General features: G+C 37.6%; 17 protein-coding genes, 1 long non-coding RNA gene and 1 pseudogene across 35 annotated transcripts; 9 read left to right on the top strand and 10 right to left on the bottom strand.

Annotated features, from left to right (window-relative positions):
* Positions 1–2,212: 2,212 nt before the first annotated feature.
* LOC116205702 (7-deoxyloganetin glucosyltransferase-like) lies at positions 2,213–4,598 on the top strand. Its single transcript, XM_031538348.1, has 2 exons — positions 2,213–2,848; positions 3,399–4,598. Exons 1-2 carry the CDS (start codon positions 2,335–2,337, stop codon positions 4,334–4,336), a joined length of 1,452 nt encoding a protein of 483 aa, XP_031394208.1. The 5' UTR covers positions 2,213–2,334; the 3' UTR covers positions 4,337–4,598.
* A 14,497-nt stretch (positions 4,599–19,095) lies between these two features.
* LOC116204740 (7-deoxyloganetin glucosyltransferase-like) lies at positions 19,096–21,666 on the top strand. The gene is made up of 2 exons (XM_031537000.1): positions 19,096–19,746; positions 20,581–21,666. Exons 1-2 carry the CDS (start codon positions 19,233–19,235, stop codon positions 21,519–21,521), a joined length of 1,455 nt encoding a protein of 484 aa, XP_031392860.1. The 5' UTR covers positions 19,096–19,232; the 3' UTR covers positions 21,522–21,666.
* Positions 21,667–22,502: 836 nt separating this feature from the next.
* LOC116202881 lies at positions 22,503–24,668 on the bottom strand (annotated as a pseudogene).
* Positions 24,669–29,649: 4,981 nt separating this feature from the next.
* Positions 29,650–30,840, bottom strand: LOC116205815 (protein TRANSPARENT TESTA 1). Its single transcript, XM_031538481.1, has 2 exons — positions 30,442–30,840; positions 29,650–30,275 (listed from the first exon to the last, which is right to left on the bottom strand). The coding sequence occupies exons 1-2, from the start codon at positions 30,829–30,831 to the stop codon at positions 29,760–29,762; spliced, it is 906 nt and encodes a 301-aa protein (XP_031394341.1). The 5' UTR covers positions 30,832–30,840; the 3' UTR covers positions 29,650–29,759.
* A 19,984-nt stretch (positions 30,841–50,824) lies between these two features.
* Positions 50,825–56,112, top strand: LOC116203496 (probable pectin methyltransferase QUA2). The gene is made up of 9 exons (XM_031535244.1): positions 50,825–51,114; positions 51,910–52,593; positions 52,683–52,815; positions 53,023–53,260; positions 53,589–53,814; positions 54,174–54,349; positions 54,813–55,116; positions 55,258–55,396; positions 55,532–56,112. The coding sequence occupies exons 2-9, from the start codon at positions 51,917–51,919 to the stop codon at positions 55,688–55,690; spliced, it is 2,052 nt and encodes a 683-aa protein (XP_031391104.1). The 5' UTR covers positions 50,825–51,114; positions 51,910–51,916; the 3' UTR covers positions 55,691–56,112.
* On the bottom strand, positions 50,834–51,454 carry LOC116203504. Its single transcript, XR_004156262.1, has 2 exons — positions 51,282–51,454; positions 50,834–51,186 (listed from the first exon to the last, which is right to left on the bottom strand). It is a non-coding gene; the product is annotated as an uncharacterized LOC116203504 (long non-coding RNA).
* A 1,433-nt stretch (positions 56,113–57,545) lies between the features above and the next one.
* LOC116203497 (protein WHAT'S THIS FACTOR 1 homolog, chloroplastic) lies at positions 57,546–59,849 on the top strand. The gene has a single exon (XM_031535245.1). It carries the CDS (start codon positions 57,729–57,731, stop codon positions 58,929–58,931), a length of 1,203 nt encoding a protein of 400 aa, XP_031391105.1. The 5' UTR covers positions 57,546–57,728; the 3' UTR covers positions 58,932–59,849.
* A 1,210-nt stretch (positions 59,850–61,059) lies between these two features.
* Positions 61,060–63,573, top strand: LOC116203500 (5'-adenylylsulfate reductase-like 4). The gene is made up of 4 exons (XM_031535247.1): positions 61,060–61,637; positions 62,005–62,192; positions 62,288–62,412; positions 62,688–63,573. Exons 1-4 carry the CDS (start codon positions 61,434–61,436, stop codon positions 63,140–63,142), a joined length of 972 nt encoding a protein of 323 aa, XP_031391107.1. The 5' UTR covers positions 61,060–61,433; the 3' UTR covers positions 63,143–63,573.
* A 120-nt stretch (positions 63,574–63,693) lies between these two features.
* On the bottom strand, positions 63,694–65,845 carry LOC116203502 (non-structural maintenance of chromosomes element 3 homolog). Of its 2 annotated transcripts, XM_031535250.1 has the most exons (7): positions 65,602–65,845; positions 65,284–65,530; positions 64,851–65,003; positions 64,431–64,536; positions 64,229–64,343; positions 63,984–64,046; positions 63,694–63,885 (listed from the first exon to the last, which is right to left on the bottom strand). In XM_031535250.1, exons 1-6 carry the CDS (start codon positions 65,647–65,649, stop codon positions 64,008–64,010), a joined length of 708 nt encoding a protein of 235 aa, XP_031391110.1. In that variant the 5' UTR covers positions 65,650–65,845; the 3' UTR covers positions 63,694–63,885; positions 63,984–64,007. The 2 variants fall into 2 exon arrangements, with proteins under 2 accessions (XP_031391110.1, XP_031391109.1); XM_031535249.1 differs by having other exon boundaries at positions 63,709–64,046; positions 65,602–65,844.
* A 135-nt stretch (positions 65,846–65,980) lies between these two features.
* On the top strand, positions 65,981–69,364 carry LOC116203501 (14-3-3 protein 7). Its single transcript, XM_031535248.1, has 7 exons — positions 65,981–66,147; positions 66,957–67,263; positions 67,733–67,820; positions 67,938–68,047; positions 68,408–68,556; positions 68,866–68,900; positions 69,047–69,364. The coding sequence occupies exons 1-6, from the start codon at positions 66,081–66,083 to the stop codon at positions 68,898–68,900; spliced, it is 756 nt and encodes a 251-aa protein (XP_031391108.1). The 5' UTR covers positions 65,981–66,080; the 3' UTR covers positions 69,047–69,364.
* A 54-nt stretch (positions 69,365–69,418) lies between these two features.
* On the bottom strand, positions 69,419–71,995 carry LOC116203498 (pimeloyl-[acyl-carrier protein] methyl ester esterase-like). Its single transcript, XM_031535246.1, has 5 exons — positions 71,400–71,995; positions 70,789–71,076; positions 70,053–70,145; positions 69,894–69,961; positions 69,419–69,693 (listed from the first exon to the last, which is right to left on the bottom strand). The coding sequence occupies exons 1-5, from the start codon at positions 71,979–71,981 to the stop codon at positions 69,546–69,548; spliced, it is 1,179 nt and encodes a 392-aa protein (XP_031391106.1). The 5' UTR covers positions 71,982–71,995; the 3' UTR covers positions 69,419–69,545.
* Positions 71,996–74,056: 2,061 nt separating this feature from the next.
* LOC116205612 (probable protein phosphatase 2C 10) lies at positions 74,057–77,243 on the bottom strand. 2 transcript variants are annotated; one of them, XM_031538244.1, is made up of 6 exons: positions 76,906–77,243; positions 76,693–76,833; positions 75,807–76,046; positions 75,260–75,536; positions 74,761–74,915; positions 74,057–74,588 (listed from the first exon to the last, which is right to left on the bottom strand). In XM_031538244.1, exons 2-6 carry the CDS (start codon positions 76,729–76,731, stop codon positions 74,448–74,450), a joined length of 852 nt encoding a protein of 283 aa, XP_031394104.1. In that variant the 5' UTR covers positions 76,732–76,833; positions 76,906–77,243; the 3' UTR covers positions 74,057–74,447. The 2 variants fall into 2 exon arrangements, with proteins under 2 accessions (XP_031394104.1, XP_031394105.1); XM_031538245.1 differs by having other exon boundaries at positions 76,933–77,243.
* A 1,954-nt stretch (positions 77,244–79,197) lies between these two features.
* Positions 79,198–84,082, bottom strand: LOC116203475 (cryptochrome-1). Of its 3 annotated transcripts, XM_031535208.1 has the most exons (6): positions 83,361–84,078; positions 83,019–83,106; positions 82,442–82,660; positions 81,588–82,294; positions 80,022–80,878; positions 79,198–79,674 (listed from the first exon to the last, which is right to left on the bottom strand). In XM_031535208.1, exons 1-6 carry the CDS (start codon positions 83,361–83,363, stop codon positions 79,671–79,673), a joined length of 1,878 nt encoding a protein of 625 aa, XP_031391068.1. In that variant the 5' UTR covers positions 83,364–84,078; the 3' UTR covers positions 79,198–79,670. The 3 variants fall into 3 exon arrangements, with proteins under 3 accessions (XP_031391068.1, XP_031391065.1, XP_031391067.1); XM_031535205.1 differs by lacking the exon at positions 83,019–83,106 and having other exon boundaries at positions 83,361–84,076; XM_031535207.1 differs by lacking the exons at positions 79,198–79,674; positions 83,019–83,106 and having other exon boundaries at positions 80,018–80,878; positions 83,361–84,082.
* Positions 84,083–96,174: 12,092 nt separating this feature from the next.
* Positions 96,175–98,867, bottom strand: LOC116202739. Of its 10 annotated transcripts, XR_004156143.1 has the most exons (7): positions 98,514–98,867; positions 98,370–98,414; positions 98,229–98,295; positions 98,100–98,131; positions 97,771–97,858; positions 97,511–97,684; positions 96,175–97,087 (listed from the first exon to the last, which is right to left on the bottom strand). XR_004156143.1 is itself a non-coding variant. In XM_031534345.1 (6 exons), exons 2-6 carry the CDS (start codon positions 98,253–98,255, stop codon positions 97,032–97,034), a joined length of 372 nt encoding a protein of 123 aa, XP_031390205.1. In that variant the 5' UTR covers positions 98,256–98,414; positions 98,514–98,867; the 3' UTR covers positions 96,175–97,031. The 10 variants fall into 10 exon arrangements, 2 of the variants coding, with proteins under 2 accessions (XP_031390205.1, XP_031390204.1); XR_004156146.1 differs by lacking the exon at positions 98,229–98,295 and having other exon boundaries at positions 98,024–98,131; XR_004156147.1 differs by lacking the exon at positions 98,229–98,295.
* Positions 98,868–99,877: 1,010 nt separating this feature from the next.
* On the bottom strand, positions 99,878–102,006 carry LOC116202738 (transcription factor MYB41). The gene is made up of 3 exons (XM_031534343.1): positions 101,754–102,006; positions 101,434–101,563; positions 99,878–100,815 (listed from the first exon to the last, which is right to left on the bottom strand). The coding sequence occupies exons 1-3, from the start codon at positions 101,884–101,886 to the stop codon at positions 100,083–100,085; spliced, it is 996 nt and encodes a 331-aa protein (XP_031390203.1). The 5' UTR covers positions 101,887–102,006; the 3' UTR covers positions 99,878–100,082.
* A 9,170-nt stretch (positions 102,007–111,176) lies between these two features.
* LOC116206130 (signal peptidase complex-like protein DTM1) lies at positions 111,177–112,530 on the top strand. Of its 2 annotated transcripts, none has more exons than XM_031538904.1 (2): positions 111,177–111,617; positions 112,207–112,530. In XM_031538904.1, the coding sequence occupies exons 1-2, from the start codon at positions 111,373–111,375 to the stop codon at positions 112,283–112,285; spliced, it is 324 nt and encodes a 107-aa protein (XP_031394764.1). In that variant the 5' UTR covers positions 111,177–111,372; the 3' UTR covers positions 112,286–112,530. The 2 variants fall into 2 exon arrangements, with proteins under 2 accessions (XP_031394764.1, XP_031394763.1); XM_031538903.1 differs by lacking the exon at positions 112,207–112,530 and adding an exon at positions 111,801–112,075 and having other exon boundaries at positions 111,197–111,617.
* A 93-nt stretch (positions 112,531–112,623) lies between these two features.
* Positions 112,624–113,459, top strand: LOC116206129 (multifunctional methyltransferase subunit TRM112 homolog A). The gene has a single exon (XM_031538902.1). The coding sequence runs from the start codon at positions 112,752–112,754 to the stop codon at positions 113,118–113,120; it is 369 nt and encodes a 122-aa protein (XP_031394762.1). The 5' UTR covers positions 112,624–112,751; the 3' UTR covers positions 113,121–113,459.
* An 825-nt stretch (positions 113,460–114,284) lies between these two features.
* Positions 114,285–121,841, top strand: LOC116204774 (synaptonemal complex protein 1-like). 4 transcript variants are annotated; one of them, XM_031537057.1, is made up of 19 exons: positions 114,285–114,580; positions 114,673–114,722; positions 115,109–115,316; positions 115,399–115,524; positions 115,677–115,775; positions 116,020–116,696; positions 116,780–117,028; positions 117,148–117,276; positions 117,358–117,426; positions 117,538–117,648; positions 117,984–118,091; positions 118,168–118,278; positions 118,366–118,449; positions 119,634–119,726; positions 119,818–119,925; positions 120,155–120,241; positions 120,334–120,393; positions 121,120–121,227; positions 121,401–121,841. In XM_031537057.1, the coding sequence occupies exons 1-18, from the start codon at positions 114,424–114,426 to the stop codon at positions 121,219–121,221; spliced, it is 2,628 nt and encodes an 875-aa protein (XP_031392917.1). In that variant the 5' UTR covers positions 114,285–114,423; the 3' UTR covers positions 121,222–121,227; positions 121,401–121,841. The 4 variants fall into 4 exon arrangements, with proteins under 4 accessions (XP_031392917.1, XP_031392916.1, XP_031392918.1 ...); XM_031537056.1 differs by having other exon boundaries at positions 121,339–121,841; XM_031537058.1 differs by having other exon boundaries at positions 120,155–120,229; positions 121,120–121,841.
* A 196-nt stretch (positions 121,842–122,037) lies between these two features.
* Positions 122,038–125,447, bottom strand: LOC116204776 (sugar transport protein 5). The gene is made up of 4 exons (XM_031537059.1): positions 125,161–125,447; positions 123,454–123,773; positions 122,724–123,353; positions 122,038–122,629 (listed from the first exon to the last, which is right to left on the bottom strand). Exons 1-4 carry the CDS (start codon positions 125,297–125,299, stop codon positions 122,213–122,215), a joined length of 1,506 nt encoding a protein of 501 aa, XP_031392919.1. The 5' UTR covers positions 125,300–125,447; the 3' UTR covers positions 122,038–122,212.
* Between the last annotated feature and the right edge of the window lie 14,601 nt (positions 125,448–140,048).

Raw genomic sequence — 140,048 nt, 5'->3', positions numbered from 1 at the left:
TTATATAGTGACATTTTTGTTTTGTCTGATGAGTCATCTTTGAACTTTTTCCATTAAGGCTAATTATATAAAGGGATCCTTATCACGAAAACCATGCCCAAATCAAAGGAGAGTTAGCACAGTAGTATGCGCTTTCGTCTTGTAACGAAGAGCTTTCGAATACGATAATCAGTGGACTATCATATACCCATTTATTAACTATTAAAATTTTTTATTTTATTGTAATAAATATATCTTACAATAAAAAAAGACACTCAAACAACAGGAAATTCTATAATACAATTACTTTTTTTTTGTATAATCACTTTCTGAACTGTCATATTACAATTATTAATGAATAAAATGATAACAGCGTATAAGTGACTGCACATTAGAAGCGGGGGATTGGGCAGAGATACGGCATGAGATATTCTCTCTCTCTCTCTCTCTCTCTCTCTCTCTCTCTCTCTGTTTTTTTATTTTTTATTTTTTTATTTTTTAATAGAGACCAACGAATTCTTCCTCCACCAGGAAGACCACGTGCTAGCTGGTCGACGAACATTCAACGGCCCACAAGGCAGCGCATGACCTAAGTACTGGTCAAGTCCGGTATTTTACCTTACTCCTCCCAAGCCTCGCCACATGACCGACACCAACCCACTAGGGAAGTATTCAGCATGTGTTGTACACCCAATAAATTACCCGTCTGATCTCGAAAGGGCCCAACCAAATTTAAATAAGAGAATCAAATCATCAGATATTGTATTGATATTCGGAATTTGCGTATGGGCCACGACGTCTGCTATGAATAGCACAATCGATACGTCATGGTTCGAGAGCGTCAATTCTTTAGCATGGGCTGTGCCAGAGCTTCTGTTTTCTCGAAGCAAAATTCCATGGAGACTGGCAAGTGATCCATCCCCTTGGAGCTTCCGTTTACCGCCACAGACCTTCTTTTAAGCGGAAGTGAGTATATAATATTTCTACTGTTTTAGTTGGGCATATAATGAAAGTACACACCCTGGAATCAATGGAACTAGCTAGTTATGGCCACGAGTTGGGTGATAGCACAGTCAATCCCAAAATTTATTAAGCCCGTTGCCGACACACGACGGCTAACCCGCTGGTCCCTCTCCTTTATTATAATCAAGCAGATCAAGGTCCCACTAAACCTTTCAGGTCGCTTACTTGGTGTCTATCTCCCCGCGCTAACTTTATCTCAACCCGGGACATGGCATGTAAAATGCTCATTATATTTCATTTGAAATAAATGATCTTCCAGATTCGCTAAATCATCACAATAATTCTAGCGAAAGACTTTCTAATTATGGGCAATAGCATCCGTCATAAAAAATGGGAAGATGATATATTTCCTCGTATTTGAAGGCTGATGACATCGTCCTCCGAAAGGCGAAATGCCTTTTGTTTGTTTAATATTTAGGAAGCTGCCATTTTATAATTGGGTCAGCAATGCCGTGTAGGAAAAAATAGTAGTGCTGATTCACCAAAAAAACCAAAATACATGGTAGTGCTGTTTTTTTTTTTTGTTAAGGTATTCAGTCGACGGGGGACTCCTACGCTGAAGATGATGTGCAGGCCAATCAACCTCGTCGTGACAGAATAACTCAATTTTTATATTGGGACAAATTCAAGAATAAAATAATCTCCTATTAAATTATCCGGGGTCCATCGAACTTTTGAATATTAAAATACATATCGAAAAAATATTCTCTTACTGAAAATAGGAATAAAAAAAGAAAGAAAAGAAATTCCGACGAAATAGAAGTCCACTATAATGCACATGATATATATATCAGACCTCCCTTGTACATGATATATATCAGACCTCCCTTACTATAACGAGCATTATTTGTTCTGAAATTGTAATTCATAATTTCATGAGTATGCTGGACCCGATGTCTATGTCCTCCTTGGACCGATTCTCTGTCTCATTCCTGAGTAGCTTCAAGGATTGAAATTTAAACAACCATTAAGAATATTTTTTTATCATTTTCTTTTTAAAATTTTAGTTGCCAGCGAAGCTCATGAGTTAAAAAAAAGAAAAATAAAAAGAAAACTAATTAAAGAGTATCGAATTTAACTAATAAAAAATAAATCTGCGAACCTCTTTCTCTCAAAATAGGGTGATAGGACCTACCACGTGATCAACCCCCATTACTCGGGACCCTCCGAAGTTCCTGGGCTGGCCTATAAATATACACGGAAATTGCACTTCTTCCATTACATCGCTCACTAGCTCTTTAAGATTCATCCAACTTCCATTTCGACTGTGGTTGGTTCTGTCTAGCTCCCGAACTTGAGTTCCCATTTCCCTCAAGGCCGCAGTAAGGGAAAATGGGCTCTCTGGGAAACAAGCCCCATGCAGTTTTCGTTCCATACCCGGCTCAGGGCCATGTGACCCCTTTGTTTAAGTTCGCGAAGCTGCTCTACCACCGGGGCTTCCACATCACGTTCGTGAACACCGAGTTCAACCACCGCCGCCTCCTCAATTCGAGGGGGCCCGACTCCCTGAAGGGCCTTCCTGGCTTCCGGTTCGAGACGATCCCTGATGGTCTCCCGCCCTTCGAGGCCGATGCGACGCAGGACATCCCGTCCCTATGCTACTCCACCGAGAAGAATTGCTTGCCGTACTTCAGGGAGTTGCTCTCAAGATTGAACAACACAGCTCGTACTGGTGAGATCCCTCCGGTAAGTTGCTTAGTTTCTGACGGGGTGATGACGTTCACGTTGGAGGCAGCGGACGAGATTGGGGTGCTAAAGCTGATTCTTTGGACAGCAAGTGCTTGCGGGTTCTTGGGCTACTTGCACTACAAGCCTTTGATCGAGAAGGGCATTGTTCCATTCAAAGGTACGTCTGTTGGTTTAGTTGCTTCCTTTTTCTGGGATACTGTTTATGATTAATTAAGGTCGTGTTCGATTTAATATTAGCAATATAGAAAAGGAACGTAGTTACTCTTTCTTTATTAATGGAACTTATTTGAGTTATAAAAAAAACAGAGAGAAAATGAAACGTGATGCAGAGGCACCCATCCTCCGTGAAACAAAGAGGTTTCAAGTTTATATTGACAATGAAAATTCCCTTGCCTCTTTTCCCGAATATTGGGTTTATATGCCTCTCCTTTATACTTGAAAAAAAAAAAATGTTTCAATAGTCTCTTATGTCATTTTGCTTCTCATGTAAAAACAGTCTGACTAACATAATTCCTAGACTAATGGAATTTAAATTACAGTAAAAATCTAACTAATCATCGATCATTTAATTCATATGATCAATTATTTATATGTGAAAAGACTCTTTTTATCATCTACTAGAGGTTGTACCCGTGTTATGCACGAATACTCCAACTACATAGTATGATATCTGATTAAATCTTTTCTGTACTTTCTTTTGTATGTAGATGCGTCGTTCCTAACAAATGGGTGCTTAGACACCCTTTTGGACTGGATTCCTGGTTCGAAAGTCATGCGCTTGAAGGACATGCCCAGTTTTATCCGGACTACGGATCCCAAAGATATTATGTTGAATTGGTTCGTGACCCAAGCCGAGAGAAACAAACAAGCCACTGCAATCGTCCTTAACACTGTGGACGAGTTCGAAGACAACGTGCTACGGGCAATCAGGACCATGCTCCCTCCACTGTACACGATCGGACCACTTCAGCACCTCCTAGACCAGGTCCCGGACCCTGAGCTGAAATCTATTGGATCCAACCTGTGGAAGGAAGACCAAGGGTGCTTCGAGTGGCTTGACACCAAGGAACCCAACTCCGTTATCTTAGTGAACTTTGGGAGCATAACAGTCATGTCGTCCGAGCACATGGCCGAGTTTGCATGGGGACTCGCCAATAGCAACCAGACCTTCTTGTGGGCGATCCGGCCCGACCTTGTATCCGGTGATTCGTCCGTTCTACCCCCAGACTTTGTCAGCGCGACCGAGGGGAGGAGTCTAATGGTGAGCTGGGTGGCCCAGGAGGAAGTTCTCAACCACCCGGCAATCGGGGCCTTCCTGACCCACAACGGATGGAACTCAACGCTGGAGAGTGTGGCTGCTGGCGTCCCGATGATCTGCTGGCCGTTCTTCGCAGAGCAGCAGACGAACTGCCGGTACTGCTGCACTGAGTGGGGAATAGGGATGGAGATCAACAGCGACGTGAAGAGGGACGAAGTGGAAGGGCTCGTGAGGGAGATGATGGAAGGGGTGAAAGGGAAGAAGATGAGAAACAACGCCTTGGAGTGGAAGAAGAAAGCCAGAGAAGCCACCACGGCTCCTTCGGGATCGTCTTACGTTAATTTTGAAACGGTCATCAATAAGGTGTTGCTCGCACCAAGGAAGTAGATTGATATGATATGGGTTTTGCCTGCTCGGAAATTTCGGGTGATTATTTTCTTCCATCTCCTTTTAGGTTCATGAACGTTATTATGATAAAGGACGAATAAAAGGAAAACATTCCGAATATGCTTCTTAAATTCTTTTGTTTGGGGTCCATTTCTATTGTTCGAGTTATTACTGCGCCCGGGCAGAGCATTGGCCTCAGCTCGGCTCAGTTAGCGTTCCCAGGTCTACTCAATTATTAGTTCTTTATTATTCAGTTTTCCTCTTTCTTGGCGTGCATTGAATATCTACAAATTTGTCGGATGCTTCACAAGAGAAAGATTCTCCTTTGAATATTTCATCGTGACAATTTTTTTCGACATTTTTTAATACATTTTGTACTAGGTAGTAGCTAGAATTAATTATTCATATCACCGGAAAAAAAAAATTTAGTTATTCATTGATTGTTAAAAGATAGAAGATTTATATGAACTCCAAAATGTTCATACCTATGTTAAAGAACGGAAATGCATGGGAGCGGCACATGAGTTGACAACATTTTTATGTAAGTAGATCTAGGAGACAGGGTATGGATGGCATTAATCAATTAAACCCAACCTGCGATTACGCATCTTGAGCTAACCCCGCTTTAGTTAGGTCGGTTTCGCAACACTACTGTTGAGAGGCAGGCTGGCATTAAAAGGACTCCTCGTCTGCCCAATCCATGCCCATCCTGCGCCCAAAAGTCCCGGGCCACGCAGCTATAATATTTATAACGTTATCCTATACATAATTCATGGGAGAGTTTTGTCCTCGTTCTTTTGTCATTTGATGAAATTTATAGCCAGGATTTTCGTGTTGTCTGGAATTTGTATGGGTCGTGGCTTTGTGATATGGATTAGTGAATGAGGCCGCTGGTTTCATATTACCCTTAGGTTGGTTCCCAGGTGAAGTATTAGTTTACTTTCTATAGAATTTTCCAAGAAATAATCTTTTAGCGTAAGTCGGGTCAGGTCGAGACGTAGACCGGCAGTGGTGGGCCAAAGAGGCCCAACCCATGAAGGGCATGCGTTGTGTCCCGGTCAATATCCCATCTGATATTACAGTGAGTGGTTACGGGCCTTCGATGAGTAGACATTTATGCGTTAACGTTGACGTGCTCCTCCGATAAATTATTTTTTATTTTTCGATAATAATGTGGTATTTGTAAATAAATAAATTTAATAGTAATTTTTTTAAGAAATCATTGCAACTCAAATTGTCAAATTAGTCAAAAAAGAAGACCGAAATGTAAAAACAGCAGTGCTGAAATATTTGGTCTTCCCTTTCACATTATTAGGGTGGATTCATCCTCAATCCAGCCTCAAATATTGTCATCGTTTTCATCATCACTGGGATAGCTGGTCAATTCTCTTTATATTATTTTTCATACATAAAATGACTAATTATATACAAGGATTATCAAGAAGAGCTTTCACATTTTTCAAGATGATGTGTTTGACCTTGATGTTGAATTTTGACATTTGATCGTCAGTGATTAGCAAAGCATTCAAGGCACGTTCATGTTTAAAAAAATTTATTAATGAATGATATAGCTAGTCCAATTCCAAACAGATAAAATTCAAGTCACAAAGAATTCTGTGTATTTCCGAACAACTCTTTTGTATTCTTCTGCACGGCATTTAATTCTCACTTTCTCTTTCCAGTTTCCACCTTCGCGTTACTTTATAAAGTCAAAATTTCAAAATATTTTACGTATAATATAATTTGACAATAAGCTCTTCCTAGTACATACATACGTGTCACCTTTCTATGACCCGCAGAGACGGTTTACTTTTCTAGAAAACGTCAATTTGTTACACACACTATTGACCAGGAGACTTCTATTGACCATTCGGTGTCTAACAGTCCATTTACTTTTTCGTTTTTTTTTAATTCAAAGGTAGTATCATTACTTTTTCCTTTTTTTTTAAATTTTAAATTTTTACTATTTAATTTAATTTTTTAATATTAAATTCGTCCAACTATTTATTACTTTTTTCATAATTTAATAATATAATTATTATTTTTTTATTTTCTTCATCAACCTTACTTAAATAAAATATATATATATATATATACTTTTTTCACCAACTTACATGTTTATCTTTTACTTATTTTAACGGAAATAGAGTTAAATTTCGAAATTTAACTCTATTGCGAAACAGACTCTAAAAGATTTTCCTGTTAAAATAATAGTAATAATAGAATTAACTTGACAATCAAGAACGAATAAAGAGTGCGTCTAACGGGCAAAAGACAGGAATTAACTTGTTAATCATGATGAAGTGGCAGCAACCGACCACCGTAGAGCGACAGTGACTTTTTGTCACATCTTGGAATCATGTATTTGTCGAAATGGGACATATTCGATTTACCCCAGAAATGAGGATCCGATTTGAGATTTCCAGATACTATAACAACGTGTCCTATCAAGAGGTAATATGAATTACCTTGATTAGTAATGTCGGTGGATTAAAAGGGAGATTGATAAGAGAAAGAAAATAAAAAGATACGAGAGTTGCACTTAAGAGAATAAAAAACTGGACATTTTAATCTTGAGTCGGGGACGATGCCACAACACTACATCACCTCTCCCGCATTGTTATATTGATAATAGCGCTGGAAGACCAATTTCTCTTTTATTGAATTTCTTTGCAGGTAAAGGCCACGAAGATGCCTGTAGTTTACTAATTATATCACATCTCGTGATTCCATATATTTGCACATTTTATGTGATTTGCCGAACACTTTCCTGGGTGAGACAGAGATTTAAATGATCATGCTAGTGTTTTTTGACATTATATCAGAGCCTACATATAAATTCCAGTTTTAGAAGCCACACCTTATTATATATTCTAGTTAAGTCATACTTCTAAAGCCACATAAAATCTCTTTTTTCTCCTGATAAAATCTTGTTTTCCTTAAAAAAAAAAGGAATTTAAAAATTATAATTACCTTAAGAACGAATAATTTGAATTCCGCATATATAACGTGCAAATTAAACAGATAATGTATCGGAAATTAAAAAGGAAAAAAAAGGAAAGGAAAGAAAAATGACACAAAGTAATTAATTAGCGCCTTACCATGAGGTGGTAGCTACCGACCGCTCATAAGATATTCATCGAATACAGAGGATCTTACATGATCTCGTATCATGTGATACGGGAATCACAGCCATCCACTCTATGTGGACCCTGTGTTTCAATCACCCTGACCTCGTGTCATGTGACACGGGGATCACAGCCGTCCACTCTACGTGGACCCGGCATTCCACTCACAGGCAAATGGCTGTGATGACCTCGTGTCACATGACACGGGATCATGTAAATTTTTTCCTCATGGAGCAACACAGTCACGACTGTATAATCTCAATCAATAATTGATACACATGAAGATAAAAGAGAAAAACTTTCAATACTATAACGGTAAGTTTATAGTAGTCAATTAGTGGTTGAATACCCACTAAATCTTTATTCCTAACTTTCTGCCTTTGGACAATAAATTGGAAGGTCATCGCCACGTCAGGCGGCCGCAACCGTCCTGATGTGGACGCCTTCTCCAGCAGCAGAGGTCGGCGACCACCGTAGTGGGATAGTGACTTTTGCCAAATCCTTTTTCATATTGAAATAAAGGTTATTTATAAGATGCATGATATAAATAAGTAAACCTGATATCAGAATCTCTCGTAATTTTATCAGAATTATTCCCGAGATATAATAATAGTGTATCTTATTTTAATTTTCCTGAATGGTCACCATCTAAGTAGCTCATCACGGGAAAATTGAAAGGAGAAAGTCCACCCACATATATGAAAATCTGATATTTTGTGTTTAAGAAGTACTTCAATGTAAGTATCTAATACTTTTAATACTCATGATTAATATAAGTATTTTTTTAGTTATACTTTCAATTCAAGTATTTAATACTTCAATTAAAGTGTATAGTATTTTGTACGTTCATTACAAATAGTGAAAACACCTTAATTGAATACTAAATGCGTCGGGACTTAGTTGTAAATAATTGAAATTGGAAGGGCACCGGTGCAAATATGAGAAAAGCTCCCCGCCGATCGACTCAATGAAAAATAAGTAGATTTCAATTACTTAATTATTAAGAGCTTTTTCGTTTTAAATCAATTAAATTAAGTCATTTTTTGTGTTTATCAAATATATTGAATCTAATCAAATTGCTGAAAATTTAATTTCAGTTTAATTTGGATAATCAAATACATGTTAAATCATATTCATCATTAATAACTGCGAGGGCCTTTCATCAAGATTTAGATTCAATGCCACAAGAAAATGAGCATTTTTTTAAAATTAGCAAAAGCTAAAGTTGGCTTACCGTAAAATCAAACTTTTTTTCACATTCTGATTTTTTGGTACATATTACCCCAAAATGATGAATTGAATTAAAAGCGAACCTCCATTTAAAAAAAGTAGTTATCTGCACCCCAAATTTTAATGTGATGATGATGCACAGTTGCACACTATGCCTGCTGCTCTGGCTTCCTATACTTTGTGCATTAGTGTACTTTCAAAAAATCGGTTTCATGCGTCGTAGCCCAAGATCGTGTCCAACGACGTCACTCAGGATACCTCTGTTGCTACGTGGCATTGGGAGAGACGCATCTAAAACAGATACACCACTGGTTGCATCTCTCTGCAGAGGACGTCTCTCCCTGCAAAAAGACCCAATGAGCGGCTGTTGCGTTGCAGCTATAGGCCTCATGCGGCTATTGATCTCCCTTTTTTTTTTGTTAACTAAGAAAGGCAAAAGAGCTGTTGTGGCCTATCGCTCTAGGTCACGTGGAGAGTAGCGAACCACACATTTAAAGCAACCTATTTTTTTTCTTTTGCTTAAATAAAAATTGGAAGATCATAGTGGAAAATCGTTCATAAACTCATCATTGGAATTTCAAATCTATATTTTTCTTAAGTAAGTCTCTCTTTGATGTGACTCCTACATGGCAGACAATGGGCTCACATTAGAGACCCATTGAGAGACCACTATTGTACATATGGTCTAAAGCACATAAGGCAAAAAGAAAAAAAAAGGAAAGCATTTGTTTAAATTTGTTATTGAATTTCGCGTACATATCAATTGATACGGTTCGTCAACGATTTGTTATTGAATTATATTATATTTAGGAGTCGCATCCATCATATAAGATAGTGTTTATCCAAAGAACTTTTATACCAAAATACATACTTACTTATGATCTTATATGTCATGAGCTAAGGGTCCTGTTCCTAAAACTTTTGTGATAAAAAAAGAAAGGTTTTTCACTTTCTAGTTATTCATATTATCTTTCAAGGAGAAAAAAAAAAGGTTAAAAAAATGTCAATTTTCTTAATTTATTTAAAGGATAAATTATCTAAAAAAACATTTGACTTCTATTTCATGTTTTTCATATGATTTAAATTTTCTCAGTAAGCGTGTGATTTATTTTTGGTTCACGAAAAGTCATATCATTACTGTTCCATCAGTTTGTGCTGTAAATTTCTTACGTGGGCGTCGACTGGACACTTATTTTTGCACCTGCCGCGGAGAAAAAACCACACATGTTTTCAAAAGAGTCCAATTCTTTTTTATCTTTACGAATTCGCCCACCTTCTTCATCCCACCCCGATCCCACCCCGCCCACCTCTCTCCTCTTCAAAACTAAGGATCAAATTAGCTCCTCACCATGAGGAAGCGGCAACAGGACGCCTGCCATTAGACAGTATCAGAGCGCCGCCAGCCACGTCAGGCGGCTGCAACTGTCGCAAACGTCGATATCTCCTCCAATATAGTAGAGGCGGACGTGACTTTTTGTGGCTGCATTTTAAAACGGATTCTTGCAAGAATTAGGATCCTGCAGGATTAAATAATTACATAGAGATATGCAAAGACAATAATTAAATAATTATATAGAGATAATATATGCCATTAAACTACCTAGGGCGGCAGACGGATAAGTAATACATTAGTATGCATTGAATATATTAATTGGCACTTTAATCTTAAATTATACTCTGTTATGATTTTCCTCTCAAGAGCCTAAAACCCAAAGTATCAAAGCCATATCTACTGTATATCTTATTCTTCAATTTTTTGGGAGTTTTTATTTACCCATTTTCCTAATTCCTATCATATAAATTTAGGGTCCTATCCCCAGTAATCAAGAAAATGATTTTTTTTTTCAACCCCATTTTCTAGTGATGACAATGATCAGTCAGAAAAGTTAGAATGATCTTGACAATTTAGAATCGAATAATTTGGATTATGCATCTGGAAAATATGCGTGTCAGAAGTTAATGAACACGACTAAATGCATCAAACGGATGCTACAATACAAGGTGGAGGCGGGCGAAGGACCGGCAGGTATCCCTGATACGTAGACTAAATGCATGAATTAAACTAAATTTAATTTCAAGAATATCTTTTTAATATTTCTAAGAAAATTCTTCCTACCACATGATCAATTCAATCCACCTAATATATTCCAGAAGCGTAGGTCGCCTTCTCAAGATATAAAAGTTATGTTCAGGGAACTAGAACAAGTATGCATTCAATCTTCGGTCTTGTATTTGACCCAAAACAATAAAAAAAGAAACAAGAAAACATATCAATCCATACCTACCGATGAATATGAATACGACTTTCTTAACTATTACATAGAGAAAGAAAAGAAAATGAGAAAATTAATGTATCAGTGACGTAAGACATTACATAAATTTAGTTAGGAACAACAGTGAGGGGATATATTAATAGATGAACATCTCACGTATCCATCTCATTCCTTAACGGGTCCAAACGTCGAAGGGGGCCAGTAATGGGTTGAAACCCCTTATGAGTTGAAACATATCATTCCAGGTTATGAGTTACCAGTATGTCCTGTCCAGACAAATTTTGAGAAATGTTTTTATTATTTTATTATCTTATTTTATTAGCGGATGAAGTTTATCATATTTGGCTTTTTTCATCATTTTGTAGCTTTTCTCTTGCAATTAAAAGCTGCCCTACTCCTAACCAATGTGGGTCGATTCTGGTAGTTTGTCGCTCATTTTATTTAAATAAAATTTCGAGTTCGAGTTTGTAAATAGAAAAAATTCATGTTATGATAACTTTACCCTCAGTGAGCTGACCTAACTTGAACTGAATTAGTCGACACTCATTGAGCTTTCGAATATCATGATATAAATAAAAAAGAGTGCCGCAATCCACCGATGAGCGTGAAACAGTATTAGAAGTTGGCGTACCGATTATCTTTCTTAAATAATAATGAGTATTTCTACTGTTTATATGTTTCCTCGTATATATATAAATATAATTTAGCTGATATATGGGCCTACATTTGGAAGTTTAGTTTTGCTTTGCACCCAAAAACAAGCTGTCAGTAAATGTCACACCATTCACAAAAAAAATTAAAATTAAAATTAAAATGTCACCACCATTGAACGTGACAAGGTCATAGGGGTCCATCTAAAAATGTTATTTGCGACATTATGAATGCAAATCTATTTGTATTATAGTGACCAGCTCGTCAGTATTTTGCTTGGATGTCATACGGGAGGGTAGTCCAATTGGGTGGCCAAGATCAGTACTGAAGAATAAGATTGATGAATTTTATATGTATTTATATACCGTGACGACCACCTTCCCCAGTTCACGACTGCATCATTGCGAGTAACTCAGAATGCCACAGGAACACTTCCCACTAATCATCCGATGTGTTTCATATGGGACACCAGAATACATAGCACCCCGTTTATGTAGCAAGTAAATTAACTTACATTGATATTCGATATATCTCAATAAGAATTGACCTGCACTTAGATATCTGGATTGCAGGTTTTGATTTTCCAATATATATTCATACTAGAGTGATGGCCCGTACTACGCACGGTCATTAATGATGTTATTATAAAAAAAAATTATGTGGCATTTAAGCTGATATAGGATAGTTAATAGAGAAAAATTATGTGAGATAATGAGATTAATCATTTTTATTGTAATGACACAATTAATGTTTTGTCATCGATGAAAATTAAATTGAAGCAACTAATGAAGTTAGTAATCATTCTCCTCGAATAATGTCAAAGTTAACATTTGCTTGGTAAGTAGCAAAAAACAACATATTTTGTAATTTATGGAAAATAATTTGAAATTTATACATTACTTAACTTTCGACTAAGTAAATATGACAAAATCAATTAAAGTTTATTTTTTTCAGTAAAATATATAGAAAAAAAACATAAGTATGTGTAGTATAGAATCTGTATGTACCCGTACTACCCTAAATCCTAAAAGATTATGTCATAATAGATCTTAACATTTATCCCGGAAGGATAGAATGGGGTACGTTGTACCCGAGAAAATCGCTTGCTCGATCGAGTATGCTACCAATCAATTTTACAATGAAATTCATGAAAATTAATTTGTTGTAAAACTTATAGAATAAATAAATATGCATATTAATATTATTTACTTCATCGTTAAGTAAACGTATATATTAATATATTATTAGATAATATTTTTATTTACTTCAGCGTCAAGCAGCGTATTTCTTATTGTATTACTTTATAATTTTATTATTTACTTCATCCTTAAGAATTTATTTGCTTAATATGACGAAATAGTAATGTAAATGCACTTATTGTTTATGTTTGTTTATTTATCGAAATTCGAATAGAATATATTGCAAGTAAAATTAATTTATTAAAAATGTAATAAAAATAAATGAAAACAAATCACAGTCGCGAGAATACGGAATCCGAGTCACACTCTCTCCAGCGTATCCGAAAGCAACCAGTTATATATATATATATATATATATATATATGATACATAGAGAGATTCGGTGGTCTTATAAATTATGGTCCAACAATTTAATAATCTATATATATATATATATATATATATAATTGTATTCCCCATAAATAATAAGGTTAGAAAGGTATTTTTATATATAATATAACATCGTAAGGTAAATGTCTAAATAAACAATTGTAAATGTATATATAACTAGAATTAAATTAATAAGTCATATAAATCATTAAATACTTAATAATTTTGTTATACAAGTGCATTCTTAATTTTAAAAAAAGTAATCTCGAGGAATGGGTCTTGGTGTAGTGGCACAAGACGCCATCCGGAACCACAAGATCCCAAGTTCGATCCTCACAAGTGGAACTTATGTGCCCCTTTATTTAGCTTTATTTTCTTTCCTTGTACTAGATCTATGTGTCTCCCTTATTGCAAAAAAAAAAGAAAGTAATCTCAAAATTTATTTAAAAAATATAATTTCTTAAAATAACATGAAATAATTAGTAATTAAAAATAAAAATCTATTGATATGCAATAAGCATGTTTAAATGTTGAACACTCATAAAATAATAAAGGATAAATCTATTTATAAATTTTAAAAAGTAAGAATTTGCAAGAAGAATTTATGATGATAGATGATTTGCACTTCTTCTTTTTACAAAATACATGAAAGTCATCTATTATAATTTTTTAGAATTTGAAATTTAAGAAAATGTAATATGTTTTCTAAGTAATATCATTTTCTTCATTTATATTTGGTATTATAATTCATTTTAAATTATCCTTAATTTATTATCGTATGCACTAATATTTGAGTGGTTTCAATATAAGAATATATATAACTTAATGGATATTTCAATTATGATGTCAATACGAGTTCAAGCTAAATGAAAAAAGAAATTAAAAAAAATTGTGTGCATTGATGAGATAATGTCAAATAATGGTCATTAATTCTCCATTAATTTGGGACAGTAGAACACACTGGTGTCATCGTTCCATAATTTTAGAAATATTAAATTATTTGATGTTTTCCCTTGTGTATGGATATCTCTGCAAATTTAAGATAGTAATAAAACCTTTTATGCATGAAGATTGGGTTGCCCCTAAATTCACTCAGTCGTCGTCCCCGAACAGTCAACATCCGAGTGACTTTTAGCTTGGGGATGGAACAGGATATTTTTTGAACAATGGCGAATGAACACGTTAATTCCAGTAATAATAAGAATATATTTGGTTATAAGGGAAGCATATGAGTCTATTAAAATAAAATAAAAATTATAACAATTAATAAATGATACGAATAGTCCCACAATAAATATTAAATATAAAATTTATTGGTTACTATGTATGTGCACTGCTACTTTATTTTCTCTTTGAATGTATGATTGGATGTATTAATAAATATGCAGAGTATATATCACCATGGATTGGTTTCGGTGATTCGTCATCTCTTTTTCTTAAGTAGGGTTTCATATTCAAGTATTGTGAATTGAAAATATCCACAATTGAAAAAATTTTACTCTTGGTGGTCTAACTCAAACTTCTCAAGGCCCATTACATTTCCGGATATCAGTAGTGCAAATCGACAAAATAAGCATAATCTATATGAAGAAACTAATTAATCAATATAATGCTCCTGATCGGATTGGTTGAGCAAACACATCTAATTAAACAAATCAAATTTAAATTTCGAAGGGTCATATTATCAGCAAATTGCATGATTGGTATAATCTATATTATACAGGGATTCGAAATCTAAGTCCACGTAAGGGATGTCTTTTATTCATAGACATTTTGTGTCATTTCATCTTTCCTGAATTTCATCAACATTTGGAGGATGCTTTTTATTGATGTCCACATCCGTAGTCGACGTAAACGTTTACACTTCAATTATGAACTGGAACATGCATTCACTGCTATGATGCAAACATTTACGACATTGTCTGTCCTCTATTTTCTCCATCCTTACCGACTATCAAAAACCTTAATGTCAAGCTTGTGGTCCTTTTGCCTTCGGCACGAATGCAGACGGCTCGAGCTGTTGTCTTTTGCCAGTTAGAAAATTTGAAATGAACACCATAATACTAATGTATGCATTGGCATATGTGTCTTGCTATTTGCGATTTAGGTTCAGAAGAGGAAATAAAGGACTCATGGGTGAAAATCTCGCGTGTTAACTTAGAGTATTTAAATTAAAAAGGGTGTAATAAAGTGACGCACGCTCTCGTATGGTAATTAAGAGGTTCTAGATTTGATATTTAATGGAACTATCTGTGCTCTTTTATTAAATAAAAAATTTTATTTTATTATATTAGGTTCGGAGGTCTCCCCGGTACCCCAAAAAAAAAACTTAGAGCATTTAATTTTGATTTTTATAGTGAAATTATTTGTATCTCTTTATTAAACTTTTTATTTTCTTAGACTAGGCTTGTGACCATCTTATATACATACATACATATATATGGTATATATACGGGTTCTGGAAAGTGTTTGTAGCTTAACCTTGGAGGATGATCTACATGGTTTTCGAGCACGATATTGCTCTCGTTGGAGATGGGGGCCGAATAGTTTTTTGGGTTGCAATGGCCTGAATGTATAGTTTGATCTTACTCCATGTGCAATCCCAAAATTAAAAATTGACTTTTGTGCTCTTTTTTTTTTTACATAGTGCTGACGTCCGAAAAATTCAATCTTGACCACGTACAGATTACGAGTCTCGAGAGACCTCCAAAAAGGGGAAGAACGGGGGAGAATCTCGATTTCTCTTTCCGATACTTAAATGAAAATGTGTATGAAAAGAGTAAAGAATAGAACTTATGGTTGATGGGTACCTAGAGAGGTATTTATACGAGTCTCAGGATATCCTCGGGATATCGTAATTTGTATAGAATATTTGATAACATATAACAAGTAGATGTACTTGACATATATAACGTTAGAGGTAGGAAATAATATCTCATAAATGAGATATATACATTAAGAATATTTAAGAGATAATATCAAAGATATTACCAAATATATGAGAGATGATTGTAGAAGAGATATATCCACAAAATATTACTGCCGGTTTGGTATATTAAAGTGGACTCATAATGGTATGTTGAGGCCGATGGGTTGGGCCAATTTTTTTGTTCCTACCACAAGCTCCCCACTCCCATGAGCTCGAGCTTCGAGAGGTCGCTGGAGTTGATCAGCGTCACACAATTGTCATCATGATCATAACGATCGGTCAGAGTGAATTATTAATTAGAAATAGACCATTCATTTATGAAAGTACAAAAAAAATGCTTCAATGACATTTGTTCGTTGAATTTTGCTGCGACTACTGATTAGCCTGCCCAGCAACTCGCCGGCGATTACACGTAGAGGACCACCAGACAATTTCGTTTGGCTTCGACTGGTTTTTTCTTGATCTTACATGAACAGCGGTCAAGTGGCAATTGGCAAGTTGCAATTGCAACTTGCAAGGTAGAATCTTTTTTTTTCTTCCTTTGGATAAATTTGAGAAAAAAAATATGATTATTGGTTGCAACTGATTAATAAACTAGATTAATCACTGATTTGAGTTGATTAATGTCGTTTGGTACTTTTTTTTCTTTAAATAATAAGATGTTATGTTTAAATTTTGTGAATAAATAAATTTTATTTTTGAAAGTTTTACCTTTTAGAGCCTCACAAATCTCAATCTTGATTACTCGGGCACCATTAAGTTTCCAATATGAATATTAAATGGTACAAATTGAGAAAAAAAAAATAGTAGTATTGATTTTCCAAGTGAGACGGCTTTGTATCTGCCCTCCTATCCTCTTGTTTATTCCCTTTAAACTCATTGACCTCATCTGTGATAAGAAAAGATCGTGTTTTTTCTTTTTTTTTTTATCATGATATTCGAAAACTCAATGAATCTTAATTAATTTAGGTCCAATCAAATGAATTTATTAAAGAGTAAAAGTCTCTTAATTAAGAATTTTTTTCATAATCGGAAGAGTCCTACTCCTTAAAAGATAAGAAGTTATTATATGATCTTATCTCGTCACGTGACGTGAGGAAGCACCAATTAAAATAAATGAAATTAGAAATTTAATGCTAATTACTCGAATAATTACTTTAATTATTCTTCATTAAGTAATTTTTATTGATTTTTTCTCGTCACCTCATTTCCCTTGATAAAGACATACGTACGTTTCACCCACTTTCAATTCATTTATTTCTAGAAAACAGCGTACAATTTCAACATGAGATCCATCAACTTAACAAATTAATAAGTCACACGTGCATATCAAACATATCGAGCATTAATTGCCATGTTAGTTGTTTTTCGTCTCCATCAGTGACAATGAAGTACTTTTTTTGTCGGTACGTGAAATTGAAGTACGTTACCAGCAACCAAGTGCTGCCCGATGAAGCTCGAAGATATCGATATGTACGTACTCAACCGCATGAATTGTCCCGTGTACTCGTGGTATATCCCATTCTTATGCTTGCAATAAAGATGAAGGGTTGGCTCACTGAACTTGTTTGGCAGCAAAAGATTTTTCAACTCAACTTATTTTAACTCGCAAAAAGAAAAATTGCTGACAATTATTTATTATTTTGCCAGACGTGCATATATACATACGGTATGATGACATTGCCCAAGATTACGGCTCCTCAATTCCAATAGGGGAAATCCATATTTTATCCCTTTCTTTCTTATTTTTCATTTTTTTTAGGTTTTGTTTTATCAATATCGCCTTTTCATGCCAAGTCAAAATAGTCAGAAAAAAGATAATTCAATAATATATTTCAGGCGGTGCCATTTAAAATAATATTTCTTTCACATATAATCGGAGAAATATATTATAATAAGAAAAAAAAGTTGTGACCCATCATACACACATATATATATATATATATATTTATAAACCCACATTAGTTGATAAAACGTGAACGTCGGTATAGGTACGGACCCATAATTTCGATTGGGAGGGGGGACGTGCTGATTGAGAGGCATATAGTATGATAATCTTTTTTGTTTTAAGGAGGCGAATATAAGGATTTTCATATATAAAAAAATTGAACTATATTATGTAAATTTCCTTATAACATTAAAAGTTTAGGGAGGGTGACGCTACTCAGTCCTCTCAGTCCATCTCTGGATATATTTGCTGACATATTGAAATTAAAATAATCAATAATCAGTTTTAGTTGCTTGTCCAAAATTAAAACTGATTATTGATCATAATGTCACATAATATTGACAAAAAGAAAGCCCCGAATAAGCATTTTATCAAATATATATATATATATGTATATATTGTTTCCTTAAGATATTGAACACCATGAATTCGACCTATGAACCAGATCCACACATGAGAAGTTGCGATCCATTTAATTATGAGAATATGACAAAAGCCTACTTGTGATTTTCTATTCCGGCAGGCCAACTTGTAATTTTTATGCTATATATACAAATATATATAGTTATCAATCAATAAATAGGTGGTGATATTAACGATGGATAGATTCCGGCGATTCGGATTGTTTCCGTAAACAATGTTTCGGGTATAGTCTAGTACAATGAACAAAATTCAAAATTGATAAAGCTGCATGAATCAGGCACATAAAAAAATCAAATAATTATTATCATTGCTAGGTTGTCATCAATAAAAAATTAATAAAACACGTCACCCAAAAAAAAGTTAATAAAACATTTAATTATTCATCAGTCGAACAATAATACCGTAATCCAACGAGTAATGCTGTATTTTTCTCCCAAAAGCATATTACGGCGGCTTAAAAAAATATAATTTCCCCGATGTATTGGAAAAGAGAGAGAACTCGAGGTCAACTGGGTGCTACAATAATGGCTCTATCATCCGACGGTCAACAATTTGGAAATGCCGTTTCTCATTTTGACTCTTCCTCTCGTGCCTATAAAAGAACTCCGACCATTCTCCCATTCCATGGCACAACAATCTTCCGTCGAGTTTCTACTTCTGCTTCCCTCTCGGTTTTGATTCCGATAATCCCTATTCCGGTTTTCGCATTTGAGTTTGTCTGGAACCGTAAAAGAGGAACAAGAACAATGGGTTCTCTCGGGAACAAACCGCATGCTGTCTGCATCCCTTACCCGGCACAGGGCCACATCAACCCGATGCTGAAGTTGGCCAAGTTGCTGCACCACAAGGGCTTCCATATCACGTTCGTAAACACCGAGTTCAACCACCGGCGCCTCCTCCGGTCCCGTGGGCCCAACGCACTCGACGGACTCCCCTCCTTCCGGTTCGAAACGATCCCAGACGGCCTCCCGCCATCGGATGTGGATGCCACGCAGGATATCCCGTCACTGTGCGAGTCCACGAGGAAATACTGCCTGCCCTACTTCCGGGGGCTGCTGGCGAGGCTGGACGAGAGGGCTCGCACGGGTGATATTTCTCCTGTGAGCTGCGTGGTGTCGGACGGTGCGATGAGCTTCACGCTCGACGCCGCTGAGGAGATCGGAGTGCCAGAAGTGCTCTTTTGGACAACCAGCGCTTGTGGTTTGATGGGCTACGTTCACTACCAAAGTCTGGTTGAAAGGGGTTATACGCCGCTCAAAGGTATATAATTTCTTCTGTTGATTTGTATTCTACCTCAGAAAATTCAACGAAGAATTTCTTGATCTTTAATTCCCTCCCACCATGAATCGTTTGAATGTGACAGTAACATCCATTCTAATAATGATACAAAATATTCCATAGTCTCCCTTGGTTTCTAATAATCGAGGATAATATCATTGCACTAAATTTCTTTTTCAGTTACACATACCTTTTTTTTTTCTTGGGGGGATAAATTCAGTAACCCGTACTTTGTTCGTACTATGGGATTTAGATTTGGTTATTCTACATTCATGTAGTGCGTTAGTTAATAAAGCACTGCCCATGTATGCTTTCATGACCATCATCCACCTATATTGGTGGGCTTAGCGGGCAAAAAAATTTCAACCCGTACCGCGGACGGCATCACGGCTGCTGCCAATTTTGACTTTATCTATGCCGGTGGACTTATTGGGATATGGCCATCAATTCATTGCCGGTATCGAGAAGATAAAGATCCTATAGATTTTCCACCCAAAAAGAAGAGTACGCCGAGATTTTTATATGTAGGTCCCATAAAGACACGAAATATGGGCCCTTGCGTCTGGCAGGACCCATATAGTTTTCGTATATACAGGAATTAAAGTAGTGGTAATTCAAGAAAAAATATATATAATGACACGTCACCATCTATGAAGCAAAAATTTTCAATTTCGTCAGTAGATTCTTTTATAACTTTCTATTTCTCGTTTTCTATTCTGTTTATTAGACCTAGGAGACTCTAGTGGTAATTTCCTTATTTTAATATTGTTATTCATGCGGCTCATGCTATGCTGGTTGCATGTTGTGGATTTGCAGATGAAACCTATCTAACCAACGGGTATCTGGACACGGTCATAGATTGGATTCCTGGAATGAAAAACATCCTTTTGAAGGACCTGCCGAGTTTCATTCGAACCGTTAACCCTGACGAGCTGATGGTAAACTTCTGCATAGGTGAGACTGCAAGGGCTCAACGAGGATCCGCTGTCATATTGAACACATTCGAGGCGCTCGAACACGATGTATTAGATGGACTTAGGACCTTGCTCCCTCCTATACACTCGATCGGGCCACTCCATCTCCTCTTGGACCAGGTCCCGGATTCTGATTTAAAACAGATCGAATCTAACCTATGGAAAGAAGATGAAGAGTGCCTTGAATGGCTCGACTCGAAGGAACCCAACTCTGTCATTTACGTGAACTTCGGGAGCATAACCGTCGTAACCGCTGAGCAACTCCTCGAGTTCGCTTGGGGACTCGCCAATAGCAACCAAACCTTCTTGTGGGTGATCCGGCCTGACCTCGTGTCCGGGGAGTCGGCGATTCTCCCGCCGGGTTTCGTTGAAGCAACTAAAGGGAGGAGTTTATTGCCAAGCTGGTGCCCGCAGGAGAAAGTGCTCAAACACCCGGCAGTCGGAGGATTCCTAACTCACTGCGGGTGGAACTCGACGCTGGAGAGCATCTGTGCTGGCGTGCCGATGATCTGCTGGCCTTTCTTCGCAGAGCAGCAGACGAACTGCAGGTACAACCGCATGGAGTGGGGGATAGGGATGGAAATCGACAGCAACGTGAAGAGAGACGAAGTCGAAGCGCTCGTGAGGGAGTTGATGGATGGAGAGAAAGGGAAGAAGATGAAGGAGAGAGCCATGGACTGGAAGAAGAAGGCCGGAGAGGCCGCCACGGGACCATTGGGTTCGACGTACGCCAGTTTGGACAGTCTGATCAATAAGGTGCTACTTCAGCCGAGAAATAATTAGATAAATCTTAAACAAATCGAGAGAAATATGTTTTTTCTTTTTATTTGTTCATCACTAATTCATACTCCTTTCTTGTGTTTTTGTTATGTATCGTCTTTCGGACGAATCATAAGTATCATGAAATTGCTATTTACCCCTTATGATTTGTCTTTGGTCAATTTGTCTAAACTTCTGAGATTCAATCCAGGGTAAAGTGTCGTGCATTAAAGCCCACCTTTTAAGCATGGCCTAGTGAGCAAGTAGATGACCTTGTTTAAGCCTGCAGTCCCTAAAATGTGATATGCCCCTGGCCCGGTCATGTCTAACGACAAACAATCGTAATATTCCCGAGGATGCCTTGCGAAAATTCGAGTATGTATTCGGATTATGAAGAGTGGGCGGTGGATGATTGATTCAGGCCCCATTTTACAATTGATTACTCTTATTGGCCGTGATGTGAGGAACACGAGGCCCCACTGTACAGATACTTTTTTTTTGGGGGGGTGATACACTGATACTTAAATTATGAAAGACAATGACATTGTCCAAGCTATAAGTATTATTATCAATTTGTAATGGACTGGTTAATCCCAATTATCAAATGAAATTGGCCATTAAATTACAGCATTATCGTACTTAACACGTGAAAAATCATCCCAAATCAATTTTCCAGATCACAATCTGAAAGTCTAATTCTATATTTGGATCTAGGGAAAAGACGGAAAAAAAGAGGGAGAAAACGACTTCGGGATTTACCAATGTGGGTCGGTTCAAGCTATTCGACGCTTGTTTCGCTTAAGTAAGGTCTCGGGTTCGAATCATTGTGAATGTAGAAAATCCACGTCGGGAGAAATTTATCTTTTAGTGGACCGGCCCTCATCGACTGGATTAATCGAGACCTAATTAGGTTTCCGGATACTATGGTTTAAAAAAAAAAACTATGGGATTTCTCCCTACTGTCACCCTCCATTTTCCGCCGTTTATCTCGATCTAAATAGACCATAAAGGAAGATCTTTCTTCAATTCATCAATGATCTTGATTGTAATTCACGAGAAGCACTTCATTAATCAGCTTCTCTAAATTTAAGAAAGATGACCCACTTGGGCCTGAAGTGGCCTCCTCAGCTTTCACTTTCCAGACCATTGCCTTGTTCCTCATCTCCTTCCCTTTGTCGCCCTGCATTAGCTCCCTCACAAGTGCCTCAATCTTGTCTCTCTTCGCGTTATCGTCTATCTCCATCCCGACCCCCCACTCGGTGCAGCAGAAACGACAGTCGGTCTGCTGCTCGGCGAAGAATGGTCAGCAGATCATGGGCATTCCGCCGCATAAGCTCTCAATGGTTGAGTTCCATCCACAGTGTGTCAGGAAGCCTCCAACCGCGGGGTGGCTCAGGACCTGTAGTTTCCGAATTTATGATGAAAGGGAAAGCACGATAATTGATGAATTATTATATAGACAAACACATACATACATATATATATATATATATATATGTATGTGATTCACGGAATTAGCTAGTTGTACTTTCAATAATACACTGGACCACCTTTTGGTGGTACATGTCATGTTCCAAAACTGACCGGCAGACCAAAAGTTGTTCAATCTATCAGCCAATTTTATGCAAAATAAATTCATTTTGTTCTCCTCCGAATTTGCTTTTCTCATTGAAAAAAATTTAGTTGGGGAAAAAAATATATCCCGAGCTGAGGCTCGATTAATTCGACCTGTTCCTGAGGGCACCAGCTCGCGATTAAGCTCCTCCCTTCGGTCTCAGGCAGGAATTCTGGTGGAAGCACAGCTGACTCGCCGGTCACCAGATCCGGCCTAATGACCCACAGGAAAGGCTTCCTGGAATTGGTGAGTCCCCAGGCGAATCCGATAAGTTGCTGAGTAGTCATCAGCGTCACGCTTCCGAAGTTCACATACACGACGGACTGAGGCTCTCTGGAATCAAGCCACTCCAGGCACCCGGGTTGTTCCTTCCACAGGTTTGATCCAATGGACTCCAATGAGCCATTCATCGATACATTCTTCAGGAGAAGTTGAAGAGGACCAACCGTGTAGAGCCAAGGGACGGTGGACGAGAGCGCCTCTAGAACGTCGTGCTCTAGAGCATCGAAGGTATTTAAAATGAGAGCCGACGCCATAGAGACTTTCTCCACTTGTGTTATGGCGAAATGAACCATCAGATCATTAGGATCTGTTGTGCGGATAAAACTCGGCATGTCCCTTAGGCGAATGTTTCTCATCCCCGGAATCCAGTCGATTGAAGTCTTGAGATAACCATTTGTCAAATAACTTGCATCTACAGGTCACAGGAAAAAGTAGATCAGTGCATATAAATCGACTAATTATGTCGTCCTCGTACTAAATTATATATACGGTCGTAGGAATACTAATTATATAGCCCAATCAGGATAAAAACTGCAACTGGTACACTGTAATGAATATTCATTTCATCGAATTAGTATATAGATTATATTGGTATATTAGTACGTACATACCAAATTGGATAGTGTTCTAGAAATTTGATATACTCTAATATCCATATATATCTTGGATGTCAAAAATCCATATCTATCATTCCTATGAGTGGTGCGAGGCCTTTCTCGAAGAGAAGACGGTATTGCAAATATCCCATGACGCCACAGGCACTGGTCGTCCAGAAAAAAACATTAGGAATCCCCAGTTCTACGGAGACCTCGAGGGTGAAGGTCATGATCCCATCTGCCACGATGCAAGTGACCTGAGTCTCAGCGTCCTCGTTGAGCCCACCGACGAGTTCCCTAAAGGGTCCCAAGCAATTCCTCCTCGTGGAGTCTCACAGGGCCGGGACGTCCTGGGTTGTTTCGGCGTTGGAGGGTGGGAGGCCATCCGGGATGGTCTTGAACAGGAAGTTTGGGAGACCATTTGGGGCCCCAGGGTTTGAGGAGGCGGCGGTGGTTGTACTCAGTGTTGACGAAGGTGATGTGGAAGCCCCGGCAGTGGAGGATTTTCGCGACTTTCATCATCGGGTTTATGTGGCCCTGCGCTGGGATGGGCACACAGATGGCATGGGGCTTAGGCTCTCGCTAGTCTCTACTGATTCCATTGATAGCCAAAACCTAACTCTTCCTAAGCCCACAAGTCGGACGACCCTTTTTCTAGGGAAGCACATTTGCTTTCATAGCTCTGTCTGTGCATGGAGGTATTATTATGTCATATACAAATAAGAATTAATTATTGCTTCTTCTATTTTTTTATTTTTAAGTAAAGTGGTGTAGTACAGTGATACAGACCATTATTTAATAATTAATTAAAGGTTTTACATTCGATTTTTGTTATGAGATTATCTGTATCCATTTATTAGATATCATGTCTCCTTATATAATCACATGGATTTCCCTCTTAATTGAAAAATCATTAATTTTTTTTAGATATATGATAATTTATAATGCACGTGTGTATATATATATATATATATATATTCAAAAATTATCTTTTTTTGTGGTAGATGCAAATGGAGCTTGATTATCCATCCTCCATTAATTGGCGTACAACTGAAGGATGTCTGCTTTTAACAAACGCGCGTTACTGCAAAACGTACGTACACAGTACATTTCATTCTTTTATAATTTCTACTATTCCATATATATATGAGAACATTATTGGGACATTTAAATATAAGGTGACATTGATGCTAATTGTTTTCATATATATATAGTGTCCATCAGGACGTTTAACCAAAACAATTATCGAAATAAAACAGAACATGAACACAAACTTGAATGCCAGGCGTGTTTCCGAAATTTTATTTATCAACAAAAATAATCATAGGGAAGAAAAAAATTGTCAAAGTTCGTTACTTTTTAATGAAATTTAACCTCAGCAGCGATAACAGGCAAGAACTCATCTTCTCGGCCCCTTCTGGTGGAACACATCAAACTCGCATTTTCAAACAATAGTGCTGTTAGCAAGCCAATTTATTCCGGACTTTATTCGGAGAAACAATAAAATAATGAGACAGTATCTGCTTTTTTCAACATTTATTTTTTCTTTAATCATACGGATAAATGGACCATTTATTAATCCACGACAAAAACAGATATAAGGGTAAAATGTTAGATTAGAAATTACAAAAACAGAAACAAACGGATCCAACTTGTCATCAACCTATTATTTAATTTTCATTGTGTATCATTCCATATCGAAAGTTCAATAAATTCTACCTCATTTTTTATTCGAACTAATTGAACTATTAAGAGGTAAATTTTTCTAAGAAATGGTGCCAAATCACCTAAATATAAACTCACCCACGTTGCTACCTTGTGATATTTTAATTATATTGTACCGTTCCTTTGCTCTTTTTTGTTTTTTACGTTACAAGAGAATTTCATGCTCTTAAGTAAGTGGAAAAAAGTAAGAACGAGTAACGAGAAAGTCGCTTTTTTTTCAGTCACAAAGATGTTCAAAACCTAGTATAATAAAAGAGAAATATTAAATTACTAATAAAGTGATACGAGTAATTCTAATAGATATCGAACTTCCGACCTTTAGATCACAAGCCAATAATAGTTCACACATACCTATTGGTTTTTAGTATGTCACAATATATATATATATATATATATATGCTTCTTGTGACACAATGTCATGTAATATATTTATTACACACAATACCTTTTCGATGCACCCTGATGAGAACCAAAACCAAAATCTCTTATTCCAATTGAGAGCTTGTACTAGGACAGTACACCTGGCCCCTTTTCAAGCTATTTGTTGCAATAAGATGCCCAAACGATATTAGAATAACATGAAATCGAAAAATAAACAACATCAAATATACACGGTAAAACTCTCAAGGCGAGGCAAACATGAGTATCCACTAAAGCAACTTTATCAAAAGCAACTATCCAATTGACGAGGAATATCTCGGACTTACTGAAATTGCAGAATATTAATTCATACGAACTCAAAAATATAGGAACAATGAAGACATTGCAGAGTATAAAATGAAACCAATAACGTGTGGACCGATAAGAACTTCTGATCCAGTAAAAGGTAGACGAAAGTCAAAACAAAGAATGGTGAGCCCAAGGTCCAGCATGTACCTGTTTTCCCAAGGAGCCATCGAACTGTTCACAGAATAGAGGCGTTAGATACCTCCTTCACCAAAGGGAATTTTTTGCTGCACGTCTCGGTCTGCTGTAATAATTTCTTCACAGTTGATCAACAAACTTCACCATAACCTACTTCTTCCTCTGCTTCCCCAAACCTTTTCACATGCTTGTATGCAATCTATCGACTTGATTGCAGGGAATCTTCTTAGAACCTTCAAGCTGAAAGGCATTTTCAATATTTTTCTGCACTATATTTACGAGACACCCAAATGCGATGATTGTATTGCAGACTGTTATTTAGTATAGATCATCCACCATTATGATGGAGGCTCCACAGACTAACGGCTTTGAAAATTTATGTCAAATCACTTAGAAATAAAACACAAACGGGGGAGGATAAGTTAGAGAACTGAAAAAGAGAATTGGAAAACGAATGTAATGGGACACAATAGTAAAAAATCTTGTTGTATATCATTCCTAAATTAGTTTTTCTCATTTTCAGTAGTTTCCCCTCTATTTCTTGAAATAGCAGTATGCTTTGGTATCTTTTCCCTTGTTATATTGTCCACACTGTTCTTTATGTGCTTTTTGTACAGCTCGGTTATCAAACCTTAGTTTCCCTTTTCAGTTTTCAAATCTCAGTTTTCACAAAATCTGTAAAATCTAGATGGAGTTTTGCAAAATTCTGCAGAAACCATTACATTACAACCTTGAGAAGAACGAATATGCTTAAAACAATGCTTGCTAATAAAAACAAAGTACTTGCTAAACCAACACCATATAACTTGAAATGTCATTGCTATTGCTATTGCGAGAAATCCGCAAAGTCAGTTGGATCAATAGCCAGATCCACTCAAGGACAAAATGATCTAGAGAAAAACATGAAGAAGTCTAACCTTAAAACACAGTTAATTTTGAAAACGACAGTTTTTGGTTAATTGATGTAGAGATAGCTAAGACATGTTAATTTTGAAATTTTCTGGAGAATGAAAGAAGAAATCAAAAGAAGCGAGAAAAACAAAAATAAAAATAAAAATCCGTGGATGGGTAAATTTAAAAAAGAAGAGAAGAAAAGGCTAAAATGGAAAAGAAATAAAGGACACGAGTCCTTGTACTAATAAAAAGCAAAAACAACAGTTTTAGTTTATTTATAGAAAAAGCGCCCGCGGCAACGCCTTGGGTGGAAAATGATGATTTACAAATGGTGAGGAAAGACAATATTGATATAACTTTCAGAAACTTATCGTATAATCCAAAATCATGTTATATGTTCGCAGATTTTTAGCAATTTATCCATAAAACGAATTTCAATTCAAACCATGATCTATAGTGATATAGATCCAATATATATTATTCACACGTATAAATGAATTTTGTTTGAAAAAATTCTTGTATATATTAGACCTTGTATACTTAATATCATAATACAATGAAATTGCATTTGAAACACTAAGTATGCGAATAAACAATTAAATAAAATAGCTTTTTACTTCTTTTTCTATTATTATTTCGCGATCTCCTTCTTTTTACACCTCATCTTAATTGAATTTGCTCTTTGTTCGTCTCTTCACTTTTTATCTCCTGTAGTTTTTCATCCTTTCGTTAGAATCTTTTATTTTGTACATTCAATATCTCTCTTAAAAAAGAAATTCTAGTTAATATGTTTCTTCAATTTGAGATTTCAATATTTCATTTTATATGTTCATCATTTAGAGCATATTAAAATTTTATTTGAGACGCATGCCTAATTTACACTTGGTTTGAGAGTCAAATATTCTATTATGTGTTTTAATTAGGATCGATAAAATGTTCATTTAATTTAGATGAAAATTTTAAAAATATTACTTAATATAAGTCATAACTCGATTATAGCTAAAGATCGATATTTTATAATTTAATTAGAATTGGAGTGAAATAGAATCACGTATCATCCCCAATATTGCAAGTAAAATCATTAACTTATACAATATTTTATTTAGGAAAATATATGCATGATTTTTACTATTATAAGGATGATAACATAATCATAGAAGTTATATATAATATAAATCCTCATTTACTCTCATGTTATTTCGTTTTAATTTCCAATGATTAATCTTATAAAAGTAAAGCTCATTTTGACAAATTATATTCTACCTAGTTACTCATATGTATAATCAATCCTGAATACTTTCACGTGCAATTTTTTTTTTAATTTGTTCATATGTACATTTGAAAATTCTAAAATGTACTATTTTTTAGAAATTAATTTTGGAAAAAAAATTATAATTTATTCTTTTACAATATATGCTCTTTTTCTAAATTAATTTTCAGGAAGTACGTGCTTGTAAAGGGAATAGAAAAATATATGAGGATGATAATTAAATATATTGGAAAAGATTAAAGAGATAAAAGTGAAAGATTATATAAGTTCGCAGAAATTTCTGAAAATAAAGAAATTTGTAAATTGAAAAAGGAAAAAAAAAAGGGAAGAAAATGGAGGGACACTTGGCACAATATTTAGTACAAAGCCTCCCAAAGAAGAGTTTCAGTTTATTATACATAGATAGATAGATATACTCATTTTACCCATTGGTAAAAATGTGTCATACTCGTTAAATGCCCGTTGTCATAGTTTTTCCATTGATTATGAGAGACTTCAATACAATTAATGGATCCTAATCACCCAAAAAAAGGGATCCTATTCTTTTTTTTGGGGGGAGGGGGGGAATTGATAATTACCTAGTTATAAAACTATAAATGAAAAGAGAGGTTAAAGGAAAAAAAGGCAAGAATAACAAGTTTCCAAATCGGTACTGGAGTCTGTAATATAATTCAGATTTTAGGTTAGATCGGGACCATCCGGTTACACACTACAACATGGTAGGTTTTGGAGTCAGAAATTAGGAACCAGTTCCATATTGAGTAATGTCCGAGTAACATGAAAATTACAAAGTATCCGAACCTGCAAATACCATGGTGAACCATTATTATCTTGTAACGTTTATACGTGATATATTCGTTACATATAAAATCTTAAAAGAAGGCTACTTTGTTGTTGGAACAAATACTTGAGATAAACACATCACTATGACATTTTTATTATAAATCCTAAACAAAAAGTATTTTACACGTGGATTGTACTCGGTGATAAATGCGATCCCATCGTGTTTTATTCATTTATATGTACTTATTAGTAAAAGAAAGTTCGTGCGGGAAGCCGATGGTTCGTGAACCTGCAATCGACGTGTTACTCTTCAAATCATCATATACATCAGATGATGTAGTACCATTTTCCACTGCCGGCACCTCCCCGAATAATGTTGCCGGAAAAGGTCCATGACCCGACCCAAATGCCCTGACATGGTCCTTGAGTGAACGTTTATGCTTGAAGTCCGATCCACATAAACATAGCCAACGCTTTCCGCAGTTCTTCTCATGGGTCCGCCAGTCACCCTTGACAGCAAGCAGCTTCCCGCACTTCTGGCACGCGAACGGCTTCATCCCGTGCTTCCTCTTATAATGGGTCTGGAGGGTCCTGAAATCCTTGAACGCCTTGGCTCTGGGGTGGTTTATGTTGTTCTTGCAGCCATCGTTGCAGCAATAGCAAGGAATCCCTAGCATCGCACGAGGCTGCGTTCCCCTTAAGGACTCTGGGCCTTTACGATATTGCGACCCGTGACCCCACATGTGCATCTACCATGTGATGATTGCATGCATATACCATGCATGGCATTTAGGAGATAACGAAGAAGTGAGTAATCAGAACAGATCATGACATATATATATATATATATATATATATATATATATATATTGGTGAATAAGAAGCGATCATTATACGCAAAAAATTGATCTGCACCTGAAGATTGTTGTAACGGTTGAAGGTTTTGAAGCAAAGTTGGCACGAAAAATGGGTGAACCCTATGAGGATTTGCTCTGGTGTCGGTATCCAATATCTCTTCTCCGCTGTCACAGCTGTCTTGTTCTCATCAGCACCCAGCGTCTCTGGCTGGTCCCTGGAGACTCCGCTAGAGAAGCTGGGGAGGCCAATGTGTAGGGCGACGGTGACATCATCATCACCACCTTCAGCCGATGCTTCCTTGCATGAAGCGTAATTGGGAGGGTTTTCAATATGGTTGGAAGATGTTGAACGAAGCAGGCAACTTATCAATGGAAGGGGCTCGAGAGGTTCCGACTCTTTTGGGCTTGTGGAATTGATATTAAGGGGAGCAGAGGTCGAAGAAGCCATTGACTTGAGAATTGGTGAGATATGAGCAATTGGTAGACAATATGCATTGCATTAGACTATTTACTTTATGTGCTCTTATATATGTGAACCCAAGTGGGTCCCTGCGTAATACTATGACCAACTAATTTTTCCAATCAAAACCGAAAACTTATAAGCACTAAACAAAGTTTCTAATTTCATTTCATACGCAAAATGCAGTGTTTGCCATCATTTATTAATTAAAATGACACTGGAAAATGGTTAAAAGTAATCGACCAGAACTATATGAGCTCGCTCTCTATGTTGGGAGTACCTCCGTTCCGGTTCCAACCAGGGAACTAAATATACTTTTATTTGATCATAGCCCTAGTATGCAGCTATAACTCAAAGCACCTGCAAATAATCAGATTAATATATCTTATAAATGTCTAATTATCAATCAAAACGGGAAACGAATTAGTTAGTTCATTGAACTAATTATTCAAGGAACTTTCGGCAGATGCTTTTTGAAATTAATTAGAATTATGTTTCGGTATATGGGATTAGAATAGGAAAAAAAAGGATGAATTTTATATGGTGAAATATAATTATATGCAAGAGAAAAATAATTATTTGAATTGAATTTGAGAGAATGAATTAATATATTTAAGCAAACGAATTTATTTACTATTCTATATAATATATTTAGACATAAGAAAATTTTAAAAGTATAGGATACCAATATAAATTAGTTCAAGTAGTTCGATACTTGTTCTCCTTAATCAAAGTCTCATGTTCTAGTTTTGTGAATGGAGAAAATCAATACTGTGAGAGTTTTTACCCCTTAATAAGTTGATTCGGCTTAAACTAAACTAGTCGGACTTCATTAAGTTTTTGGATATCATGATGCATATCAAGAAAAGAAAAGTATATATGATATTTAGATAAAATTTAATAAATGGGTGGAATCAGTATTAATTACTTGAACTTTTTAAAGGAAAAATCACTTCATCTAATTAGAGGATGAGATAATTCACCCAAAAAAAAATAGAGGATGAGATATTCATTTGATTTTATTCCCATGTACGAAACGATAGAGGTTATATAGTCGGTTCGGATAGGAGTAATAATTAGGAGAGGGAATTGATGGGAGAATTAAATTGGGGTGGCTGGAGAATGTTGCTGTTGAATGGATACATACCTTTTTCATTTAAGGGGAATAGTATGGTAATGATTCGTTACTGTTGGCGACTTTCACGCTTTTGGGAGTGAAAAGGAAATACCTTAATTTCTGTGGCCCCCTAGCCCACTTTATTAGCAAAGTTTGATCTTCAGAAGGTTGAATATCCATGGCAATTGAGTGTGAATGTGCAACAGTCAACACCTACGATCATCGAGCTCTTTGCCTAAACACATCTTGCGGCTTGCCACTAGTGTCACCGGTTGAGTCAGATCCGCGTGCCAAGAACATTATTTACAGATCTTCTGTTAAAAATATATGTTGATTTCAAGATGACCATATGTCTGTAACGTCTATGTGCAATCTAATTCGTCTAAATAATTTCATCTCGGTTATGATCATGCTGAGAATCAGAGACAGCTAGCGAGATTTAGTTATAGCATGAAGCTGGTAATTAGTTTCTTGTGTATAACCTAATGTGGGCCAATTTACCCTAATTATGTATGAATGCTATTGTGGAAAATGAGAATTTGCTTGTGAGATTGCATAATTTTGTAGACACAGAAATGCCTAATCTGACTCTCATTCAACAACCATAATATACCCAACGAACTATAAATTACCTTTTCTTGCATCCACGAAGAGCTAGTTATTGAGAAAAGAGCTCTAAGTGCAACAATAACGTTCCCAATGATATCAACTTTCCAACAGCCCAATCATCAATTGGCAATACAAAAGTGAGACTTTGTCTACAACTCCCTTACGCGTACATGTTGATAAACATTATTATCCAGTGGCATATGCTCTTCCATATCTTGTCAAATGGGACCATCTCCATCTCGGGCTACGTTTTATGAACTCTTGGTTTGGGCCTTGTAGGGCTCATTGCACATAATGTACTATACGGGCGGACAGGAAGGCGGGCAGGCAAGGTATCTATGTTACGATTGAGCTTGCTATAGAATTTGATCTCCATGCTGTTTTGGGAGGTCGATATCTTTTAAAATGTCCATTATACTGTACCTCGAACAAATACATTCTTTGGCATTGTAAATTTACCCTTTGCCAACTGGGCAAATTTCCTTTAAAAATGGCCTCGTTGAAGTTATCTGACCCAAAGAGCGCGAAACAAGAGTTCTACCACAAATTAATATGAATATTGTCTAACAATGCCAATTATGAATCCTAGATAATGAGATGTTATTGCATGTCCCTATGTCAAATAGGGACCAATTCCCATATGGACTTAATTCAGGTTCTTGATCTCTTATTTTGGGCCCTTCTAGGTCTCACATAAACACATAAGGGCAGGCTTGGTTCAGTCAATCAAGTGCAATTATATTAAATATTAGGTAAGTTTAGGGTGGTGGCGCAGTTTGCTAGCGCGTAAGTCTCATAGCCTCTGAATTATCCTGAGCTCGAAAGTTCGACCCTCTCTCACCCCATTCCCTTTTTCGCTTTTTTTCCTTCATAATATTTCCTTTTTTGCGTAAGTTATTACAAAATTCAATATAAGAAAAATAGCTTGAGATTTTGCTACATTTTTTTTTCTTCAGATTTTGCTATAAAATGCATGAATCTATGTGAAAAGAAGAAATCTCCTTTGCCAACTTTATATACGAGAAATCAAATCCCAGAATCATGAGAAGTCCTAATCAGATCATGAGACTATCCGTACGATGACCACTTTCGGAGAGATGGAGATGAAAAATTAACTTGAGGGTATAATTTCGCTCTAGCATAGTACAATCTGGGAATAATTTAGGATCTCAAAATAGTCGAACTGCATAGATGTAATACTGCTTTAAATAACTCTTTGGTTAAAAAATTAGAAGCAAAAACATATGTCCAGGTTTTTTTTTTTTTTTGCTCAGGAATCAATAAATGTCCATTGATTATAAAAATGAGTACAAGAGAAAAATGTTCAAGAGGATACATTACAGAGATAAAGATACAGTATATTCACCAAGATCATTGCAAAAGAAAAATAACATGCGATTAAAGCACATTACATAAGCCTAGATACAATTGCAAAAATCCTTCCAGTTGCTATATTTCATTATCAACCACTTGAAACTAAACTATATACGGACGCCGGTGAAAACCGAGAAGCAGAGCATAGCACAATCCATATACAAACAACTATAACTGTGGATACAACGCAGCAAAGCCAAGAGGAGTCTCAAACGGTACTCGGCGCAAGAATCCCTCACAGATTGTATTCATAAACCAATCCTAAACGACCCCATCCCAAGACGTCTAAATCAATTCAGCGAGATTCTTTTGATTGATTCAAACCAGTGGCAGCCTAACTAATCAAAACCAGTCAGACCATCAAATCAAAGTACCTTGTTTCTTTAATTGGTTCAAACAAGTGAAACGCTGTCCCAGAGTCGAAACCCGCGAAAACTAACAGAAAAAAGGTGTAGCCACAAAAGATTGGTCTTTTTAGGTGGTTGGTATGATCGAATTGCTCGAGGAATATGATCCTTCATTGTGGAGGGCGGGGATTCTATCGCAAGGGTGATGTTGGATGTTCGTTGAATAAAAGCCGCCATTTAGAAGGGGTGGGGAGTCAAACAATGTCGGGGAGGATGCCTAGCCGCAGGATAAGGCCAATCTGCTAGTCGGTCTGAGCAGAGTCTGTTGGATCGGTGCAATGCAGTTGGGTCAAAGTTTGACGGTTCGGGAGTGCCAGCTAGATTGAATCCGGATTGGGTAGATGCCTTTCTGGTTATAGCTGATCTATGGTAGATAGGTCCAAGTCGGGGCAGAATCAGGTTAGAGCCAGGTCGGCAAGTTCTCTATTGACATAGTCGCCGACTTCAAATCTATTCGAAGAAGACGAATGGCACAACCCAACGGGGAACGAGAGACTGCTCCATCGGGGAGACACCTCTATGCACCATCGAAAACAGAGAGGAGGAGGAGGAGGGCCACTGTGACCTCGAGGACACCATCAATCACATCTCCGCGTCAAATTTGAAGAGGAAACGTCGGAGACAGCCTTGATCGTGGAGATGAGTAGTGGAGGAGCCCCTAGGCCCCCAAAGAAATTTGATCGTGGAGATGCACCGTGAAGGATCGAGTCTGTCGCGACCCATGTCCTAGGAGAGCACCGAGACTAGAGATGGCCATGCCTCGACGGGGATGACAAAGACTGGATCGGGACTAGAGAGTGGAGTAGCCTTCACTAGTGACTCGAACATTCCTAGACCCGTGACTGGAACAAAGGTTATCCGTCATGAAGAAACTGCCTCCGTTACCTAAGCAGCGACGCCGAGCAGCCTTGTGCAGTCTGAGAGAGGGGAAGGGGAAGAAGAAGAGGGAAAAGGGAAAAAAAAAATAAGAATAATGACCATCGGGAACGGAGATAATTGGAAGATAGAGGGGGATACTGGCTTTTTGATTCTGGTGGAGGTAACACTCGACACGCTCAGTCGGAGCTGAACGCACCGGTGAGAAGGCTTTGGTTAGGGTTTTTCTCTAGAAGCACAGAAGGAGAGAGAAACAAGGGGTGACAAAATATATCCTCCTACATACAATAATGCTCAAAACATAAGCATAAGCATAGCCCCATTGAAGATTCTTCGTCCCCCTTAAATGTTGTATTTCTATCTATCCAAGAAAATAAATCAGATCAATTGAATCGTGCCCAGAAAAAAGAGAGAACGGCGAAAATTATCCGAAAAAGACCATTGCTATGATGAGTTATGGGCCATGGCTTTGTGCAGGCAGCAGCGTAATAAATAACAGGCAGAGATTTTGTCAGAAAATAGAAAAGGCATTCCCCTGCGCAAAATGAAGGATTATTCTCCGTACTGAACATATCCAAGGTAATCCCACAGTGGTTGTCTCTGATTCAGGCTTGGTTTTGTCCCCTAATTTAGTGCCCCACAAGTCACGTAATTAAGATTGCGTTTGAATTGTTAATATGATTTTAGAATCATGATTTTAATTTTGATTTTGATTGTGAAAAAAGACAAATAAGATAGTATTATAAATTTGACTTGAGAAACGTATATTTTTGTTGTGTAGTGTGTTAAGTTAAAATCAAAATTATGATTCTAAAATTAGTTTAACAATTCAAACGGGGCATAAATCGCCCGCATCCCGAGTATTTTCACACGATTATAACTTCTTTTTTTATGAATAAAATGGAAATTTCACACGATTATAACTTATTAATCAAAATATATAACACAATGTATAAAGACCATTTACAAAAAAAAAAAAAAAAAAAAACTTATTTTCATAATTAAACAGATATTCATGTCTTGTCCGAGTTACTGATTAATTTGATCGGTTCTGAGTAACGTGCTATGTCCTGCTGAAACCACGTAAAAACAGAATTTTGAAACACTGCTTAGGGTGCCCCATGTGGAATTAATAGCTTCACATTAAATGTTTGCCCTCGTCGAGGTCTGTATCATCTTCAATCACAGGGTATGTCAATGGAGCCCACCACTCGACCCTCGCTTTCTAATATATCATTCCTCCGACCAATTCACTACTCGCCACTCTTTCAAATAGGAAAAATTTCATGATATCCTCCTTTCGAAGATCTGATATATATATATATAGATATATAGATCAAATTCGAGTATCACTTGATAGGATCAATATGATGTGTTCGATTTTATTATTACGAGATGGTCTCTGTGATTGCATGGAATTAATAAACTTGATCTTGCTTGCGCGGAGTTCTGGTTGACTTTTCATGGATGAAGACCGACCTGTAGTAAGGGCCTTGCTCATTTATATATATATATATATATATATCAAGACTCGCCAGGAATGGGATACTGTAATTGATCAATGTCAGCACCCAATTTCGGTCCATCAGCTCCAGGGGGGTAAAATTGTCATTTTTCTATTTATCACCTTTTAAAAAAAATTAATTAATTAATTAATAATAATAATAATAATAAATAAATAAATAAATAAATAAGAAAGAGGAAAGAAAAAATAATAAAAAAAAAGAAAGAAGGAAAGAAAAGAAAAATCTCGGGCAGGGCCGGGCAGCGTTGACCGGCTGCCCGTGACCCGCCGGCCCTAATTTGAAAAAAAAAAATGAGCGATTCGGGCAGTTCGGGCAGGCCGGGCAGGGGCCGGGCAGCTCTCGCCGGCTGCCCGCGATTCCCGTCGGCCCAGAACGCCCAAATCGCGATTTTCGCGATTTTCGGCCAAACCGGCCGAAATCTTAACGGAAAAGGGAATGGAATCGCAATTAAATGGACAAAAATACAATTCGGGTGGGGAGGAACACGACCCAGCAAACGAAATCAGAAAATTGGCTCTCGATTTGGCAGATTTTGAAATCGGAGTTTCGGAGCTTCCGCCGGAAAACCGTAACCCTTTCCCCCCGATTCCGACTGATTAAGCGCCGGTGAAGTCCCGATCGACCACGGCGAAGCATCGGCGGCGCCCAGAGCTATCCCCCACGTCCATTCCGACCGTCGTCGAGGCGTCCAGGGAGCGAGAACCGCCGGCCCCAGCCCGTCGCCGCCGCTTTCCTCCCGATCCCGGCCGCCCTTCGGCTAACGGGCCTCGGCCCATTTCTCTTCCTTTGCAGGCTCGGCCCATTCAGGCCCAAGGTTCCCCAGTCCGGCCCAGCGCTCTTCCGGGCGGTTTTCCTTCGGGCGGTCTGGTCCGATCCGATCCGGTCCGATCCGATTTGGTCCGATTCATCCGGCGATTTTTTTTATTTTTATAGAGAGGCCCTTCAACTTTTCGAACTAGGTAAATTCTCAACTTAGTGGCATAATTAGGGCTCATTTCCTGAATATTATTGCTTGCTTAATTGGATATAATGTGAATTGAGTGTTCTTGGGTCGCGTGGGTGATCGGATTTGTCCCGAACTCGATTTTATGAACTTTCCATTTTGTTACATTTCTGTCCAGAGGACTCATTTTATTTTTTTCAGATCTGCCCCGAACCCTAAAATTTATTTTCAACCAAGTCTCGGACATTTTATTATTTTTCAATCAGTCCTTGGATTTTCCAGAATTTCTCAAGCGTCTGAAAAGACTTTCCAAGTTGTTTCAGTTTAGTCCCTGGGCCATTTTTCACCCTTTTCAGGTCTGCCCCGAACTTCAAAATTTCTTTTCAATCCAGTCCCAGTCATTTTACTATCTCCCAATCAGTCCTGGGATTCCCAGAATTTTTCAAACATCCCAAAAAAAACTTTCCAAGTTGTTTCAGTTTAGTCCTGGGGCCATTTTTTTTATTTTCAGATCAGTCCCAATTTTCAAATTCATTTCAAATAGGCCTAGGACACTTTCAGTAATTTTTTACACAGTCCCCATTTTTTAGAATTTTCAAATCAGTCCCCAATCTTTTAGAATGTTCAGATCAGTCCCCAATTTTTTAGAATTTGCAAATCAGTCCCTGCTCTTTTAAAATCGTTTAATTCAGTCCCTGGACATTTTCTAAAATATCCTGCCCTTTTCTACTTGGATCACCCACCGACAATGCATGTGCCCCATTTAAATATTTCAATTTTGTAATTATGTGAGCATATCGGAAATTAGAGTTTATCGGGCGGTCAACTAATGACTATCTCGACGGCTCGAAAGCCGTAGACTAAAGCATTCGGCAAATTTCTAACTAACCTAAAATTCTACATACGGAATAATCGGGACGTTAAATTTGGCTAAATTAAATCACTTGACACTTTTAAATGAATTGCACGAACCGATTTAATAACCTGTAATCGCATCGACAGTTCAAGAACTGTTAATCATGCCTTTTTCAAAATTCACAATTTCAAAAGCACCGAGATACGTACAACGTAATCTTAATTTTCATGCACACACATATTTACCGATTTAAGGGCATGATTACCGGTTCTTGTCCTGCCGTCACTCTAGTGTAGGTTTGTGTTTAGAACGGGTTAAAATATGGGAAAACGGATTAACCTCAAACTCGGCTTAATCAAACATGGTCAAATAGAGGGTTAGGTTTTGGGTTTTTTTTTTTTAGGTGAAAAACACTCTTAATTGGTAAAAGCCATATTGTCGCGATACATAATAATCTAAAAAAATAACCCACACATTCGAGACTTGACTATGGATATCACGTCTGTCGAGTCCGATAAAATAATGCCGGATGCTACATACCCTATCCATCACCCCTTTTTGTTTGTTTTAAGGTAGGATTTGTATGCTAATGTACTCCGGTTAATAATCAGTTAATTCACGTAAATTCGGCGATAAAAAAAGAAAACCCCATTGTTTATTTATTTGAGCTTGCTTGTTACATTTTTTGCACTTGTTTGTTATGCAGATCAAGCCCGATCCTTAGGGATACGATTCACTGGGTCCAATGCCCATAACCTTCGATCACGGGATCCAATGCCCCCATACACCGAGAACCGACCGGGATTCAAAATCATACGGTGAGCATGAGTGAAATAGCGGTCGAACGCGAACCGACCGGGATTCAGTCATTGTAATTTATCTTTTATTTGAGAGAACAATGTAAGGGTTTTATGATGCATATTTATTCATGTAATAATCCCGGTCGGAGAGTGGACGGTCCAAGTGTATATTCGAATTTACGGTGTCAAAACGCGTAAGATGAGCGGAACTTAATTAAGCGGTAATTAAATAAAAAATGGCAAGCCTAGACAAGCTAGAGTACCGATAGGGCATGCGAGATATAGGCTCGCATGTAACAGAACCCCCGAATTCGGAACCTCGGGTTTCGCAGACCATATGCCTTAGCAATTAGGTGTACCCCGTACCCCTAGACCCGGGCAACTCACCGGCCCTCGACCTTCGGGTCGTAAACAGGTAGTGGCGACTCCTTCTCACGTGCGTCCGTCGCGCGTCCCCGGGAAGGTGGACACTTCCAAGCCGCGTTGCATTTAGGCACGCGCATGCGTGCCCCGACGAGACGAAATTCGGGTGCGCACAATCGATATGGAAGATGTCTCGTTTATCATGTACATATCTTGTATGTGTTTTATTTCCTGAATGTGTCTTCACGTATAGATACGGTCGTTCGTGATATGAACAAGCAGATGAATCCACACCGCACACACACACTTCAATCTTGATACATGATAAACGTGCCATAGATGATGCTTAAATAGAAAGATATCGTGGTCCTTGATAATTGATATATGATAAAAGTTGACTTGACATTGCATGTTCCTATCTCCGATATTGGATGGCACATTGAATTGTCACCAAAATCGACCCGAATCACTCCTCTAACTTTATCTTAGCGGATTCAAATGCTTCTCTTAATATCATGGGTCCGTGACTACCGATTTTATCATGTCGGGACACATCATCATTTTCAATTGATTGCTAAAGGGGTGCACACAACTAATAGTAGCTAGCTAATCGATATATTTTGATAATAAAAACATTTCAACCTCAATTGGTCTCCGCGCCTCGTTTTCTACGACCATTGGCCAATGTTTATCATCTTACCCCCCAAGTGTCGGTTCAAGGTGATTTGCTATGTCAGGCTGGCGTCCATCCGACACGGCGTTGTTCAGTGGTGCATCTGCAACCCGACCTGCCGGAGAAGTGGGCCGACGAGCGTTCTGGGCCTAATCATCAAAGGGCCCCATTGCTGAGAACCTCATATGGACAAATAAACAGGAATTGAACGGATTTATATGAGATTGGGTCCACAACATCTACCAACTCGAGATTTTGGTTATTTTTTATTTGCAGATGAGCACAATCGCCTATGAGTCCAGTAGAATTTAACATGGTATCAGAGTAAGATTACGCGCCTATATGAAATTTGAGATGAGCCTAATCGCTTATAATTCCAGTAGAATTTAACACCCATCTTGCCTACAACTTGTAAAACGTTCACCCAAATTAATCACATGCATACATACATATATGTGTGTGTGTGTGTCCGTGTGTATAATTATAATTATATCTGCAGGTCGACCATATAAGATATACCCTAGTGATTACCTTGAATTTCAGGGCATCGGACGATCAGCCTATTAATCCGAACAAACACATCAAATTTCCACCGACACTGTCGAGTTCTTCGAAATGAATGCGCAGTAGCTCCGAACGATATCTTTCATTGGCGTACTATATGTTCCATAATAATGCAATGGAGCATTCACCCACCTCCAGATCACTCAGTACATCTATATATCCTGATATGGCACGTTATAATTAAAACCACTTCATGCTCATACAATTCGGACGTATCGTCTCTACATAAACTCGATGGTTGCCCAAAAGTGTAAGCTAAGGGGAGTAATGGGAAGTATCTCTTTTTATCATGCTTGGACACATCACATGGAAATTTTGGGGTCCTTCGAGTACTTTAAGATGGGCTCACACAGTAGGATGAGATGTTTTGCTGTTTTCGTGCAAAGAATTTGCCTTCAGTAGGGCTGAGGTGCCATCCTTTGAAACATATTCAGACCTGAAATTCCACCAAACATAGATGGTCCATTAATTGTGGACATTAATGATTTTCATCACTTACATGATATGGTCACTCTTCGTTAAATTAATTTCATGGTGATCTATGCTTGTTTGACGGTGCAAAAAGAAATTTCCAGGCTGAGATGTAAAGATGATTGGTCTCAGTGATTAGATTGAAGATAACTGTCGTTTCACCAGCTTATACGTACGTTTTCACTTATAGCTGGCGAGGAATTTTATCAGTACGCTTGATCACTGAAATTTGATCCATTAATCAAATGGGAACTTAACTTGATTTGAATATAATGTGATTTGTTGCTTATGTCAAGGATAAGAAATTTCGATTTGAATGTGAGGGATTCTTCAAGGATTAGATGGAAAACTAGTTGCCTGCACGGTAATTTTAAGCCTCATACAAGGGATTAAGATTTTTTTTTTGTTCCGTTTGGTAATAGAGTAGAGTTTGATTTAGTTTGATTTTACAAAATAAAGACAAAATTAATTGAGAAAATTTATTATTAAAATTGAAGAAGATGACAAAAAAAGTAATGATCGTATTATTGAATTGAGAAAAAAATAATAAATAGTTGAGAGAATTTAATATTAAAAAATTAAATGTAATAATATATAAGAAAAAGTATGTGATAGAATTTATTATTAAATTGAAAAAAAAGATAAAAAAAAATAATGATTATGATGTTGAATTAAGAGAAAAGAAAAGTAAAATTAAATTAAATTCCGTTTTCAAATGGTTTGACCATGTTTTGCGATCGAAACAGCCTCGTACTAATTTCCAAATATACATTTGGTAAAAAAAATCATTATGAAGTCTATATCTATGTCCATGATTGATGTCAATATAATTGTCAACCCTCAAAGACATCAGCCATGCATGATTTTATCTAAATTTCCTTCTCTATTGACTCTAAACCCTAACTTCTGGCATTTCATTATTCGATAGCGACAATAATTGGCTAACTTGACACCACAGTCTTAACTTTTTGTTTGGACCGAGGAAAATAGAGAAAATGGAAGGAAATTAGTTGGAAAGAAAGTTTTCCAATTTAAGCGTTAATTTATAACATTAATTTTCTGCGACCAATCGTTGCGAAATAGATTGAGTATAACATCTTATCTCAATAAATTACCTAATTTTCATTCTCAAAACATTTTAATTATACATCGATTCTATAGGAAAGCCTGAGCTTTAAATTAGTCCTTTTGTAGGGGAGTGCCGGGACTATTAGAACTGATTTATAACCATTCCAAAATTGCAACCCAAGTGTCATGACTGGTTGTTATGGCGATAAGGCACGCGCATCACAAAAATTCATAAAAACCATAAATTATATGCCATATGGCCTTTATTAATTTCAACGGGTTCAGTTCAGGCCCATATTCCTGACCGGCCTCCACTATCCACCAAATTTCTTCCCTTGATTGGTTAGGGCGGATTTGATTGCGATAATGAAATTTCAAGGATGTCATCATAACGTTACAAGTTTTTAATTGCCTCAGCTCCTTTACGAAAAGGATGTGATCATGCCAAATCGAGAAGGATTTTTTGTGATTGGTTATGAGAGAACAAGGTGCGAAAGCGATATCCTTGGATTCTCATGTGGAATTAATTAAACATATATTGAATTTGCAATGGTGACTAGGGGTGCATTGATATAAGGATTCGGTGCGGTAATACTCTCTCTTGATATCTCATCATCATGTTCTCAGTAGATATCATTTTCAGAAAACATCTTCCTCTATACATCCTGTTCTACTCAAAACTTGATCGTGGGATTTATACGCGAGCGAAAATATTACAATCGAGTTCTTCATTCTGCCTGAGGCACTGATGTTTAATTTCTTATTTTCTGGGCCAACAGAGTGATTAATGCTCGTATTCTTTAATACCCAGTAAGCTTAATCTGAAGGACGACTATCATTAAATACTTCGACAGTACAAATCTTCAAGTTCACCGTCACTACCTTTCAATCACATTAAATACGGTATCTTTTTAACCGGTCGTAATTAAGATTAAATAAGATAATTTCAATGCTAGAGAATCTAGCAATGGTTTTACCACATAGTAGTCAGTAGATAATAATTTAATAATTAATTAATATACTTCTCTTATTTTCTTTTCTGCAGGCTAATTAATTGCGGGCTTATTACTACATTAATATTTCACCAAGATCATTAAATCTCGGGTCAGAAGCTCAACTCTACACCTCATAAAAAAGAGGAATTATATATAGACAGAATATATAATCTACCCTCCTTAATAATTGAAGCACATGCCTCCTTGTGGCATTATTATTTTATTGATGATGCTCCATTCCTTTTTCTATTTTTCCGCGAATTGTTTCTCTCAGACTCCATAATTTTGGTCGTATAAGGCAGAAAAACATGGATCGATATATGACTAATACGAAGCATGCACCTCCCCTTACTTTCCCTCTCTTCGCAACTTTGGTTGGGTCACATGCATCTATCAATTAGTTTAAGTTCTTGACAGTCGACATGTATCACTCGAGACATATTATTTCTAAGCTTATACGACTTTCGACATCCGTTTATGTTACACGTGAAGTTCGAAAATTGAGCAAGCAAATGCCGCAAAGCTTTCGTAAAACTTCCAATCTGATTCTTATTTTCTTTTTAGTTTCATCTGGGATTAGCTATGTCTCTATTCCACGTCAAGTTTCTGACCGCAATATGACTCGTAAAAAATTTCCCAAAAATAATGTCTAAAGAAGGCTTGATTTTGTAGATAATTGATAAAATATGCTTAGTTTCTTCTTTATTATAGTTCCACAAGATAATTCAAAAAACAAAATAATAATGCTATTATAATCCAATAAGGTTGATTTGATTGTTAAAGAGTGTGACTTTCTTGATAAAGTTCCAAATTCAAGTCACCTAAAAAATTATGTAATAGAATACTCCATATTGGATCACATGTAAGGTATGTGTGGACGGATTGACTTGTCATATGAGTTTACAGTGTGTTCGCGTAAATCATGGGGTTAATGGTGAATCCCGAAATCCCTTGTTATAAAAAAAAGAAAAAAATCTCTAGTCTTTTGTCACGCATCAATCAATAGCTAGTAAATAAGTGGGGACTTATCCTATGATACATATGCAACGAAAGGTATAAGTAACGATCATACATGCAAAATTTCAACCATTGAGATTTTTTGAATTTTCACTTTCGAATTTTGAAAATTAAATTTCAACCATCGAATACATATATGTACTGTACATACACTTAAAACAAATATTATATATATATATAGCACAGAATTTTCGGAATAAATGATAACCTGAAGTATTGTCCAGCTACAAGAAAAAAGTTAATTTTATCTTCTAATAATTTTCATATATTTTCCAGATGTTTTAAATTATAGTTTGGCAATGGACATGTATCATCTGATTAAATGTGCATTCAAGATTGAGAGACATAGTCTAATTAGACATCAAAAAACGTTAATTTGACCAGTTGACGAACTAATTTTATGTGTCCTCCGGACAAAAGACAACAAGCGGAAGAGATATTTTATATGTTTCATATTAAACCATATGTAAATAGCAAAAATCAAATGCCGCGCTTTCATTACAGAAGTTGAAAGCTCTCTCTTTCCGTACAGTATTTTATTTATTCATTTTTTATATTAAGGAAGAAAAAAACTTGTATTCCTCCTACAAAAAAAGTCGATCAGTACAGGTCGGTTTCTCTTTATAGAGAGTATTACACCAATGAAATAACTAATTAATAAGTCATTAGGACAGATCGATATCATTTCTAACAGTCTTGTTTTCTACTTTGATTGGTATATGTCTCTTTTTTTTTTTTTAAGTGCTGCTAGCTGTTGATCCCAAAAGTCCACCATGGGGAATTTATATTGATGAATTTGATAAAAATTGAGGTTGAATATTTTTTTATCCCAATTCGAGGGTCAAAATTAACTTATAGGAATATTAATTACACAATCACCGACCTCACGTGGAAACCATTTGACTTGGGGACCTTCACAGACCTAGTCCACACCCCCACAAGTCCCTTGCTCCTTTAATTAATTACCCACACTAAGATGCTGTCTAATTGACCAATCTATACATTACATAATTGAAAGAACAGCCTAGCTAGTTAGAGTCAAATGTCAGATCAAGATCCACTCTGGGTTTGATTGGGTGCCAACGTTTACTATTTCTGTCACAAGACTCGCAACTAATTAATCAATTGCGTATTTCATAGATTAAAAATTTTGTAGGTTTATATACAAATATATTATACGTAGAGGATCTTTTGATAATTAATTAATTGATTAATCTAGGTTTATATATTTCCCTCTCTTGTTAGTGGCAAACAAATCAGCATTGGTCTTGCATAGCTGTCCCTTTATGCCATTTTTCTCCAACACGGTGTTATGATCGAAAGCCAAAAATTTTAATGAATGCATGGGGATTTCATAAAAGGGAAAAGATGCGTCGCAATAATTTTGTATGTGTATATGTATATGTATAAGTAATATTCATCTCCCGTGGGTCCAGTGAAAGTAGAACATGCACATAGTATTTAATGTAGGAAATACATTATATAAGTGTATGTACGCGTATATATTAATACGAGGAATATGGATAGGAAAATCAAAAAGAGGACGACAGAGAGATACTTCGTTACAAAGCAAAGGCTACTCACTGGGGGAACTTTATAATAATGATTATAAGCGAAAGGTTGCTCCACTGATTTTTCTAAATACAAGTTCAAATTATATACTGGAAGATTAATTAACTCCAATGATATATGTCTGTCATCATGTGATATCCAATACGGAATTAATAATTTCCAGTAAAAAGTAAAAATTAGGAAATTAATATTCATTTTCTTTGTTCCCAACGAACTTCCCTATGCATAACATGCATAATAAATTAATCTCAATCTCTTAATTATATCTAGTGAAAGTCTAAAGTAAAAGAAATTAAATGAACCAAATTAATGAAAAGTTGAAAGTGTTTTTTTTTTTAATTATCCCCAGTATTATATTATATTATATTATATATATATGTATGTATGTATATAGGATAAAAAATGCTAAATCCTCACATAGGATTTTAAGTTGATTTCTGTTTATCCTTTGCAATATTGCAGAGGATAAATAGAATACATACAAAAAAAGTAACAGAGGAGTCCCACAGCAATAGGCTGTGGCAGCTTTTTGACAGCTTTGATATAAATGGGAATTACAAAGTACGTAGGGAAAGCATGCAAAGCCAATTTTTAAATTCGCAGGGATCCCATTCCCAGCTGAGCTGAGCACTGCATGGAATGGCATGGCATGGCATGAATAAGAAAATCACACCACACACACACACATATAAATATGTACGCCCCCCGTTTTTTTTTTTTTTCGGTGTGTATATATACGAATGCACTTGCCAAAAAGAATAGATATATATACACACGAAACCTTATTCGATCTCCATTGCCAAAAATAATAGATATATACACACACAAAACCTCATTCGATCTCCATTGCTCGGGACCCGATGGGTGCAGTTTGGGCCAAATAGAAAGAATGATGAACTGACTGTCCATCCTATTCAGGAGGCCTCTTAAATTTTCTATTTACTAATCAGCTTAATAGATCTAATTAATTCGTCTTATAATTGGAGCTGGCATGCATCGTGAAAGGATCTAGCTAACTAGCTAGTCTTAATTATAGTAGCGAGAGAGACGTCCCTCAATTTCTCATTTTCCCCAATTTATAGATTCTTTGTTACTATCAATTCCTTTTAAGGATTTTAAGCTTAAACAATCGAATCGTGGGTTCCCGATTAATTTCTAATTAGTCGGCAGGTCTCAAGGGTTGCTATCATATAAAGCTCCAAGATTAACTTAATAATCAATCAATCAATCAGTTTTGTTTTTCCTCACTGCCGAATTTGATTCTACGTTATGTGAAAATGTGAATGGATGGCTCGACTTATTCAAGGGAAATATTTATCCAGAAACCATCTCTCTTCCGTTTTATTTGCATACTTTTTAGGGTATATATATATATATCATTAAATAGGACTCTCTTAAGATATTTTCATACGTCCAAATCCATGTCCCGAGATTTTTATCGAAAAGTTATATGAATCAAATATCTCAGCTCAAATAATGAAAATGATATAAACCAAATAGGATATTGCAAGCAAATCCTCAATATCGGTAGACTTTTCGATTGGTGTCAACTTCAGAAAGTTCAAATCCCAATTCCGCGTTTACGCCACCAATCCCACAGACAAACAGCCCAACTCAGCACTCAAACAAAAAAGAAAAAAGAAAAAAGAAAAGAAAAATTGCCCTCAGTGGAGGCCGCATCTTCTGCGACGCGGACCACTGAAGCTAGATTTGTCCCGCCGACACGTCACCGGATACTGCTCACCGACACAGCGGGACGCGGTAGCACCGCCGGGCCCCACACAATTTCCTACCGCACTTTGACCGCACCTAATAAAACCCTCCCCGCCGGCACCAGTTTTGACTCTTGTACATTCATGTGGCCCATCTCTATATACTAAAATTCCATACCTGCCCGGAGTGAAATTAAAAAAATACGTCTCATTCTTTGGAAGGACTTATATATATATATATATATATATATATATATATTGTGAATTCATATATTTATTTCTGCATCTTTGGCTTGTCCCTATTGATCATGATAATACATGGGTAGAAAGCTAATGCAGAAGTGATTGCGTTATGTAAATCTAATAGTTCTTTACTAATTAAAATGTCCGCGACTACGGAATGTTAATCATATTGTGCTCAACCATGAGTAAACTATTACTTTCAAAATATTAAAACTACGGTTCTCCATTGCATGGATAAAATATTGAACGGCCCAAATTTTGTTATACATTTATTATGATGTATATGTGCATGCTAATATACTGTATACAAGCTTCCCCAATGGATATCTTTTTAGGTAGCAATAAAAACATCCTTTTATAATTTTTAATGATTTTCTAAAATATATAGAAAAAGAAAAAAATATGCTTTAGAAGGGCTCACCCTATGTTTTCTTTCACTTTCATATATTTCATATTCATGCTACCGAATCTTTTCTTTATCAATTTATTTATTTTACAATATAGTATTTTCTATGTATTTATTTAGTACATATATGTATATTTTCCTTATATGTGTCATTTTGTTCTTTGGACCTATGTAGCGCGTGTACCTCAGACAGACATTGGAATGATTACCGCCAGCAATTAAGCATTTAAAATCTGTCCTCCCCACGGATTATGGCCTTTTGAAACCCTAAAAGGAGCATATAATCATCATATGTACAAAGAAGAGGCACAATTTTGACCCACTTTGCCAAGGATGCGTAAAGGCATGTTCTAAATATGGCTTCTATAGTAAAGGTTAATGATAATAAACATGGTCACCATAATCTTTTCATGGTACGCTAAAATGGGTGGTCGAAATTATCATCCATCATTAGAAATGCTTCATAAGCAATCAAAACGATCGTCCGGTCCCGGGTGTAAATTCAAATTTAGAAAGAATTCTAGTCCTTTATTTTCTATAAATTGAATAGATACCCAAGTATGAGACAGTGACCTTGGGAACTTAGTGGATATAATTTTCTCGTGAACCATGGAAATGATAAAGGTTCGATAAGAATCATCAATATAGATTTATAAAAGTCGAAAGAGTGTAATAAGAAAGTGACACATAACCTATTAGATAAACTCCTTGAAAGACTTTTCGCATAGCATCAATCAATATAATTTATGTGTCCCGATTAATACTAAGTGCACAAAATGAAAATAATTTAAAAGTCGTAAGTTTTATGTATATTACAACACCTATATGGTATATATCATCCCGAATAAACTTTAAAAGTCTGCTGGAAAATAAAATTTTTTCTTCATGCACGGATACGCCAGCATTCAAAGATCTCTTGAAATATAAAATATTCTCAAAAAATAATCAATCAATTACAATTCACGATTATTATATTAAAAAATAAAATAAAAAAATATAATAATTCCTATCGAAAGTCTCTAAATTGTCTTATTTTTTACACATCTTAATCTTAATGACATTACGATAAATGAATATCATATTTAAAATGATGAATAAATATTAAAAAAATTCTTAAAAAGTCTAAATTTTGGCAAATAAATGCGGAAGTTTTTTTCTTTTTTTAAAAAGCAAAACTTAGTCGAGAAATTAAGCAATTTCTCCAAAAATATTAAATGTTATGTTTAATTAATTTTTGTTAACTATGCATAAACCGCGGACTTTTATCTACTATGAGTTAGAATCAAGCCTTAACTCTGATTCCACTTGTCGGTATCGTTATGTGAAGGGTTCCTGGAACACGAGTATAGCACAAGACCCTCACTGATGTGCTCTGATATCGAGGTTTGTATGGAACCTTGGTAACAGACGGCTGAGTACATGGATATTTCGCTTGAGAATCATTCCGAGTTTACCGGGGTCCATGTGTGACGACAGAAGATTTTGATCGGAATTTCGGATAGCCACTACCATTGCTTTCCATGTCAATTTCTTTAGTGTAGTATGTCTGGAAGGATCTGATTAATTCTTATATTATAATCTTCGTTTTTTGAGCATTTTAATTTTGTACTCTTTCATGTAATTTTTACATGACATGAATGTATCTTTAAGGTTCACGAGCAAAAAAATGAGCTAGAAGTGGAAGAGGTGCAAACCTTGTCTATGAAAGAAAGAAATTGCGGGCACATGTATTGGATCTCTCCAATGTGCGTGATGTAATTCTTGCGTGGAGCCATGTCCAAGCTGATGCAAGCACATGAAAGAAAGCTACTCTAGCCATTGCAAGAATTAAAATTAATAACCAGCAAAATTAATTACTTAATAATAATATTTCAGCTAGAAAAAGAAGGCCATTAAATTATGAGTGAATAAATCTGGAGTGACTGCTTACTACCAGTCAAATATTAATAGTAACAAAAAAAAAAAAACACAACCTCTACGAAATTTCGGTGGCAATGGTCAATCTCTCTCTCTCTCTCTTCCTCTCTCTCTCTCTCTCTCTAGATCTACAGTATCATTCATTCACATGAGACGATGTTGTTTTGTTCTTTGGGGGAAGACCCATTAATCAGATTAAGTAATTTATCACTTCTGCAGAGTTGAAACCCATCTCCCGCATTAATAGTGCCCATTTTCAAGAAAATAAAAGAGGCCCCATTTTCCCCCATTTTTTTCTTGATTTTCACAGGGTTTTCTTGATATTAATGGCGCATTTGCAAGTGGGCACTCGTCTTTTTGGCGTAAAAATGTGGATTTTGGATTTGGGAATTTGGAGCTGGGGATAGAGAGTTGTCTGATTGTTTTACTGTGGGGGGGGGGGGAAGAGAGGGGGGGAGGCGATTTGCTTACTGATTTGAGCTACAGAGCAAATATATACTCATTCATATATACACAAATATATTATATATTTAAAAGGGTGAATAAATTCTCACTCTGTTTCCCGAGCTGTGTTATAGATTTGGATCGAGTCGACATCTCTTCTCTCTTCTCCTCCGTGACAAACCCACAAGGCTGACGCAAGCCTCTCTCTCCACTTCACATCCTCACAGAGACGGGAGAGAGTAGCAGCAGAAGCTAGAGTGACTACAGTTCTTCACTTTGGTGGTTGTAGGGGTTTATGCAATCTCCCTTAGTTTGCAGGTAGCTCCTTTCACTGTCTCCGACCCGTGATTCATTTGATACAATCATTCGTGGGTTGTCCTCTGATTTCAGCTTGACAAACCAGAGAGAGTTTTTCATCAGCTCAGAATCAGAACGGAATTTATGTAATTCTGCTTTTGCATCCCACAGTGAGAGCAAGAACTTACCTTTTCTTTTGTCTCCGAATCAGCAAATGTAATTGCAATACATGTCGGCTGAGTCTTTAAGAGAAAAGCTTATGGTTTTTATTATGGGTATTCTGTATGTACTTTGGTGCCAAACTTCAATAGATCTAGCGTCTCAAATGAGAATTTTTAGCTTTACTTGATGAATTGAATGGATATCTCGTCTGGGTTACCCTATTTGGATTTATCCTGTCACTAAAAAAACCAGTTTTTATCATTTTGTTTCTTATGCCATTACTTTACTCCTTTGGATAGGGGTGCTCTTATGCTCTGTGTCCACTCTCGGCTTTTTCACCAAGATCAAATCTTGGCTTTGTGCATATCAAATTGATGATTTAGAGCTTTTTCCTTTTTACTCCTTGTTTATTACTTTGATCACTTTGCTGGATTGGGTTGCTGTCGCCTGTTATTGCTAGACTGTATCTAAGTGAAGTATCCGATGTATATATTTTGCCAAGACATAATGTCCTCTTCCTTATTCTCACCCTTCGTTTGAGATCAAGTTATCGAAGTGTATTATCCGTTATTATGAGTCTACTTGTGTGAGAATCTTTTGATTTTGATAATCATTGTATAGAATCCGTTCTTATGTGTTTTATATGTGATGCAGGTAGGAAATGTCCAGGCCTCTACACAGAGGCATTGCTGGGTCCCGAAACTCCTCCGGGGGCCCTCAAGAATTCTGGGAAGATATGAGTGGTAGTAGAAGAGACTCTTCTGATCATCAGACCCCTAATAAGTTCCCCTTCCCGTTACCTCACTCTAGCACCAATAGTTCCCCTTCTAAGTACATCAACGTCGAGAATGGTTTCACTCCTGATTCCTTGTCCCCTAGAACTCGGCACCGATACATAATGCTGCTGTTAAGATTTAGCCTCTTCTTTATAGTGATTGCTGCCCTCTGTGGTTCGTTTTGGTGGACTCTATCAATCTCTGCTTCCTCCAGAGGTCACATTAACCAGCACTACCGGGTACTGCAGGAGAGAGTCCTCTCTGACTTGTGGGATATCGGAGAGCTGTCTCTTGGCTCTCCAAAATCTAGGGAATTGGATTTTTGCTCTGAAGAGTTCGAGAATTTTGTCCCCTGCTATAACTATAATGCATCAGATAGTGTTTCCGATGACAATGTGCTTGAGAGGCAATGTGGACCCGATTCAAAGGTCAATTGCCTCGTGATCCCTCCTGTAAATTACAAGATTCCATTGAGGTGGCCCACTGGGAAGGACTTCATATGGGTGGCCAATGTGAAGATCACTGCGCAACAGGTCCTGTCATCAGGGAGCATGACCAAGAGGTTTGGCAAACATGTTTTATGATTATATCCCAATTCCTTCATTGGTTCATATTTTTTCCCCAGTTTCCTACATTTTCTCTGTTTCATAGGATGATGATACTGGAAGAACAGCAGATATCTTTCCGTTCCACATCTCTTATGTTCGATGGAGTTGAAGATTATGCTCAGCAAATTGCAAAGATGATAGGTTTGAGAAGTGAATACGACCTTGTTCAAGCTGGGGTGAGTGGATGCTTTTCCTACCACACGTTGTTCTTCTAGCATTCTCTATTCCCTTTGCCCAAGTTTTCCTCTTCCTTTTTTTATGTGTTTTCTGCCACTGGAGACCTCCATTGGCAATTCTTTAACTCTGATTTTATACTAATCTTCTTCATATGGGACTCCAATGCCTGCTATATCTTATAACTGACCTTTCCATACTCTTTTCAGGTTAGAACGATTTTGGATGTAGGATGTGGTTACGGTAGTTTTGGAGCTCATCTCTTCTCTAAACTACTCTTGACAATGTGCATCGCAAACTATGAGACTTCAGGAAGTCAAGTCCAATTGACTCTCGAGAGAGGTCTTCCTGCTATGATCAGTTCCTTCTCCAAACAGTTGCCCTACCCTTCTCTTTCCTTCGACATGTTGCATTGCTTGAGATGCGGAATAGATTGGGACCAGAAAGGTACTATTTTAATTTTTCCACTTAATCGTGCTTATAGACCTCATTTTTAGACAAACAATTAAATACAATGGCTCTTGTTTGATCTTGGAAAGGTTTAGATCATATAATGTTTTGTAAAAATCAACTTTACCTGTATTGAAAGGTGTAGACCTTGAAAATTTTCCAAGAATTCCAGAATGACAATTCAGATAAATTGCACTGAACAAATGCACGAGATATCAGAAGGTCAAGAATGACACTATTTCGTTTATTGCTATTGGAGAATATGGTATATGAGTCAGCTGCATTGCGTTTCCTTTATAGCTCACGAGGACTTCATCTGATGCAGATGGAATATTCTTAATTGAAGCTGACAGAGTTTTAAGGCCGGGAGGATACTTCGTGTGGACTTCACCATTAACAATTGCTCCAGGAAATAATCGTAAGAAGGGAAACCCGAAGAGATGGAATTTCATTAATAGTTTCACGGAGAATATGTGCTGGGAACTGCTGGCACAACAAGATGAAACTATCATATGGAAGAAGACTAGTAAAACGAGTTGTTATGCTGCCCGGTATGACAGACCTTCATAATCTTCAGCACTTACGTTTGCTGATTATGCCGTAGACATATGAACTCATTAGATTCTCATCGGCAATGATAGTTCTTAGAGCCTCATTAGACCCTGGTTGTATTGAACATATGGAAAGCAACTGGTCCAGGTTAATTTTTTCTGCCCAACCAGCCAAGAACTTCAATCATCTGCAGTTTATACTTTTGCAAACTTATCTGTTCAACCTGTTATTACAATGTACCCATTCTGATCCATGAACACGACCCTGAGGGTGAATATTCTGCATATGATTAATTGTTTGCAAAAATCCAAGTACCATATTTCCTGATCCCTATTTTCTTCTTAACTGATATGAACAGAAAACCTGGTGTTGGCCCTTCTGTGTGCAACAAAGGCCAAGACGTGGAATCTCCATTCTACCGTCCACTCCAAAGCTGCATTGGAGGAACACAGAGCAAGCGCTGGATTCCCATAGAAGCTCGGAAAGCTTGGCCTTCTAGGGCCAATTTGAATGCCACCGAGCTTAAACTATATGGTAATTTCTCTAATCTTTTCTTGACCAATAAGTCATCCTAGCATTTGCTATGTTGGCGCCACTGAAATTGGGAATCTCTCCATTTGACTTCACTGCATGGGCAATAATTTCCAAATTTCCCTTAATTTTCTAAAAATTAGGGAAAACAAGGAAAAATATGTTGCATCACACGTCCATTAGATATTTTCTCCATTCCTCGAGAAGGGGGAAAATGAACTGGATTTTGGTTTTGGGAAATCAAATGGAAGAATTGCATGGTTGCTTTCAGAACGAGGGAGAAACACTGCATTCAAGTTTGTTAATGCAAAATCGTGTTTGAGTGCGTGCAACTTATAACTTTTGAACTTCAGCAACAAAAAAAAAAAGAAAAAGAAATTATAGCTTTGTTAAAGATACATTTGCAAAATATTCATGTGAAAACAAAATAATTCTGAAGAAAATCTTTGGCCAAATCTCTTATCAGGTCTGCATTCGGAAGAATTCATGGAGGACATGGGGAACTGGAGGGCAGCAGTAAGAAATTACTGGTCCCTTCTCTCACCGCTCATTTTCTCAGACCACCCAAAGAGACCAGGGGATGAAGATCCTGCAGCCCCATACAACATGGTCCGGAATGTACTCGACATGAATTCCCGCTTTGGGGGTTTAAATTCTGCCTTGCTGGAGGCTGGGAAGAATGTTTGGGTCATGAATGTAGTCCCAGCAAACGGCCCTAACAGCTTGCCTGCTATCATTGATCGAGGTTTCCTTGGCGTATTACATGACTGGTAATTTTTAAGTGACCTTTTATGCAAATCATGTCTGAGAGCATGCGCAGTTTGATGAAGGTTTAATATTATATAGGATGTGATTTTTTATTTGTGCATATATTTCTCGATTTCTTTGTAAAATTTCTTTTGTTGTCTCAGGTGTGAGGCATTTCCGACATACCCAAGAACATATGATATGGTGCATGCAGCAGGGCTTCTGTCTCTCCAGACAAGTCAGAAGAGAAGATGCTCGTTGCTTGATATATTCACTGAGATCGACCGGCTTCTTCGTCCCGAGGCAAGTGCCATTCAAGTCTACCATTTATTTGATGACATACTCATGAGAACTCTTCTCATCACTGCTTGAATTTTTTTTGCTTTTGTCTTGGATAAATTTAAATTGCCTTATGCCATTTGGGATGGGTTGGTTTAGGGATGGATAATAATTCGTGACACCACTTCACTTATCGAGTCAGCAAGATCTCTGACAACGAGACTTAAGTGGGATGCACGAATCATAGAAGTGGAGAGCAATACCGATGAAAGACTGCTTATTGGCCAGAAACCATTCTTCAAGAAGCAGGCGAGCTGAAAACCCGACTTTTGGGGATTCCTCGAAAAGGACGCCTGATGCTGTAAAATCTTATTTTACTTGCAAGTATACAGTTCGAGTGGGACATACCATAAAGATTAGGAAAGGAAACGAGAAAAGGAAACAAAGATGGTGGAACCAAACCGAACCACCACTCCTACGGCAAAGCTGCAAGGCTCTCGTAGGGGCGCAAACTTGTAATTATGGGATCAACTGCGGCCGGGTGAGAAATTATAGATTGCATTTAAAATTCTTTATTATCATGCTATGTCGAATTTACTACTTTGTTATACACTCCGAAACATGTCAGTTGTGATTTGGGAGGATGGTCACATAATAAGCAAGTGCCTTTTACTTTCGGAAGTACATAAAGATTTGTCAGTTCATTCACATATCAATCAAGGAAAATTCTTTTTGGACCATTCCTTGTTTTCGCCTCAATGTGTTCATTTTTTACTCCATCTATAAGGAGTAGCAGATTCAGTGATCATAATTTTGGATTGTAAACCTCAAGGTGACTCGGCATTCATTATATGTAGATAACGAGGTGTATCGATTGAGTTGACGATCCTCTTTGCTTTGAGTTATCTTGTTTCTTAATGAAAGCATGAGAACAGGTGGTAAGGCTCGGAGGCAATGTGTATGCGGTATGCAAACTTGCAAGATGGTACAATCGCCTCTCAAGCCATTTTAATGGCGAGCTTTGCCGCCATCTCGCTTCTCTGAAAATCAGGGCATAAACTGCAGGTTGTCAGTCGTCACGAACGACTCCAATTTCCAATATTAACTGTTGCAAATCCTCGAGACCGAAAGTTGTAGCGCCCTCCTCTTAATCTATGTTGAATTTGGGATCACCCGTCTATCTTCTCTTCTCGAGTGATGCCATCTGCAGATACAGGGCCTGGTGTTCCTTTTAATTGTGTAATTTTTTTCTGCCCATTGCGTTCTGTGAGTATGCTGGAAACATCCTGTGCAACTAATCCTGCAACCTATGAGGATGTTCCTGAGTGAAATTGTCTTCCACTCGAGAGGCTCGTTGCCATGTGCAATCTGTACCGAAAAGTTTTACTCGCACAGAATCGAACCGAAGCATAACGTACTCATTCATGTTCAAAGAAGATAAACCGAAGAGTCCAAAAATGACCGATAATTATTGAGCTAAGCATAACACAGGAGAAATCCAAACTTTCCATCTCCACTCCGGCTATCTAAGACATCAGTAGCAATAGGAATCGTAAGTTTGATCACAACTGCTATCCCGAGCAAAGAGAAATACAGCATAGCAGGGTCCGTTTGCCCACGTTGAAGGACCCGATCACGAAGATTTCCGCTCTGCTGTCGAGCGAATTATCAGCCTTCCCCTCTCACAGCATTTTGATTTCCTTCTGGTCTTCCTTCAAACTTCTTGATCGATAACTGATGCGGTAGAAAAAACGGCAAGTCGGTACCTAGAAAAAAATAGGTTCTGACGACCCTATTTCGAAGGAAACGGCATCCGGAGCAAAACTCACCGCTTTGCCGTGATTTTTCGATATTTAAGACAAATTCCATCGTTTATGGCCTCAAACATGCAATTTATGTTATTTAGGACGTTTTTACAATTTTAGAAAAATTTATATTTTTTGTGCAATTTAAGCGTTTTTAAGATCTATTTAAGCTTTGTACAACTCTAGAGTTGAGGGGCTTGAATTTCGAATTTATCAATAAAGTTGTGGAGTTACCGTGCTCTTTCTTCTAATTTTGGATTTGTTTTCGAGTTTGATGCCTATTTCTGGTATTCGTAGAATCAACAGTTGATAGAAGGTTATTATCTGGTATTCGTGCACGAATCAACAGATCGCAATTTAGATTCCGTTGCGTTAATAATCCTGGGTAGTTCATTATCATATACACAACACAAGCAAATAGGGGGAAAAAAATCAGAATATCAATAGTAAATTTAAAAAAAGAAAAAAAAAACGAAAACGAAAATGAAAGAAGAAAAAGCTTCGTCCCGCCAAGAGCAGTGGTAGGAAGCCGAGCGAGGGCCGCTGCCGCCATGGCCGGGCGATTCTCTTTATTCTCTAAGCTCTCCAAAACCCTGGAAAACCCTAGCTCTAGCAGCCCCTTCCTCTACTTCGTTTCCTCCCCATTCTCCACCTCCTTCCTCAAGACGAAGACCCCTAAATCCCTCCGAAAGAAGCGCAAGCCCAAGCCCTCCGCCCGCACCACTCCGGTCCAGTCCCTTCCCAACACCATCCCCCACTTCGAGTCCATCCTCGCCCGCGACTCCCACTTCCGCTTCGTCACCCGCAGCCGCGACTTCCTCTCCCGCCAGCCCGAGCGGGTCCTCCGCCTCGACGACGCCGGGAAGCTCCACCGCGAGCTGGGCTTCCCCCGCGGTCGCAAGGTCACGAGGTCGATCCTCCGCCACCCCCTCCTCTTCGAGATCTATCGCCACTCTGATAACAAGCTCTGGCTCGGGTTCACTGACCTCATGGAGGAGCTCCTCGAGGAGGAGAGGCGGATCGTCGACTCGCTTGAGCTCGATCGGGTCAACAAGGTGAGGAAATTGCTCATGATGTCAGCTAACAAAAGGATACCTTTGAATAAAATCTATCACACTAGGGCTCTCTTCGGGATCCCCGATGATTTCCGGGATCGGGTTTTGAAGTACCCGGATTACTTTCGAGTTGCCGTTGATGAGAGTGATGGGAGGAGGGTGCTCGAGTTGGTCAATTGGGATCCTTTACTGGCTGTTAGCGAGCTCGAGAGGGAGTTCATGATAAGTGAGGACAGAGTAAAAAAGGCCTTCAATTTCAATGTTAAGCATAGCAAAGATTTGGATTTAGACGATGATGATAGGAGGAAACTAAACTTACTGAACACTCTGCCGCTCGTGTCTCCCTATTCTGACGGGTCAAGGCTCGACTTGTGGAGCTTGGAGGCGGAGAAGTATCGGGTTGGGTTGATCCACGAGTTCTTGAACTTGACATTGGAGAAGAGAGCTTTGATACATCATATCGTGGAGTTCAAGGAGGAGTTTAGCCTGACGAGGCGTACTTACGAGATGTTACTGAGGCAGCCTAAGACGTTTTACTTGGCAGGGACGGAGATGAACTGGGCGGTTTTCTTGAAGGATGGTTATGATGAGAATGGCATGTTGAAGAAGAAGGATCCTCAGGTTGTGTTCAATGAGAAGCTGTATAGGTATGCTGAGATGCAGAAACTGGAACCTGGTTTTGGAATTGAGAGGGCTTGAGGATGATGTATTATTTAGTAGCCTTCCTTGATCGTGCCAGCTTTTGAAATGCAGAAAGTGTTAGCGGGCCAGCGGCTCTTGGAATTGAAACCTTCAGGATGGAACAGTAACTGCTTTTTTTTTTTTTTGAGTTCTGGAGCAGCAAAGCTTCAAAATTCTTTAAGGTGATGGAAGAAAAGAAAAGTTGGAAATGCAAGTAGTCTCGGAATCTGAAATCCAACTTTGGATGGTGAGTTCATGATTTTTCGAGGAGAAGATCGCACTTTTGTAGCTCGTGAAAAGCTCACTAGGTTTGCAAATGATAAAAAGCTTCTGAGGTTCGGTTTCTTCTAACAGACCATTAGCCTACTAGTCATAGTTCTAGCTGGGTAGTATATTCTGGTCCTTTCTATTGAGTCTACGCCGAAAAAAAAAATGTTGCTGATTTAGAACTACAGATGAAGGATGTGGGAGTAGACGGTATTACCGGAATTCTTGTTCTATGAGATCGAAATTCAATGAGAGACATTCTTCCAGGTTGCAGAGACCTGATCTATGTGCTGTTCACTGTGCTGTAGAGATTCTCAATGTCTGCTGGATAAGTTGCTGTAAGATAGTTTGGTAATCTACTGGAACATATTACTGCAACGGACAGTAACTTGGCATATCTTTCAGCCGAGTTCCTCTTTGCCCGGTGAGTTTCGACAGATAAGGAGGAAGTGAATAGAGAATCGATCAATTCAGGTCAGTTGTTCCGTTTCCCAAATTACATGTAGAAGTCCGATTATATATAAATCTCCATAGGGAAGTTCCTTATGAAGAGTGTTGTGGACCCATTCATCTCTTGATCATGTGAACAATGTATAACCCCAAAACACATGGCCTTGCTCACCTAATTTTCTGTTTTTGATGAATAGATTCCATAGTTTTCTTGATCAACAGCTGATCGACTCTTTCAAGTTGCGTAACAATTTGCAACGTAATTATGCTATTCATCGTTACCCTTATAATCTACTTAATAATCCGGCATAGTTAACCTTTTGGCCTTAATTAGTCAAAGCAAAGGGTATAATTTGATTGCTGTATTGGGCAAAAAGGAAACTAGTAAGTGCAGCTCGCAGAAGTTCTCTTCCCTGCCTTTTTGTTGATGGATGGATGGTATCAGCCACCAAAGGAGTGGTTATTATCAAAATAATGCAGACGATGGTGTCACATCAGCAATCAAAATGTGAACCCACTTTAGCCGATTCGTAGTCTTATTGCTTAAATGACGCATAAGGTTCGGGTCCACTCGTATGCTGATATCCCAATCAAAGGTTCATTTCTGATGCTGCTAACCTGGGATAAAAATGAGATTTTGAGCTCGATTTTCATTCTCGAGATTTCCTTAATTTAGGTCCTCCTTTCTTTCTGACTCCTTACTAGGACAACCTATCTCTCTTATATGGAAAAACAGACATTGTTCGATTGTTTAACGATGACTGGATTAAGCTAGACTTTGTTCAATTGATCCATCCAGAACTGAACCCAAAATATGGGATTATATTTATTAATTACTTCAATTATCTGCTAGTTTAAGCTAATCAGCCTGTCGGGATATGATCACCTCAGCTCCGAGACAAAATTATTGGGAATAAAATGCTTATATTCGTTATTATACTAATAACACTTAGCAACTAATGGTGATTATTGCCAGAAAAAAACTAATCTGGTGATTATTAAATTATTAACAAGCATTATTAGAGTAAAAGGGATAAGAAAATTTCCAAGGAGCAAGTCAACCCACGACGAGGCATCACAAAATGCAAAATTAGATTTTTCTCTTTTTCTTTTTTCGTGTTGGAAGAAAATTCATGTGTTTGTTTACAAAATCCAAATTCAAATGTTTCCCAGGGAAAAAAAGAATTATTACATGGTTTCTAAGGCAGCATGCAACTGTTTAACAACTCATGAAAAGGATTTAGTTATGAAAATATTGAAATAATTATGTGTGGGTATAATTACTTAACTGACATACAAGTAATTAAATATTGATTAGTGTTGGAAATATAAAATTATATAAGTTTAATAATTTTTCCCACTAAATATTGTAACAAGGGGGGGAAAAAAAATAGGAAAAGGAAAAATCCAACGCATCAGACTGTGACCCCAACCAACCTAACAAGGGCTTTCGTTATCTTCAACCATTTTCATCTTCCTCCCTCCCCTTCCCTTACCCCTTCTTCCTTTGTAGATCCTGAAAACCCTAATCCTCAGGATTCCCATTATCAACCCAATCGACCTGTCCTTACTTTGTCGTGCCGAATCTCCCTGTGACTGCTCTCCTCGTCGTACAGTTCGTCAACCTGTGCTTACGCCTAATCGACCCGTTGAAGCTGCGTTCGAAATTTCAAATTTTTCCTCTCGACCAGTAGCTCAAATGGGTCGTGGGTGCTGCAGCTTCTGATTGATCGGAGCTTGCTCCTTTTATTCTCTTTCTTTTGGGGGTCTTTCAGGAAGCCGCGCGTGGGACTTCACGCGATCATGCGAGGTGTCTGGGAAGCGGGGATCGTGGTGCTGCTGGCTTTGGGGAGGCTGGCGCCCGCCACATCTGCCTCTGCCTCTGCCGGCGGCGATCCGACCGTCTGCGGTAGGGAGTCGGTAGCGGAATCCGTCCTGGGGTTTTGGGACAGTTATTGCCCCTTGCATGGCCTTGGCGATTCAATCAAGTTCGTTCGTGTTACTGAGGTAACTCGCGACGTTTTTCTCTCGATTGAAGGATCCTTTGAGGAAAAAAAAAGAAAAAGAAAAAGATTCAATTTGACGTTATGTTTATGTGATTGAGTTCGCTGAGTTAGGTGTACGAATGCGCTATGTTTGGGTTTGATGAAAAGTTTTCGCTTGAAATGGTAGAGGTGCTGATGTTGATTAAGATTCTGAAATGGTGAATTGCTTCAACGTCATTGTAGACGTGAGCCGACAAAGCATAGTGATGAACGAAACTTTAGGATTAGATGGATGTATATCAGAATCTTTATCGTGGCAGAGGCCATAAGTGTCGAGCTTAAGTTGGGGTGGAACTTTAATGAAGTGTTTGTACTTGTTTTTGGTGAAGGGCGACGAATTGTCGTTGCAGCGGGCATTGACTATGGTCCACAGGAACAGTCACAAGTACGTGGCGGTGCTCTTCTATGCATCGTGGTGTCCTTTCTCGAGGACGTTTAGGCCGATGTTCTCACTCCTCTCCTCGCTGTATCCCTCAATCTCCCACTTCGCTATTGAAGAATCAGCAGTTCGACCAAGGTTTGCTTTTTGATAGCTCTAGATTGGTGCTCTGCTTTTCTTTGTGATGATTGAGTTTCCTGAATAAGACACAGTTTCAAATTTCAATCTTGCAGCATCCTCTCAAAGTACGGCGTCCATGGTTTCCCCACTATTTTCGTGATGAATTCAACAATGCGCGTGCGTTACCATGGTTCACGGTCTCTCAATTCTCTTGTCGCTTTCTATAGTGATGTCACCGGTAAGGCCTTCAGGCTAAGTTCTGCTTTCTTTAACCATTGCATTTTCCCCTATATATATTTTCAGCTAGAAGAAATTTTGAGCATAGATTGCTGTTCAAATCTGATATATCTTTTACATCTTACATAAATTGCATTATGCTTTTCTTCTTGATTTGTATTGATGAAAGCTCTCACTTTAGCAAAGAGATTTGGTGCCTACCTTCTCCTTGTGAGATAATAATTTTGTTGTCCTAGCATAGGGTGGTTTTTCATTTCATGCGGTTTGTTGATACAGGCATAGAGTCTTCAACACGGGATTGGACAGCCCTGGAAGACATAAGGGACCAATCAAATCACGAGAAACACGAAAATCTTGAGGCAGAAAGCTGCCCTTTCTGGTGGGCAAGATCTCCTGAAAACTTGCTCCAACAGGAAACCTACCTCACTTTAGCAACGATATTCGTGCTCTTGAGGGTGCTCTACTTCCTCTACCCGAACCTCCTCCTGTTCTTTCAACGTACCTGGAAGTACATCCGGAATATGAGCCCTCTCAGCTCATTAGATCATTTTCTGTCGTACCTGAAGCAAGCTGTTCAGCTTTGGAGTTGTTTGAGGGAGCCCAGCAAGAGAAGCAACTTGCAAGAGGGAGCCATGAATGCTAGGGTTTGGGCTTCTAAGTCCCTTGCCACAGTCTCAATTGGTGAGGCAAGCACGAGTCGGTGCGTATCATTAGGCAGAAGAGCAGAGTAGAAGCTTGGGCTAATTAAAGTTTTGGCAACGAAACAAAAAATTTTGTTCCGTTGCGGGAGTAACTGTCTCAGGGCCCTTCTCTCGAGAGTGGGCGATGAATGTTAAAAATGCGGGTCAAGATCTTTTTTATGTCGTTTATGCTCTCTGGCACCCGATTTTATCCTCAGTGCGATTCAGATTACGGTTCCGTTTACGCGTGTAGGGTAACTTGATGTGGCCTTTTCTGTATATTGATGCCCAATTTTTTTCTGTACCCCCTTATTAGGTTATGGAGCTACATGAATTTCATGAGTACTGATTCTATGTTAAAAGCCATTTCATGCGACATTTCTCATATTTTGGGATTTTAATGCATGGATGGCGTGCTGATGAATCTTAGGATGTGTTTCCCAGTTATGATTTGAACTAATATGAAGATTTATTGAATTTCACGTGTAAGTATTACCTGTTTAACAAGTTTCAATCTTAAGAATTACAGCAAAGATCGATGGAATAACTTGTGCAGAATCTGGTATTGTATCAGGAATAGGTAGTAAGATGCTCCACAAACGTGCCACAACATTGGCTTAAACCAACAGCAGTAATATGGGAATCTTGCAGAAATTTTTACATGGGGAGGAAAATGTGAGAGAGAACCCCCAAGACAAGGACGAAATCACGAAACAAGATGAGCTGCTCATATGCACCAAGACCAGTTCGGTGAGTTCGTTAGTCAGTGTCGTTGAAACCCATCATTTAGCTAACTACACGGATAGAATATTCAGCATTACAGGCCAGTTATGAAACCACAAGGTTAGAATTAGTCGAGAAAACAAGAACTTGAATCCAAGCCCCAACTTGCCAAAATTTGAGTTGATTCTGGCTGCTAGGCAACATCCTCAGAAGGAAGATCACTCCTCACAATCTGAAAGCAAATAACAGAAACCCCATCACAATTCACTTAACACACTGAAACATAAAAGGAAACTTCGATGCTCATCCCCAGAAGATAACTGGTTACAGAACCTTGTACTCTTTATTTTGTTCAAAGAAAAAGAAAATCCAGAGCAGGGCACAGATGAATCAGAGAAGTCGATAGAACAATACCTGCGATATGTATTCTTTGATCTTCCCGCTTACACTTGCATCCAATGCTCTTTCAGCAAGCTCATAAAAGATTACGCTGCCTTCCGGGCCAACTACTTTGTCCTTCTGCAAATACCTACATGCATGTAAAAGAAGCTGGAGTAAGCCTGCACTAAAACAGTAGATAGTAATATGCTCAACCATTCATCTGAACATCTCTAACCTTTGCTGAACAAGGGCCTCCAATGCCTGTTTCGCATTTCCGAATTCAGCGTGATTCTCATCATTCTCATGCAATCCTAGTTTCTTCAAATGGTGCCATAAAGTTTCTGCCACAAACTCAAATAATATCGAAGGTAAGTAATTTTCATGCTTACTCCCCTGACTGATCTAAAGATACTTCAGTGCCAGGTAAATTACAATACAGGGATAATCAGATAAATTACAGTACGGTGATAATCCTACTTTGGAACCGTAGTAATGTGGGATTTGAGACAAAGATGACATGATCCAAATATTTTTTGGCCCTCGAGGCCAGAGAAGTTTCTCCCTACAGAGCTATCTTTCTTACTGTCTCATACTCTAATTAATGACAAATTGCCCGGAGATGGGGGTGGGGGGGTGGGGAAAGCACCAAACACACCTTCAGAGATTTTGCCTCCCGCAAGATGCACAATACCAATCACAACAAAAGTTAGACTAGTCAGGTGGGCCTTAGTCCCATCTTCGACATATTTCTTATATACAGCAGCAGGTAACTGACTGACCAGAATATATGACCTTGCATCAGCAACACCTGCACGAGGCATTATCAGTTATCCAAAGTAAGATGCAACAGAGATGATATAAGAGGTGGCAGGGTAGGTCAGTTAACAATGATCAATATGATCTAAACATGTTGGTCGATCGAACTAATCCCAGAAGTTGGGAAAGGCATTCAAGAGTTCACCATACTCATGACTAAAATAGCATTTGCAATCATCACGAAAGATCATCAACAAGGCCAAAAGCATTCACTAGACAACATCAGCAGACGTGATATGATTCTCTTCCAAAGAATAAAGCTGAAATCTTACTCTGTTGTGAAGAGCGAGGCTGAGCCGTGGACGAAGGACGGGACCTCTGAAGCTCCTTAAGCTCGTACCCGAAAATGCTCGAAAACTTCTGTCGAGCCTCATTGATCACAGCCGCAGGGAGGCTGCGATTATGGTAGTTTCTAGTGACGATCTGAGTGAGCTCCTCTCTCTTGATCGGGCACCCCGAGTTCTGATGCGTCTTGAACAGCACATAGCGGATAACTTCCGCGACAAGCTTGTCCATTTCCTGTAATCAAGCACAAATCGGTAACGGAAACTAACGTAACAACAGCCCACAGGAGAAGGTCAGAGCAGCACCTCCTTGGAGCAGTCGAACTGAGAGCCGTCTTCCCCCGCACTAGCCATTCTACTGCAAAATCACGGAAGGAAGGACACCCTAAAAACAGAGATCTTACTGTTCAGCTGGGAATGGCTATGTCGGGGAGGAATCTGTCAATCTGCCATGGAAGAGCAGCGGATTCAGCTCGAGTTGTGCAGATTATACAGAGGAGATGATACGACAGGGAATAAGGGCTTGCCGCGGCTTGGAGGGAAAATGCGGATGAGGGCGCCAATGTAATATCGGAAGCACGTCAGGGGTAATTTCGTAATTGAAGTTTCACTGATTATTATTAATTTGTTCTTTTTTCCTTCTTTAAATTTTTTTGGAGATCGCGTGACATAAAAACGTGTCTCGGATTCTTTTCTCGGTAGCGGCTACCGTTCAAACCACTGTTCTTCTGCGTTTTAGAGAGAGAGAGAGAGAGAGAGAGAGAGAGAGAGAGAGTGAGGCTACCATGGAGAAGGAGAGAGAGCAGCTGGTCTACTTGGCGAGGCTCGCCGAGCAAGCCGAGAGATACGATGGTAACTCCTCCTCCCCTGCTCGGTATTATTCAGCTCGATCGCTCCAGATCTTGCCATTCCATTTCGATTCTGTTCCCTTTACATGAGTTCGCATCCCTTGTTCCTCGTTTTTTGCTGGTTTCATGCTGATTAATAGCTCACTGTGAATCGCGAACTGCCGAAATGGAGTTGGTCCCCTTTTACATGCATTATCATGTCGGAGCTGAGTGGCATGAGTGAAGTCAGGCTTCTGCTTTTATTGCTGGTTTTGGTGTTAGGGTTTGAGTATTCTTCAATTTGCTAGTGTTTCTCATTGATTATTGAGGAAGAAAGAGCTTGCCTTCTTGTTTGCTAGCTGCTTTTGATGTTTTCAAGGTAAATGAGGATGGTTTATTCGATATGTGTCAGTGCTTCCTCAATCGTGGTATAGGAAGTAATGTGTAGAAAATGCTTATCTTGCAACTCTGATCGACCGAATTATTTTCATTTTACGTGGACTAGGATCATGCTGCCATGGTTAAAGTATCATATTCTTTCTTTTTTTCATACCTGCAAGTGAACTTGTGATCCGGCGATTGAGTTAGGTAGTTGATCTATGTATGAGAATCTTGCAAGTTTAGGTCAAACTTCCAGTTTCCGCGTTTGTCATGTCGATTCTCTTTCAGCATTGATCTAAGCGTGACTTTGCCAATGTACGTTCACATTACAATCCTCTGAGCTGATGAAGCACTTATATTTATATGAATTTATATACATATATATTTTATTCTTTCTGAATTTGAACTTTTAAGATAATTAAGGTTTTATCTCATCCACATTCTTTGCTGTAGAGATGGTTGAAGCCATGAAGAAAGTTGCCAAGTTGGATGTGGAACTGACTGTTGAAGAGAGGAACCTATTGTCTGTCGGCTACAAAAATGTTATCGGAGCAAGGAGGGCATCCTGGCGTATTCTTTCTTCCATCGAACAGAAGGAGGAGGCCAAGGGTAATGAACAGCATGTGAAGCGGATAAACGATTACAGGCATAGGGTTGAAGATGAGCTCACCCAGATCTGCAATGACATTTTATCAATCATTGATAAACACCTCATTCCATCCTCCTCCTCCGGGGAATCTACTGTTTTCTACTATAAGATGTAAGGGACTCTCTCTTTCTTACTCGTAACTTTTTTTCTTTGGGATTGCCATGTCAGGAACTCGTTTTTTCTTTTTCTGATCAATACATTAGGAATTTGCTTTAGTATAAGAATAGGTTGCTCTATAGAAATGCCATGCTGCCAGCTCATAATTGTATTCTGTAAATTTAGGCCATGTGCTTTGGCATGTCAGCTGTTGCCTCTGCTTCTAAAAATTGGACTAGTCGTTAGGATTTGGATTTATGTTTTCATTCTGTTGAGTGGGTTAATATTCTTTGTTGGATCTGTGACTTTGTTTTTGTGGTTCGCAGTGACTCTTGCTTTTTATTTCTTCCCCTGAAAAATGTCTTGTGCTGGAGCCTGTTCTTTGGAGTATAGCCCCTAAAAACTCAGAAGGAGACTAGCTATTGCATTGCTTCATTGTCTTCGTTTTTTGATCTGTCACAGTTATTCACGCTTGAATTGGCAGGAAAGGAGATTACTATCGCTACCTAGCTGAATTTAAGGCTGGTGACGACCGTAAAGAAGCTGCAGATCAATCACTGAAGGCATACGAGGTCTGTGTGTCTCTGCAAACGCAACTTTAAGAGCTGTTGTTTTTACTTTTTTTCTCTCTCTTTCTTGGTTACAGAACATATTTATCTCCTAAATTGTTGATTTTCTTGTGTTTGCAGGCTGCTACTTCCACTGCTAGCTCAGATGTGCCTCCGACTCATCCAATTAGGCTCGGCCTGGCTCTGAACTTCTCTGTTTTCTACTATGAAATCCTGAACTCTCCAGAAAGGTGGGGTTGTCACATCTTATTTGCCGTATCATGTTTGCATTTTCTAGAAAGTTGCTAGCCCACGCACCATGCTCAACTCTTTTAGATTCTTATGTGAAAAATGATATTGGTTTTTAACCTTTATGCAAGCACTTTGACACAAATCAATGACTAATAGCTACCGTAATGTGTTTTATCATTATTCTTATATAATTACACGTCTGCTACTTCTCACCCCATGCCCTTTCATAAAACTTTTTACAGTGAATAAGGTGCCTGTGCATGTTAGTTATGGTCTTATTTACCATTGCTAATACAAGCTTGCATTCTGTATATGTGTTCTAATTACGTTGTATTCTACATATTCTATGTCAAAAACAGGGCATGCCATCTTGCTAAACAAGCGTTTGATGAGGCTATTGCTGAGCTTGATAGCCTCAATGAAGAATCTTACAAGGACAGCACCCTTATCATGCAACTTCTTAGGGATAATCTTACACTGTGGACATCAGATCTTCCTGAAGAGGGAGGTAAATAACTGCAATACCCCTCTCTCTCTCTTACTCTCTCTCTCACACGCGCGCGCTCGCGTATGCATGCATCCACGCATGTGGACACGTTTTCAAACACAGAAATGAAGTGACAATCCAAAAGGTGCAGCAAGCTTTTGAGTGTATCTTTTAATGGATATCAATGTGTTTTTAGCTTTGTTTTCATGAGCCAATTTACTTGCTGTTGGATAAATTTCCTTCAGCTTTTATGGTGTCTCCTTCCTTAGAAATTAAGAACGATTTTGATAAAGAAATTGCTGAGCTATCTTTTCTGGTTTCTCCTGCCAGGTGAGCAATCTAAGCCTGATGAACCTCAAGCATAGGTAAGAGAATTTCATCACATGAAACTGTAGTTATCTTTCCGGACAACTGTACTTCTAGTTATATGTCATCTTGTTGCTGGTAACTTGGTCTATTAGTCACACATCTGAATCATTTCTGAACTGCTGCCCCGCCCTTTGACTTGCAGAGTTAGTTTGGAGAAAAGCAATGACTCCCGGACATGTTGATTCTTCGACTTAAATGAATTGTGGAATATTCTACCAAAAGAAAAGTTTAAGACCAAGAGTCATATCAGTAGTGTCGTCTTAGACTCTGGAGTCCCGTTTTATATGTTTTTATCTTGGTCAGTGTTGGTCTGTATACTATATGTTTGCTTTCCGTCAACTCTTTATGGGTGTATTTGGGTTCTAGAGTTTGTTCATCTTGGTGGTGGTTTCATTCTACTTCTGCCGTGATCGTCATTGAGAATTTGATATTAATGCCATGAAGAGTTGCATTTCGATTATAACACACTGCTTTTAAGTTCTTAAAGTTCCTCTCCGCACTCGGCATTTCCAGGTACTCGGTCAATTTGAGAATTGCCATTTAATGAAATAGCATACACATTTGTAAAATGTTCATCATTTATTGAGCAATTATTTCAACGAATCGATAAGTGCAAAAATATTTCTGAAGATTATTACTAGTCAAGGTTTTTGGTGATTGTGTTGTGGAAGAGATGGGCGATCAATAAGAAAGTGCTTTAAGTGCATGTAGAACTCTTTGGGCTTCTGGACGTTGAAGGCGTGTCCTGCATCCTTGACGACCACTAGCTCCGCATTGTCCCCTATATGCCTGCCAACCACGAAGAAGAGTCATTCGCACTTTGCAATGATCAGCAGTGAAAGTCGACAATAAGGAAGCAAGATGCAATTAGTGTATCAGTAGCTTATGACTTCATGAGGTGATTCAGTTCCAAGCATGACCGGATCGGAAAGATACACAATAGCCATAGGAAACGAGAAAGCCATGCGCAAGTATAATAGCGTCCTCGCCTTTTGAGTCTGTGACCCAAGTCTAGTGGGAAGACTTGGTCATGCTCCCCCCATATGATCAACGTGGGCTGAAAAATCACGAGCAATTTATTTGGTCATGAGGGATTATGTACTCTACATGGACCATTAAGAAACCTCGACATGTAAGGTCGAGCAAACCTGAGTAATCTTTGGAAGTTCCGATATTTTGCGACCTCTGGGGATGGCTCTGATCAGATCCCTCTTCTCCTCCACGTAATCGGCACACATTGCCTGTCAATTGCAGTGTCGGGATACAAATAACCTCGGTTTATAAAAATTAAAATATTGTAGGACATGCATCGTAAATCATTCAACGGAGACCTTTCCCCGAAGAAAGTCATCGGTCGGACCAGTTTTATTAAATTAGATAGAAAGTCCAGACATCAAATATCATTTCCATACCATTGTCCGTCACATCTCGTAACACAGCTTGATTCCTATCCTCACTTATCTTATCCGGAACCAGCTGGAAACCTAACTCTCTCTAGTTTTTGGAGCTATTTTTCTTCTATGTAATGTCAAGTTTGACAAGCAAACGATGAAAACAGCATCAACATGTAGCTGTCGTGCAGGAAGCATGACCCTTCATGCTGTTCCATCACAATTTATGTGCTCGATTTAAACGTATCTCTGTAAGCTCGGCGCATTTACATCACGGACAGGACAGAACCTATCCCATCATTTATATTATAAGCTCGATGGTTAGATACCGGAGGTTGTTCATGTTTCTGCTCAATCATTGAAAATCCTAATAACTGACCAAAGTCACATATGTATTCAGCTCAAGTTCTACTTCCGGAGATCTGAAATCGAACCCACTAAACAAATAATTACCAATTAATGAGTCAACTAATTAAGAGATAGAATCACTTACATGAATGAAGTCGTTGAGAATGCAAGAAGGGATGAGGCGGAGAGGCGGTCCCCGGTAAAGGGTGAAGCCCATGAGTTCCCGAAGGCGGTCAGGGGTCTGGGGGACGAGAATCTCCGCCGCCTCCTCGAGGTCAGAGATCCTGAAGACGCCGTCCTTCAGGTCCTTCTCCTCCATGCACACGGCCGCGCAGCATATTACCAGACTCTCCACTGCCGCAGGGTACTGTGCCGCGATGCTGTACCCGATGAACCCACCGTAGCTTAGCCCCACCACGCTCATCCTCCTCACCTGCTTTAACCACCCCACTTAATCATTCCACTGCTTATTATTATTCTTCAATAATTATTCCTGAAAATCCTCTAAAGTTAGGCTGAAAAAATTGAAACTGTGTCAGTATCAGATTTTTCCGGCGCAATTCTGTCGGAGAGGAAACACGTTTTCTCTTCGCTCACTCATTTTTTCGGCAAAGAAAAACATTCTTCATCTCTGACTCATTACTGGTAGCTCTTGAACGGACAATACAGTTGTGATCAAATCAAACAGGTCCATTCTAGAAAACGTTTTGCGGGAAACAGAAAACATGGAAAACATGGAGCTGAGGGAGGACTGACCGAGTGGGCCTCCATGACCCGCATGATGCACTGAGCATGGAACGACTCGCACCGCTCCGGTCGGGCCGTGAAGGAGTAGCCGAAGAAGAGGAGGTCCGGAACGTAGACGTTGAAGTGGCCGGCGAACCGGCCCACGACATCGCCCCACTGCCACAGCGCGTTGGCGCCGAGACCGTGGATGAGTAACAGATCGGGCCTCGAGCCGACCCGATCCTTGGGGACCCAGCAGTGCATGACGGTCCCATCTTGCAGGTCCGTGATGGCCGACTGGAGACCCGCCCTCCGGAAGGCGGACCGGTAGCACCAGTTCCGTGACTCTGTCAAGCTGAAGCAGCCGGTCATTCTTGTCTTGGTGTCGGAAGTGTCAGGCCACGTGGCATTGAGGCCGGAAAGATTCTTCTCGTCTCTTCTCTCCCGAACCTTGTAGAGAAAATGGATCGTTAACAAAAAATTCCCCGTTTCTCTTTGGGTTGAAAAGTCGAAGAGAATGAGATTCAGAGTAGAGAAGAAGAGATCAGAGCTTGAAAATGGAGCGACTATGGAGTTTGAGAGAGAGAGAGAGAGAGAGACCATGTGCGTCATGCGGCATTTATTGGACGAATTCTTTCATTCATTTTATCTTCCTTTTCAATCAATTATTATTCTATTTATTTATTATCACATGTAAACTTAATATAAGGAATAATTCCACTGGCTTCTTTTAAATTGGACAAAATGATTATCCGTAATTATTATTATCCTATTTTGTTTTGTTTTGGTTTTAACATGCAGCGCTTGGTCTAATATCATCCATTACTATTTGAGATTAATGATATTTTAAATTTCAAAAAATGATAATAGTATCTTAAAAGTTTGTTATTTTTTGATATTAAATTTTAAAAGTTTTATTTTGAGAAACAAGTCTTAAAATATTTGAAAAGTGTTAGCAGTGATTCTATCCGTCCCTTGCCGTCACCGGCCCGTCAACGTGGAGTTACTGCTATCAGTTTCGCTCAAGTGACCGTTAGTTTGCTGACGTGGCACTCTTGGCCCGAATGAAAACCCGAAAACTCGAGACTTGACCTGGGAACTCGTGAAACCCTTGCACAGCGGAAGTAGCATGAGCAGAGGAGCACAGCGGAGGTAGCACCAGCAGAGGAGCATAGCTACCGGTCTGCTCGAGCAAGCACGAGCAGGCGGAACAAACAGAAGAGGAAAGTCCCAAAAGGAACCGACTCACGCAAGAAAATGAAATGCCCATAAAATCACCCAACACAAACAGAGGAGGAAAGTCCGATCCGCGCTTCTCCTTCACACGCAGTTGAATTCTTTCGGGGACATTCCCTCTCGAAGGCAGCCATTAAAGACTAAAGCTCTTCCCTCACAGCTCTCTTCCTCTGTCATCGGAACAACATTGCTTTGCTTAGTCCCTCGTCTTCTCTCTCTCTCTCTCTCTCTCTACTGTCGACTTTGTGATTCTCTCACACATACGCCCAACCCAAGAGAAGAAAAGAGGGAAACTTTCCTCGTTCTCTGTGAAGGGAGCAGAAAAAGCAACAAAACTCCATTAAAGGGTTGTTCCTGTGGCTCCATCCTTTAAGCTTTGGGAACCCTAAACCCCTCTCTCTGCTCTCTCTTCTTCTGCCAGTTTTTTGGGGTCGTTTCGAAAACACGACCAGCTGAAGGTCTGATCAAGAAATATTAAAAAAAAAAAAGAGAGAAAAGGTCTGAGCTTTTTTTGCAACAGAAGATGGTGCACCAACAGAGGTACCATCAATGGAGGAAAGGGGACGCCCACGCTTACGAGGAGGACGAGGAGTCGCATGGCCTCGCCGCTCTCGGCTGTGGGATATTAGAGCCCCGTTTCGGAGTACCGTGTCAGGTCTTTCAAATTGGGACTTGAATCCACTCGTAACGCCAGCATCTAACGGTCATCTGGATGCACTTAGCGGCGTTACCTCTATGCTAGCAGTTTTGTCGAGAGCAGCGACGGATAGGAACTGCTGATACTTTTTCAAACGTTTTAAGATTTTATTTTTCGAAATAAAACTTTTAGGAGACAATGTCGAAAAATAATAAACTTTTAAGATTATTAATATCATTTTCCCATTTAAATTCCTACTAATAGATTTTCTCTTTAAAAATTACTGGTAATGTTCATCACTATTTTCGATATGGGCAGATAATATTATTATATATTGCTGATAACCTTACTGGTAAGACACTCCCAGTTAGGAAAGTGTATTACAGATGAATCGAAAAGTGAATTACCTTGACAATTCAAATTACCATATATACATCAACCAAACATGGCTATCTAATAGACTCAGGAAGTTTAAAATTATATTCCCAGTAATCCACATGAATCACTTCCTACTGAACGCCCATCATAAAATGGATTATTCAAAGTGCCTGCAAACTGACCCGAACACCACTAATTGAGGAATTGGGGGAAAGTAATTGAACAAGAAGAGCCCCTCTTCAACAAAGTTACTGTTATTTTGTTTTCTAAATGAAAAATATGGACCATGCTACCCCACGTGGGATAACAAATAACTCAATTCTCGTGTTGGACCACAAAGAAAATTATCAACTAGTTGTCAACCGACACTACGTACTTACGATCATCAATTAATATTCCGCCATATTATTGTATTTGTAATATATAATAACTTCGATGACAGAATAATGAAACTTGTTTTCTTGAACTGCTTTTTTGGGTAATAAATAATGTTTTCTTGAACTTTGGAGAGCAACCACAAACAAAATCCTACCAACAGCATCCTCCAGAAGAGACAGATAGCTAATACATTCTTTTCGGTAGAGATTCTGAAAAAGAACATAAACATAAACTCGAAAACCTACATCAGTCGATATGAAGCACCATAACCAACCCAAACATCCGGAGAAAATCCCGACATTTACGACGAGACCCGTCACACTCAACTCCTGTTATCCCAATTTGGCAGATTAACTGCTTCCCACGACCAAGATCAAAATCCTTTGATTCTCTACTCATCTGGAATATGAGTCTGTTCTCGACCGTACTGAGCATCTATAGACATCATATCAGCCTGTTAATCTAACCACAATGCATGAGATGTCGTCTTTACTGTCTCTCTTCAAAGCTTCAGCTGTCAACTGCTTTGCTGCCTTCAGTGGGTCTTTGATCCTTCGTGCGATGTCAATTGCCTCTTGATTGTTCATCACCTGAACCAAACATATGCACGGGCCACACAAAGTCCTTCAAGACATATTTCATGTTAATTATATCAATTGAGAAAAATTATCACCGTGATTTTTTTTTCAGACTTAATGTCAATCGTCTTACACCTCAGAAGTGCATATATATAGAGGACAAAGAGATATGAGCATAACAGACCTTCCAAAGACCATCGCTTGCAAGGACTAAGACATCATCGATGACCTTAACTGTTGTGTCTTTGATGTCCGGATCGGACCGCAGATGTGATTTGAGGCTTTTGTCTCCAAAAGCACGAGAAACTGCAAGCTGTCCATTGACTCTGGGCACATCTCCTGGTAAAGAAGATGTACGTTAAAATTTTTTTATAGCATTTCATAGCAGCAATATACAATCTGAAAAAAGAACAAGGAAAAGGAATCGATCGGAAATCGTATCATGCTACAGAAAGTAACAAGCATTTTCCAATCAAAATTTATTGATGAACAGCAAAATAATTGCTTTCTTCATTGATGAACACAAACTGTGAACGGACTAATGAGACATAAAATTAGTACTATCAGCTTGTTCTTTTTAAAAGAAACATAATCAGCTGGTTCTGAAGAAAAATGTTCCTGTGAGGTTCAAACTTAACAACTGAAAATATCAAGGCTGGTAAAGACTGAGGTGTGAATGAAACCTGGCATGTTTGAGACAAAGCCACCTCGATGCTCAATGCTACCTCGTTCCATGTTGGGCTCATGATCAGTACTCATCTGTACAGCCTGACCACCTCTTGATAGCACAGCCCGGGAATCTCCAACATTGGCAACCCATAACCTCCTGCCGTTTATTAAAATTGCTGTGACAGCAGTTGACCCACCACGGCCCAAGTCAGAACTGTTTGAGAGTATTGCCTTGTCCGTACTTTCGTAGGCCTTTGAAATTGATAAATCAGGGTTCACCCAAAACTCTTCCTGCATTGATTGAATATGGTAAGTCTATAAGCTTTAAACATTGGACCCTATTGTCTTCATGGAAAATCAGTAGTTCAAATTCCTCATTTTCTAGTAAACAAAGATGCCGGTTCACGATGTGCAAGCATGCAAGTTCCCTACAACCCTTCCACCCATTCATTTTGCTTTCTGAAAATCTTTTACTCAACTCATTTAATGAATCTACAGCATTTCATCAAACAAATGAGCTGTTTCCATTTCCTAGTAGGAAATTAAGAATTGAAGTTTCACCTCATTCAAGATATTGGAAAATAAGTGCTTCTGAAGGTAGGCAGGCACACTATCTCCCAGATGCCCATCATAAATGGCAAACAAACCCAACTCGTGACCTCGGGTCTGCATGAACTTGGCGACATGATAATCCTCCATGGGATGATTTGCTTTTCCTTTTACTAGGCTGAAACCATACTTGATCAGACCCTCATGGCTTCTTCCCTTACCAGAGCTCGAAGCCGATCTCCTCGCTACAAGCTACCATGGTAAGATTGGAAAAATTAATGGTGATGAGATACGCTTGTATTGGGACATAAGCATATAATAGCAAGAAAAGGCTTTGAACCGTTATAGTCCAATCTCATGAACCAATATCAACACAAGCTTTGGACGGCGAAAGAGAATTGCTGATTGTAATGATAAGCTAGCAAATAGCCAATACACGTACTAATCTAACAAAGAAACAATGATGATAACAATTCATTACTCTGAAGCCTGAACTATAATGTTGAAAAGCTCTTGGCAGAAAACAAAATCTCCCGCTAATTGACAGGGAAAACCGCCGACAGATAGAATTTCAAATCGAGGTGTTCAACTCAGGTAATTATCTCAAGTTCAAAGTGTAAAAAACTAGGCAAAATTCATATAAGATCTAAGTGGGGTTAAAGGCTGTTTCACCGGGAGAAGTTCCATTTAGCCCCCAAAATCATTATCTAAAGAAATAACTGCTTCATTAAGTACTTTTAGAACATCAAGAATGACATTTCAGCTCAACTCAGAGCCTTCAATTAGCATACCCAACAGAAGCCTCAACTGCTAGCTCATTTAACAAATAGAAAGGAACAACAGGAGCGCGCGGGGATTGGCGGAGGGGATGGGGGGACAATATATGATCATCAATTACCTGAGAATAGGATGATCTGAAACAACACAACCTGTCCATAACAGCCTAATCTTAACTTTTAACAACCTCCACGCAGCGACTCCACCGTGCCAAACAGATCACCAGCATCCCATTTAAATTCTGCGGTCACGAATTTACTATCTGCAACATCACCGAGGAAAATAAAAATCCAATCTTGATCGCTAAACGCTCAACTTCGGAACTCGTCCTTACGTATAGAGTCATATACACAACACCTACGATCCAATAATGCAAGAAACAAGCAGGAACAAGAACTGGGTATCCGAAAGGTGACAACTTGCTTTCCCACATGTCCAAATTAAAAGCTAGCTTAACGATGACCCTTGACTCCAGCTTATCTTCTTCCTCCCCATTAGCTAGCTAAAAAGCAAACGACTGAGAAGTCGCTGTAATGAGGGGGAGAGAGAGAGAGAGAGAGGAAGAAGAAGAAAGAATCAGAAGGGTGCTCAGCTCTGTGAGACAGTGAGAGAGAGAGAGAGAGAGAGAGAGGGAGAGATGATCTGTCCGTTCTTGGAAGTCTTCTGCTTTTTGGGTTGGACGGGGGAAAAGGAGAAATGCTTCCTTTCTTTCGCTCTCATTGTTATAATTAGTTTGATATAACAAAGTAAAGAAATTTCCTACCCAAAAAATAAAAAATAAAGAAATCTATTTATACTCAGACAATTAATTTTTTCGAAAGGAAATTCATGTATTTAAATATTTCAATTTTAATACAATCATAACAATTAATTTTATATTAAAAAAAATCACACATAAATATTAAAAGTTTTCTATGAAACTATTTTTTTATTTTCCAAAAATATACACCAAATAATTATATTTATTAATTTCTTTAATGACGATGCAACGCGCCTGACTGAGCTTTAGTTTCCAATAAAGAGGAAAGAAGAGAGAGGAAGCAGAGGGGACGACTTCGATTCTTATGGGTTGACTTTGCTGGCCTTTTACTGTTTGTTTTCTTCTCTTCTTTTTTTTTTTTTTATCATCCCAAAAAATTCAGGATAAATTCATTGTCTGTAAAATTATTTATCAATAAAAGTAAAACCTATATTTCACATAGTAACCCACGCCGCCCCCCCGGGTCCTCAAATCACGCCAAATTATTAGTTTGGCCGTTAGATGCTCATATGACTCGTCCCGTACGGCATTTTTACTAACCTGAAACCTCAAAGTTCGAAGAATAGATCACGAAAAATTAATATAATAACTTGGTTGATGGATGTATGTATGTTAACTACTTATAATGCGTCTTGACTCAACTATCGATGTTGTCAAATCTAGAAGTTTAATAATCCTCCGTGTTTTGGGGAATGAAGCATATTTCAACTTTTGAATAATCACTCCGACTTCAAATCTCTACCCGGCGTAAATGCCGCGTCGTGCGAGAGTAACTATATAGAATAAAATTTCGAAGTTAGGGAAGAGTGTGATTGCCCACAGCAAAAACTACCTTTTTAAAAAAAAAAAAAAAAAAAACTTTCGAGTACAGCAAACTGTAAAAACCTATGATTCCAGTAGGGGTTTGAGCGATGTCATTTTTGGCACATTTTCCGTCTGTTTCCTTCGTTTCCCCAGGCAAACTAGTGATCACACACATAAACACAAACAAGATGCTAAAACACGTTCATCAAAAAGAGAAAAAGAAAAAGAAAAAAGACAGCTAAAACACACATCTACTTCATGTTAATATTGTTTGTTCCATAAAACATGACCGGCTCGAAAAACAATTCAACGAGGAAGATATTTGACGAATCAATATATTCGTCAAATATCTTCAAATTGTTTATTAATATATTCTTTCTTTTTTTTCAGTATCAATATCAATATATCCCGTTAAAATAGGAGAAATTGTGACACTTTGTATATATATATATATATATATATGTATGTATATAGACATGAAAGGTGCTATTTCCTCCGAATTCCAAGCCTCTGAATGCGACAGTGGGATACAGGTGTAATTGATGTCAACATGAGGGGCACTTTTACATTGTGTCTTATTCGCATGATTCGGAGGACACACGTTTCGGAGGAAAATGCATTTTTCATATAGATATAAAATAAAGTTTAACCTTGAGAAAAATGATCGCGATTACAAAATGAAATCTTCAATTAACTAATAATATAAAATATTAAAATATATTATCTGACTCTTTATTTTCGATTAATTTTAAATATGGGAAAGTTACGCTCAATTGTGCATATGCGGGGAAATATTACATGGTTATTACAAAGAATTCACTTTACCAATAAATTGTCTTTCTATCTTTTTACGCGATATAATGCAAAGCTATCTAGATTGTGTCAGCCTATGTGTTTTCATGCACGTGTCATTATATTTTTTAAAGTATAAAATCAATATGGACACGTACTCTTTTCTACGCACAAAGCAATCGCACGTGTTTAATTTCATCGGCGTGAAGATTTTAGCCATCGAGAGAACTAAAGTAAACAGATCACTTTAACAGAACAAACACGACTAACTATCGTCCTGTGGATGGTTTAATTAAATTTTCGATGCGATTAATATGTGCCGAACCAATAACCATTACCATCACGAGGATAGCAGACTCGGGTTTATTAGTAAAACCACAAATGTTACCTATCACGACCCTTCTCCTCTCGTCGCCTAACGAGAACAGCACAACACTATACAGGACAGCTCCATAGAATATGATACAACCAAGAGCTTAAGAAGAGGGGTAAGAGGATAGAAGATCCAAAAATAATTTATATTAGACACTAGTACGGCTGCCCGAAACAGCTTCGAGGGCATCAGAGGCACTGTGGAGTTAAAAACTGTCGATGAGGTCAGACTCGAGAGTAGTCCGGCGCCTCTGTCATCGCTAATATGTACCCTGAGATTCGGTGGTTAGACCGTGTCCTTGCCCTCATTCTGCATTTGCCTCCTGCATCTATCTCCTACCCGATTGTTCGTTTCAGACCTATCGGTAAGGTCACCTGATAACAGGATGAACATGTCAGTAACTAAATTTTTTAGCTGACAATGTGAACTGTTCGGCTTTACTTCAATCCGACTGCTTAAATTACAGGCATACTGAAGAGGCAGTCACGTATAAGTGGACGATGTTTCCTAGTCTTCCATTTTTCTTTCTTTTTCGACATGAAAAGATGAGGAACAGAGCTGCTTGAATTGCATTTTTACGAGATGTTTTCATCCAGAAACATTTTGTGATCGGCAATCCAACACCTCTTTCCCCCTCGATGGACGAACAATGGAAGACCGGAAACAGTTTTTTTTAAGTCACAGCCAAATTGACAATGCACCATCGAAGGATCGTCCTTACCCAGTCTGAGATAGCCGTCTCCAGTTCACAATCTGATGAGACTGAGGATGCCTGGGCAAATAAGAGGAGGATGCCCCAATCCCGTTCTCATCTCCCACAAACTGATCCGAGTAAGCAGAAGCTGATGGCGACCAAACTGGGACGACACCTCCATCCCTCTCCCTCCGGCTCGTAGTGCTTGATGATTCTGCAGTAGAATCCTCCGCTGCACTATGTATCCCCATTGTGAAGTTATTATGTGGACGAGGATTGTTGGCATTTGTTCGGACTGCCTGGAATGCCCCTGGGTTGTTTGCCTCCATGACATCCGTCCTGGGTGGGTCATGGTCCATGTTCACATTCATGTTCGTGGCAGGCACTTCCCCTCTGCTGTCACCGACAGAGTTCCGAACATCTGAGGATGTCTCTTCATCCTCGGCCCTCACCAGGGATGTTATGCTTGGTACCATCTGATCCTCATACCGGCGGGTTGAACCAGGCAGGTGGTTATGGTTCCTTGCGGGCTCGGGGCTGGGTGCAGGCGCAATCTCCTCCTCCATCTGCACATCCTGAGGGAATGCAATGGGGGCAAACTCCGAGGAGTCTCCCAGCCCTTCCTCAGTCCCATTCTCGATTGCGGCTCTTGAGGCTGCCTCATGCTGCCACATGATTGAAAGCGCTTCTTGAAGATGGGCTTTTGCTGCATCTATTCCAACGATTGGAAGAGGGTAATTTGACCCAAGTTCGATCCCTGCAGCTTGAAGTACAGACTCGGGTGCATTCCAAGGGTGATGGATCCACTCGGTTGGGAGGCGTGCAAGTTCAGGAAGCCATCGACGGACGTATTCTCCATTTGGGTCAAATTTATAGCCCTCGAACTGCAAAATGCAATATAATAAATGTAAATTTGATCACACTACAAATATTTTGTCAACTTCAATAGAATTAACTACTTTCCTATGTCTTAAATCTTGACATAAATTTGACATTCTTCGGAAGAAAAAGAAATAGATAAGATCAGAAGCCCTGACTAGATCGAATGTGCAGATAATCCACCACAATAATCTCCATTATCATGAATATCAGCAGAACAGTCTCAACATTAGATAGACAAAGATACATCAACAAATTCTGAAACTGTTACTTTTTTTCATCCGATAATCCTCAAGAAACATGTCCATAAGATACCATTCAACAAAGGACTGTAAGGACTGCATAAAAACATCAGCACTACAGCAGCTTAAAAAACAGCATGAACAAAATGTGATGGACATTGGACCAATACGCTCGGTTAGAAAAAGGTAGAGAGGGGTTGGGGGGGGGGAGGAGAGAGAAGAAAATACGACACAATTTCAGACAGCAAGAAATCCCAAAGCAGGCTGCCATGATGACCTATTCTCTCACAAAGGATATCGTAGACCTCATCAAGAACACTATGAATACCAACTAATGTGACTTAAGAGCTGCTTACAACATTTAAGAAATATATTTTTTGAAACTTGTGGCATCAGGCAAATTAAGAACATGCATTGAACAGAATCAACTTTGGCGAATAACAACATATATCGGTCATCATTTGAAGTCTACCTGAGGATTATCTATGCGATCAAATTCACGGCCATCAGGGAGGGTCCCGGAGATATACTGCCACCCAAGGGCATCGCTCTCCAGATCTGCATCCAAAAGGGTGTCCCAGAAATACTTCATCCCCCACCTCCATGGGAGCTGAAGAACCTTCACAAAGAAGCTTGAGACCACCACCCTAATACGATCATGGAGCCACCCTGTGGCCCAGAGCTCCCGCATCCCGGCATCCACTAGTGGGTAGCCCGTTCTACCCTGCCTCCATGCTTTGAAGTAATTCTCGTCCACGACCCAGGGGAAAAACTTCAGATGGCCCAGAAGAGGCCGCTCAAGGCTGTAAGGGTGGTTGAAACTCATGTAGCGAGAATATTCCCTCAGCCCGATGGACTTGAGGAAGAGGTTCACACTCTCCTCACCGGCCTTGTTGCCCTCATTGGCCCACAACACCTGCTTGATACGAACTAAGTGAAATAATTTCCTCACGCTGACCTCTCCAAAGTGGAGATGAGGAGAGAGGAACGAGGTCGTGGCACTATCAGCTTTTCGTCGGTTCTCAGAGTATTCGATCAGTGGCCCGTTAATGAACGTAGTGAGGGCCTTATCAGCATTGCTCCAGCCTGGGGACCATGCACGGGCAAGCAATGCATTGCTTCCTTTCTCTGATTCGTCTTCAAAGACCAGTGTGTCTGAAGGACACCTTGATATATCACCTTGAAATTGTGCAATGACAGTAACCACAGTTAGTTTACTTCAGAAATGTATACTTGTAAAGTTATTCTTCATCTTCAGATGAAAATATCCTTCTCAGATATCTCTGACATAGGAGAAAGTAAGAATGAAAACAAGGAAGGGAAAACCTGAAATGATCCTCTTAGGAGGGAGAAGTGGAGCCTCCGGATCAAAAGGCATGCTGAGGCATCTTTCCCAGAAATCAGCAAAAGTTGTAAATGGGCGGCCTTGCTCATCACTGACTTCCCACGGTTCATACAGCAAATCCGCATTGAAAGATCGAACTGTCACGCCTTGGGCTGTCAAAACCTCCTTTGCCCGGTGGTCTCTAATAAGGGACAAGGGATCTGAAAGACAAAACATATTGAATTCTACCCATCCAATGACTCATGACTAAAAGTTCAAAATAGCCAAGAAAAGAGAAAACAAAATAAAAAAATTCTTTCAGATACTTCTTAATCAATTAGATACTAAGTAAAGCTATACTAATAACTTGCAGAAATAAAAAAATGGACTAACAAATTGTTAGATGAATCACTTCAGGATACCATCAACTACGAAGGTGAAAAACAGATCAAACGGTGAGCTGAGCTGGTAATCCGGTCATTACTCATTAGAAATGAAATTCCGATGAATTTCCCATTTCCCCCATTTCTTGCCTCTCCAAATACAGAACTGATCCGTCTATTCGCAGCTTAAGCTTACCTCTCCAACACTCAATCCTCGGTGAATCCCAGTTTACTTGAAAGTTGAAACATTCAATTTGATCTCTCACCACCACCACAGCCAACAACTAGTATACCACAACAACAAAACCATAAACATAAAGGATTAGTTATGATGAAATTCCCGCCTTCCTAATCATCCAAGTTCCCCGATTCGATGCTTAAAATTCACAATTACATGACCAAATTCACACCCCCAGATTCTTCAATCCTAATAGTAAACCCGCAGCCTGTCACTAAATCAAGAAAACTACAAAGTGAAACTAAGAAACAAGTAAGAGAACAGCACAAGGACAGGAGAGAAAGAGCTAACAATACTGACCATAGAGGTGATTGAAGAAGAGCTGAGTGGCCCCAGTGGCCTTCACAAGCTCAAGCAGGGAGGAAACACTGTCAGTGGACCTTTTAGCAACAAGAGCAGTCCCGAGGCTCCTAAGGGAAGAATCAAGGTGAGACAAGCTCTGCTTGAGCCACCACCGGGATACCCTCCCGGGATAGTAAGGACCCTCCTCCTCCGGTGCCCAGATGAACACAGCCACCACCGAGCCTGCCCTGACGCCGGCGGCAAGTGCTGGGTTGTCTTCAACCCTCAGATCCCTCCTGAACCACACTATGCTACACCCACCACCTGACATAGCCGACACAACCCCCAAAACATAAAATAAAAAAATCTCACCTTTCGCCCACCAAACACATGTAACCAGAAAAGGGGTACACTGATTACTGATCCTTTATAGGATTTGGTGGCACATACCAACTACAGGGTTAGAGCATCTGCACTGATCCTATCTATCTATCTAGCAGTTAAGGCCGATTTCTCATCAAAGGTTCCCACTTTCTTGGCTGGGATTAATTAAATTTCCATGAAACTGGGCTGCTCTTCTTTTTTTTTTTTTTTTTGCTGCCCCCCTCCCGTTCTTCCTTCCCTCTCAAGATGGTTTTCTTGGCAGAGAGAGAGAGAGAGAGAGAGGAGAGGAGAGGAGAGGAAAGGAAACGGAGACAGAGTGAAGGTGATCGGTTAATGTGGGGAGAGGGAATACGCAAGCACAAAAATTGACAAAGAGCAAATCTCAGCCACAACTTTTGTTCTCAATGATTTTTTTTTAAAAAAAGTAATTATATAGGAAAGGAGAAAAACAAATTCCCCTTATCTCATCTCATCGCAAGAAAACAGAACCCCCACTTGGCTCTGAGGCCCCTTCCATGATCCTATCTCATTTTTGGTACTTCCACGATCCTATCTTTGACAGGGTGGAATTTTTGCATGTAACGACCTTTGCATTTATTTGATTAATTATAATTATTTATTTAAGTTCATTGCCATGGCTTATATCTTTACAATTAATGCAACTTCCATACCTGTATATAAATAAATAAATAATGCAACTTCTATATCTCAAGATGGTATTCTCTTTTAAAACAAAAAAAAAAAAATTGGAATCAATTTTTCCTTTTATGCTTTATCCCTTTGAAATATTCAGACAAATAATAAGAAATAGCCTTCTCCAAACTTTGATACATATATATATATATATATTATATCACCTGTCTTTTAAAATTTACAATTTAATACATTGTTCTAACAAATCTGAGAATCGTTTCTGAATTCTCAAACAAATTTCAGAAGAAATATTTAGTTCAGCTGATAATAACACAACTATATTTAAGTTCTCATTTTTTTTACTTGGTAAAAAATTTTCGCCATGCTTGCTTAAAATGAGGTATACATCCTATCCTAGGTTATTCACGCCGTTTTAAAGAATCATTTTAGGTTATTATATATATATATAGGAAAAAAAAGAAGAAACTGACATATCTGTTTAAAAAGTGAACAGAGTATTAATGTGGGTTGGTTTAAATAGTTTGGTGTTTATTCATCTTAAGTAAGGTTTTGAGTTCGAGTCACAATGCAAAAAATTCACGTTGAGAGAGCTTTACCCCTTAATGGGCCGACCCGACTAGATTGGATTAGTCGGAATTCAATTGAATTTTCGGATATCATGGTTCACATTGATAAAAAAATCAACCAAGTCAAGGCTTTAAAGGCTTGCTGTTTATTGCTTTGCTAATTGCCAGTTAAATGTTCTTTCCATTAATGCCATATATAGTATGCTTTTAATTTCTACCCATCTATGGGCTTCTTTTCTTGTGCTACTCGCAAGTCATGGGCCGAAGTACCAGTTTTCGCTTATAATGGCATTTCTTTTCATCCGACCTGTCCATATTTGCTTATTCTCTCGCAACACGCGCAATCTCCGGTTAAATAGATATAATAAATAATCCTGACGTGTGGTAAATTTGACAAATTGTGCTGCCACGATAGGAACACCTTCGTAGTCCCACAACAGATAGATACAATAATTTCTTTTCTTAACTATGGTAACTGACAGGAAAACCCGATCTATGTCGAAGACGAATAATCAATAGGGTAGCTGAAGAGTTTGATAGTTAGCACTATAATCTTTAGTTAACTATATATATGTTCGTACAAGACATATTGGAAGGACTACAATTGTTTAACTCAATCCTCGATCAAACGATTGACAGCACGAGCTGTCTTACCAACGGAGGAAAAGGGAGAAAGATGCAGTTACACAATATTTCCTCTTTTGTAATTAGTTGTTAGTCATTCCTACATGGTTGTGATATGGAGTGGTATCTATTATGATATATAATTAAAAAAAAAAAAAGTACTTGCTGCAGACAAAATTAGCACAAATTAAGGCTGCTGATGCGGACACCATGGGAACTGGACCCGGACTTGGTTACGCGCCTCACCGAATGTTCATTTTGAGCAATCACGAGGTGGGGCCCTTCCTGGTGTATATGTAGGGTTTATATGTATGATGTTGAATGTTATAGTAAGGATTGAATTTTTTGGTAAATTATGTTTATATAGTATATATATTTGGATTAATAGATAGTAGGATCAATTGCGGGGGAATTGAAGCCACTGAGATATGCTGTGGGAAGAATACTGACTTGTTGGGTTTGGCCTTATTTCCAATGTGGGCCTGTTACAACTTTTCGTTGGGGGTCTCTTCATAAAGCCGGGATTCCATTCACATGTCGCTATTAAAAGTGATATATGATGATGAATATATATATATATATATATATATATATAAATCTTCTCTATCCCTCCCTCCTCCTCCATTATTGCGATTGAACCCCTGGCATGGCACCTGATTAAAAGAATGCCGTGGTCGTAGAGTATTCCTAACACAAATTATAGCATATGGAGCTTAATAGCTAACATATAGGACTTAATTTTCTGATAAACGAAAAACCGACGACCATAGGAGCTTCTAATCACTTTGATAGTACGATATACGAGCTGCTTGGACTTCTTCATGAGATGCATTCAAAGTGATATATATTGCTTTGTAAGCACAAGCGTCTCGCAAATTTAAGAAGAGAAAAGGAGAGAAACAACATTCAGCCCTCTTTATATGTTTTCATACACGTCCATATATATGATCCGTGTGCCGATACTAAGTATATATATCTGATTGCCAGTGTTTCGTCGGATTTGGAGATGAAGCTGTATTATCGAATCCCATTAGAATGTGTCACATTATGTTAGAATACTAATTCTAAAACATGTAATTAAGAAAAATGAGTGAAAAAGAACTTTCCATACATATATACATTTATATTGCTGGATCATCATTTAAGAATTCTAATTATCCTACCAGAAAAAAAAAATCTAATTATTTCCGATGGGCTTGGAAATATTTTTTTGTGGTGTGTGTTGAGGCTTATTCAAGTTACGTAATCAATCGTAATTGGATTTGTTCATGTTTAATCGGAGAATGATTGACACAGATATACGCCCGCCATTAAACCTAAGAAATAGAGCCAACATTTTTGAAATGCCCAGATTTTGTAAAATTCCATAGACATATAATGACCGACAAAAATCCTTGTCCGTTCATCTCTGTCTATCGAGAAGAAGAGAAGAAAATCTCCATGCACTAATCAATATATTTCGATCGACTATTTTCCTCGTCTTTAATTCGCCTGTATCATCATTTTTCCTGATTCTAACCTCACATCAAATGATGGTCGTACATTACTACTTGATCATAGAGAGAAACAGATCATTTGGCGTGAGGTTAGAATCAGGGCTTAAGGACCAATAGGCCAACATGACAATGTGAATGAAGATTATATGTTAAGAATAACCATCGTCGAGCCCATTTTGGGCCCGACAGCAAATGACGTACATATGCGTGTCCTTGTCAAATTTGTAATTCACGTTGAAGTCACTTTTCATGTTACTGTATCTCGAGAAAAAAAATCTCTACTGCTCATTTGTACAACCTGTTGGAATTCAGAAAAATTATACGTGCAAGTCCTTCTAAAAGATTTGTCACATAGTTTGTGCATTTTTATATATACGAGAGAGAAATACTACTATGGTACAATGTTGAAAATTTCAACTGCTCAATAATATACTTAAGTTATATAAATATATACTTCATACTAAGAAATTTATCAAGGCTTGAGGCCGATAATCGAATCTTGATAATATGATGGCTTACATAATTTACACAATATTTATAAGTAAATTACTCGAAGTTTAGGTAATTTACCATGAATTAATCTACATAATTTTTTGGGTAATATAGCCGGTATTACATTGAGCCTATGGATCGATGTAATTTATTTAATATTAGGGAATTTATATTGAAAATGTGATATAACCATGTTTATTTTATTACGGACACAAAAGTCCTATTGATGAGAATTAAACATATAACTTTTTAGTTTTTAGACGATGATGTATGCTGCTGCACTGCACTTTTTTATTTAAATATTTTATTTCACCAATGACATGGAAAGATGAAGAATAAAATTTGCATATATACACATCCATATGGATACATCATACATGGATTCGAGGGGTTTCTAGCTAGTGGGCAAGAAAAGCAGCGGGAAAAGAAAAGAAAAAGTATAATTTTCCCGTTTTCTTTTCCAATTATAACAAAGATTTTAAATCTAATAAACATAAATGAAAAATATTACCTAACAAAATATAAATGAAAAATTATTCAGCAAAAATATTTAAAAATTAAATAAAGGACACAATAAGTCTTATTGACGAGAATCAAACGTGTAACTTTTTTATTTAGATGATGATATATACTACTGCACTGCATTATTTTTATTTGAATATTTTATTTCGCCAATGACATGGAAAGATGAATAATAAAATTTGCATATATACACATCCATATGGATACATAATATATGGATTCGAGGGGTTTTTAGCTAGTGGGCAAGAAAAGCAGCTAGAAAAGGAAAAAAAAAGTATAATTTTCCCGTTTTCTTTTCCAGTTTTAACAAAGATTTTACATCTAATAAACATAAATGAAAAATATTACCTAACAAATAGAAATGAAAATTTATTCAGCAAAAATATTAAAATTTAAACAAATGACACAATAAGTTCTATTGACGAGAATCAAACGTGTAACTTTTTTGTTTAGATGATGATGTATAGTTGTATACTACTGCACCGCATCATTTTTATTTGAATATTTTATTTCGCCAATGACATGGAAAGATGAAGAATAAAATTTGCATATATACACATCCATATGGATACATCATGCATGGATTCGAGGGGTTTCTAGCTAGTGGGCAAGAAAAGCAGCGGGAAAAGAAAAGAAAAAGTATTTTCCAGTTATAACAAAGATTTTAGATCTAATAAACATAAATGAAAAATATTACCTAACAAAATATAAATGAAAAATTATTCAGCAAAAATATTTAAAAATTAAACAAAGGACACAATAAGTCTTATTGACGAGAATCAAACGTGTAACTTTTTTATTTAGATGATGATATATACTACTGCACTGCATTATTTTTATTTGAATATTTTATTTTGCCAATGACATGGAAAGATGAATAATAAAATTTGCATATATACACATCCATATGGATACATAATATATGGATTCGAGGGGTTTTTAGCTAGTGGGCAAGAAAAGCAGCTGGAAAAGGAAAAAGAAAGTATAATTTTCCCGTTTTCTTTTCCAGTTTTAACAAAGATTTTACATCTAATAAACATAAATGAAAAATATTACCTAACAAATAGAAATGAAAATTTATGCAGCAAAAATATTAAAATTTAAACAAAGGACACAATAAGTTCTATTGACGAAAATCAAACGTGTAACTTTTTTGTTTAGATGATGATGTATAGTTGTATACTACTGCACCGCATCATTTTTATTTGAATATTTTATTTCGCCAATGACATGGAAAGATGAAGAATAAAATTTGCATATATACACATCCATATGGATACATAATACATGGATTCGAGGGGTTTCTAGCTAGTGGGCAAGAAAAGCAGCGGGAAAAGAAAAGAAAAGTATAATTTTCTCGTTTTCTTTTTCCAGTTATAACAACGATTTTAAATCTAATAAACAAAAATGAAAAATATCACCTAACAAAATAGAAATGAAAAGTTATTCACCAAAACAATTGAAAAATTAAACAAAGGACATAATAAGTCCTATTGACGAGAATCAAACGTGTAACTTTTTTGTTTAGATGATGACGTATGCCACTGCACTACATCATTTTTATTTGAATATTTTATTTCGCCAATGACATGGAAAGATGAAGAATAAAATTTGCATATATACACATCCATATGGATACGTCAATGGATTCTTTAATTTCTATAGAAAATTTAATATATATTATGTTAATTTTTGTGAAATTTTTTCAATATCATCCTCTTAATTAAATGGGTAAAAATACAATCACCTCCATGACTTTTTGAGAAATGACACTCAACTCCATTTATTGAAAAAATATTATGCACCACGTTTCACTTATTTGACCAAATAATTGTTTTAGGGAAAAATATCTATTGGAATCATAACTTTTGGGTTTCTTTATTTTTAAAACCATAGATTTATTTTTACTGAATAAGACCCACATTACATAAACTTCTTATTTTTAAAATATTTATAATTTGAGAAATAGAAATTTAAAAATAAACAAAAGAAAAAAGCTAAAAATTTCAAACAGAATGGAGATGCAAAGAGAGGAAGTTGTTGTTGGGGTATCAACGGCCATCGTTGCCTTAGGCAATGATGTCACTGGAGGACGTTAGAGACTTTGTATTAGGTGGTGGTGGCCGGCAGGCAACCAAGGATGGAAAAGGTACAATAAAAAGTTGTATCCATAAGTGCACCACGTTGTGAACTACGCAATCGCATCAAATGGTTAGAGGACTATGGTGACCACGGTCGATGACCACCGCCCGAAGCAACATTACCGGAGGCCTTTCTCCTCTCTCTTCATTCGTCTTCTTTTTCTTCTTTGTTTTTTTCTTTTAACTTTTGTTCAATTTTCAATTTTCCATTTCTAAAATTCAAGAACATATTTTTAAATAAAAAAGAATTTACAAGAATATATTATATTAAATGGTGGCCTTGTTACGTAAAATAATAAATATATAATCTTAAGAAGAAAAATTGGAAAGTTATGGCCCATATATTTGTATTTTCCTCAAGAAATAGGGATTGGTCAAAGAAATCAAATGGAGTTAAAGTGCCTATTTTTTAATAAATGGACCTGTGTTATTTTCTAAAATGTCAAAAGAGGTGAGCTCGTTTTACTCTAATTGAATTCATCCATTCATAGTGACATCTTGAAGATTTCACTCCCTATTACAAGTCTAGATCGATCTGGCTGCGTATATTATGGATATATGCACTATGTATGATGAATATATATGGTTGCAGACACAGACACGATTTGATAAGACATTACACATTATCTAAAAGAGGCCCCATAGGGTGTACGTATGTCTTGGATACTTTTATGTATGGTTGAATATGAAATATATACATTCTACCGAATATATATATAGTGGAGATGATGTTATATGTAAATTTTATTTATATATATATTTTCCCAAAATTATAATTCACATGTGTACGTACATCACAAAGTTAAATAAGAATCGAGTAGTTCTCCAATTAATTCTAAAGTTCCTTAGAACGAGCATAACACACTTTAATATTGTAATAGTTTTTCGGAATGATTCGGGTTTTCCAAAATGAGATTGGGTGTGATTGCGAAGAACCCACGTAACCAACCAAACATGAGATATATATATATATGGTTGGTTATTGTACGTACATGCATGATTGGTGAAGACAAGATAAGGCGCTCGACTCGATCGACGCCCCCCCCCCCCCCATTGCCCAGTCCCCGGGCAGAGACACAATCCTCAACCACCACCTTGAACTTTTGCTGATGGGATACATAGATATATCTTTTTCATATTTAAGTTTCGATTTTCTTAATTCGATATAATCATCGGAGATCCACAGAAATAAGCTGGACGCCCGGGCGCGCACACACACACATCAATAGCTCTCTTGCTCATTGGGACCCTGAGAAGAAATTACGACGACGAGAGAGAGAGAGAGAGAGAGAGGCACGAAGGTGTTGCCGAAGGAGAAAGCACCACTTTCTGACAATGTCGAGAAGTCTTTAGTCAGTCCGTCTCGTGCGTCTGATGTCTTCTCTGCTGGAATTTACCCTGTGCCAGCCTGCCAGGTAAATAAAATATCTGAACCTTTCAGACCTACTTAGTTAATTTTAGTCGAGGTTATACATATTTCTTCACGTTCGTTTTATTACCATGTCTACACAACTCCACTGTCTTTAATAAGAGTTTTTTCTTGCAGTGCCAATACTTTCAAGCGAGGTGAAAATTACACTTTATGCCGCATATATGAGTATATCTATGATGGTTGATATCCTATTATATATATATATATATATAAAATACACGTGCATAAAGACAAAATGACCTTGTAAATTTGGCCTTCGGTCAGTTTTGATCCTATAAGTTTTAAAAGTATCGAATCAGTCATACACTTTTGATCCGTTAAACATTTTTGGTCCATTCTGTAATCAGTCAAACATAATTGCCAACGTGGATTTCACGGCGTTAAATTTATCCACGTGACTTTGTATTATTGGCTGAAAAAAATTTAAAAAAAATAAAAGGGGGAGACCCAGCATGTGATTGGGGTGTCGCTGGGGGCGTGGGGCCCCTTTCCGGGTGACCCCTCCCCTCTGGATTTTTTTGGGGGGGAGGGGGGTCATTGGAAGGGCACCACCACGTGACTGTGTATTATTGGCTGAAAAAATTTAAAAAAAATAAAAGGGGAAACCCAGCCCATGATTGGGGTGTCGCTGGGAGCGTGGTCGGTGACCCCTCCCCTTCGAGTTTTTCTCTCTCCCCCCCCCTACGAGCTGGGGTTTCCCCCTTTTTTCTCATTTATTTTTTGTACTTTTTTTGAATTTTTTAGCCAATAATACAAAGTCACGTGGATAAACTTAACGTTATAAAGTTTACCTGAGCAATTCTGTTTGACCAGTTACGGAACGAACCAAAAACATCTAATGGATCAAACGTATATGACTGATTCGGCACTTTTAAAACTTATAGGACCTAAACTGATCGAAAGCCAAACTTATAGGACCATTTGAACATAATTATTATGAACTATCGGCTTCATTACATGTGACTTCTGGGGACACTTAAAAAAAAAGTTTGGCGAGGAAATAGTAAAAGAGAAAAGATCTAAAATCGTAAAATATTGCCAGAATTAATAGCGTGTTTTCCTCAAATAAGATCTCGAGTTCAAGTCTTATGAATGAAGAAAATCCTTTATTGTGAGGGGTTTATTTCTCAGTGAGCCGATCCGGCTCAAACTGAATTAGTCAGTGTCCATTGAGTTTTTTGGATGTTAAGATGCATAAAAGAAAAAAATAGAACTTATTTAGTTACCGAAAAGGTACTATATGTGATTATTTTTGCCCGTGGTGTGGATTTTGTTCATGAGAGAGGTTTATTTGAATTAATGACAAGATTTTGCTTACGAACGTATATACATTATGACCAATGAACATAAATCACTCTGTCTAATAAATTGACATGATGGAAGCATGTCTTTGTAGGATAGGATCACAAGATCACTATTCCCCGATCTATAATAGAACACCAAATTATGTTTCATAGTAGAACGCTAGGGTTTTTAAGTCCTTTTAATATTAAATCTTTGAATGGCATTACAAATTAATAATGCCACATGTAAAGTACAATAAAATAGGAGGGTCACTTACGTGTTGATGGCGTGTCGTTCACGTATCGCTAACGTGTCCATAAATTAAAACTCGCATTACATGTTAATGTCGTGTCGTTAAAGTGACATGCTTATATTAAATAAGTTTTCTTTGAAAATCAATTTTTATGATCCAGTTTGGTGACGTGGTGAAATATAATTGGTATATGTGGTGGAAAGGTTTGAGAATAATGGTATAGTACTATAGGCAAAAATTGTGAAATAAAAATATGAAGGACCATAAATACTATGGCAATATATATAAACAATGGACGGATGTGATTAAAAGTTTATGGAATCTAATAGCTAAAATCAATATTCCATCATAAAAACAAGTTGGGGTTCAATTGTAAAATCTACCAATATTCCCCAATAATGCAAAAATATAAATAGAAGAGAAGAAAGGAACCGAAAGTCGTACTCACCCTCTAGGTCCCATGTCACATGGACAGTCCTTTCGTGGTCCTCAAGTTTTGTTGTTCCTTCAATTTGATCATCAATGTTTCTATTTTATTCTACCAAGCCCTTAAATATTCAATGAAATAATCAACATAGTAATTAGGTCTTCTCAACGGCATGCATGAAGAATATAGCGCGGTATATCTTGCCACCAATTTCTAAATCGTTTTATCATGAACTATGTGAATATGAGTGTACCTAATTAATGTGTGCATATATAATAAGTCATAAAAAAAAGGTACGGTGAGGAAAAGGAAAATATATCTATTACACGCTTGATTTGCACTTCGCGCCGATTTTATAAAATTATTTCTTTATTTTTTTCATCTTATGCAATAAACTGTAATTTTTCGACAAAGTTTGACATAAATTTATTGTATAACCTGAAGGGTAAATTGCACCGGTGGTCCAAAATGTTTTACAAATGTTTCATGATGGTCCAAAAAGTTTTTTTCGCTACATGATGGTACGAAATGTTTCAAAATTGTTTCATGATGGTACAAACCGTTAACTCGAGCTGATACCGTTAACATTTTGCTGACGTGGCGTGCCCTATGTGTCACTTTTGTTACGTGGAACCAATCATAGTGCGCCACGTCATTTAAGACAAAATAAAATTTTAAAAAATCCAAAAAAATACAAAAAAAATTAAAAAATACAAAAAAAGAGTAAAAATTTTGAAAAAAAAGAGTAAAAATTTAGAAAAAAAATAAAAAAAATTATTTTAAAATTTTGAAAATTATTTTTAAAAAATTAATTATTTTTAAGTTTTTAAAATTTTTTAAATAATTTAAAATTATTTAAAATTTAATATTAAAATTATTTAAAATTTAATATTAAAATTATTTAAAATTTAATATTAAAATTTACCCTTTTTAAAAATAAAAAAATTTATTTAAAATTTAAAAAAAATTAAAATTATTAAAAATAATTTTAAAATTTTCAAAATTTAAAATAATTTTTTTTTATTTTTTTTCTAAATTTTTACTCTTTTTTTGTATTTTTTATATTTTTTAAAAAAGTTTAAAAATTTAAAAATAATTTTAAAATTTTCAAAATAATTTTAAAATTTTCAAAATTTTAAAATATTTTTTATTTTTTTTCAAAATTTTTACTTTTTTTTGTATTTTTTTAATTATTTTTTGGTCTTTTTAAAGTTTTATTTTGTCTTAAATGACGTGGCGCATTATGATTGGTTCCACGTAACAAAAGTGATATATAAGACGCGCCACGTCAGCAAAATGTTAACGGCGTCAGCTCGAGTTGACAGTTTGTACCATCATGAAACAACTTTGAAACATTTTGTATTATCATGTAACGAAAAAAACTTTTTGGACCATCATGAAACATTTGTAAAACATTTTGGATCACCGGTGCAATTTACCCTAACCTGAATTAATATCTTTGTTCGTGGAAATTTAGAAAATTAATGTTAAATTAAAACTAATAAAATAATAAATGTAAAGCCAAAATAAAAGAAGAGAGAGAGGGACATGGAGGATGTTAACTTGAAAGAAAAAAAGGAAATAGGAGAGGTTGGAGAGGCAGAATAGTGGGAGAGAGCTTTTAGGAGAAAATGGTGGAATTGAAGAGATAAATTTATAAATTTATTCTTATATCTAACAGTATTTTTTTCGTGAAATAAGAGGAAGAAAATTTTTGGAAATGAATGTAAGAGTAAAAAAGTCATTCTCTCATTATACTTATATAGAATTTTTCCTTTATAAGCACTCAAAATAGAACTTATTTAGTTCACGAAAAGTACATATTTGATTTTTTTTGCCCGTGATGTGGATTTTGTTCATAAGAGAGATTTATTTGGGTGAATGACCAGATTTTGTTTATTCATATACATTATGATCAATGAATAGAATCAACTCTCAATAATAAATCAACATGATGGGAGTATATCTTCGTAGGATCACAAGACCGCCATTTCCAGATCCTCAACCACAATACAAAATTTAAAAGTTAAAAAATAAATAAATAAACCAGAAGAAAGGAAAAACATGTCGTACTCACCCTCTAGGTCCCATGTCACATGGACAGTCCTTACGGGGTCCTCAAGTTTCCTTCAATTTGAGCCTCAATTTTTCTACATTATTCGACCAAGTCCTCAAATGTTCCGTGAAATAACCAACGTTGCAATTAGGTCTTCTCAACGGCTTGAGTGAAGAATAATTCCAAATATGGCACGGTATATCTTGCCGCTAATTTCTATGTTGTTTTATTCACAAACTATGTGCATAAGATATATGGTCCATAATTAATGTGTGCATATATAATTCCATGCGTGTAGTGCGGTATATCTTGGGTACTTTCATGGATGGACAAAGCACGTCCGGAACAAAAACTCCAGAAAATATTGCCATCTAGTATTAACTGAAAACATAAACATATATAAGCACCTCTCGATTATCTTAGAAAAGGTTCTAGAACATCTATAATTTCATTAAACTTATATATATATATATATATATATATATGGATTATGAGTGTCGATTGACGTATGAGGAAGGAGAAAAGAAAAAACAACATAATTTTCCAGAACAGAATATCTCTGTTTCTTTGATTTTGCCGGTAGTTGCTATCATTTCCATGTCGTTGCCACCAACTACTTATATATATTTGCTTAAATAGTAAAGCGTGTATACTGATACCATATATTAATATGCGAATCATATCCAATCATGCAATCGCACGGTTGAAGAATCAGATGATAGACTAATTAATCTTAGGTAATATATGTGGATCATAATTGCGATATGACATAAGAAACTGTTGAGTATTGTCTAATCAAAGGGTTAGGTGGTGAAAATTTATCCTCCCTCCGACTTGTTTTTTTTTTCTTTTTCTTTACCTGAAAAACGTATAAAAAAGTTACAAGGGAAATACGATGGTATTTGCTATTATGCTCCTATCGCTATACCTCTCTTTCCATTCTCTTCCTTTTCAATTTTACATTTTAAAAGATTTAATTTTTTGAAAATTATTTATTAATATAAAAATCATGTTAATAATAAACTAATTAAGGGAACATAATAGCTAAAGTTCTTAATATGATCAGAAAAAAGATAGAATTATGTCGAAATTGAAAAGCGACTAAACCTGAGGCCTAAAACTTGAGTTAGATGGATAAGAGCTCCAACAAGAAAAGCAGTCAAAGAAACATTACGAAACAATATATATTGAAAGATATTAACCGAAAGTAAATTCACTATTTTTTCAATGTTTGATAACACCCAATTTTTTTATCAATATAAAATACTGTTTTTTTTTTCAAAAATTCCAAAAGAAAAGTGTGAAAAGTGAATTTCTTTAATAAATAAGAATCCATTATCTCCGCTCTTTCTCTCTCTTCACTTTATATATTTTTCATCATCTCTCTTTCTTCCCAGCTTTATTTTACAAGACCCTGCAAAACATAATAAAATAAATTAACTGCCCATAACACATTTTCGACGTAATTTATTTTCTTGATGAACTTATTTTATTTGAAATAAACAGATTCTAAAACATAGAAGTATTTAAAGATGTAATTGGGTGCAAACTAACTGAAAACAAATAGGAAATGGACTAAAAATAAAAGAGAGAGTAAAATTAGTGCGTCAAATGTGTATCTTTGGGATTTAATTTATATAATCCTCATTAAGCTATCCTTTTACTTTGGGTTCATGTTTGACTATTGCTGTCGGCATTGGTGATTTTCGGGATTCTTGGGAATAGTCAACAGCTTGTGTGGGAAAAGGACCTCAATGTTTAACTAACTGCTCTACCCAGAATTATTTAAATATTGCAGGCTATTAGATGCTTGTATTTGTATATTATGTACGTGTACCTATATAATAAATTAAGGTTGAAACATCTTCCCATCCCTTTGCATGATCATTTCGTTGGCACTCTAATTGACTCCGCTGGATATATATGGCCACCATTGGATCGCTGAAGCGAAGGTGGCCGCGCGCGATAATATACAATGAGCAACACTCACTACAAGACAGATCGTCTTTCCCTGCAGTTAATTTGACAACAGATACAACAAATTAAACATTTCCACAGTAAATTCTTGATATGTTTGAACTCAACAGCTTAACCAACCTTGAATATTTTGTTTGCAAGCTCTCTTCTTCTTCTCATGGACATTCTTTTGATTCAAGGGAAGAGCATCTTCCAGCATACATCTTCACTTCATATGTCAACCAAAATGACAAGAATAATATCATTGGCATGTCTATTTCTCTTCATTCTCAAATTAAACCCACCATCCTCAAAAACAAGGGCAGAATTTAGAAAACTCAAAACTTCAGATGAAAAGAAAAATTAATTCATTCTTAAACATCAAGACCATTACCAAATCTATGCAGAAAGTGGATGGCAATTTATAGATAGTGATTGAAATTAGAACTGAATCCTTCGGATATTGATACCTCTCAGTTGCAATATGGTGAGCCAATTGTGCCTAACATCATTACGGAAAGGACCTGTCAGAATTGAGAGTATAACACCAGTGGAAAATGCGAAACTGCATATGGCCAGATTCTGTTAAATGAAATTACCCTAAACGGAGTTGCCAAATTCTTCATTATATTAGGGCAAAATTATCTAGTAATCCAGGTGGCCAAGCTGTAACATTAAAGATTAAAAAAAAAAATCAAGCTTAGAAGAAAATAAAAGAGAGAAATCTGGGAAATTCGTACCTTTCAATAGGAAATGAATGCAGTGCCAAAGATAGTGCTAAGAAACTGAAGATAGTGCCAAAGAAGATAGTGAAGTCAATGAAAATATCTAGAAATTCAGAGCCAAAATGAGAAGATTTGAAAGCGACGTTGAGGCAAACTTACAGACTCATCAAAATCGAAGTAGATCATCAAAGAATCTGGGAAAATTGAAAAGGGCAATCGAAATCGACAGAGGAGAACAGAGCATTGAAAACAATCTGTGAAGTTCGTACGTGGGATTATTATAGACTGAGTCAGGCATGTGAACTACCGCTCCGAGAGAATTATGGAGATAGTTGAACAGTGGGCGGGATGGGAACGCAGAGAGTTGATACGGTTCCTATCTTCGTTTACGTGTGCTCTTAGGGCTGCGGAGAGGAGAACCGCCGCTCCTATCTTCGTTTAATGATGCGGTTCTTAAAAAACCGCCTGTCTAATTACCTTTTAGCCAACACAACAAGAAAACCGCAGCTTAGCTTATCCTTTTGGCCGTGGTTTTTAAAAACTGCAGCAAATCCAATGTCGCCTAAAAAATCTTCTCTGTAGTAGTGACTCTTGGTGCTGCGGGCGGCCATCCCGGACACCGATAAGTTACCCTCCCCTCTCTTTCATTTCCTTCCGTTTCCCTCCATCCAAAGATAAAAAAGTTTAAATATTGATTCTCCAAGATTCATTATACATAAATTTTAAACGGATTAACATGATAATTAAGGGGCAACACCCCCTTGATGATGATCCAAATTCGAGCCTCCTCAAGATCATAATACTTCATGTTGGGTCACATGCACGCCTTTTGTGGTCAGGCTGACTTGTCCCGTAAACTTGCATGATTTTCACATAGACCGCGAATGTGAAGATTATTCGGACAAAGCCCCGTACGCTCCTCATTATCAAAACTATATATAAATTTTAGAATTGACCAGCACTTTCAACTTTTCATCCAACCAAGTCCCGGAAAGTTTAACATTAACAGAGAGGGTCAATTTCAAAGGGATTAATCGATAAGTTCCTAATCCTTCTCATCTCGGCTTGGTCGTTATTGTCTAATAAGATATTGCAAGGGACTCGCCAATCCCCCATGCTTTCTTCTCGGATTAAGCAAGTAACTACCAACATGCATAGGCCAATATTTTAACCTGTTTTTTAATTCCAACGTGCATGACGCATGTAATATCTAACGTCTTAATGTCAAGATGATTGATGCCAAATTATCATATTTTGGTCTATAGTCAATTATATGTCGACTGCAATTTATTTGATCGAATAAATAATTGATCAAGCCAGAGAATTTGCATTTTTCTATGAAAAGTAAATTAAGAGAGTAATCTCACGTAAAATGGATATATAAAATAGAAAAATGTAGGTTATCCCACATACGTATATCACACGACAATCTTGTTATCAATGACTCGACAGTCAAAGTTACACAAAATAGAACATCCTTTACATTATTATAAAACTCTCGTGTGTGTATACATAGGAGCCTATGTTTGCACATATGTATATTATGCACATAAAATGTGAATTGTATGCATGCATACATATATGTCCATGTGGTTTTCTGTATCTCTAACAGTTTGTGTATTAAACTCAAAATTTACAAACATTTAAGAAAATGATAATATATTAAAGAAGAATTTCACCCCGTGACCGTTATTAAACGCCCATCCCATGCACACTCTGGATCATTAATTATTGGAGGATCGAATCATCGAAGAAGATCTCCCTCCATGGTGATGAAGAACCTCCGTCGCCTCCACACTGGATTAGGCTGGAACTGCTCGTGACGTCTCCGTGGTTGCTGATTGATGTAGTAGTTGTTTCCTTTGTGATTGACGGAACAAAATCGGTTACCGACTGGAAATCCCATTGAGAGATGCTGTCCGTTAGGTTATCTCCTTGAGAAAACGCACTGAATTGGCCTACCTCACCGTCAAACGGCACCGTTTGGAAGCTGGGAGGGAAAGGGACTTGTGGGTCTGATTGCAAAGTAGGGTTGGATAATAGAGTAGTGCTAATTGGATGGTGGAGTGGTTGAGGGATGGTTGCTCCCAGAGAAAATGAGGACTGATTTTCCAGTTGTGATAGTGAATTTAAAATTGGGTTTTCTTTAGGAAGAAGATCAGGAGCTGGTGATGATGAGATTGAACTGACCAAGTTGGGAAGTCCAACATCTGTGGATTGTAGGATTTGCTTGAGGAATTGCAACTTAATTGCATTTACATCTAATAACGTGTTGTGGTTGAGGAAATTACTGAGATTGTTTACAGCCAAGAGCCTCAGGCAAGCCGTGAGGTCGGCTCTTGGCTCGTGGGTCATTGGGTCGTACCCCATCCGAATCAGCCTCTTTTTCAAATGGGTGTTCCAGAAGTTCTTGATTTCATTATCAGTTCGGCCCGGTAGGTGTGTCGCGATTGCAGACCACCTACACATTAACAGAAAACAGTGAGATGAGATGAACAAAATCAATTATAGCTAGATTTAGCTATCCAGCTTGCAGTTAATGTGTAAAGAATCTACCACATATTAATGCGAACAAACAATTATCGGCTTCCATTAGTTCTTGAATTCATGTTTATATATACGAGATGAGACTTCAAGCAACATTTTTTTTCTATCATCACTCGTTAGATTGGTCAAGAAAGTGATCAATGTTAACGTTTGATTTTGTATCATACATGTCCGAAATATTCCAATTTCATAACATCTTTTTTATCTCATCATCTCCAAATTCGTTGACTTCCTTCACACACGTGCACTTGACATAAGACTTGAATCAATATCAAGCTAGCTAGTGATCTCCCCACACATTGATCAATTAATGCATATAATATACGACCATACAATTTTGGAACCAAAATTGACTCTCGAGAGCCCGTCAAGTTCTTTTTCCTTTTTTTTCTTTTCCGGATCAAGGTGTCCTCGGTGGTTGATGATCGATAACCCGTGAATAAAAACGAAAGCGCTCTTAAGAGTTTCTAATGGCTTTCGATAAACTAGGGATATGATGAAGAAACAAAAGTCAAAGGTCTGAGAAAATTACTTGTTCCCAAGAACCGCATGGAGCTTTAAGATTGTCTGCTCTTCTTCTGGCGTGAAGCTCCCTCTCTTGATGTCGGGCCTCAGATAATTAATCCATCTCAGTCTACAACTCTTCCCACACCTATTGAGGCCTGCACATCGATGGCTTATAGTTATAATTAACAAATATGCGAGCGAGAGCGATCGATACAGTGACAGAGAGAGCTTCTGTTTCCTCGGTCGTCAATCAATCCAAAAGTTAATCAAGAGATTGTAGATAAAATACGGTATGACTAGCTACATCGAGCACACGAAGGGAGATTATAGATTAACTGTACGAACCAGCGAGCTTAGGGAGAGAGATCCAACCGCCGGGGCCATGCTTTTGGATGTAATCCGCGAGCTTCTTGTCCTCCTCGGCGTCCCACGGACCTTTCTTGAGTCCATTCTTGGCTGAAGAAGGAGACCTTCCCATAATTGATCTCACTCCCTCTCTCTGATGTTCTGCTAGTGTGTTTGATTTCTGTGTAATGTCGGAAACTTGTCTGCTATTGTTTTGGTGTGTGTTCTCTTCTTCCTACCTACGATCACCAAAACTCTTTGGCCAGCTATTTATGTAGTCGCCATAAGTGTTGTCTTGCTCTCCTTTCATTTCGATTAAATATTTCTTTACTAATCAGTACGTACCTGTTTTATTTTATTTTATTTTTTAGTTGGATTGCATATATATGTATATAAATATATATACATATATATAGTTTTTCGTTAGAGTTGGGATTGATGATCCGGATCCTCCTTTTAATTAGGCAAATTATGAAATGATCTATTTAAAAAATATGCGGGGCCTAGGTGGTAGAAATTAATGACTGAAATATAATCAAGAAATACCGATCAGGCAATTACTTTGGATCGGGTTATAGTCACGTATTTCACCGAAAAGATAAGGAAATGGACTCAAATAAACATATCCACTAGAGCGGCAGAGGACATTCAGAGATTGATATATCATAATTGGCAAGTGAAATTTAACATATGCTTGCTCGAGAGTCCTCTTTAATGTAATCTCATTTTTGGTACATCGTCTCCTATACATAGACGTGTAAGATTTTCTTCTTTTTTTTTTAGGTGAAATGGAGCCGAAGCCCAAATACATTAAATAAAATAAAGTTACCTGAAAGATTTTACAGTCTTAAAATCAGACAGTTCCTAACACCTTGAGCTTTGAAAGATGACTAATTTAATTGAATTTAGTTTTGGCAGCTGATCAAAAGACGGGTCAAAACAGTTACTTTCTGCTTCTCCTTCAATCGGTCTCTGCCTATTTCTCTGTCTTACTAATAATTAAACAAGCCTATATGTAAACTATTTATGAATTTAGGTGAAATGTGTTGCTGCAATGGTATATATAGTTTTCTTTAGGAATTTATAATAATAGATATCATGGAAAATCAGATTACGTAGTACGTGGCAGGTCATTGTTGGGTAGAGAGAGATCTTCTATGCATGCACGCAATACACGAAAGAACTATATTTTCATCATCGCCTTTTCCGTCTAAACAAAAAAAAAATTGCCTTTTGTATGGCCTCATTTATTGGATGCCCTTACGTATTATAGATTTGGACTTATGCCAGAACCCTTCAAAGCCATCGGCTTTTTTTCCCCCTCATTTTCTACTAAATTTAGTTATTAATTAATCTAAGACTATTGATGTGAGGCCCTAATAATGAAGCAGCGACGGATGCAATTATACAATAGGATAGAGGACTATCTAATAAAGTCTAGATAAATTAAATTAAATTAAATTATAAACGAATATGATAGTTGGCTCTAATAGTATTCATTGAGACTTTTGAATCTCGATCCTATTGGAAGTTCTTCTGAAGTAATTCCATATGAATGCCGTGTTTGGAGTAAGCATCTATCGACCAATGTCCACTGTGTAATCAATTTCGGATGAGGTGAAAAGAAAAAACGATATTCTAACGACAATTTGGACTTATGCAATAGTACTATGTCAATAGCAATTTATATACATTGAGCATGAACGTACACACATATATACATATATTTTATTTTTTTGCTCATATGAACATACACACATTTGATGTTTCTAACTAAAGAACGGCAAATTGATATATCATATACATGAAGATTTGACTACTAGTATACTTGAAATTATGAGGATTAGGAATAAGGCTGGATGCATGTTGAATCGAATCTAGTTGGCCAAAATTCGTCATCCATTGGGGTCCTTGATCTGACCTTCCCTATGGAAAATATTATCTATAATTAATTGAAGGACGTCTTGTGATCAAACCCGGGAACTGTTTTGGCTAGAAAGATAAAAATTAATACCCAATCTGGGGTAGATCTTAATTCCTGATGAACTTTACTAAGAAAAGGTTAAATCAAGCCCATTGACAAGGGGAAAAAAAAAGAAAAAATAAAAAAAGGAAGAAGAAGAAGAAAGAACAAAGAGAGATCAACTCAAAAATTGCTTTTAGTTTTTTTCTTTTTGATCTAATATGAATAGTTGTTTGTCAAATTAACCTTGAAACTTCATAGAATTTGTATAATGGACTCATAGTGGAATCTCGACAGATCTATATGCTGGCCGTTGTGGAGACATGGGACGACTATTAACTTTCAACTTGTCTTCAATATGAATATATAAAATCCGAGTAGCGAAATGTGTATGTGCCATATATAAACTAAATTAGCAAACGTTGATAGTGCCAAAGCATGTGTATTGTAATTGTAAAAGAAATATTTGTACGGACTGGTTAGTAAATTATGTGCTATTTTTCCTCTTGAAGTGCATAGGCTTAGTAGTTGCCCTAGTGGGCTCGATCTTGTTTTGTTTGGAGATATTGTACGGCCGTCATATCTCATTTATGTATTATTTAGTTTGTTTATTTAATATCTGAACTATATTCATCTCTTTTAACTAAAAGAACAAACCTTTATTACTTCATATTGAGCGTCTTTTCAGTTCCTATCTTCCTTAAGTAAATGGAATTCTCCCACATTTTTCAGTTGGATTAAATTCAGTGAATTATTTATAATCACTTCATACTATTACTATATGTTGATTATTTATCAATCTGGTGAGGAATCATCATTTCTATTTCTTAAAAAATGAAAAGCATACTAAAAAATGATAAATAGTTTCTTGAAATATGAAAATATTTTTTTATATTATTTAATTGTCTACATATAAAAATCCTATATAAATATAGATACTTTTCGCATGTTAAGTGTAATAAAAATTATAAGAAAAAAAGTACAATAAAGTTAGGTACATCGATCACCTTTTATCCCTTAAAATTTCTCCATCCTTTTCAACCTCAATCGCATATGCCCTCTCAATGGGCCTCTCTTATGTGCATATATATTAAATGTTTGACTATGAAATTTTTATTACGCCTAAGCAATTGAATTTATCTCCAATCCAAAAGTTCGGGCTAATAGATTATGATATACAATATCTTATAAACCCAATAATTTTCTTTTGATTTTCGGATGCAGGATTGTTTATTATTCTTAGTACTCAACGCTAGTTCTCATGTGCCAACGGATGATTTTGTCACTTCATCATACCTGTCACTAAGACGGAACACCGACCTTTGAGAACTGACTATGAGTTGGGCCCACTTCCATGCTCAGACTAATAACCACGAGGTGGGCATTCTTCTTTCATACATGGGTTAGAGGAAGAGGGGGATAGCTAACGATGGATTTGCAATCGAACTGATCGATGACCACCAGTTTCACACTCGGACATGACTCTAAATGAGGCGCACTTTGGCTGGCATGAAACTGAATTTGGTGTCATGCAAGCTCACATTCAGAGACGCAACCTACTCTAATAACATGTGAAATTTTCATTGAACCTTTAAGTGATTGAACTCATCTCCGGCTCAAAAACTCGAATAGTAGATTATGATGCTTAATATCTTATAAATTTAAGGATTTCCTTTTCATTTTTCAATTTGTGTCTGACCATTATTCTTAGTACTCAACACTATAGGAAACTATTTTATTTGTGTACAATGTGACTTATTGTCTTTAATGTCAATTCATATTTAGTTGAGTATATTATTTATTATTTATACATTATATACAATCATGGTTTATTTTCTATATCTATAATTTTGCTTTAAACACCATATGTTAAATAGATATATTTTTTTAAGCTACATCTTTCATATTATAAAATTACATCGTAAAACAATATATTACATGTATACTTTATATCTTATTAATATTCTTATAATTTTCGAAAATACAATTCGACTTTATATTCGCATAAATTTTCCCCTATAGCGTATGGAATATTGCCTAGTTATATATATATATATATATATATATTCTATTGTCTTCGGGACGAAAACAAGGTAAAGCAAATAATAAAGATCGACTGAATACAAATTTGACCATTCCCTCTTGGTTATATACAATTCATACAACGTCAATATACCTAATTTTTATAATTAATTGACTAATTAGGCACGACCATAGATGACTCGCCTGCTGCCCCTGGCCAGTTATCTTAATCGTGGCTTTGTCCAAGTTCACGACAAAGAGCCCGATTCGAACTCACAAAACATAATAGAGAAAATGAGAGAAAACGAGGATCTTACGGATACTAAAATGTAGAATTGTTGTCGTACAATAACTCCGCTTAAAATTATAATGATATATCAAGGGATGAAAAATTATTATGCTGGAATTTAAAAATAATAAATGCTAGGCAGGCTTTTATCTTTTGAATTCAAAAAAATCTTTTACTAGCTGCTAATGTTACATAGAAATCTATCGCCGTTAAAAGTGGCATGTTTTTGACCCGTAGGTTGAGGGGCAGTTAGGGAAGTTGGTACAGCAAACTGCCCATAAAATCTACTTGCCTACGTATGTAACCATCAAATAATAAATTGATCGATCATCTCTACGTAAATCTGGTTGACGATATTCCTCACACGCTTACAAATAGATTCTCTAATAATTAATTTCAACAGCTACTAATTAATCGAATCCCTTTGAGGATTTGTTCTCTTCCGTCTCGTGTTTTACCAGTCGTTTCAATCAAAGGAGCTTCTCTGTTCCCCCTCACACACACACACACACACACATATATATATTATTGAGTAAATGATTAATATTGATACTGGCTTGTGTTAATCTTGACTTTTGTCTTTATAATTTCAAGCCAATATATATTAATCTTTTTTAACTTCATTTCAAGATTTTAATTTGAAAATTAATAATTGCGGTAGAGGCCAAAAAAGGTGCAAATTCCATATAATCTTAAAATGTATGACAATTGAATACATATACTAATAAGAAAAACAAATACATATATGTTTTGCGTTTATTATTCCTAAAATGTTCCGTCTTAATTTCCGAATTAAAAGCTGACCCTTTCAGACACTGTGCATACATAACTAGGTGTCGGCATCAAAGCCCAACAGCCACAGGGGTTGAGTCTGACCATTTTTCTCATATCTTAATTCTTTGTCTCTCATCTCTCTCCCACCCATCTTTTATATGGCAAGCGGTCGTTAGTCAACGGTCACTCACACAGGCATATATACACGACATCAATAATTTCAAACGGACTCGATCCTAGCTAGATATAATTTTTACTGCCGTGATGATATGATGATATATAACATATGATGTCAAATGAGAGAGGATCTACATATCAAACGATAGTTCCGATGTACGTATGCACATTGTCTCTCGCAATTTTTGACACAAGTGTGATTTGATTCGTTATATTAATATTGACAAACGATGCCTTCTCAAGCAAATCCAAAAGCAGAAGCAAGATGGGAACTTGGACCAAAGTTTCCCTATCGCGTGGACCATAATACTATCACCTAAAACATAGATATAAGTTGAAACTAAGAGAGGAATGATGTAAAACTAAGGCTTCATTTGCGAGTGCAGTGGCATTTAAATAAGTTCTTATTTTATTGAATTTTAAGTATAAGCGGTGTTTAGTGAATTCTTTCAAAATCATGGTTTGCCTCATTTTTACGGTTAGAAACGTGATTTTTTCCAACAGTTTGGTAGGTGCTTAAAAAAATTATTTTTGCTTATTCTTTGTTTTAAACATTAATTTTAATTTCATCAGTTGTAAATTATTAACTCCTAAACACTTTTGCTTATTTTAAAATCAACACTTATTTTTCAGCAATTATACCTTATGCTTTTGTTTACAACACTTCCAAACCAAGCCTGAAATTATAATTCATTATAAATTTTTTGGTGAATATATATGATAGTTTATAATATCACAACGAATGAAGTCTTTTTTCTTTTCTTTTCTCTTCTTTTCTATTTTTTGATTTTTTAGCTAAACAACCTATCATTTGCTTTCTTCGATAAGTTTCCAACAAAAACACATATAAATATATATATATATGTATATATATATTTTAACATTTAGTGGTCATGACCTTTTCTGTTTTTACATTTAGTGCTCCACTGTCAATTGTCATGGATTAATTGTGTCTTTAACCCCGTGTAGAGCTCCGTAGCACTATCAACACAATGGTGATTGAATGGTAAGTAATTTCGACTCCTATAAGAGGAAAATACAAGTTCAAATTTTAGAAAGTACACTTATTAAGAGGAAATATAACCTTTAATACTCTATTTCTCATAATTATGATGGCAATATCTCTCATAATTTTAAGTTTTCCAAAAAAACTTCTGTAGTATTAGTCGTGTCTCAGAGGAATTAGCTAGGCAGTCCTCCTATTCTTTTTTGTTAATAAGGCAGTCCTATTCTTAGCTATTTATGATCACAATCGGAATAGATTCTCATTTCTCCCAATTTCTCTTATCTCGTTTCCTTTCTCCGTAGAACGTCCCTTTCCCATAAATAAATGGATATAAATTTCTAGTTCACCATTTATGTTTTCATATGTATAAGGAGGATATTATATACATATACACACACATATAAATATAGATAAGTGCACACACATATAGAGAGGTTCCATGCATACAGTAATAAATGATGGCAATGTACGTAACATCACGGCCACCGGAAAAAAAAATGTAACATCACGAGACTACAACACGGCAACACCAACGTTTATTGTAGGGCTAAATGAAGAGCCTCATACTTGGGGAGAATTATATGATTCTTCAATTTCATGTTACAACTTACATATGCTGGGGCTACTCCGGGGCCTTTGATCCAAAGGAAAGAAAAAATTGAAAAGGTTTAACAAGAAATCTAAAACCTTTTCTGTTCTTTCGTTTTTTTTTTTTGGAGATAATCTAAAATTTGCTTAGGAGTATATATATGTTCTCCTTTTTGGGTGGAATATATAAATATATATATATAAATATATATGTTGTTTGTTTTCGGGCTATAAAAAAATGTTTTATGGATTTAATTCAAGAAAATGAAAAATTATATAAATGAATATACATGTAGTCCCATTAAAGAGAATCGAATATAAAAACTCTTGGTTCATAAAGAGTTAGATAGGAAATTAATGAGGACCGAAACTTGAAATTTCTATATATATTTCGTCCTGAGAACATACAATGTACCTTGATAGCCATAGGTTGACGATTTAATACACTTGAGGATACATATAAAAAATACATACATATATATATATATGTATATCTGTTCATATATGTGTGTAGTCTCTAGATGGTAAATTTAATTTGGATAACCACCGAAAAAAAATAATTTGGATACAAATTTAAGATCTTATCGACTAGATCCTTATTAATGGACAGATACATGGTGTATTATTAAGTATATAAAATGGTCAACCTAACCAACGTCATTAATAAACAAAACAACGTATTAACAGGACAACCGAAACGTCAAAAGTTTCTGTGTCAAGGTTCCAAAAATTCAATCCGAGGTTGAAACTTGCGATCTTTTTCTTTTGGGGGGGAATCAAAAGGAAATCGGCAATATTGAAATTTTATCAGAAAATATTTTCTTTTTTCATATTTGTTGTCAATACATAAACTTCCAGAAAATTTGTTCCAGTTTTTTTCTTTTTTCTTTATGACTCAGATTTAATCCTGGGCCATATGGACCCCCATCTCCTGGGACCGAGTGCGCAGCGTGCACGATAGTACACAGAAGGGGTGGCCCTCTAAAGGTTTTTATTCACAGCATGTTGGGATTGACCCCAAGACCTCTTATGTGATGCATGGAAGGGCGAGTCATACTCAACCACCCGCGCTAACTTTTGGTGGTTCATAAAAGAAAAATTACTTGCTTTATAATAAATGTCATTTTTAAAATAAAAAGATTCAGATATGTAATATAATATATAATTGTTGAGGCATTCACCATTTTTGCCATTTGTACAAAATTTAAAAATGGAAGGCCATCATTCAACGACTCTTAGAATGCCACATTTAATACATTTCTATAACTTATTATTATTATTATTATTATTATTATTATTATTATTATTATTATTATTATTGTTATTGTTATTACTATTACTATTATCATCATCATCATCATTATCGTTATGGTTATTGTTATCGTTATCGTTATTATTATTGTTATCGTTATTGTTACTATTATTGTTATTATTATTATTATTATTTTGTAAGCCTATTATCAATCAAATAGGATAATTGCTGGACAAATATCTTATTATTATTATGATTATATGGATCATTTTTTGGATTATCATTTTATTATTACCAAATAATAATTACTACTACTACTAACAGTCCAGTATCAAATGGGATAATACTAATTCGTATATCTATTATCAATCAAATGAGATAATCGCTAGGAAAATATAATTATTATTATAAAAAGGATAATTCCTAGGTTATTTCATGAGCTCATTATCAATCAATGAGAAAATTTTCACATATGATAAACTCGTGCAATGCACGGATCCATTGGCTAGTATATATAAAGGGTGAAAAATTGTAAAGAAGCTCAAGTAGCTGAATTGGTAAGGATGAGGGCGGGGTGCCGAACTTGGTTCCCAAGTTCTAAAACCCCCAGCATGAAAAACCCGAGGGGCTTCTTCTCCTCAGGTTGAGCTTGGGCCAACATTTTTGAAGCGTCGGCCCAGCCCTTCAAAGACATTGGCTTGGGTCAAGCCCAGGCCGACGTTCAGCCCGTGCCTAAGCCAACGGCTAGGGGCATCCAGCCAGGTACGAGCTGCAAGGTACATCGGTCAAGGGTTCAGTCCAACCTACGCCGAGCTTTCAAAGTGCCAGTCATAGCAGGTCTATGCCAACGGTTTCTTTAAAGCATCGGCAAACCTTTTCCAATCGTTTTTTAGGCAACGCTTTTGAACACCGAGTTTTATTTTAGTGTAAATGAACTACCACGCAGATTCATTTACCGAAGCAACTTTTCTCTTTTCGGGCCAATACGTGCAGAAGCCTCGAAATCAGTATGATGCTCATGAACGTTGATCCGAATGAGTGGGCCGTGGTTTAGACTTGAATGGCAATTGTTGGGTCCAGACCTACAATTACAGTCAGTGGATCCCCAGCGTTTGAAATTAGGTGTTATATAAGATTCCGTGGTCTAGGCCACCATACAGCACGGCATGTTTCGCTACATCGAACCGATTTAATCGTATCAAGAAATCATGGAAGACCCACAGAACAAAGACATCTATCCCATCCGAGTTCGTGTCTTACTCGGCTTCGCATGACGCTATACTTCGTTTTCTATCAGGTCCCATGTTATATTTCAATTAGGCTTAAAAAAATTTCTCGAACGATGGAGAGTAGTGTAGTGAACTGCAGGGGGATCAGTTGGCAATAAAGGCAGACTGTCCCAACTAACCGTGTCACATTAATTTCACCAACCTTATCCCGTTCAACTCTCTGTCCCTTCTTCCATTCCCTTCTATTTTAATCTATTTTCACTCTTGATCATCGTCAGTTCTTCTTCACCATCAGGATCAGTCTCCGCCGACCGATGCGATGGCGGACGACACGGCATTGCGGTCGGCCTTGGTTTGGTTGGCGGTGGTGATGGCGGTGGTGGGGCTCGGCACCCACTCCTTCAAGAAGATGTTCGTGACTTACGTGTTGGGCATGCTTGGGATCGTGGGCATTCTCCTGCCCGATTGGGATTATTTCGACCGCGATTTCTCCAAGTGGACCACCCCTGTCACCGGCGAAGAGAGGGCCGCTATCGCCTCTGCTAGGAGATCTGGGCTCAGCAGGTCGGCTATCGATTGATCCCCTTTTCTTTCTTCTGCGCTAAATGAGGCATATACCGAACGGTTATCAGCTTAAGCTGTAATTATTATTTTTTTTTTTTTCATGAAAGTTTTGCCATTGAACTGTCATTTACCGGATTGATTGGGAATCGTATCATTTTGGAGAACATCATGCTGTGCTTGCAGGTTCAGAATCTATCCTCTCAGACTGGTTATTTACACAACAGTCTATGGATTTGGCTTGTATAAGTGGTGGCAGTATGTCTCCGGTTGAGAAGCTCATTCATCAGTTTATTGACTGAGTCCTCTACTCTTTTGTTTTTGTTTTTCATTTCTTTCCTACCTTCTGACCGCTGAGACCATAAGTAATTGGATTGGATTATAATTTTTGTTCGGAATCGATTGGTACTCGTAGATCATGATGCTGTAGAACTACAAATTTACAGTCTTTTTCTTTGCCACGGTACCGACTTATAACCTTTTCACCTGATGCTGGGATGAAGCAATAGAATGGAGCAACCCGACCCACGGAGGGGGGGCAGCTTTTTATTTGGCAGATTTAAACAACATTACGTTGTCAATTACCTTTCAGGGCGTCAATCAGGAGCGAGCCAGCGAGGTCTGTTCTTGATGAGCACCGTTACTTTTATATCCTGAAAATGGCAAGTTGAGCATTCTCACTCTACAAAGTCGATATCGAGAAGAAAAATCATATGCTCCAAAGTAAAAATTTTCACCGTAGTCGGAAGACGAGCATTCAAACCTCTGATGTGTGTTATCCATATCGAGCCATTATCGTCTCAGTTCGAATCACTCCAAATCGCTTCGGAGTTCGAAGGACCCCTAATCACTTCGGGTGGATCATGTTATTATCATCATTGTTAATAAAACTGTGATCAGATCGAAGTTTTCAGCCCATCAATATAGTCACTGTTTAATGGGCTTCACCACCAATGGGCCTATTAGGGCTCTCTCTTAGGCCTAGGGATTAACGGTCTGTATCCCCCCCCCCCCCCCCCCCACGTCTCTCCCTTCCTCCCTCCGTCCCTCCCCTTCTTGTGTGTCCTTAAACCCTGGGAGAGTTGCAGAGACAGCTGAAGCGATTTCCTCCTCCCTTCCTTGATCTGACTACGAGAGATGAGGCTCTTGACGCACAACATGCTGTCCTGCAACATCAAGGGGGTAACCAATGGCTTCCCGCTGATCATCGAGGCCGAGAAGGTCCTGGAGAAGCCGGTCGACCTCAACCCGGACTTCCTCCGGAACATGTTCCACAAGGTCGAGTGGAAGGCCCTCGTCGACGCCGCCAAGTCGCTCGGCTACTCGGAGCTCCCCGAATCCGTCGATCCCGCCATGCTCGAGTCGCCCGAGTTCCTCCACCGGTTCCACCACGCCCTGCTCGAGCTCCACCTCGAGGAGGGCGCACTCGTCTGCCCTGAGACCGGCCGCAAGTTCCCCGTCAACAAGGGCATCCCCAACATGCTCCTCCACGAGGACGAGGTGTGATTGATTGACTGACTTTGATATGACTTTGGGATTCGCCGTGTGGGGGATTTTGTGTGGATTAATGGATTTTGTTTGAGAACTCCGATCCGATGTAATTACGTCGAATTAATAGAGATTTCGCGTCTTCTTCAATCAATCGTTGATCAAATTTCTGTTCCGTTTCATCGGCAATAATCGATCGATCATCGCGTCTGATCCGTCGAGGAGCCGAATTCCGAGCTTCCAAGTGCAGCTCTTCGTCAATAGGATGAACCTGGTGCTATCGCGACGCTCTACATTCGAATGTACCCATTGTCATTGACTCATTGGTAATGGTCATGGAAATTTCTGATTTTTGCCTGATAACACCTCTCGATCTATTTGACTGTTTGATCCCCATTGTCCCGTGAAATTGTTGTAATGGATACGGTTATGATAAGTTACGATGGTATATATCCCGATCACATTGGATTATCAATCACACCTTTTGGAGAATAAGCGGTCTCAATCCGAACGAGCATCAATCATTTCTCGATTACCAATGGGTTATAAGAGAGGCAACTTTATTTACCTGAGATAAAAATGTCACAATTTTCCGATGTTGAAGCCTCTCGAACTGGCCTTAGGCGTTCGATATCTACAGCCTAGTCGTATCGGTAATGCACCCTCCATGTTGGGGATGTAGCTGCCTCACCAAGGATGTTGGCGATTATCTGGTAGTAACTGTTCTCTAAATCGACTTATGTTATGACCATGTTTAGTGATTGTTCCCTGATCAGATATAACAATGTTTGAGCTGACTCAAGATGTCTGGTTTAGTGGTCAAGGATAAGCTCATATATCCAGTTGATCCCGAGTTCGAAATTCTTTGAAGTCGCCGAAGCATATTTGACGAGATTACCTGCTCCGTGTGTCACAGATGATTCAAGGAGCCCGAGGGTTAGTCGGGCACACTACCTGACATCCGAGGTCGCTAGAAAAAGATGTTTGAGCTGACTCATGATCCGATCGATAGATACCTCTATAACTACTCACACATTATATGGGAAAATTGAAATTTATTTTTGTGAAATTTTACCAAAAAATAATTCAGGAGCAATTTTCTAAGCATATAAAATTTTATTTGAAATTGTACGGTTGGATGACTTATTATTGTTTCATATAAATATTGCGGAGATACCACTTGGCGCCTAATTTTCTCGTTTCAACTCCCAACGCCAACTGGCGAACTCGGCATTCCATAGTTGAACTCCATCCTTCTCCTCTCCTCTCTGCTCCGTCTCGAATTTCTAGTGTTTGGCAGATTCGATCTCGAGCTTCGAAGATGCAGAAGCTTGGATTTCCGAGCATGAAGAGCTTGAACCAGCTCAAAGCACCGTCTGGATCGTCTTCAGGGACCGGAAAGGCCATCTCCTTCTCTGCGCGCAACACCTCAGATTCACTCGCGATGGGAAGCTTCGCCAATTTGAAGGTCACAGCAGGTTTGATAGAGCGATCGCACTCAGTTTCTGTAATATCTCTATCGATGCATGCAATTTACTGTTGTTTCTGTCATCCGCCTGTTCGGTTGCAGAGAAGCTGGTGAAAGAGCAGGCTTCCGTTAAGACTGATCTCGAGATGGCGGTAAGAGAACTCAAATTCGCTTTTCCTTCTTCTCCCAAATCCTCGTGCTTGTCGAATAGTGTTGTGTAGCTCGGTTGATTTTGATCAGTGCAAAGTTATCGATTTGAACAGCGGTCTCCATGCTGCTAATATGACTCTGTCAGTTTTTGGCACATTGATAAATTTCATGAGAATGGAAAGCAGCATACTTAGATCTAGAGCTACGAATTCAATGAAATTGCTAACCTATTATTCGCAATTTCGTCATGAACGTGAGATTTTAGCATATCTTATCATCAGGGTTAGTCATTTTGTACAGTAGCGGTTGTGTTATCTTTTCAAGAGACAAGTGACTGCTAAAACGCGCAATTTATGGATGGCTATATGTCGATTTGACTAAATCTCAGAATACGAAATTGAAGAAATCAATGGAGCTTGTCCGTGCACTGGAGGAAAAATTGCAGACTGCTTTAACTGAAAATACTAAACTCAAAGTGAAGCACAAGGAGGACGAGAAGCACTGGAAAGGATTGGAGTCCAAGTTCTCTTCAACGAAAACATTATGTGAGCAGCTTACTGAAACTTTGCAGATCTTAGCTGGACAAGTCCAGGATGGTATGTTCTCTGCCCGCGTTAAATTATAATGATTTCTTCGCGCTTACCTTCAGTTTGCTTAACATTTGAAATTTCTAAACAGCTGAGAAGGATAAGGAGTTCTTTGAAGACAAGCTTTCTGCAAGTTCAGCTGCTTTCGATAGTCTAAATCAGCAAATGAAAGATCTATCCCTTAAGTTGGAGTCTCAAGAGGAGACTATAAGAAAGAGTATGCTTTCCCACTCGGTTTCTTTTCTATATATTCATCAATTTTGATACGTTGATGTCTTTTCCTTGAAGGGTTAAACAGAGAACATCTTGATATGTACCCTATGGTTGTAGTTCAAAAGAAGAGATGCATTTTACATTTTTAAACTACAGGAGATAAGGAACTGGAGGAGCTAAGAATTCAGAAAGAAGAACGGGAAACTGCCTACAGGGATGAACAGAGAAGGACATCCAGTCTCATTGAGGACAAAGGTTTTCTAGTCTTGTCCATTTAATTTATTTTGCATCTTTTTGCAGTTTAGAGCTGCTAGTCTATGCTGGATATGTTTTAGCTTTCCACAAGCATGATTGATCAAAACTCGGTTCCTGATTATACAATGCACTGTTTTGTGAAAAAATTGGATGTTACTTCACTAAATTTCTTAAAGGAGATGAGAGTTGTATTTTTACAGTTTTATCTGTTTTGTAGTATTTCTTGATATACATTTGATTGCAGATTCCATAATCAGGAAGACTGAAGCATGTTTAGAAGCTAATGGAGTAGCCATGGAGAGATTGAACTCTAAGCTGAAGGAGAAGCATTGTCAATTGACAGTGAAGGAAGATGAAACCCAGCGTTTGATTGCCAGTCAAGATAAATTGGAGAAAGATAAAAATGACCTTGAGTTGATCAAAGATGAGCTTGCAAGCAAACTGGCTTCATCAATCCAGGAAATGAGAACCCTTGAAGGATTTGTGCATCTGTTCTCAGAGCAGTTGGTTGCACTGAATGGTCAAAGCTCGGCTCTCTCAGACAAGTTTGATGAGCTAAATGCAATGCACGACTCTAGGTTGAAGTTGACTGAGGAGAAAATGGATTTCACAGTTAAACTTGCTCAGAGAAAGCATGACCAACTCCAAGACAATCTCTTCTGCACGAGATCTGAGAAAGATGCTTTGCATCTTTTGAATGAGGAGTTAAAAAATAAGGTAAAAGAGCTGGAGAAAGTCCATGAGTCTACCATGGCTCAGCTTTCCAAGGAAAACTGTTTAGCAGGAGAGAAAATCCAAGGATTGGAGGCTGAAGCAAAAGATTTGATTTCTAAGAAGATAGAGGCTGAATTGTTGATTGCTAAATTGGAAGGGGACATTGCCTCCTTATCGGAAGCTGCAAGATCATCTGAAAATATGATGGTTTGAGATCCTTACTAAACTTAATTTGACATCAACGTCAAATTTTTTATTCCATCCTGAACCTGCTCTGATATGCCTTACAGAAAGATTTGTTGGTCAAAATTTCAACACTGGAGGTGGAGAACAAAGAGAGCACCGAAAAGTTCCTGGGAGAACTGCAGAAGAAAACTGAAGACTTAGAAGCTCTTCAAAAGGAGAATGAGAAACATAAGCAAGAGGAAGATTTGTTAAATAAACAAGTCAATGAGCTTCATAATCTTTTACTGGAGAAGGAACAACTTATTTTGCGATATATTGACAAAGAGAGAATTCTCGAAGAGCAAATCTCAGAGGTTCTTACACTAACATGAATAAATCTCTTGTCCAGATTAAGCAAAAGACTAAAGTCACCTTGTTGTTGCTCTTGTTTGAGTTATTTCCTTCAGTCTCTTATCTTTTTATGCTACTGCAGAATCAAGGACTGCTCACTGAAGCTGAAAGTAAACTTGCTGAATTGAGAAAGCAATATGATGTTATGCTTGAGAGCAAACAGATTGAGTTAGCAAGACATTTGAAAGAATTGTGTCAGAGGAATGATCAGGTGGAGCTTTTATTCTTTCCATATTTTAACCAAATTATTCTTGTTCAAAGTTGCTTGCAAGTTGAAATATAGTTTGTTTAGGCCATCAATGACATTAGGAGAAAGTATGAAGTGGAGAAGCAGGAGATTGTCCATCAAGAAAAAGACAAGGTCTGTTACATTCTTATCCATTTAATTACTGTCAACTGCCTCTAGAAGGGTAAAAAAGAAAAAGAAACAACATTCTTGTCAATCATTAATCAAGTTTCCTCGCATCTTCAGGTGGACAAAGTTCTTGCAGAAATGGAAAAGAAGTATGAAAAAGAACTGGCAGAACGCATAGCAGAGTCAAAACAGAACTTGACACGCATGCAGGAGGAGCATGCTGCTCTGGTAGCTTGAATTTTTACATATATATAATGGGAAACAGAGATATCTGCAAGTCAAATTCAAATTCATAATGGTTGATATGTTTGAATTGAATTTAGTTTATCCCACCTCAGTTTAAGAGAGCTGTTAGCTAGGTTTTAGTATTATAGTAGGAACAAAATCACGACTGCCTTCTGAATATCATGCTTAGATATCAATTGCATCCTTTGGCTGTATAACTGCAGATTTTTTTTTCCAGTGACAGCTGCGTAAGTTGCATATTTCGGAAATTCACCAATAAACTGCACTCATGTCAAATCTTCTTCACTGTGCTAACCTTCATCATGTCCACAATGTAGGTCAGTCAAATCCAGAAGGAGAACGACAAAAAGGAGGCCATCCTTAAATCTAAACATAGTGAAGAGCTGAAACTTTCTGAACTGCAAGCTGAAAATGAGCTGAGAGAGGTGCAAAGCTTTCTTATATAAACGTGTAGCTTCATAACTTCAATTTGTCCACTTAACAATGCTTTTTTACTTGTAGAGAACCAAGTTGCTCAGGAATGAACATGACGCTCGGATGAAAGCTGTGATGTGTGAGCATGAAGATGAATGTAGGAGGCTCCTGGAGGAGTTAAATCTGCAGAAGACCAAAGTATGCACTTTGCCTCAAATACTCCATTGTAATTTACTTACTATACCTTGCTCTTATTTATTTATTTATTTATTTAATGATCTTCAGGAAGAGAGACAGAGGGCATTGCTGCAATTACAGTGGAGAGTAATGGGGGAGCCACAGGAGGACCAAGAAGTCCACTCAAAAAAGGTAGCTTCTTGAATTTCCTTCACTAATCCCCAGCTGTAACTTCAGTACACTAGTTTCTTGGACAATTTTATTTGAAATTCTATAGATCTAACTGCTTTTGCGCCAGTCTGTTCAGAAAGAGAATCCTATCTTGTCTGAATTTGATAGTACAGTCTCTCTTAACTTGGGTAGGCATAAAAGTTGATTCCGTTTCTATTGATATCTACTAGTTCCATTGATGTTGCTTTTCCTATGTCTAAAGAACTCTCTGCTTTCAGATTATTGCTACTGACTATTACATGCACCTTTCCTTGACTGTCTAATAACGTGTAACAACCATTTCTCTGTTTTGTTATCATACTTAAATATATGTGAAAGTTCATCAATCATCATAAGCACTTATCGGACAAGTATAGGAATAATTATCCCTCCATTTAAATTCATTGACAATTAATCATAATCACAAGGGAATAACCAAATATTTTGCCAAATAAATTGGGGGAAAGAAAAAGAATAGGGCTATAATTAGATTTATATTACTTGGTGTGGTGGCAGTTGGTATTTCTTTGTGATCTATCATTATCTGAGTGCAAATAAAAGAAAAACTTGTCATCAAGAGCCAAAGAATACACCATATGGGCTACCATCTTTATTAATTTGTTGGGGAGTTCAACATTGGCAGGATCAATAATCCACTAAAAATCTAGTTGATATAGAAGGCCAAAATAAGCATAAATCATGACTCATGCTCTGCCCATCGATGTATAACTCGGATGATGCCAATTTTGGAGAAATAAAATTCTCATGTGGGGGGCTGTTATAAATGTTCATAGGGGAGTCGAAAGAATTTTTCTGTACATTCAGTATCTTCTCTAGAGTTTGCTCGCACTAGTACCATAGCAATGTTAGTCTTGGATTATTCTTAATTTATGATATTACTCTAGTGCTTTGAATATTTTGATTTGGTCTTTCTCCAAACTTCTGCGGATGTGCCAAATGAATTACTCATTTATTGGCAATGATACACATCGGAACATTTTCAGTATCTACTCAGGTCGGGAGAGAGTTTAAATGTGAAGACCACTGTACCACATGAATAAAACCTGACCTTTTCCCACCAGTTGTATATCATGCACAAGTATCATGCCAAGATAGCAAAATTATTCTATGTGGTAATATGGGTTGATTGTTTCACTTGTAAAAAGGAATACTCAGTCTCTTCAAAAATGAGGAACCCGGTCGGTGGAAGAGGTAGGATGGTCGCCCCAAGGATGGAAAATGAAGAAGATGAGGAGCAGGTGATACAAATCGGACAAATCAAACATCCTCTTCTATTTTCTGTTTGCCAGCAAGATTACTTAACATGTCAGTGTTTTATCTTGGTTATAGGATTCGCCTCTCCCAGAAGCAGCTCAAACACCAGTATCGAAATTGTTAAAGAAAGTAGAGCATGCTAATCCAGGAAACATAGATGGTGTTCCTAAGCATAGCAAGAAAGTGAGTCCCTTCTGCCTAGAAAGAAGGATTCAGAAAAGAATGGCGCTTTTGCATGGCTTTAACCATTTAAGTGACTGACAAATGCATTGATATGTCACTTTCTAGTCATACTTTTCGTGAGGATCATATAGAACATATCAACCAATTAATTAATGTAATACTTTCTGTTATCCTTTATATACATATATTTGCAAATAAACTTGTTCATGAATTCTTCTCTCTAAAGCAGGTGACACAGCGTGAATATGAAGTTGAGACAACAAATGGAAGAACGGTTGCTAAAAGAAGAAAGACAAAAGGCACAGTTATGTTTGAGGCAAGACCTAGCCTATGCATCAGTTAGCTGCCTCTTGAGGATTCTACGACTATGCTTAGTACTTTAGTGTCTCATAGGACGCATTTCAACAGGGTCCAAGAAAGAACAAGAAGTTGCCTTCGCAAACAATTGGCACCCCAAAAGACGGAAAGGTAATTATGTTCATAATAAATCAGCCAGTAGTACGTTCATATTTCTCTGACAGGATGGGGCATTTATTTTGTTTGCATAAGAGGAAATGGAGGAAATTTAATCCAAATCTATGAACGTCTGAAGGGAAATGAAGGGATTAAGAATCCTTGCATTTCCCTCTCCTCCTTAAAATATTAAGGATTAATCTTCCATACGGAGGCTCCTTAAAAGGAGACCTTTAAGGAGCCCAATCAGAGATGGACACGTGTCAGATTGTTGGGTGATTGGCGGGAAGAAAATAATGAGAAACTTGCTAAATAACAAGAAACTTGTCATTTTGAAAATTATCAAATAGTCGCTAATGATAAAAAACTTATTATTTTTACAAGAAACTTATTATTTGGAATATAACAAAAATCTTGTTAAATATCAAGTTATCTTGCTAAATGGCAAGAAACTTGCTTTTTTTGAGATATCATTCTCTTCTCTACCCTGCCCTCCCCTCATTGCCCACAATCCATACAAGCTCTTAGAAAGATCTCCAAGGCTGAGACATTTTAATAAAATGATTGCAGTAGGATTAATAGAGTCCATCATCTAATTATGAGTCTTGCAATTCTTATGTCATTAGTTAAATCATTTAGTATGCTCAGTCACCTCACGCATTATAAGGGGAATTCAAATTCCACGTTTGTATCTCTTTAGGTATTGCAAGAGCTTATCAGGCTTACTGGTACTCTGTTCAGGTTATTCAGCCGGTCAGCCGTCCCCGTGCTTCAAACATAGGTGATCTGTTCTCGGAGGGCTCATTAAATCCATACACAGATGATCCTTATGCATTTGACTAAAGCGCAGTAAGTAGCGAGCATTCGTTGAATTCCTTCGGTATTTGAAATATTCACTAGTCTATCATTCTGAATTCACTGCTCCTGTCAACCTGCTGGATCACTGTGGAATCTTTCCAGGTGGAGCATCACCAAATTTTTACCAGCATTACATTTGTACAATTCTACTTGCTTTCTGATAGTTCTCAGGGCCTACTCACTTCGTGATGTGTCTGGGAAGTGCAAAATGATGGATCAAACTACATTTTAAGGCCAAGATCAGGCATATAGATCTTGGTGTACTCACCTGGGAACAAGAACTCTCTGCAACCAATCTCTCCTGAGATCCCCAGGGGTGAAATATTAGCATCTGCACTGCAAAAGGGAAACCTTACACGGAATTATGATGCAATCTTTTGGCCATTTTCGGCACTTGTAATTCCATATGACTCAGAGCACAGATATTAGGTTCCTGAAGTGTACTGATTACCACATTGACCGGAACCATAATAATGTCTCAGGTCATCTTCCCTGTGAGTACGTAGTGGGGCGCTGCTCTTCTTGTTGGTTTGCATGGCTTTCTTTTTGTATGAGAAAACTTGACATGTCTGCTAGTCTTTTGGCTAGCACCACGGTTTGATTCATTCAGTGAGTCCCGAAGGCACTTAGGATATCTCAAGGAGGAAACCGACTTCACAGATCGAGTAGGCAGTGATTACTCTTTGTGGAATGTCATTTTCTGTCGGTGGCAAAGCCCCCTGGTCCTATTCTTAGGCGTGCTTCCAATAAAAATAAGTGGAATGAGCAATTTTCTGAAGCATGAACAAGCCTTACGAGATTCTGTGGCACACCAATTTCCCGAAGAGACAAGCGTAAAATTTCACATAGTTTCTCCTATTTTATAGACGTCGAGATTTTTGCTTAGATGTTGGTTTTCGTCCTGTGTGGGCAAGCAAGACGTTGCAATATCAGGAGAGGAGGGATCGATGACAGTATTTCTCTCTTCCCTCTAGTATTATCCCTTCACGAACCTGCACCAGAACCAGTGCTGCTCCCACACGGCGTACATTGAATCCAGAGGTATCCCCTTTGTTTCCGGCAGCAATAGCACGACGAAGATGGTCATGGTCCCGATCCACCCCGCATAGAACAAGAATATCCCGTACTTGAAGTGGCACAGCATTGTCAGGAACGTCTGGGACAGCACGAAGGTTGCAGCAAAGCCGACCGCCACTGTGATGCTCTGTCCCGCCGAGCGGATCTTCATCGGGAATATCTCGCTTGGAATGAGCCAGCTCAATGGGCCCCACGACCACCCGAAACCCGCAGCATAGGCACACATCAGGGTGAGGACCAGCGCTGCATATCCCTTGGAGATATGTTCGGTGCCGGAAACACCTGCTGTGGCTGCAAGAACCACAGCTAAACCAACCTGTACATTGATGGCACAGAAGGCAAAAGTAGTTACAATGGATTCAGCCATTTTCTCTACTGATCAACTATATCTATACCACGTTCATTGATACCTGACAGAGGAACATCTGCACCCCGCCTTCCATGAATAGAAACCTCCTGCCGTGACGGTCTACCACAAATGTCGATACAAGGATACTCCCCAGGTTTACAAGCCCGAGTATGACTGCCGCCAAGAGGGCTGAGTTGCTCCCGAACCCCACTGATTGAAAGAGCACTGGTGCATAGAACGCAATGATGTTAATTCCCGTGACCTGCTGGAAGAAAGGGATTGCGATCGACATCACCAGTTGGGGCCTGTACTGCCTCTCGAATATGGTCACAAATGGCTCCCGGCTCGCCGCTTTGGCAGCCTCGCTGGACCTGACGAGCTCAGCCAGCTCACCCTCAACATCAGAGTCCAATCCCCGCACGCTGATGAGGGCCTGCTTGGCCTGAGACAGTTTCCCGCGCCTCACTAGGCTGCTTGGGGTGTCAGAGATGAGGAGGGCCCCAAGCGTCATGATGACTGCAGGGATTGCTGCGAGGCCCAGGGAGAGCCGCCAGCCCCAGCTGTGCTTGGCAGTCCCGTAGTTTATGCAGTTGGCAGCCACCACGCCGACACCTATGAAGAACTGAAACCCGGCGTTGAATGCGCCACGCCATTTCGGGGGTGCCACCTCAGACAAGTAGATGGGAGCCGCCTAAAGTATTTTAAAATTCCAATTTGAGTGAATGAAAAACTGATTTCTATATAGTAAAACTGCAAGAATGGATATGATCTAGCAGGAGAATGTGGAATACCTGGTTAGTGAACCCAACTCCAAACCCAAGCAAGATTCGACCCAAGATGAGCATGGCAATATTCTCAGCACCACCATTGATGGCCGCTCCGGCCAAGAATGTGCTGCCGCCTAGCACCATGATGTTCCTACGTCCGATTGCAGCTGTGAGGCGGCTTGCCGCAAAAGAGGCAGCCAGTCCAGCAATGTAAAGCGAGGACGTGAATGAGGTCAAGACCTGGCTGTCATAGACGCAGTACATGTTCGTCTTGGCCTCGGATGCCTTCCGGAGCACATCCGGGAAGAATTTCTGCAGGAAAGGCACCATCGTGGTGACACCACCTGCATTTTCATGGCATAAGATACATCAGTTTCATCAAGATGTATTCGCTTTGTGCACTTCTCATTAATGGAATTTTTGCTTGTTGCAACAAATACAAATGATGATGCCCTAAACAAACAGTATGTAGTCACTCATGAGATTGTTATCGGAACAAACCTATCCCAATTTCTGGTCCTATAGACCAAAAAGTTTGATGAAATATCGTTATTAGAGTACATCAAAGATGACGCTCTTTTTTCCTCCAAGCCATGCATAGATAAACATTGACGTCAAGTTTAGAAAAACATCGAAAGGAATCAATTTAGACCTGCCGACAAAGATTACACGAGGTGGCAGCATGAGTTATGCCAGGGATGACTCAGTTACAGTTTGGGACATGTATCCAAATGATTCCCACTCCTTCCTACGATAAATATATTGGTTACTTCGAAAGACTTTGCAAAGTCTCAGGAGCCGACATTACAGTATCACATTTTCCATAATAAGAAGCTGCCTGATCTGAGTTGGATGAAATTGATTTTTTTTTTATTGCTGAATAATACGATAATTTATTGAATAAACTAAAGGTCCAAAGTACAGGGGTATCCATCAAACAAACAAAAGACATCAAAGTTCGACATGAAACCAATGTGACTAAGGTCATGTGCTAGTCGGTTCTCGGATCGAGGAATCCATGTACAACGCCATTCCAAAAAGCATTAACCATTAACCTACGGAACTCATATTAACAACCTATTCAATTCCTAATCCTATCCTAATCTAATCAAGCGGGGGTCCACCAGAGCAGCGATATCAATTATTAGCTTTTCAAATTGTGGCTCTTTTTTCTTTCTACCGAAAAAAATTGTGGCTCTTTTGGGCAAAATTTTGCCATTGCAACTGGGAATTCTCCGTTCCGATTCCAGCCATCTCCTAATGTCAAAAAATTCAGGTTAATTATAGATCCGAATATGTCTGAATAAGTAAATGTGCTTAATCTCTTCAAAAAAAAAATTTAGATCCGATAATCATCGAACGGGAAATACCAATGTTAATCTTTCAAAAGTGTTAAGAATATAGATTGTACTGGAGATCGGTTCAAACTGTCTGAATCATCAAACTGTACAGTTTTTCGAGCTCATATATAACCGTGATGAGCATAGCATATTCCAATGATATGCTATTAAAAAGTTCTCAATTAGTTTGTGGTTTCATGTATAGCTGTCGGAAACCTCTCATTAAGTTCTTTTACATCACAGAAGGAATTTTATAACTGCAAAATAGAATGATAATTAAGATAGTGGATATAAAGCAGCAATCATACCAATTTGTTATTATTCTTAATCAATAATCATTTAAATCATATCATTTGGCTTCAAAACTGCAGAAAAATAGTCGAAACAGAACCTGAAATGCCGATATCGTATCCAAAGATGAGTCCACTGGTCGCAGCAACGATGCAAGTGATCACTACGGATGCCGTTATCTTCCCCCCAAAGTCGGGGACATGCCCATCGCCGGCATCAGCGAAACTCCCGACAGCCATGGTTGTTTTCCTTCACCTTCCCACACTTTCTCGGAGTCCGAACCGGGAACTGAGGTAATGAGGCCTTCAGCTTCAAAACATACAGGCGAAGGCCACTGAGGAAGAGAGAGTGGTCGAAATCATTCTTTTGTCGGGTCGCATAAGAAAGTCTCTACTTATATAACGACAACATTCCAACTATATATATCCATAAATGTATATATAAATTTAATTGAGATTGTAATATCAAGGTGGAAGGAGAAAATAGAAATGTAATGATTGTATTGTTCGATTATGAAAAAAAATGTGAAAAAATAATAAATAGTTGAAAGAAAGTAATGATTATACTATGTGAAAAAGTAATAAATAGTTGAAAGAATTTAGTATTAAAAATTGAATTGATTGATAGTTAAGATAAAAAAATTGAAGAAATAGGAAAAAAAATAATTGTGTTAATAGTCATTATAGCTTACATTGTACAAATTACGTATCTTAGTCATGCATAAATAATTTCCACACATAGAGCATTGTATATGACTACATATTGTAATGAAAGTCACCTCACATCAAAAGTGAGGATTCAACCATTTTATTATCCATCTATTTACATCTCTTTAAGTTTTCAAAGCAGTAAATCGAGATAACACATGTATCGCTCCTTAGCCTCTCTTGGTCCTCACCACAGGTGTTATCTCAATTTACTGTTTTGAAAACTTAAAGAGATGGATAATAAAATGGTTGAATCATCACTGATGATGTGAGGTGACTTTTATTACAATATGTAGTCATATACAATGTTCTCTGTGTGAAAACTATCTATGCATGACTAAGATATGTAATTTGTACAATGTAAGCTATAATGACAAGCATTCCTAAAATACAAGATATGCTAAGATTTCTTATAATTGTATCTATTATGCGTTATTGAATTGAAAATAAGTGGAGTTAAGTGGATAAAGTAAAAAAAAATCTAAAACCAAACAAAGCGTAAATGTAACATACGTGGACAAATATACGTGATTCTATTCCTATTTTTCTTAAATAAAATTTCAAATTCGAGTTTTTGTGAATTGAAAAAATTTACGGTTATGACTGGAGGGTCTTTCTACTTAATCAGAGTTAACCCAATTCGAATATGAATTAGTCAGGGCCAACCCTTCTATATGCCAAGTGGTTTACAACCCAAAAAACAAAAGGGATAATTGCGCCATATAGTCTAACGTTTGAAGGAATTCTTAGTTCTAACCCAAACTTGATTTTTTGCCTGAGATATCCCAACGTTGACGTGTTGGTTTCACATCTATCCCGACGCTAATTTCCCGTAAAAAATTGACGGAATTGCACACATGGCACGTTAATTTTGTAACAAGTGTCGGGATAGATGTGAAATTAACGTGTCACGTGTGCAATTCCGTCAATTTTGAATAGAAAATTAGCGTCGGGATAGATGTGAAACCAACACGTCAACGTTGGAATATTTCAGGTAAAAAATTAAGTTTGAGCTAGAACTAAGAATTCTTTAAAATGTTAGGCTATATAGCGCAATTAACCCAAAACAAAAAGAAAAAATTCAACGTTAAGTACTTATCATGCAATTGCAAATTGCGAAGTGAGTCATACACCGTGTGATCTTCTCCCTTTAATTCAATAATTAATACCACCTAAGTCCACTCTGTACATTATTATTAGAAAATTAATAACTGATTAATTAATAATTTTGAAAGGATCGCTATGATTCTGTCTTTGAAATTTAACTATTTCTGCGTCACTTTCTTTATCTATATATATGGGTCAGAGCAGAATATATATGCGTGTATGTATATATGGGGTAGCTGGTCACGTTGGGGGTTGACACATCCCTTCCGCATCTACCCACAAAGGAGGGTGGATGAGTTACATTGGCCATCGGGGCTTTCATAGTCATAAGCTTATCTGGTCTCTTAAATAATTACCTAAATGGCAAAAGAAATAATAAATAATTGCCTAATAAAATAGATGGCACCAACTAAGCAAAAAAAATTAGTGGATCATGTGAGGATGGTGATATTAATTTCAAAACTTCACAAGCGCCCTGTATTGTATTTTCCTAAGTCATCCAAGGCGAAAATGGGAAGAATCTTAGTGCAGTAATATAAAGAGTTATTCAAGATCAAGAGGTCATGCGCTTAATTCTCATTTATTGTTATTTCTATTCTTGTATAAAATTTATAGACCTCCTTTATGATTAAATAAAAAAAAAGTTACATATTTCAAATATTGAAGACGAGCTTTGGTATAACGGTTTAGAGAAACTCAAATATGTGCTCCAACTTACAAAAAGGCACTCTAATTTTTCAAATTTACAATTCAGTCCTCAATCTTTTAATAAAAATGAGAAATTAAAAGAAAAGGGAAAAAATTGAACAGCACATTCTATTAGTATTAGGGTGAGATCCTTCCCGGCAAGAAAGGCCAGCAGTGGAGCCCCTGGCGGTGGAAAGGGAAACCCCCTTCTCCAAATCAAGCCATTTTGAGCTCCCCTTCTTGGAATGGTGGGAGTTTTCGCTGATAATCACCATCACTATTAAGGTTGTCAGTGGCAATTTAGGTTGCTAGTGGCCATTTAAGTTGCCAATGATTCCGATGGATGTGGTGTTGGCCGGCTGAGAAGCCCCCACTACCCCTCGGCTTCTCCCATCTTATCTTTTTTTTTTAACTAATTCTTCGGGGGATCATTTCACAACGGAAGATAATGGCGGGGCTGTTTTGTAAACTTCCAACAAATGCAGAATGGATGACACGTGGCCACCTCAAAATTCACTCCGGACACTGTGAGTATTTAGTCAACTATTGATGATATTACATAAAAATTTCTTATTTTTCAGCTCCCTCGCTCTCGAATTATCAAAATTGGAACTGTAATAAATGATTAATTCCTTCCCAGTAATGAAATTATTGATGGTAGACAAATTTGTATATTTTGAGAAATGCTGCTAGCATACAAGAACGGGAATAGAATCGGATTTAGCATCTTACCATAAAAACAGCAAATTTGATTAATGTGACTTCGTGATGGGAATACGAAATTATTGACCTTGTGATTTTAAACAAATATATTCTACAAAGACAGTCATCACCATGAAGCGAGGAATATGAGTTGTCCAGGACTCGAAGTGGCATACTGTCATTAAGAATGTCTGTGACAGAACAAAAATTGCCTGGATAGTTTACAGCTGGCACGCTGATATTCTGCTCGATCAATCTTATCCTCGTTAAAAATCAAAAAAACGCCACTCGTGGCTGCAAGAATTGTTCTACAGAATTGTTCTCGAATCTTTTAGATACACAATAAGCAAAAAGGAAAAAGAAGAAGAAGAATGGCATCGAGGTCACTAGTTGGAGAATGGGGTGTACATCCTCTTCTTGAATATGGTCGCAAACCGCTCCCAGTTTGCCTGCTCGGCGACCTCAATTCGATGCACTTGACCACGTAACTCGCCCTCGACTGGTGAAACCGACACCAAGACCAGCAAAAACGGGGCCAGGATCTCATTTAAATCGGACGTCGGTAGCATTTCCGACGCATCTTCAACACCGATGGATTTTCAGACTTCCATATCTTTCCTTCACTTCCATGCTGATCCCTCTGTCGATATAAGGAAACAATAGATATCTAACTGCGCGATTGTACTATTATGTCTGAGTTCCTTAAACGAAACAAAATGGGATTTTGTCCAAATTTTGTACATTCATGTTCTAGCCCAATAATGATATTGGACCTTATTTAAGTCCATATAACACAACACGCCTGGGCTAATATGTATATATTTGGACCGTCTTGAAGCCCGGTCAATTATTAGTTTGTTAACATTACAATTTCCTGATTTTAAGTGAAAATTGAACCAAGTCTGTTCTGAATCTCATTTCTCCAATAAATTATCGATCCTCTTGACCACCAATTCAATGGATCGATCCATCAAAATTTCAGGAATATAGCAAACAAGCTGAGATTTAATATGAAGAAGTTTGACGTTTTTATACATACTTACAGATGGGGACGTAGAAGCTATGCATATATATACACACACACTAGGTCTAGGCTAGCTAGCTAGAAGATCAAGATAAATTAGCACAATCAATTATTCTAATATTATAAGATCTGCAGGCATTAAATATTTCTCCGATCTGCGGCATGTATCTTCATATGCAATTAATCATAAATAGAGAATTAATCAGCCACATACTATGTATTCGTGTTAGAGAGCGGTATCACTGTCATCCCTGGATTTTCCCATAGCCACTAATTTAATCCTTAAATTACAATTTGCATCGATTTAGTCCCCACAGTTTCATTATGTCTCTCAGTTTGGTCCCGACATTAAACGTCGAGACGGAAAATCGACGTGGCACCCGAGTTGGCACTCATGACGTTAACATGAAGACACGTCATGAAATAAACGACTCAGTTTTAAAGTCTCTCTCTATGCCCAAGCAAGACAACGTTAGATGGAAAAGATCAAAAGCACGGATTGGCGAGTAAATCCCCCATTTGCGATTAAAAAAAAAAACCCAATTGTTGGTGAGAGTAAGAGAAACTGAAGCATCATAGTGGTTTTAGGGTACGATCGTGTTAGGTTTCCATCTTGAGAAGCTACAATCAAGTACATTTGCAACAAAACGAGGTCAATGTTGGTGAATTTACTATAAAGATTGTTCCTCTTTTATTTCAATGTAGTCTCTGCTGCTATGTGCTCTGCTTGTGGTCCAAATGCTTGCGTTATTGAATGCTTTCTTCTCCTTTTGCTACTTGTGTGTTGGTCGATTGGTGGGAGATGCATAAAATAGCAAAATTTTCTGATTTTCAACATGGCTGCATTTAATGGCTTTTAGGTTTAATGGCTGAAGACAGTGATCAGAGTATTGAATACGATGAGACTGGATTTGGTATGATGATAGAGATGTTTATGGTGATGAAGGTGGATCAAATGGAAGTGAGGATCCTTCATATGAACTTTTAGCAGATGAGTATGTTGATAAAAATGATGATGAGGAATTCTAGCAGAAGCTTTTGAATTTGCAGATATGATTGAAAGCGCTACTATAGAGACATCAAGGCAGAGAAAGCCAAAATGGATGGCACATTTTGGGATTTCTATTAACCCCATGAATGATGATGCAAAAATAATTAATAGGGCTCATAGCAGAGTTGAAAGGGCTGAGTAAGAGGATGAATATGTTGGCATTAGAGTCAATGATGATTAGGGGTGTGCAGGTCCAAGAATTCCTTTTTTTTCATGATAAGGGTTATGTTTCAAGATTTTAGATCTAGACCTTATCCTGTTGAGTTTTGTAACCGGAACCTACCCAAAATCTGTATTATACTACAGGTTTTAGTTACCTTGTTAAAACCTGTAAGTTTTTTTGTCTCGCTAAATAAAATCAAAAATATCTCATCCATAATCAATAATCACGCAAAACAAAATATCGACATGAATTTAGATTTTTCTTTAAATTAGTGACTATATTTTTTAAATATAGGAATAAATGAATATAACTATATATATATATATATAATGGTAAAATTATTATTCGGGTCCTGGTATCGGTTTCGGTTCTGGTTCTGGGTACCTTATATGTAAGAATCGAAATCGAAATCGATTTTTACCAATTCAGTATTTTAATATCCAGACCATACCCTAACGGGTAGGTTCCGATTGGTTCTAGGTATACCCGGTATCCGTGCACACCCTTAGTGATGATTAAGAGAATGAGAATAGGCCTACAGATTTTACTGATGGAGCATCATTTGGTATGGTGCATTTGGAGTGGGAAATGGTATTTCCAACCCTAAAACAGTTCAAACAAGCTATCATGGATGACAATATATATCTTGGGAGGTTGTGAAATTTGTAAAGAATGACAAGATTAGGGTTAAGGCAGTTTGTATAGAATAGCATTATGAGTGAGAGATATATTGTTCATGGTATAAGCCTCTTGGTATTTTTCAGATAAAGACTTACAGACCCACCCACAGCTACAGCAAGGTGTTGGAGAATCCTTTAGCAAACAAGAAATGGGTTGGGAAAAAGCTAGTGGAGGCTTTGAGACTTCACCGATAGCCAAAGATGCATGCAAATACATGGCTGCTAATTATCAAGTTCAGTTGGTCGAGATAAAACTTCATAGATAATTGGACATTGCTAGAGAGGTGGTATAAGGTTATGAAAAGAAGCAATACGCTCTACTATGGGATTATTGTGCAGAGCTAAAGAGAAACAACCTGGGGACAATAACAGGATTAAGTGTTGAGAGGATAGATCAAAGTGCTCCTGCTAGATTTGATAAATTTTACATATGCTTCTAGGCTTGCAAGAAAGGGGCATTAGGCATGGAAGTGGTTCTTAACAAAACTATTTGATGACATAAGATATCCTCATGATTTTGGTTAGGAGTTCATCTCTGATATGTAGAAGGTACTTTTATTTATTTTTATTATATATTTTCATATAAATATGCCATTATATATGTGACTCTAACCAAATATATGTATATATCCGTGGTTGTAAGGTCTATTGTCATCAATGCAAGAGGTCTCTCAAGGAACCAGACATAGGTATTGTGTGAAGCAATTGGAGGCCAATTTGTGAAACCACTTGAGAAATAAGGAACTGAGAGGATTGTCATGGCTCGTACTAACTCATTGACAGTGAATGAATTCAACCGAAATTTAGAGAAGGTGAAAGAGTTGAATGAAGAAGCATGAGTTTACCTGAAGAATATTGATCCAAAGCATTGGACCAAAGTAGCTTTCAGTCAAGTCTCGAAGAATGATGTGTTGGTGAATAATATATCAGAACAATTCAATGCAACAATAGTGAAGTTTAGGGGAAAGCCTGTCATCACAATGCTGGAAGAGATCAGACAATACTTGATGCAAAAGATGAACAAGCCAAGGAGGGGGATTGAAAGCTACAATGGACCAATTACACATGCAGCTCAGAATAGGCTTGAAGAGGCCAAGTTGCATGCCAACATGTGGCATCCAATGCTGGTTGGGGATCCATATGGTGCATTATTTCAAGTGATACATATCTTTAGGTCAAGTGAGAAGTATGTAGTAAAATTGAATGAGTTTAGCTGTTCTTGCAGGGAGTGAGATTTGTGTGATATTCCTTGTAGTCATGTGGTGGCTTGTATATCTCACAATGGATTACGGCCAAAAAGATTTATTCATGCATACTACTCAAAGAATGCATGGGAACGTATTTATAGACCTTTCATTCAGCCAGTCAAGGGACAAGTCTATTGGGACAAGATTGGACAGGAGCTAATCCTACCACCACAGTTTGACAAGGGTGATGGTAGACCTAAACAGAAAAGAAATAAGTAGAAGGATGTCCCTTCTAATCCTTTCATTATTCAACACATCATTCTTCAAGGCCAAAAGGAAGTATAAAGCCACCCCATGCTCCAGGTGTGGTCAGCAAGACCATAATAAGACTTCATGTATTGGTACAGTGAACAAGCAGAAGAAGCAAAGAAAGAATAAAGTATCACAATCACTAAGAAGCTAGATTGATGGTTCACATCCAATTGGACATAACCTTTCCTTTTTGTTCATTTTCGACAGGGCAAATCTATGGCTAGATCAAGCCAAGTTCAAGAACATGATAGAGTTGCTAGTGAGCCAATCGTACCGTCACAATAGGTTTTTAAGCCAATGGTGCAGACCAATAAGATCTCAAGACCAACTCTAACCATTCATACTTGGAATACAGGGCAACCATCAAAGTACATATAAGTTTTCATACCAACTCCTACCATTAATGCTTAACATGTAGTATAACTGATATTTTGTACTCAACAAACCTGTTTTCATTGGACATGTAATGTTAAACTAGGTTTTTAGTACACTGTACTATCACTTGTAGGCAAATAGGGCTCATCTAGTACCTCCACATCATATAAATGTGGGTCAAAGCTCTTCTAGCTTTATTAGTATAACTGCTATAAGGCCTCATGCCCATCCACGCAGGCCTCCAACATGTGCACCAGTCTTACAACTACAGCAACAGAAGGTTCCCGTTTAGCATCCAATGTATTGTCATGTCTCAGCATCAGTGTCAATGTCTGCTCATGTCCTAGCACCAATGCTACCTCCAGCTCTTGCCCCAGTAACATTGCCAGCTCCATCTCATACCCCAGCACCAATACCACCTGCAGCTCATGCCCCAACACCAATGTTACCTCCAGCACCATCTGTTTCAATTGGTGTAGGACAAACATTCCAGGGAGCTTCAAGGGTGACGAGGAGTATGGCAGCAAAAAAGAACATCTCAACTCGGGAGTCATGCAACAAAGAAATTCAGAGGAAGTAGAAGTAAAAGGATAAAGTGAATGAACACTTTTTTGGTTACTTTTTGGTATAGAAGGATGAAGTGATTGAATAGTTCTTATTGGTTTTATTGGGCCTACTAACATTGAACTTGGTATAGGAAATGATTATGGTGACAATGGGGTCTGCTTTTGTATAGGTCACTATCTATTACTAGGTGAAAGTGCGACTATAGTGATGGTTAGGTGGTCATTTGTAGACTAGTTGGTGCTTCATTTTGTGGTCTTGTAGCTGGTTATCTGACCGTTTGAACACTTCTATTTGTGACTATCAATATATGAAAATTGCTTCTCCATTTTGTTGCTTATGTATCTATTTATCAATTTGGTCAGTTAATATGTTTATTAGTTTGCCATTTTGCCAACAACTTAAGTAATGTTCAGTTTGCCATTTCCCAAATTAAGTAATGCTTCTCCATTTTCTCAAGTAAAGTTAATGCCAAATGTTTTGGCCAACAAATAGATCAAACCAAACACAATGATATTGAACAAATGATGTCAACTCAAACTTAGTTATATATAACTGCAAGGTTTACACAACACTCAATGGACCACTATCATCACCAATTCTCATGTAATTGCTTCAACACAATAACCATTATCTCCACCACTGCCAAACGACCAAACTTTATATGATTTCATAATTTTATAGCTAATATAACAACAAACATTGACAAAATTAAATATAGAACCCTAAGCCCCTTCAACTCTTTTTTGTTGGCAACATTCCTCATCCTAAGCTGACCAATCAACCTCTCATTTGAGAAGCTTAGCTGATCCTTCCAAAGAAAATATTCGCAGCTCAATGCGTTGTTTCTCCGCACTTGGCAACTATAAAATGCCCTTCTAGGATTCAATTTTGTCCTAGAAGTAATCCTCAATGCTCTTAGGCCATAGTGACAGATGATACCTTGATTGGAGACGATTGAACTACTATAGGGAGTGCTCGTTGGGTTGGTGGTCGAATCTCTAATAGAATCATCACACCCACAACCTCGATTACAACACTGACATGGTGATTGAGAGTGGCAGCTCATGGTCATCACCAATTTGTGGATCACAATGTTCTTCTCTCCTTGCTCTCTGACGTCGAGATTTGGGGGTTAGGGTTTTTGATTGAACGAAATTTGGGAATTGGGGCAAAGAGAGCAACGGTGTTGTTTTTGATAGTGTTGGTGTGGTAAAAAACGACGCCATCTGATGAGGGTGTAGAGAAGATCGAGCAACGGTGCCGTTTTGCCTTAGCTACATGGGCCGGATTATAAAAAATAATATTCTTAACGCCATGAGTGCCAACTCAAGTGTCATGTTGGTTTTCCGTCTCGGCATTTAACGTCGGGACCAAACTGAGAGACAGAATGAAACCGCAGAGACTAAATCGATGCAAATTGTAATTTGAGGACTAAAGTGGTGATTATGAAAAAATTCGAAGATGACAGTAATAGCGTTCTCTACTTTATATCAAAAGACTATTAATTTAGAGATCGAACTAGATACATATTGATTATGACAGTGTTAGCCAACACGGAAGGCGTCATTCCTTCGGTGGCTAAAAGGAGTCTTACATAGCCACGAACATACTTTTAAGTGTTGACACGTATCATGAAGTACGCGATTGAGTAAAATCTTATCCTATTATAAATTGAATAATGAAGTACGCAGATGGAGTAATTTCTGCAACAAATTCTCATAACTTAAATTTAAAATTTACATCCAAATGATCAAACTATGCTCTACTTTCTTAGGATAACTGGTCTGAGCTATGGAGTCTTGGTTCTGAAGATATATATTTTCCTTCCTTATGTATTCTTGTACAGCTATCCACTCATGATGAGTGAAAAGAAGTGAAAAAATAATCAACGACGTTAGTTCAAGCGATTTAATAATTATTTTTTTAAAATAAATTTTGAATTTAAATTTTGTGAATATAAAAAAAATTCTCGAATAAAAACGTTTTATTCCTTAAAAAACTGATCCATTTTGAATTGGATTAATTAAACCAATAAACTTATGAATATTACGATACACTCTCAAATAGAAGCAGAAAATATTTTCCTCAAAACTTGACTTTGAATAAATATCCTTTTTCCTTCTTTCTATTTACTCCATTCTATCTTATTAATTATAATATGGAATTGGGGAAAATAGTGGGTCGAATGGTTATTTTAAAAATGTTTGACTGGTCAGCCAAATACGCAACCATATTTTTCAAAGAAGAAAATTTAAAATATTAATTAAGACTTTTATTCTATTTTTATACTTCTTTTTTAATATCAATCAGACAAGGAGAAAATAGATATCCAACAGATAAGGAGAAAACAGCTATGCCCCTAAGTAATTAGTACAATACTAATCTAGATAATGAAGCCTATATAAGATTAGGAACAATACAAACTGAAATTTTGGCCAGCCAATACAAAATGAATATTAGAACATGCAATTTTAGAATTATTACAATACTCAAATAGTTCGTGCAAAGTATGATTTCAGCCCAAAAAATGGCACAAAAGAAAGAGACTAAACATTTTTTAGAATATATTTTCATCTAATTAATATGTAGAAATTTGACTTTCTATTTTTTTAAAAAAGAATCCAAAATTTACTATAAGTGAGCGACAAGATGCTAAGTAAAAATGTACTATTTTTTTCTCTTCATTTGAATCAATGAAAATTTTAACATGGCATCGAGTCACGGAAATATATTGGATACTTTTAATTGCGTATTTAGTATTTTAGTTCAAATATTTAATATTTCTATTATCGTGTCGAAGAGTATAAAAGTACTTAAATTAAATTAAACTAAAAATACCAAACGTTTCTATTACTCAAATCATATGTTCTTGATAATGCATGACATTAGTTTTCCACACCAATTATGGGGTCAGAGTCAACGGAAAGACTCGAAAAGTTCCAAGTCCACCACGCCATCTGATTTATCAAGCAAATTTTGTTCGGCATTTCCGAAGCTTTCAGACCTACACCACCAAAACAATACGAAAAAAGAAAAAAAAATTGGTAAAAAAGATTACACCACAAAAATTAACAGAAAATCGGGCCGTGAAAACAAAATTCGTCTCGTCACATATTATTCTAATACACGATTCTATTAAAAAATAAAAAGAAAAAACACGGGAAAGAAAATATGTTTAGTGGTAAATTACGAATTAGATATTCTTTTTCCGTAGGTTTAATTAAAGTAACCTGCCATATTTCTCATAAAATTATCGGGAAAAAAAGGAGAGATGAGGAGGAGGAGGAGGCCCACCCGAATTAGAGCTTAAGGAAGATGTCAAAAAGTTGCATTTTCTCCCAACGAAAATGACTAGCGAAAATGTATTGTGGGGCACTGAGATGTCTTATCCCTAATGGAAGCTTCACTTCCTACTTGAAGGAAATGCATACATTACCTTTTGGCGTCAACCTCCAATTGTATGGGAAAGGATCGTATCGTATACCTTGTACTTCTTTCCTCCCAAGGCATGCACTGTTTATGACTCAGAGGAAAAACACATAAAAATAAAATAAAATAAAAATGCAGATCAGTGAAACACATCTTCCTTAGTAATCAGGAGATTTTAATTTTGATATTCATCATGAATTATTCATGTGTCTTTATTAGGTATTATGATTTCTTTTTTATTATATTAAGTTCATAAGCTTTTCTTTTAGTAAAAAAAAACTTTTTGACTTGTAAAAAAAAAAAGCTTTCTCATCAAATTGAGTTGGGGAGTTTGGAAGATGACAGCCCAATGACTGCTTTGAAATGCTGCTATAAGTACTCGAAGAGGTGAACTCAAATTTGAAATCAAGCCAGCCATGGAGCCATCAACAGACTTCAACAGAACTTCCCTCTCCCTTCTTCTTCTTCCTGTCCTCTCCCTTTCAGCCATTTCACTCCTCCTGTCCCCTTCCTCTGCCTCTATCCAAGAGGCCACTGCCCTCCTCAGGTGGAAATCATCCCTCGAAAACCAAAACCGACCCGATTCCTCCCTTGCATCATGGACCAATGCCACGGCAGGCCCGTGCCACTGGCTCGGGATCCTCTGCTATGCCGACTTAACCGTCAGAGGGGTCAACCTTACGAATATGAGCGTCTCCGGCACGCTTTACCAGTTCCCTTTCGATTCCTTGTACCACTTCTTTGTTGCTTTCATTGAACATGTAATGTTAAACTAGGTTTTTAATACATTATACTTTCACTTGCAAGCAAATAGGGCTCATCTAGTACCTCCACATCATATAAATGTGGGTCAAAGCTCTTCTAACTTTATTAGTATAGCTGCTATAAGGCCCTATCCACGCAGGCCTCCAACATGTGCACCAGTCCCACAGTTACAACATCTGAAGGTTCCTGTTCAGCATCCAATGTATTGTCATGTCCCAGCGTCAGTGCTGATGCCTGCTCATGTCCCAGCACCAATGCTACCTCCAGCTCTTGCCTCAGCAACATTGCCAGCTCCATCTCATGCCCCAGCACCAATGCCACCTCCAACTCATGCCCCAACACCAATGCTACCTCTAGCATTATCTATTTCAATTGGTGCAGGACAAACACTCCAGGGAGCTTCAAGGGTGACAAGGAATATGGCGGCAAAAAAGAACATCTCAACTTAGGAGTCGTGCAACAAAGAAGTTCAGAGGAAGCAGAAGTAAAATGATAAAGTGAATGAACACTTTTTTGTTTACTTTTTGGTATCTTTTTTGTATAGATTGCAGACTTTGATGTGCAAACAACTTTTGGTATAGAAGGATGAAGTGACTGAATAGTTCTTATTGGTTTTATTAGGTCTACTAACATTGAACTTGGTATAGGAAAATGATTATGGTGACAATGGGGTCTGCTTTTGTATAGGTCACTATCTATTACTAGGTGAAAGTGCAACTATAGTGATGGTTAGGTGGTCATTTGTAGACTAGTTGATGCTTCATTTTGTGGTATTGTAACTGGTTATTTGACCGTTTGAACACTTCTATTTGTGACTATCAATATATGAAAATTGCTTATATATTTTGTTGCTTATGTATCTATTTATCAGCTTGGTCATTTAATATGTCTATTAGTTTGCCATTTTGCCGACAACTTAGTAATGTTCAGTTTGCCATTTCCCAAATTAAGTAATGCTTCTCCATTTTCCAAGTAAAGTTAATGCCAAATGTTTTGGCCAACAAATAGATCAAACCAAACACAATGATATTGAACAAATGATGCCAATCCAAACTTCATTATATATAACTACAAGGTTGACCCAACACTCTATAGACCAATATCATCACCGATTCTTATGTAATTGCTTCAACATAACATACCACTATCTCCACCACTGCCTCAAGATCAAACTTTATCTTATTCCATAATTTTATGGCTAATACAACAACAAACATTGACAAAATTAAACATAGAACCCTAAGCCCCTTCAGCTCTCTTTCGTTGGCAACATTCCTCATCCTAAGCTGACCAATCAACCTTCCATTTGAGAAGCTTAGCTGATCCTCCCAAAGAAAATAGTCGCAGCTCAATGCGTTATTTCTCTGCACTTGGCATCTATAAAATGCCCTTCCAGGATTCAATTTTGTTCTAGAAGTAATCCTCCGTGCTCTTAGGCCACAGTAACAAATGATACCTTGATTGGAGACGGTTGAACTACTATAGGGAGTGCTCATTGGGTTGGTGGTCGAATCTCTAGTAGAATCATCACACCCACAACCTCGATTACAACACTGACATGGTGATTGAGAGTGGCAGCTCATGGTCATCACCAATTTGTGGATCACAATGTTCTTCTCTCCCCGCTCTCTGACGTCGGGATTTGCGATTAGGGTTTATGATTGAACGAAAATTGGGAATTAGGGCAGAGAGGGCAACGGTGTTGTTTTTGATAGTGTTGATGTGGTAAAAAACGACGCCGTTTGATGAGGGTGTAGAGAAGACCGAGCAACGGTGCCGTTTTGCCTTAGCTACATGGGCGGGACTATAAAAAATAATATTCTTAACGCCGTGAGTGCCAACTTAGGTGCCATGTCGGTTTTCCGTCTCGGCATTTAACGCCGGGACCAAATTGAGAGACGGAATGAAACTGCGGAAACTAAATCGATACAAATTGTAATTTGTAGACTAAAGTAGTGGCTACGGAAAAATTCGGAGATGACAGTGATAGCGTTCTCTAAAAAATTATTAATTTAGAGATCGAGCTAGATACATATTGATTATGACAGTGTTAGCCAACACAGAAGACGTCATTCCTTCGATGGCTAGAAGGAGTCTTAAATAGCCACGAACATACTTAAAGTGTTGACACGTACCATGAAGTACGCGAGGGAGTAAAATCTTATCCTATTATAAATTGAATAATGAAGTAGGCAGATGGAGTAATTTCTGCAACAAATTCTCATAACTTAA

The sequence above is a fragment of the Punica granatum genome, chromosome 4 (genome assembly GCF_007655135.1).
Source record: "Punica granatum isolate Tunisia-2019 chromosome 4, ASM765513v2, whole genome shotgun sequence".
NCBI classification, from domain to species: Eukaryota; Viridiplantae; Streptophyta; class Magnoliopsida; order Myrtales; family Lythraceae; genus Punica; species Punica granatum.
Note: the sequence above shows the minus strand (reverse complement) of the source record. Positions and strands in the feature narration are given on the sequence as shown.

Bases quoted from the DNA above. Each gene is read 5' to 3' on its own strand.
- LOC116205702 (XM_031538348.1), top strand. From the start codon at position 2,335: ATGGGCTCTCTGGGAAACAAGCCCCATGCAGTTTTCGTTCCATACCCG. The intron at 2,849-3,398 runs GTACGTCTGTTG...TTTTGTATGTAG, and splicing joins GGGCATTGTTCCATTCAAAG to ATGCGTCGTTCCTAACAAAT.
- LOC116204740 (XM_031537000.1), top strand. From the start codon at position 19,233: ATGGGTTCTCTCGGGAACAAACCGCATGCTGTCTGCATCCCTTACCCG. The intron at 19,747-20,580 runs GTATATAATTTC...GTGGATTTGCAG, and splicing joins GGGTTATACGCCGCTCAAAG to ATGAAACCTATCTAACCAAC.
- LOC116205815 (XM_031538481.1), bottom strand. From the start codon at position 30,831: ATGGCTTCTTCGACCTCTGCTCCCCTTAATATCAATTCCACAAGCCCA. The intron at 30,276-30,441 runs GTGCAGATCAAT...ATCACATGGTAG, and splicing joins ACCGTTACAACAATCTTCAG to ATGCACATGTGGGGTCACGG.
- LOC116203496 (XM_031535244.1), top strand. From the start codon at position 51,917: ATGTCCAGGCCTCTACACAGAGGCATTGCTGGGTCCCGAAACTCCTCC. The intron at 52,816-53,022 runs GTGAGTGGATGC...TACTCTTTTCAG, and splicing joins ACGACCTTGTTCAAGCTGGG to GTTAGAACGATTTTGGATGT. The intron at 54,350-54,812 runs GTAATTTCTCTA...ATCTCTTATCAG, and splicing joins CACCGAGCTTAAACTATATG to GTCTGCATTCGGAAGAATTC.
- LOC116203497 (XM_031535245.1), top strand. From the start codon at position 57,729: ATGGCCGGGCGATTCTCTTTATTCTCTAAGCTCTCCAAAACCCTGGAA.
- LOC116203500 (XM_031535247.1), top strand. From the start codon at position 61,434: ATGCGAGGTGTCTGGGAAGCGGGGATCGTGGTGCTGCTGGCTTTGGGG. The intron at 62,193-62,287 runs GTTTGCTTTTTG...TCAATCTTGCAG, and splicing joins GAATCAGCAGTTCGACCAAG to CATCCTCTCAAAGTACGGCG. The intron at 62,413-62,687 runs GTAAGGCCTTCA...TTGTTGATACAG, and splicing joins TTTCTATAGTGATGTCACCG to GCATAGAGTCTTCAACACGG.
- LOC116203502 (XM_031535250.1), bottom strand. From the start codon at position 65,649: ATGGCTAGTGCGGGGGAAGACGGCTCTCAGTTCGACTGCTCCAAGGAG. The intron at 64,344-64,430 runs GTTAGAGATGTT...ACATGCATGTAG, and splicing joins GAGGCCCTTGTTCAGCAAAG to GTATTTGCAGAAGGACAAAG. The intron at 64,047-64,228 runs GTATTGTTCTAT...ATTTGCTTTCAG, and splicing joins TCAAAGAATACATATCGCAG to ATTGTGAGGAGTGATCTTCC.
- LOC116203501 (XM_031535248.1), top strand. From the start codon at position 66,081: ATGGAGAAGGAGAGAGAGCAGCTGGTCTACTTGGCGAGGCTCGCCGAG. The intron at 66,148-66,956 runs GTAACTCCTCCT...TCTTTGCTGTAG, and splicing joins GCAAGCCGAGAGATACGATG to AGATGGTTGAAGCCATGAAG. The intron at 68,048-68,407 runs GTGGGGTTGTCA...TGTCAAAAACAG, and splicing joins ATCCTGAACTCTCCAGAAAG to GGCATGCCATCTTGCTAAAC.
- LOC116203498 (XM_031535246.1), bottom strand. From the start codon at position 71,981: ATGACGCACATGGTCTCTCTCTCTCTCTCTCTCTCAAACTCCATAGTC. The intron at 71,077-71,399 runs GTCAGTCCTCCC...TGGTTAAAGCAG, and splicing joins GGGTCATGGAGGCCCACTCG to GTGAGGAGGATGAGCGTGGT. The intron at 70,146-70,788 runs GTAAGTGATTCT...TGCAATTGACAG, and splicing joins TTCTCAACGACTTCATTCAT to GCAATGTGTGCCGATTACGT.
- LOC116205612 (XM_031538244.1), bottom strand. From the start codon at position 76,731: ATGGACAGGTTGTGTTGTTTCAGATCATCCTATTCTCAG. The intron at 75,537-75,806 runs GTGAAACTTCAA...CAATCAATGCAG, and splicing joins TTTCCAATATCTTGAATGAG to GAAGAGTTTTGGGTGAACCC. The intron at 74,916-75,259 runs GTTTCATTCACA...CTTCTTTACCAG, and splicing joins CTTTGTCTCAAACATGCCAG to GAGATGTGCCCAGAGTCAAT.
- LOC116203475 (XM_031535207.1), bottom strand. From the start codon at position 83,673: ATGTCAGGTGGTGGGTGTAGCATAGTGTGGTTCAGGAGGGATCTGAGG. The intron at 82,661-83,360 runs GTCAGTATTGTT...TTTGTCTTTCAG, and splicing joins CTTCTTCAATCACCTCTATG to ATCCCTTGTCCCTTATTAGA. The intron at 80,879-81,587 runs GTAGACTTCAAA...TGCATTTTGCAG, and splicing joins ATCGCATAGATAATCCTCAG to TTCGAGGGCTATAAATTTGA.
- LOC116202739 (XM_031534344.1), bottom strand. From the start codon at position 98,255: ATGAAGAATTTGGCAACTCCGTTTAGG. The intron at 98,132-98,228 runs GTAATTTCATTT...TAATGATGTTAG, and splicing joins ATTTGGCAACTCCGTTTAGG to GCACAATTGGCTCACCATAT. The intron at 97,854-98,099 runs GTATCAATATCC...TATGAAGTGAAG, and splicing joins CACCATATTGCAACTGAGAG to ATGTATGCTGGAAGATGCTC.
- LOC116202738 (XM_031534343.1), bottom strand. From the start codon at position 101,886: ATGGGAAGGTCTCCTTCTTCAGCCAAGAATGGACTCAAGAAAGGTCCG. The intron at 101,564-101,753 runs GTTCGTACAGTT...ATCGATGTGCAG, and splicing joins CTCTCTCCCTAAGCTCGCTG to GCCTCAATAGGTGTGGGAAG. The intron at 100,816-101,433 runs GTAATTTTCTCA...GTTAATGTGTAG, and splicing joins CATGCGGTTCTTGGGAACAA to GTGGTCTGCAATCGCGACAC.
- LOC116206130 (XM_031538903.1), top strand. From the start codon at position 111,373: ATGGCGGACGACACGGCATTGCGGTCGGCCTTGGTTTGGTTGGCGGTG. The intron at 111,618-111,800 runs GTCGGCTATCGA...CTGTGCTTGCAG, and splicing joins AGGAGATCTGGGCTCAGCAG to GTTCAGAATCTATCCTCTCA.
- LOC116206129 (XM_031538902.1), top strand. From the start codon at position 112,752: ATGAGGCTCTTGACGCACAACATGCTGTCCTGCAACATCAAGGGGGTA.
- LOC116204774 (XM_031537057.1), top strand. From the start codon at position 114,424: ATGCAGAAGCTTGGATTTCCGAGCATGAAGAGCTTGAACCAGCTCAAA. The intron at 115,317-115,398 runs GTATGTTCTCTG...ATTTCTAAACAG, and splicing joins AGCTGGACAAGTCCAGGATG to CTGAGAAGGATAAGGAGTTC. The intron at 118,450-119,633 runs GTAGCTTCTTGA...ACTTGTAAAAAG, and splicing joins AAGAAGTCCACTCAAAAAAG to GAATACTCAGTCTCTTCAAA.
- LOC116204776 (XM_031537059.1), bottom strand. From the start codon at position 125,299: ATGGCTGTCGGGAGTTTCGCTGATGCCGGCGATGGGCATGTCCCCGAC. The intron at 123,774-125,160 runs GTTCTGTTTCGA...ATGAAAATGCAG, and splicing joins ATACGATATCGGCATTTCAG to GTGGTGTCACCACGATGGTG. The intron at 123,354-123,453 runs GTATTCCACATT...AAAATACTTTAG, and splicing joins GAGTTGGGTTCACTAACCAG to GCGGCTCCCATCTACTTGTC.